General features: G+C 38.6%; 5 protein-coding genes across 5 annotated transcripts; 2 read left to right on the plus strand and 3 right to left on the minus strand.

The window, feature by feature from the left end:
- Window positions 1-1,774: 1,774 nt before the first annotated feature.
- On the minus strand, window positions 1,775-4,172 carry LOC5576150 (lipase 1). Its single transcript, XM_001662444.2, has 3 exons — window positions 3,142-4,172; window positions 2,373-3,083; window positions 1,775-2,310 (listed from the first exon to the last, which is right to left on the minus strand). Exons 1-3 carry the CDS (start codon window positions 3,256-3,258, stop codon window positions 1,924-1,926), a joined length of 1,215 nt encoding a protein of 404 aa, XP_001662494.2. The 5' UTR covers window positions 3,259-4,172; the 3' UTR covers window positions 1,775-1,923.
- A 25,871-nt stretch (window positions 4,173-30,043) lies between these two features.
- Window positions 30,044-31,809, plus strand: LOC5576143 (lipase 1). The gene is made up of 3 exons (XM_001662443.2): window positions 30,044-30,554; window positions 30,621-31,322; window positions 31,382-31,809. The coding sequence occupies exons 1-3, from the start codon at window positions 30,441-30,443 to the stop codon at window positions 31,781-31,783; spliced, it is 1,218 nt and encodes a 405-aa protein (XP_001662493.2). The 5' UTR covers window positions 30,044-30,440; the 3' UTR covers window positions 31,784-31,809.
- Window positions 31,795-33,246, minus strand: LOC5565636 (lipase 3). The gene is made up of 3 exons (XM_001649941.2): window positions 33,086-33,246; window positions 32,306-33,025; window positions 31,795-32,244 (listed from the first exon to the last, which is right to left on the minus strand). The coding sequence occupies exons 1-3, from the start codon at window positions 33,182-33,184 to the stop codon at window positions 31,864-31,866; spliced, it is 1,200 nt and encodes a 399-aa protein (XP_001649991.2). The 5' UTR covers window positions 33,185-33,246; the 3' UTR covers window positions 31,795-31,863.
- Window positions 33,247-53,435: 20,189 nt separating this feature from the next.
- On the plus strand, window positions 53,436-63,215 carry LOC5565637 (26S proteasome non-ATPase regulatory subunit 13). The gene is made up of 6 exons (XM_001649940.2): window positions 53,436-53,710; window positions 53,774-53,887; window positions 53,952-54,236; window positions 62,346-62,499; window positions 62,557-62,648; window positions 62,712-63,215. Exons 1-6 carry the CDS (start codon window positions 53,604-53,606, stop codon window positions 63,103-63,105), a joined length of 1,146 nt encoding a protein of 381 aa, XP_001649990.2. The 5' UTR covers window positions 53,436-53,603; the 3' UTR covers window positions 63,106-63,215.
- A 68-nt stretch (window positions 63,216-63,283) lies between these two features.
- On the minus strand, window positions 63,284-115,566 carry LOC5565635 (glutathione-specific gamma-glutamylcyclotransferase 1). The gene is made up of 4 exons (XM_021838379.1): window positions 115,086-115,566; window positions 93,348-94,320; window positions 66,248-66,283; window positions 63,284-64,059 (listed from the first exon to the last, which is right to left on the minus strand). The coding sequence occupies exons 2-4, from the start codon at window positions 93,546-93,548 to the stop codon at window positions 63,544-63,546; spliced, it is 753 nt and encodes a 250-aa protein (XP_021694071.1). The 5' UTR covers window positions 93,549-94,320; window positions 115,086-115,566; the 3' UTR covers window positions 63,284-63,543.
- Window positions 115,567-134,991: the final 19,425 nt, after the last annotated feature.

Genomic DNA, 134,991 nt, shown 5'->3' on the forward strand with positions numbered 1-134,991 from the left:
ACTGCAGACGCTAGACAGCAACTTGGACGGAACTTGAAAACGGACAAGCGGTTGAATGAATAACTGGACAACGACAGGATTGATCGGACTTCAGACGACATACAGGAATTGGGAAGGATCTTGACGACGGGACAAACGGACAAATTGATGAAACTTTGAATCAGAACAATTGTTATATGGTGCTTTCTCTCCAAGATCTCTTTTAAGACTGATTTATTGAACTTTTCTTATTATGTTTGACTCCTACGATCTGTTTTTTCTTGATTACTGTGATTGATCCTAATTCATTGAAAACATTACTTTTCGTTACTAATCTTATTCCCTACATGGGTGTTTCGTGTTGTCCGTTGCCTAATGTTAGTGATCGTTCAGTCTGTGCAGCGTTTGGCTGAAGACGGTGTAAATTGTCTTTATAATTGTTCAAAAAGTTTATGAGATGCTATTTTGCATAAACTTGAATTCTTAAGACCATCTTTAAAAAAAACTTTGGTAGAAAACCAGTTGGTTTTGGGAGACGCCGTTTCCGAAAATACACAAAAAATATGTCATTCTTCTCATACTTCCTGATCAAGAATTATCCACGTGGCCCGTTCCCTGTTTCCGGACCTTTGGTATACACGCAGAAGAATTTCTGTATGTTAAGATTACAATCCTGTCAATTACTTTTACTTACGCACAAATAGTTGTTTCGAAATAAAATTAACTTACGCCAACACTAAATTAACGTCAAATCAAATACACACACTTCTTTGATTGAGCTATCCACTTGTACTTATAACAATTATAATTTTGATCATTATCACTATTCGGAAACATCCCTAGACTTCAAGTCATGCTCATAAATCTACTTACTTCTAACATGCAAGGAATAGTGTAGGTGCTAAGATGACCACCTCTCACGCAGGAGACCACATATCAAGTTTGTCGACTCGCTCTTTGTTTTCATTTTTGCAATGTTTTTTTAGATCGATAAAGCAGCACCGAATCTTTCCAGATATGTCGATAAAGCAGAACAAAATGCTGAGTAAACATTGCAAAATATTGTAAACTCAATAAAACTCACTTTGAGTCAACTAAAATATAGTTAAATTTTGACGTTTGACGTTTGTAAATTCAATCAAAAATATAGTTGTCAACAACTATATGGTATAGTTATGTTTAACAATATACTGTCAATTCAACTATATTTTTAGTTATCTCCAAATTAACCTTAAAATATAGTTAAATTGACCGGAAAAATGATTACGAGCACTATTTTTTGTTCTCCGTGTAGTATGGACGTATACAATATCCGTATACAATATCAATACTCGAGTAACTCGACTCCAATATCCGGCTACTCCAGTAACTCGAGGGCACGCTGAAGAGGGCGTCTGTACTGTGTGTTGTTAACGACGGAGAGTTTGAGGCGCAGTTTTACCATTACTAGGTCGATGGTATGGTAGTGTCACGATAGGACCAGGCGTTAATAATTACGGAGAACCGTTCATCGATCGAAACGTGGTCGACTTGCTGTGGTCATCTTCAGGTTTACGGGTACGGGATGATGTTATAGATGAGTGCTACCAATAGACAAATTTGAGAAGACGGCAAAGTCAATCAGTTAGGCCGTTCCCTTTCGTCAGCAAATGGACGCTAAGCTTTTCGATCGTTGGTCTAAGCTTCTCCTCCTAGTCAACATGGGATAGCAAATCTCTCAAGATCTTCTTGACGTCGAACTTCTCAAGCGTTCGCAGCGCAGTCTATTTCTTTAATTTTATAGAAAAAAAAATAATAAAAGCCATATTATATTTACTATGACTGATCTATCACTCGAACTATTATTGAAACAGCCTTGGATGCTGATCATACGGCATTTATTTGATCTTCACCCATCACTCACAACGACAGAACACTCCATATCACGACCTTAAGAAACGCCCTTTAATTCTCATTGAACTTCTCCATCACCTGAATCGCCTGATCGTACAGCAGCGTTCGGACGTTCTTTGCCAACGCGAAATCCAGATGGTTGAACTGTTTGTCGGCTACCGGCACGGCTTCAACCACCCTTGGAAGCACTTTCGCCAGTTCCTGAACATCTCGTGGATGCACCAGCCAGTCATTCAGAGCGTAGTAGATCATAACCGGTGCCGTTGCCAGCCGGAGATCATAGACGGGTGGTTTCTTCGAACCGTACCGTAGGATGTTCTCTTTCCGTCCGTAGTCGAACTGTTGGAACGTTTTACTCTGAGCGATTTGCGCATAGTGGATGACCTGGTTGATCGATGCACCAGCTGGTGTGTGGCCCACGTATACCGTCATCACCTTCTATGGATCATACAAAGGATAATTTGAGGAATGTGGTATTGATGAGAAGGAATGAAACTCACTTGATCATACCCGTCCGGATCTGGCCCAACGATGAGCGATATCCATTTCTGACAAATATTTCCGCGAGCATCGTCAGTACATATTGCCTGCGCTATTGTGCGGTATTCGTTTGAATAGGGGAGAAGCTCGAAGTCTTTGAAAGAAGCTTTGACCTTTCTAAACTCCTTCAACACTTCCGAAAGTAGCCATACGAGAGGACTGCGCACTCGCTTTACAATCACAGGAGGCGAAAGCGCAGTCATCAGTGCTATCTTTTCGTTGTATTCTGGACGTGTAGTTGCCATAACGAAGTAGGCCGTGCAACCTTGTGAGAAACCAACGTATTGCAGTTTACTGACACTTGTCGCGTTCAGGATGTAATCGATCATGGCCGGCAGATCGTAGTAACCGATTTCGTGCCAGGAAAAGCTCCAGTATTCTTTGGAGTCAACCGGAAGCGTGGAATGTTTCTTGGAATATCGAGTCCCACGTGCGTTTGCCAACCATACGTCATAACCGTAGTCAGCGAGCAAGTAGGCGAAGCTGTTGTTAGGGCCGATGATGATGAAATCCACTGCGCTGCTCTCGAGACCATGAACCATCAGAACGGGAAGTTTGGGAGTTTCAGAAGGTTGCTGCGGTAGAATCCGGAACATTGTCAACTCGTAGCCATCTTCCGTGGTCACCGAGTGGCTCTCCACCTCGTATCCGTATTTGCTGATCAGTTCAGGCTGTAAAAATCGTAGTTGTTAGCTTGATTTGATCACCTTACACTGAAACTACTCTCACAGTTGTCAAAGTTCCATCCTCATCGTCAATTTGAAACCAACTATCTTCTGAGGAATGCACAAAACTCAACGCTGCAAAAATAACCACTATAATCAACGCCCGCTTCGACAAACTCATTCTCGATCCCGATGCGGTGCAAAAGCTGTTGATCAGTCCCGTGTTCTACCTCTCACTAACTGGAGATCCAGATTCCTGCTCGATTACCTGTGGGATCCAACCAACCTGCTAGCTATGCGAGCCTCTCGCTAGCTATAGAGTTACGCAATTCTAATCACCCTCATCTCCATAGCGAGTGAGATTGCCGGTTGAGTTGCCGCGCACGCCGTTTGACCCGCAATCTGGTCACAGCCTGACACGTCATACTATTAATTTTGCTCTGTGTGCCAATACTGATTGCAATTATTCGAGCGATTTATCTTAGTAGGCAGCGATGTTCTCCGTACTTCAATCAATGGTGAGAAGTTTTCACGATACGAAGTATGTCATGATATTTGGCGGTGATTTTCCAAAGCTTCGTTCGCAACCAGTCAGCATTTCTACTGTTAATATCTCACTTTGGGATGAGTATTCGAGAGAGTTAATCGAATCGTTGCAATTACAGTTCATGATATCATTGCTCCCGAATATATATGAACAAAGTGGATGGTCGAGTTCCCCGAAAAACGCCCATTGCTATCCGATAGATAAAATCTGCAGTACAGTAGGTGACACTACAACCGAGGTTTCATTTCCATTACTGGTGCATGTCTTATTAGTGTGACTGTTCCATTTGTCACGCTGCGATGTGTTTACGCTTAGAATCACCACATGTGTCACTTGCTTAGAGATCCTGTAGAATCCTAACTAAATGGACCATTTTGGTCAAGTTAAATAATAAGAATAAAGCGCTAAAAAAGCTTTTAGTAAAAGCCTTTCACGCAACACTATATGTGTGATTCATCACATGGCCAATCTGTCGGAAGTTGCAATGGCGTTTAGATATACAGTCAACTATCACTTACTCGATATTCGGTATCTCGATTCGAGTTTGAGAACCATAGTAAAAGGTGGTTTTCATGACTGGTTCGCATTTGCACTGGTTTCGTGTTCTATAACTCGATATCTCCCTAACTCGATGGTCTCTTCAATATCGAGTTATGGAGGGTTGACTGTAGTATAATTCGCGATCAAACTTTCCTTATCATGCTCTGAATACAGTGTGTGTGTGTGTGTGTGTGTGTATCACCGCAATAAAAGCAGATCGTTAATGTTTAATAGGTCCATCGCAGCAAGCTGAATACTGCAAAACTTTCCATGGCTCACGCTTTATTTTAGCGTAGCCAACTGCGATATCACTACTGGTTCAAACTAATGTGATACACGACATTCGGCCGACTATACGAGTGGTCGAGGATGACGCTGCTCCATTATTTCGCTGGGCAGGAGAAAGATGTACCCAGAGTGGGAATTTGTCACTGCGATCAACCAGTTAAGAATCAATTACATTTTTCACACTACTGACAAAGAGCTTTTAATTATTTACCTAAGATATTAAAGGGGAGAGGGGTACGTTTGAGATTTCAAACGTGAAATCACTCGCAGTAAAACGTTCCAACAATTCGACCACGGAAGGAAAGAGAACATCCTGAGGTACGGTTCGAAGAAACCACTCGTCTATGATCTCCGGCTTGCAACGGCACCGATCCTGATCTAATGCGGTCTGAATGACTGGCTCGTGCATCCACGAGATGTTCAGGAACTGGTGAAAATGCTTCCACGGGTGACTGAAGCCGGTTGCGGACGCAAATTTCAACCATCTCGACTTCGTTTTGGCGAAGAACGTTCGATCACTGTCGTACGATCGGGCGATTTAAATGATGGAAAAGTTCAACTAGAATGATAAGGTGCCGTATGATGATTGTGCAAAAAAGATTTGCATCTGTAATGACAGGTTCGGTTGTTCGGAAAATTTTTAATATGGAAAGTAGTAGCTGTATTTTGCTTGACTCGTTGAATACCGAATCATCAGTTCCAATCATTCATTATGAAAACCAAGCAAAATTAATTCCTTTTTTATAATTAGGGTACTTTAAGTAATTTGGACAGACCGTCACGCGAATATAATTTGGACATTTCCGATTGATTTCGCCGAAATGTTCAAATTATATACGCGTAATGCTTTGACCAAATTACATTTTTTTACCCTATTATTAGTTATCTTGTTCCTGTAAACGTTTTATTGACACAGTAGGCTGATGTGCAGTAATGCCCAAAATAACGCATACAGGGTGTCTACTACCTGGAAAAACCTGGAAAACCTGGATTTATCAGGGAATTTTATTCAACCTGGAAAAAACCTGGAATTCTCAGGGAATTTCGATCACAATCAGGGAAATTATTTTGAAGCAGTAATTCATGATAGAATATGTTCACGACAAAGGATTTTTGCGTTATAACCCAGAGCTATCATTAATTGCCAGAAAACTATCCTCATTCGAAAAAAATTCGGCTGCGCCGCTCTCCAAAAACTATATGAGCTGTTCAGTGAGAATTCTTTCGAGTATGAAATTTCATCAGCTTATCAAAACATGATTGATGTTTTTAATGTATCTAAATTTATTCGGTAAAGGATTAACATATCTAGGGCTGGTAGTAGGTTTCTTTTTATATACAATTTTTTGCAAGTCTCTAAAAAGTCTCTATTTTTGATAAAAGGTGTCTGAAGTCTCTATTTTAACCAGAATAGTATCTAAAGTCTCTTTTATTTCCTTATCTTGCTTGCAGATAACTGAGATGCAAAATTTCTTTTCGTATTTCTCGAGAGCAGCCTCAGGAAATATCCTTGTGGTTTCTCCAAAGATTTTATTATGAATTTTTCAAGAAATTGCTTCAGCATTTTTTCATAGGAGTTCCTCCATAATTTGCTTCAGGAAATCCTTGAACATTTCAACGTTAATACCTCTAGAAATTTTTCTCAGGCAGTACTTTGAACAAAGGCTATCTTAGGACTTCCTCCAGATATTTTTTCACTAACTATCCAACCAAATTCTACAGTCGTTAATCAAAGAGATATCCAAAGTTTCCCACAGAATTTCTCCCAAGAAAACTTGACAAGAATTTCAACGCCATTTTGTCTACGGTTATTCCAAAGAATAGATCCAAAAGCTCTTCGAGGGGTTATTCGAGTTAATATATTGAGAACATTTCAAATAATTTCCTCAATTCGACCTGTGTTTTATTATTAAGTTTCTTTAGAGTTTTTTTTTTCTAGGAATTTCTCCAGCATTTCATCCAAGGATCACTGGAGTTCATCCAAACATTTTTCAATGAATTTCTCAAAAAATCCCCAAGGAATATTGAAAAGTTCTTTTAAGGTTCCACACAATTTAACACCACAGCAATTTTTTCTATGCTAATGCTTCGACTGTAGGAATGATTATTCCCACACAATTTTCTAGTAATTTCGTCTAGTGTTCCAGGAGGTCCTGCGCAATATCCTGCGAGATATTATGATTTTTCTTTTTTTATTATTATCGTAGCAATAATCTTGGTAATCTTCTAAAAGTTCTTCAAGAGTAAGTCTTCCTGCAAATCCTCTTTAATCAAGGGTGGCCTAAGAAATTACATAAGTAACTGTAACAGAAGATACCCATAAATTTACGTCAAGGATTTTTTTAAATTCTCAGCTTTCTGGGAAATTACATTCAAATTTCCTTGGTAAAAACTCCTGGAAGAATGCTTGAGAAAAAGGTTTTGAAAACTTCCTTGAGAAATATCTTAGAATTAATAGAAGAATTTCCGAGAAGAAATCCTAGGCGCAATCCTGAAGGTATCCTCAGAGAAATTTGTAGTCAAAATCTTATAAAAATTCTAAAGAACAATTTTGTAGAAAATCCTGAGAAATCCTTGGAGGCATCTGGAGAAGTTTCTAGTTGAATATTACAACATGTTTTAAACGGGAGTCTTGGAGGATGTTCTAGAAAAAACTAATTGGAGAATCACCGGATAAAATCCTCGAGGACTAAGGGTTTTTTCACAAGAAAATATCTGAAGGAATTTCTGATGAAAGCCTTGTGGCATTTTTTGTGATAATGTTTGGAAAAATCTTGGTTCTATTTTGAGATATAAAAAACAAAATTTTTGGAGGAATTCCTTAGGAAAATTTTTGGAGAGTGAATCTCTTAAATATAGATATGAATCCATCCCTTTCGTAATGTCGTCGTAATACATCAATGAATGTTTGTCCTTATATATCGTGAACATTCAAAAATATTAAAAATGAAAAAGTTATCCAAATTTTGCATATGGCCAAATAGGGAACCACTACGGCCATAACTGGTACACTTTCCCTATATAGACAAAAACGCAAATGTTACACTTATGCAGATTTGGGCTGAGTAGGTCATGTAAACATTCCTACGAAAATACAAATTCCCTTTGTTGACAATGGCGTTCTTTCGACGGTGGCTACCCAAGTAACAATTTCAGTGCTTTTTGATCTTAGATGTAATTTATGGAAGTTTTATTAGAGATGTATTCATTCCTAACAGATTTAATAAAGCATTGCAAAGTGCCAAACGTTCTTTTCAGTAAAACCCACTTTAAAATGCTTTGTAGATATCTACAAGAGCTCCCGTTAAAACTTATTTGCTGGCCACATTTTTTGATAATAAATTGTATTTTGAAGGAGCTGTGTAGTGTCTATTAAAACCTATACTTAAAACCTCATCTTGCTTGTCTTGTCAAGGCATAAGTAAAACTTCTAAGACTACGCTAAGTCATGTTAAAGCCTTCTTAAATGCATGTTATTGGAATGCAGTCTGCGTGTGGTTATCAATATCATTATGTTGATAATGATAATCACGTAGTGAATTATGTATTTATCAGAACGTAAACATAGAAATGACAAATATTCCTCTCGAAGAATTGACAGACTATCGCATATTTTTCCCATACTTGCCTGAACTTCCCGTTCTAGTGGGACAACTATGCTGGACACAACAACTGAGCTACACGAAAAAAGCTTTCATTTTTCAGGCACTTATCACTTACCGTTTTCTGCATCAATACAACCGATCAAGCACGACGGGCTTTATTATAACAATTCATTCCAATAAAACAGTTAGATACGACACAAATTTAATAAAATGAATTGCATCACAAAATTGAATCTTCCGATTTGTTTACCTTTTTGACAGCACTAGCTTTCCTGAGTGCATTAAGTTTAAGTCAAGGCTCCCAAAAAACCAATTTGTCTTAGTGCAGAACAAATATTCTGATTTAGGAATATTTTAGCCAGTGAGGGTTTTGCGCACGGGTTCTTAAGATCAAAAGCGTTTATAAATGATTATATTGTTCGGAATATTCACCAATTGATCTTAAACCATCCCAGACAAGACCAGCAGGATTTAACTGGACGGAATCCATTTTTATTGTCGCCGTTTCGGATTGATAATTACAATATGCGTGGGAAAATTCAATTTATGATTGAGATGAGCATGAAATCATTCTGAAAATGGAATGGAGTAAAATATTGGATAGCCAATAATGATGTCGTAATTGTGGCGCGTTGCTGTAAATCGAAAAATTTTATGTCATTCCACCAGTAAATTTTTATTGGCAGGAATTTCACGCGATCGTAAGGAAATTTTCTGCCACGCAAAAAATGATTATTTTAATTTATTATTATGAGTCGGCAGACATCATGATGGTTTCAATATCAAAAAGAGATTATGGTTTATAAACAAATTATTGGTTGATGTTTGTTCAATCATAAGCTCTTAACATTGGTTTTATTCCGTGTATTAGGATATCGTAAAAGATTTAGTACCGCTAGTTGAGCTCAAGAAGGCTATACAATAGCTCTTATGAATGTTTTATAGCATACTACAAGGGTAGATATATTTATACGATACAAAACTAACAAGTTTAGAAACGGTTTTAAGGTATAGTCTTAACAACCTCCTGTAGTGTGGGCCTTTTCGAGCTTAACGGAGTTTTTTCAAAGGTTTATTAAGGTTATTAAGATTAATAAGTTCTAAAATGAGTTTTAACGATATGGTGGTAACAACAGCTTGTAGTAAATGAAAAAACTAAAAATGTTACTTGGGTACCTTTGTTAAAAATAGAGTACAATATGATGCCGGGGCCTTCCTTAGCCGAGTGGTTAGAGTCCGCGGCTTTAAAGCAAAGCCATGCTGAAGGCGTCTGGGTTCGAGTCCCGGTCGGTTCAGGATCTTTTCATAATGGAAACTTCCTTGACTTCCCTGGGCATAGAGTATCATTGTATCTGCCACACGATATACGAATGCGAAAATGGCAACTTTGGCAAAGAAAGCTCTCAGTTAATAACTGTGGAAGTGCTTTTAGAACATTACGCTGAGTAGCCGGCTCTGTCTCAGTGAGGACGTTAACGCCAAGAAGAAGAAGATGATGCCTAATTTGACACATAAAGCCGGCCCTGCGTTGAGATCCATGTCATAACACTAATAATTTGTTATTTTTATTTGCAACGTCTTGGATAAATTTCCTACAGACTGATTTACTTATCATATACTACTTATGTGGCGCGGTAAATGGCTGGGCATGGCGTACCATTGGTACCTCGCGTACCTGCAGGAATAAAATAGACCCCTTTGTGCGGTCCTTAGCCTCTTGCCCAGCAACTCCTATCCCTACCTCCTCGTGGTACTGGCCGGGGTACGAGTAACCTTGGGGAAGATCGGGTAACCAACCCCCGGTGGGAACTTTGGTCGTATGCTGACAGGGAAGGGGGGGTTTGCTTTTGCAAACCTGGAGCGTCTGTACTCCACGTTAGGAGCGGCTCACAACAGCGTCTGTTCCCCATGTCAGGGGCGGCTGATCATCGTCCGAGTGCCAGAGAAGGACTCTAAGCTAAACTGCGCACTATGGCCCTCCGAACATTTAGGGGGAATGGTCCTCCGGAAATCTAGGGGGTTGGTGTCAGGCCCTGCGAGCCAGCCGTAAAAACACATCAGCACAGGAACGTCAACGAGAGAATACGGACCGGAACAATCGGCAAAGACCACAGCGACGAAAATGGACTAGCGATTGGAAACTCGGTACGTGGAACTGCAAATCTCTCAACTTCATTGGAAGTACTCGCATACTCTCCGATGTACTGAAGACCCGCGGTTTCGACATCGTAGCGCTGCAGGAGGTGTGCTAGACAGGAGCATTGGTGCGAACGTTTAGAGGTAATCATACCATCTACCAGAGCTGCGGCAACACACGCGAGCTGGGAACAGCTTTTATAGTGATGGGTGATATGCAAAGGCGCGTGATCGGGTGGTGGCCGATCAATGAACGAATGTGCAAACCGTCCGCGTCGAAAATCGTTATTAGACTGAGGAGCATGCGCAACAACATCGACCAGTCTTACTGCGACGCATACACCTGTCTCTTTTACTCATTCACTTCGCATCATTCCATTCCATTCAGTACCAGCGTCGTAGCGTCAGTCGACGTATTTCTCTTCTGCATCCATTCAGCTTAACCCCTCTGTCTCCAGAGTATCTCCAGTGACACACTCGCTCTGCTTTTTTTAATACCTTCCCTTTTAAAGCAGCCTGTAAGAAACCGCTCATCTCAACATCATTGTTAGCAATAGCCCATTCACTCACCATTATGTTCTGATAACTTAATTTATTTTAACATTATTCTGCATTTGCTCGTCTGCAATGCTAGAAGAAGCCCATTTGCTAAAGCTGTTATTAATTTACTTTATTTTTTTTTTCAGGATTCTCTCAAAGCAGATTCTCAAAATTTGCTGATATATGAATCGTCAATTTTAGTTCTGCTTTTCCACATAACGCAAAGACTGCAAAAGAGATTATGGAATATTTTCGTAAAATATGTATGCTAATATATCACGATTCATGATGATTCAATTCCGTTTTATGTTACACTGCGTTTAAGCAGAAACATAAGAACAATCAGAACAATATTTTATCGTACTTCCGTTTCAGCTGCGGCATGATTACCAGACTCCTGGGAAATTCCGTTAAGCAACAAAACCAGAAAACTTCCAAGTAACTATTTTTCAACGAAAGAATTTTACATGTTCTTTGTCTCAATTAATAATACTAGCTGATTTTGATCACTTCTTTTTTTATTGAGCTGACCAGGTTTTTTTTTGAAAAATCCCTCAAGTAATAAAATCAGAGAACTTTCAATCAATTTACGAAACAAATCAATTTTAAAAGTTTCTCAATCATTAACACAAGCTGTTTTTCATCACTTTTCTTTGATCCGTCAACAAAATCAGAAAACTTCCAGTTAAAATTCTCAACAAACGAATTATGTTCTACACGAACATCTCACCAAGTCATACTATCTGATTGCTATCACTTCTCTTTGATACTGTTGACCGGCCCCTTGAAAATCCATAATGTAAAATCCAGAAATCCAATCAACTTTCAAAACAAACAAATGTAACATGACCTACGGTTACGCACAATTCATTTTCTTGCAGATGACACAATATAATGAACGATAATAAGTTAAGTTTTATTTGGTAATGAACAAGCTGATTGTTTAGCAAAATTAGGAGCTACTCGTGGAATTATTTATAAACGAGATGTGGCTCATTCGGAATATTACGCAAAATTTAAAAATTATGCTTTGAATTCATGGCAAGTTGATTGGGATTCTAGTGACAAAGGTCGATGGTGTCATTCCATTTTACCAATTGTAAATAAAAAACCTTGGTTTAAAAATTTATCTGCTGGTAGAAATTTGATTTGTACGATTTCAAGACTTATTTCTAATCATTATACTTGTAATAGTCATTTATATCGTATTAACATTATAGATTCAAATTTATGTGATTGTGGTGAAACTTATCAAGACATAGATCACATAGTTTTTTATTGCAAAAATTATATTTTGCCTAGGAAAAAACTTATAAATAACTTCAAGAATTTAGATACCGTTGTACCTGTATCTGTTCGTGATATTCTTGGTATTAAATCGCTTCCTATGATTAAAATTTTATACGATTTTTTCAATGATATTCATTATGTTATATGATACTGTTTTGCGTTTTATTTTATTTCGTTTCAGAAATCAAGAACTACGGCCTCCCTTGAACTCCTCCATCATCTCCCATTTTTGGTTACTGAAACTCCTTCTCAAGATTATGGCTCTGATATGGATCATTTCCGGTTGAGCCTTTAGTTTTAAGTTTTTTTTTTATAACGTTATTAGAAAAGATAAAGAGGTTTTGTGCCCTTTTGAGAACGATTTCAAAGGAAATCACTCAAAGGGGTTTTCCCTCTTTCTAAATTTTTTGTTTAATAAATAAATAAATAAATAAGTTAAGTTGAATAAAGTCTCACACGGTTATTAATATTATCATTTTTTTAGGGAGGCTTAACTTCCCTCTTTTATTTATTTTCATTCTCAGTTCTCTTTTCAAACTACCAGAGTTACTTATTGGTGGCAGTAGCCCACTTATGGAGTATCCCAACATTTTGTTACATAATTATTTCATCAAACCATACATAATCATAAATGAATCTAACTATTTCAAATAATTTGCATCTATTATAAGTCTTGCACTCTTCGTTTATCTTGTCAATCGTTTCTTCTTGGAATTTTATTATTTTGAATACTTTTTGATATTATTGATGTTTGAAACTGTCCTTGCGTGGACTTATTTAGTTTGATGATAATATCTTATTATTTTGTTTCGTAATTTATTTAACTGCAAAATTTATAACATTAATAATTAATTGTTCGAATATTTTATAAAATACTATAAGAAATATGATCATGATAATATGCAAATGTCGTATTTATATCACACTTTTATTTAGGTCATATAAGTTCAAATACCCAAAACATACTAATTGACAAATATTATCACCAGTTCAACCTATCGCCAAAAAATTTCCGGTTTCCGCATTAAATTGTAATTTCCGTGTTCTTTTCTTTTTTACAATTTCCTACAATCAAATTTAATCAATAACTCGATCCTAGTTCTAAAAAAAATCCATTTTGTTATTACCTTTCATATTTGTTTTATATCGAAGAAGATTTGTGTATTGAAAATAATTCCTGATTTTACGATATCAATAAATCCTTGACACAACTTTCTATTCAATTTTACAATATTGTTTCACAAGATTTTTTTTAATGTAAAATTTAAAGCGTAAATTGTTTATTTCAACGCTACCGGAATGAAAACGTACCATTTATTGAATGAAACAAACTATTATAGTACAATAAAAACGTATTGGATACAATACAGCGTATTGTAATTTAATGTCGAAGCAACTTCATTCTTGTTTGTAGATACAATTTAATATTATGTAACAGATCACTGTTTGCTTTTTTTAAATGGTTTTATACCTTACAATGTAGGTCATTCCTGTTTCCATGTTAACCATTTTTTTTTCTGTGTGGCTTAACTGAAATTGACTGAATAATTATAACTATTCTATTTTAAATGTATAATACGATATTATTCAGTATAATGTTCTAACAGCAGTAAACATTGACCTTAAAATTACTTAGACAAGCTTTCCAGTTAGTAATTATTCTCATGTTCACAATAGCCAAAGGAAAGATTAAAATTTCATAATCTATTTTCTATCTATGTTTTTAAATAGAGAATTGTTTTTAATGTTTCATAACACACTCACAAGAAAAAAAGTAAAAAAACTAGAATTTCAATGTTCCTAACCATTCATATTTTCAATGAAATATTTGAATAAGTACTTCTTTAGTGTCTTTTACGGAGACAGCTTTTTTTTTTAACATTTCTATACGTTGCAATAATATGTTTTTAATTCAGATTAAACCTCAGGCAATCATTTGTTTTTTTTTTGTTGAAACGAAAACTAGTACGTTATTATCGGAGTTGATTCACTTTCTGAATTTTGAGCACTTGAAATTCTCGTTTTTTTTAACATTTCTCGAATTTTAAAATATTAATTATTATTATTATTTTTTTTAACTTACTATTCAATATAACTTTGATTTCTGAAAAAGGTCAACAACCATTACCTTTTTTTTTTTTGACATATTCAAAATTAAAGGGTTAGCTACCCTTAATTTCCGTAATTCATTTAGTACTGGTAACACAACATCTCTTCTTACCACGGTTGAGTTTTCCTATGGTTAATAATTTGACATATTCTAGACTTGAAACTTGTAAAACACAAATCAAAAACAACAACATTATGTGTATATCAATTCAAGATCTTTAATAACAAATTTACAAATAAAACAAAGTCAGAAAATTTCCATTTAACTGCTAATTGAATGAATTTTCATGTTCCAAATAACATTACCAATGTTTTCATCCGAGATGAGCCAGCCTCGGGCTGCAAATCTCGTTAATAAAGATAATAATAATAATAATAATAATAATAATAATAATAATGTTTTCATCATGGATGGAGCACGAACAAGTTTTATATTTTCTTTATCGCAATACTAGCTGGTTTTCATCACTTCGCTTAGATGGAGCTGACCAGGCTCCTCAAGAATCCGTCTAATAACAAAACCAGAGAACTTGCAATCAGCATTCTCAGCAACAAAGTTTACATGTTCAATATCCTAATAAGTATTACTAACAGATTTTTTCATCACTTTTGTTGGATGTTCAGCGCTTCTGAATAATCTACAAGACCAGAAAAAATTTAAATCAACTTTCACAATAAACGAATTTGACATGTTCTATCCCAATGAATCCCAATAAAATTCATCACATCTCTTGGCTTACGATTAATTTTCGCGAAAACAAATTTTACATGTTCTAAGCCTCAATGAGTAATACTAGCTGATTTTCATTATTTCTTTTCGATGGCGCTGACCAGGCTTCTGAAAAACTCATCAATTAGCAAAACCAGAAAACTTCCAACCAAATGTTACTACACACGATTTTTTTCACGTTCTATTTCTCAATAAATGATACTGTCTGATTTTAACCACTTTTCTTGGGTGTAGCTGAAAATTCCGTCAAGTACCAAACCAGAAAATTTCTAATCAAGTTTCTCAACAAACGATATTTACATGTTCTCTATTTAAATAGGTAATACTAGCTGGTTTTCATCACTTCTCTTGGATGGAGCTGACCAGGCTCCTGAAAAGTTCCTTCAAGTGACAAAACCAGAAAATTTCTAATCGAGTTTCTCAACAAACGATTTTTACATGTTCTCTATTTAAATAGGTAATACTAGCTGGTTTCCATCACTTTTCTTGGATGGAGCTGACCAGGCTCCTGGAAAATTCCGTCAAGTGACAAATTTCTTATACATTTTCACAACAAAGAATTTTACATGTTCTATGTTCAAATAGGTAATACGAGCTGGTTTTCATCACTTCCCTTGGATGGAGCTGCCAGACTCCTGACAAATTCCTTCAAGTTACAAAACCAGAAATTTCCTAATCAATTTCACAATAATCAAATTTACATGTTCTATGTTTAAATAGGCAATACTAGCTGGTTTTCATCACTTCTCTTGGATGGAGCTGACCAGGCTCCTGATAAATTCCTTCAAGTAACAAAACCAGAAAATTTCTAATCAAGTTTCTCAACAAACGATTTTTACATGTTCTCTATTTAAATAGGTGATACGAGCTGGTTTTCATCACTTCTCTTTGATACTGTTGACCGGCCCCTTGAAAATCCATAATGTAAAATCCAGAAATCCAATCAACTTTCAAAACAAACAAATGTAACATGACCTACGGTTACGCACAATTCATTTTCTTGCAGATGACACAATACAATGAACGATAATAAGTTAAGTTGAATAAAGTCTCACACGGTTATTAATATTATCATTTTTTTAGGGAGGCTTAACTTCCCTCTTTTATTTATTTTCATTCTCAGTTCTCTTTTCAAACTACCAGAGTTACTTATTGGTGGCAGTAGCCCACTCGCTCTGCATTTTAATTATGTCCTTCAAATCTCATATTTTCTCCGTATAGCATATGCAGAAATAATCTCATCTGAATTGTTAACAGTAGCCCACTCGCTCTGCTGATTCGATTATTTATTTCAACTATCTCGCTGTCTTATTAAGCATCATGCAGGAATCCGCTCATCTGCAGGGCTAGCAGTAGCCCACTCGCTCTGCTCTCTGTTTTCTTATTTTCATTTTCTGAAAGAACTATACAGGAATCCGCTCATCTGCATTATTAACAGTTGCCCACTCGCTCTGCTGATTCAATTATTTATTTGAACTATCTTTCTCTATTATTAAGCATCATGCAGGAATCCGCTCATCTGCAGTGCTAGCAGTAGCCCACTCGCTCTGCTCTTTATCAGTTTTCTTTTTTTTTTTTTTTAATTATGCAGAAATCCGCTCATCTGCATTACTAGCAGTAGCCCACTCGCTCTGCTGATTCAATTATTTATTTCAATTATCTTTCTCTCTTATTAAGCATCATGCAGGAATCCGCTCATCTGCAGTGCTAGCAGTAGCCCACTCGCTCTGCTCTCTTTCTTCTTATCCTCATTTCCTAAAAGAATTATGCAGGAGTTCGCTCATCTGCTTTACAAGCAGTAGTCTACACGCTCTGCTCTTTATCACTTTTCTTTGTTATTTTTTTTTTTTTAAATTATGCAGGAATCCACTCATCTGCATTGCTATCTCCAGAGTATCTCCAGTGACACACTCGCTCTGCTTTTTTTAATACCTTCCCTTTTAAAGCAGCCTGTAAGAAACCGCTCATCTCAACATCATTGTTAGCAATAGCCCATTCACTCACCATTATGTTCTGATAACTTAATTTATTTTAACATTATTCTGCATTTGCTCTTGAGGACTGCTGGAGGACAGTCAAAGCAGCCATTAACGACGCTGCCGAAAGCGTTGTCGGATATGTGGAACGGAGCTCAAGAAACGATTGGTTCGACGAGGAGTGCCAAGAGGTTTTAGAGGAGAAGAATGCAGCGCGGGCTGCAAGCTGCAGCATGGTACGCGGCAAAACGTGGAACGATACAGACTGAAGCGGAAACAGCAAACCCGCCTATTCCAGGACAAAAAGCACCGCCTGGAAGAGGTGGAATGCCAAGAGATGGAGTTGCTGTACCGTTCTCAAGAAACGCGGAAGTTCTATCAGAAGCTCAACACATCCCGCAAAGGCTTCGTGCCGCGAGCTGAGATGTGCCGGGATAAGGATGGGAGCATCTTGACGGACGGACGCGAGGTGATCGAAAGGTGGAAGCAGCACTACGATGAACACCTGAATGGCGCAGAGAACACAGGCACAGAAGGTCAGGACAACGAAGGCGATGGCTACGTCAGCACAGCGGATAGCGGAAATCAACCAGCTCCCACGATGGGGGAAGTTAAGGATGCCATTCAACAGCTCAAGAACAACAAAGCCGCTGGCAAGGATGGTATCGGAGCCGAACTCATCAAGATGGGCCCGGACAGGTTGGCCGCTTGTCTGCATCGGCTGATAGTCAGAATCTGGGAAACGGAACAGCTACCGGAGGAGTGGAAGCAAGGCGTTATATGCCCTATCTACAAAAAGGGCGACAAACTGGAGTGTGAAAGTTATCGTGCAATCACCATCCTAAACGCCGCCTATAAAGTGCTATCCCAGATTCTCTTCCGTCGTCTATCACCTATAGCAAACGAGTTCGTGGGAAGTTATCAAGCAGGTTTCATCGACGGCCGCTCGACAACGGACCAGATCTTTTCCGTGCGGCAAATCCTCCAGAAATGCCGTGAGTACCAGGTCCCTACGCACCATTTGTTCATCGATTTCAAGGCGGCATACGTTAGTATCGACCGCATAGAGCTATGGAAAATCATGGACGAGAACAGCTTTCCCGGGAAGCTCACAAGATTGATCAGAGCAACGATGGACGGTGTGCAAAACTGCGTACACTCCAGTTCGTTCGAGTCTCGGCGGGGACTACGACAGGGCGATGGACTTTCGTGCCTGTTGTTCAATATTGCGCTTGAAGGTGTCATGCGGAGAGCCGGACTTAACAGTCGAGGCACGATTTTCACGAGATCCGGACAATTTGTTTGCTTCGCGGACGACATGGATATTATTGGGAGAAAATTTGAAACGGTGGCAGATTTGTTCACCCGCCTGAAACGCGAAGCAACAAGAGTCGGGCTAATGGTGAATGCGTCGAAAACAAAGTACATGCTGGTTGGCGGAACTGAGCGCGACAGGGCCCGCCTAGGAAGCAGTGTTACGATAGACGGGGATACCTTCGAGGTGGTGGACGAGTTCGTCTACCTCGGATCCTTGTTGACGGCTGACAACAATGTTAGTCGGGAAATACGAAGGCGCATCATCAGCGGAAGTCGTGCCTACTATGGGCTCCAGAAGAAACTGCGGTCAAGAAAGATTCACCCCCGCACCAAATGCACGATGTACAAAACGCTCATAAGACCGGTAGTCCTCTATGGGCATGAGGCGTGGACTATGCTCGAGGAGAACTTGCAAGCTCTTGGGGTTTTCGAACGCCGAGTGCTAAGGACGATCTTCGGCGGCGTGCAGGAGAACGGCGTGTGGCGGCGAAGGATGAACCACGAGCTCGCTCAACTCTACGGCGAACCCAGTATCGTGAAGGTAGCTAAAGCTGGAAGGATACGCTGGGCAGGGCATGTTGCAAGAATGCCGGACAACAACCCTGTAAAGATGGTGTTCGCCACGAATCCGGTCGGAACAAGAAGGCGTGGGGCGCAGCGAGCTAGGTGGATTGATCAGGTACACCAGGACCTGGAGAGCGTGGGTCACAGTCGAGGATGGAGAGAAGCGGCCATGAACCGAGGGAATTGGCGAAATATTGTTGGCGAGGCTTTATCAAGATAATTGATGTAAAGCCAAATAAGTAAGTAAGTATACTACTTATGTAGAAACTCAACTCTGGACAGATTAAAATCGAACACATCATTCACAATACTAAAACTACGAATACAACTAGTTAGAGGGCTATTCTGACCATAGGCAGTTCTATGCGTTCTAGGTGCCAAGAGTTGGCGACTACGTAAATAACGGCTTGGAGCGAGACCCAGGTAACAATTTGAAGCTGTTCAAACGCTTCTATAACTAATTCAATTCAGCCTTTGTTTGAACAAAAGCTGTTCATAGCCTGCATACACTGTTGTACAGCTGTTAAACATCTAATTTTGGCGATTTTATTCAGCCTTAAGCTTAATTGAAGCTTCATGGAAGTATTCAGCCTCTATCATGTTTCAGGTCTATCATGTGCTTATTCAACCTCCTTTCAATAACGATAATTCTATTTTTAGAACAGATGGCAGCCTTCGAAAGCTTAGAAATTGCTTATTCATCCATTATTCAACGATAAACCAAAAAATTGTTAAAATATTTACAAGTTCATAGCTTTGGATTTTATAAACGCAACTTACAATTTCAAACACATAGGGGAGATGTGTGCTGGAATTTAAAGATGAAGATTAGTAAATATTAACAATTGAGAATTGAACTGGGATCCACTGATTTATAACCACTTACCTTGACATCTGCTCCACATGAGACTGTGTGAGCATTATTAAAAGCAAGGGAATAACTTATTGACTTGTCTGAATAAGGGCTATGTTAAAGGTTGCATTGAGGCTGGAGAAGGGATATCAGTGCTATGCAAAAACACTAAAGTTAGTGTTTTGTTTGTTGTGATTTTTGTTTTGAAATTGAATTCTCGATAATCTTCAATTACTGCTGTTTAATTGTTGTCAACGAAAGCTGGTAATTATTTCGATTCTGTACAATTAAAATTACAATTACAAACGTGACGAAGAAGTTTCATGAGCGAGTGTATTGTTCTATCTTGTTGTTGCTCAAGCTCATGGATGCCGAATTCAGGTGTATTTCTTTTCCGACAAACGCTAGGCCCATGTGTGTTTACGGCATGTCCGCTACGGGATGTGAAAATTTGTTGTTCGGTGAGTTCGATGAAACAGTTTTTAAATCATTAATTTAGTGTCAACTTACAGCTGGACACTTTCTACAATGGCTGTTGATTTGATTAAAGTTTTAAATAACCTTTAATCAATATCATTCAGGATGGCTGAACAAAGGTTAAAATCGTAGATGGAAAAAAGCTTGTTCAACTTGATATTCAGCTTTGAGAATACTGCTGAATAAGTGTGTTTAATAAGCTTTTCTTCAAATTGTTGTTCAGCTGTCACGGTGTTCAGCCTTGTACATCATTAATCAGCCATTGTTCAGCAAATACTCTTGCTGTTCAGCTTTCATTGTTACTTGGGGAAACCCTACTTCCGCTAATAAATCGCTACAATCGATATTGTGCGTAATCAAATCAAATAAAAACATTCGCTTTAATTTGATTCTCCTAAATGACAGTGTTTCCATATTCAGCAACATGTAGCGACTCTCATAGTCAGGAAGATTGGCAGGGTCGTTCCACGGTAGTGACCTGAGTGCATAACGAAGGAAGCTACGCTGAACTTTCTCAACGTGGAGCACCTGAGTGGTGTGATAAGGTGACCACACACAGGCAGCGTATTCCAGTATGGTTCGCACCAATGAACAATACAATGTCTTTAGGGTGTATCTTGGAACGCTTGTGAGTTACGCCGAATGAACCCAAGAACAGAGAAAGCCTTAGCAGTGGTTACGCTCACGTGTTTGCTGAATTTCAGTTTACTGTCAATGGTAACACCCAAATCGTTAATGGTCGTCACTCGGTCGATGATACTACCGTTGATTTCATAGTTGAAAGAGATGCTGGAAAGACGGCGTGTAGATGTTATGTACTTGCATTTGCTGTTGTTCAACTGTATTCCATTTTCTGAACACCATAGAAGCAGCTCGTTGATGTCAGATTGTAGAGTATAGCAGTCGATGACTGAGGTGATAGCTCTGTAGATCTTAAGGTCATCAGCATAAAAGAGCTTTGCACGATTTCAAACGGTAGGACAGATCGTTAATGAACAGTACAAATATAAGTGGGCCTAGAACGCTGCCCTGGGGGACACCAGAGGTGATATCAAAACCACGAGATTGTGTGTCTCCGATCCTGACGAAGGCTTTGCGGCCGGACAAGTAGGAACGAAGCCATTATGTGATCCAGACGGGCAGCCCCATTTGCTCTAACTTCTTGATAGCAAGATCGTGGGGGACTTTGTCAAATGCCTTCGAGAAGTCGAAGTACACAGCGTCCACTTGCTGACGGCGTTCGATTTCCGATGAAAGAAAATTGGTGTAGCACATAAGATTTGAAACTGTGGATCGTTTCCTAACGAATCCGTGTTGGGAGTCGGATATCAGGTGTCGAGTGGCATTATACAGGACCATGTGCATCATGCTTTCAAAAACTTTGGCAATGCAACAAAGAATTGATATTCCACGATAGTTGTCGACAGAATTGATACTGCCAGATTTATGAATCGGGACTACTGAGGCCGTTTTCCAAACTGCAGGAAACTTTCTGTCAGCGAGAGATCGGTTGAAAACTAGGCTTATTGTCAGCTTCATAGATTCAGCACAAAAAAATGAAGGAGGAAGCCGATCAGCTCCAGCGCCTTTCTTAACATTAAGGCTCGTTAGTGCAGTTTTCACGTCTTGTTCGGTAAAATTTAGGAATGACAGCGTTTTGTCATGCGTGGGAATAGAATGTCGCGTTGCAGTCGAGAGAGTTGGGGAGATGGTGCTATTCACACTGATGAAAAAAAACGAATAACAAAACACATTGAGACATTTTATTTAGCCCAGTTGAGGTAACACGGGAGACCGTGTTATTTTCCCTATCTTTAGTCTTGCTCTAACAATTTTCATCGAAACTTTGCAGAAGCAAATTTCGAGTTTTAGTGAACCGATGAAGCTGACAATTTTATGGGTTGTGCACTACATAGGGAAAGTGTACCTGTTATAGCTATAGTGGTTCCCTATTTGGCCATACCTGAATTCTCAAAAACTTTCACATTTTAAATATTTTTGAATGCTTTAGCAGCAAGATTGATTTCGAACTACTAAGGGCCGATATCTTCACCTTCGCTTAAGCTATCAGTTACAGTACTTAGTAGTGTACAAATTGGCAATATAAAAGTTTTGATATTTTGATGCTTAAACACTATAAAATTCAAAAACGTTTTTGACTACCCTTGTGGGGTAACTTGCAACAACCATTTTGATCTCAATTGTTTGATATTTGTTGTCGTTTGTCATTGGAAAACACATCAAAAGGCAATATTGAGCATATATTTGTTCAATGACATTAAAATGTTTGTACCTCAGTCAATTCAATACACATTTAGTACTAATAATTGGAAAATTTACATAAATCGTATTATTGTTAGATTTAGTCTTATTTTATTATTTAAAATAATGAATGATTTAGAATATCTGTATAAAAATTAACTTGCTGATCTGCCATTTGGAACTTTCTGCATGAAATATGGTGAAAGTTATGTCAAAATACCAACAGAGACCATTTTAAGATATACCTACATATCAATATGTCATAGGTCGCTTTGATTTAAATATGTCTAAAAAATAAGTTATGTGAAGTAAAACCTAAAATACATTTTTTTTGGTAGAAAAATGCAATTAAACGTTTGATTGACTTTCCAATAACTGTCAAAAATTATGAGATGCTAGATTTTTCCCCTTGTGAACACCGTTTGCAATGCCAATGGAGTTTTGAATCGAATACTAATAATTCAATCAATAATAAATAGTTTTGAAAGAGAAGAGTAGCCTATTTCAGATTATTGTCAGTCTTTTACTGCGGAAAAATATTAAATGATCGTAATAACACGATACAGGAGAAGTTTTTTATAGTGTACTTTAGATAGCACTGTGTGTTAACCACACAAAACCAAATACTGATGAAATTAATACCGCGTCGTATTCTTTGCTTGGCGATTAGGATACCAGATGATTTTGGTCTTATCTGAATTCTCATAATGTTCATACATATAGCTTTGAAGTTGAAAATTGTTGCAAGTTATCTCGTTTGACGGTACTGAGCGACTAATACGCCATTCTCACTGTCCACTAGAGATGGGCAAGTTGGTCCAATTTTGGGAGTGAATCGTGGGTGACTCACTCACAAAAGTGAATCGACTCTTTTGATCGATTCAGTGACTCATTTAAAAAAAAATAAACCATGAACAGAAAAAACACACAAAACGTCAGATATTCTGAATGATATCATTTTTATGTATGAAACAACTCCAAAACATTTATACATGTCTAGTACTCTTGATCAGGCTTGAAACTCTCTGCGATGCAAAGAGGAGGCGATTTTGCTGTTTTTTTGAGGAGAAAGAACTGAACTCAAAATTTTGAACACAGATCTTCAAGCGATTCGAGTGAGAGTGCAAAAAAATGCGAGGATTTTTTCAGATACTCTCTCTCTCTTATTGCGATGCTCACCTTTATTCACACTTCAAAAGAACTCTTGAGTCTGCCGGCCGAACAAACAGTCCTCGGGGAGTTGTGCGAGCACCCTTTTTTGATGGAATTTTACTCTGTTTTGTTTTGTGCTGCATTTTAATCGCTCATTTTTCGTTGCCTCTCTGCTTAGCATTTTTTCGCTTCCTCGCAAAGTGGCAAAGGTAGCACGCTGCTCTAGAGTATTTCACCGAACTCTAATTATGTTGAGGAGCATTGTCAAGCCTGCTCTAGATTACGAAAAATCCAACTCAAAAATGTTATACAGGTTAATTTTTACACTCCCTTCCGAATATTGCAAGGCTAGAGAATCGCGACTCTTTTGAAAAGAATCGTGATTCGTTCACTCATTTATGATGAGAGTCGACTCTTTTGAACGATTCACGAGTGAGTCGCCCATTTCTACTGTCCACAAGATTCGGCCTAGATCGGATCCGATCTAAGCAGACTATGCACTAGAGTGGTTCAAAAATTCGTTTTTGCTCCACACCGCTCATTCGATTCTAGATCAAATTCTGAGTGTCCTACCAAAATTTGAGCTCATTCAGATGAAAACAGAGACTGCACAAGCCCTTTAAAGTATCATTCAATCGGTCATAGTGTTTGCCCATGTGCTCTTGGGGATTAGTGCTACGTTGATACTGGGAGATACATTCATCAGCTACAACTTTGCCGAAGACCGTTTTCAAATCGGACGTATCAGTAATTAGTTATTGATTTATATCCAGTCACAATTTCTTCAACAGTGCTCATTTAACTTCTGAATTTTATATCCTGAAAATAAAGAATAAAATTAATATGTTAATAAGTCCACAGTTCTGTGCCAACTGCAGCCAGTACTTATAGCTCAGAAATACCGTAGGTACGAACAGATAAAAGGTACCAAGCCAAAAGGCAGAATAATTAATATCACTTGACATGACACTGAACAGGCAACATTTCTGCATCTGGCGCGAAAGATAGCACGCACAAATCATGGCTACTATGTTTTACTGCATATATCCAGTGATGCCTGCAGAACAGCCCAATTATTGTAGCCAAAGTTTTACAATTCATACAAAAAACAATAACTAAGTACTGGGGCGTCCGATTCAAAAACGGTCGTCGGCAAAGTTGTAGCTGATGAATGTATCTCACAGTATCAACGTAGCACTAAACCCCAAGAGCACATGGGCAAACACTATGAGCGATTGAATGAATTGCTTCCTTTTCCCATAGTAACTTCCATATAAACTTTAAAGGGCTTGTGCAGTCTCAGTTTTCATCCTATTGAGCCCAAATTTTGGCAGGACACTCAGAATTTGATCGAGAATCGAATGAGCGGTGTGGAGCAAAAACGATTTTTTGAACCACTCTACTATGCTCTAATATGGTCCAAAAAATCGGTTTGTAAGTTAATATGGGAATTACTATGTAATAAGCAAGCACTTCATTTAATCGGTCATAGTGTTTGCCCATGTGGTCTTGGGGATATGACACTTCTAGCCAGAGCATTTCTTTGTTACAATTGATAACATCTAAAGCAAGGCTGCCCAATGTACGGCCCGCGGGCCGCATCCGGCGACCTCATTTTGTGCGTGTTTATTTAAATTGTTTCGTTTCCTGTACTTTAAATTCTTAATCTCAAATGCAGTGTGTTCCAACAATGCTTCTACCATGACTTCCTTCGGCATTAAAAAAATGCAACCTGAGCAAAACTTATGGACAAAAGGCTAAGTTTTAATACATAGTTCATAGGCTACCCAAGTAACCACTGGCCCGCTAATTCACCTTTTTGGCCTTATAGGGCTATTATACGACTAATATGTGGCTTGTCAGCTATATAATAGCTGTATATTAGCACGCAAGCCAAATAAAAGTGCTATTTGGTTCCTTGGGTGGTGTTCTCACAAAATCCTGAAAAAAAATTTACTAACACCTGGGCCTTTTTTACGCAAAGAATCTGTAATTGTAATAGAATTAAAAAAAAATAGGATTTTTACAATATCTTGTACGAGATATTTTAAGAATTCTGGCCACGACTTTCACGGATAAGATTGACAAGATTCTCACTGAATTTTCACCAGAATTCAAAGGACTGCTAGCCTGGATTCTCAACGAATTTAATACATAATTTTCTAAAACTCTGGGCAAGATTACAATATACCACTATATAACATTTTGATAGAACCTTAAGCGGATTTTTAATACAATTTTGAGCAGCTTACTTTTGAAATTTTTTAAGCACTCTCAAAGATAAAATACTAAAATCACTAGTAAGGCGAGCAAATACCTTTAAACTCTAATATGTGTTGCTTATCTTGACAGATAGGCCTATTTCGTCTGCGACTTACAGACTTCTTCAGTGTCGAATGCTCGACAGGACACTGTAGAAGTCTGTCGCAGACGTAATAGGCCTATCTGTCAAGATAAGCAACACATATTAGAGTTTAAAGGTATTTGCTCGCCTTACTAATGAATTTAGTATTTTATTTTTTTGCTAAAAGTGAAGTGTTAAAGTTCAATTTGTAGTTTTAAACCTACTCTAATAATCGCTCCCCTAAATTTAATATAAAAAAGTGTAGTGACTCTCAATGATTTCAAGGTTGCATTTCGAATTGATTTTTGGGTGAGATTCCGAAGGAATACTAGGTACGATTCTTGTAAAATCCTGAACATTCTGACCAAGATTGTCGTAAAAGCTTGATCAGGATTTCAACACTTTTGGGGTCAGATAATAACAGAATTTGGAGTATGGTTTTTATAAAATCCTGGGCATTCTTCGCACAGAATCTAAATTTTTTTGGGTAGATTCTTCAAAATATTCTGCAAGAGATTATCATATAGTATTGAAAGAAACTCTCACAATATACACCAAAATGATTAGCAGGAATTATCTGTTTTTCAATTTCTTCAAATGAAATTTACTTTATTCGCTGATTTTTGTCAGATTTTATGAATTTCATTTACCTATTTACTTTTTCAGCCTTAACGCGGAAATTTGTGTATTTTTTGTGGCCCGCGACACGAAATTCTTTATGTGATTTGGCCCGCGGTTCAAAGAGGTTGGGCAGGCCTGATCTAAAGCTTAATACGGTCGAAGCTTGCTATAACGACTATAAATATAACTATAACGGGACCGTCGTAATAAGGAAAAGTCGTTATAGAGAACAGTTATAACATTGGAATATTTTTCAAGGGACCGAAAAATGTCGCTATAGAGAGCTTTTGTTGCTATTAAAGTTGTCGTGATAACGAGCATCGACTGTATTCTAATATTTGAAATCGATGAGATTTTAGTATTTTCGAAACCCTCACATACAATCTATTCTACGACCATGACTTTATGAGAATTTAAAGTGTTCGTCACTTATCCTCGGAAGTCTAATTATAACAGAACATGCATTCGGGCTCAAATCTCTTTGAGAATTTTTGAATTTTGAGAATTTGTTGGTGTGGATCATAAATTACATTCTATTTTCTGGGTAAAATAATGAGCGTATTCTTTCAATAAATGTTAAAATATATGACTCGCGTTTATCCATCAAACTAAAATAGTAAATCAATCGGATGTATGTACTCCAAAAACAAAGATTAATGGTTGTATTGAAATTTCAGAATTATTTATCACATATTTGGTCAAAGAATATTCACAATGAAAGCAAAACTCATTTTTTACCTTTGGGCTCGGTTTTTGGATTGTCAATTCTGTAAGATATCACAACTAGTCTTTTACCGGCAGTAGGATTTTAGAATGGTGATCTACTTTCGACTTAATGCAACAAAAGTGGTAATGATTTCTATTACAAATTGTTGCGCTTAAACATTATTCTCGAAGTTATTCTCATTGTTGAAAAACTCGAAAACATATTTAAGGAACAATAAAGACGAAATGCTGTTGAATGGCATCACACTAATGTATTGAAATAATTCTTTATTCATTATGAAGAAGATATATACCTATTCCTTAACTTGATTTTTTATAAACATATAACTCCTAAAAGGGTATCTTAAAATTTGGTCGGTACCATATAGCATTTCCTTTCAAGGATACTGTATACTTTATTGGCATCACATACTTTTTTATATTTTCTAGTGTATAAATGATGATTTTAAACTATTTAATTTTTATTAAGGACAATTTTGAATAGAAATAATTAAAGTTTTGGAAGGTGTAAGCCATAGTGTTGGAAATGTCGGTACTGCAAAACGTGGTAACTTTGATAGGTTTTTCGAAGAAAACTTAAATATTTATGCATGTTGTTTCAAAGAATTATAGATTATATTTAAAAAAAATACTGGCATCCTAGCTATCGATTCCAGTTGATAGATTTCCAAACGATCTATTTTGAATGGAGATATATTTTTTCATATAATCGAAAGTCGGCTTCCTGTTTTGGGGTAACTTTGATAATGGAGTATGCATCGAACAAAATTGAATGAATTATGTAATATTTATAGGGCATTACATACCTCTAGGCGTTTAACGTTAAATGGAAATTTCTGACTTAGTTCACAAAACTGGGACCATGTGAAAATGATACTCGCTAAGAAATTTGAAACCATATTCAAGTTCTATGATAACTAGGCTGTCTAAGATAAGTGATCAACTATTTAAAACTACATCAAATAGTGATCGTAGAACAGATTGTTTGTAAGCGTTTCGAAAATGCTAAAATCGTTTCAATTTTTAAACTACGTATATAAAGCTTCAAATGTTCTCAATTTAAATGAAAACAGCTCTTACATGAAGTGTCATACGAATATTCTTTAGTTTTGCATTCGTTTTACTCAAACGATTAGCAGAAATTATGATATTTGGTTTAGTATGTGGTGGGTAATGCACTATCAAAGTTACCCGCATTATCAACGATACCCCGTTTTACGGTACTAAACAATCCACTGGTGATAAGCCGGCATGCAAACTTTGAGTGTTAAAAATGTTGTGTAAGCTTAAGTGTGAACTATTGATCACATATTTGAAATTGTACAGCATTACATTAAGAATAGATTTTTGCTCAGAAAAATTGCATACATTTAGGCGTATTGTGCAGATTTACAAAGTTTAATTTTGCCAGAAAACGATGATTACACTAATGGATCATTAAAATAACCAAAACGGCCGCTATGGAAAGCATAGAGAGCGCCACCGTAGCCTTGTGTGTTTGACAGAACAGCAATGCTGTCACAATGTTAAATCCCATATACAGTGGCGCCTTTGTTTTGATGCGGTGAGCACTGACAAAAACTACCTTCAATGATCCATTGTAAGAATTTTGTCATCATTTTTAGGTTCAGGAGACCCACATTTAGTAGAAAGGGATTTTTTATTCTTAAAAATGTTTTATTATATGATGATCAATTTCGCCCCAATGTGGCATTTTGAATTTTTTATATTTAAATTAGTTTTATGAAATAGTAAAGTTTAAAGGGGCCCAGATACCGTAGCGGTAAACGCGCAGCTATTCAGCATGACCATGCTGAGGGTCGTGGGTTCGAATCCCACTGGTCGAGGATCTTTTCGTGAAGGAAATTTTCTCGATTTCCAGGGCATAGAGTATCTTCGTACCTGCCACACGATATACATATGCAAAAATGGTCAATCGGCAAAGAAAGCTCTCAGTTAATAACTGTGGAAGTGCTCATAAGAACACTAATCTGAGAAGCAGGCTTTGTCCTAGTAGGGACGTAACGCCAGAAAGAAGAAGAAGAAGTAAAGTTTATTTCATAAAAAAAATCGATAACATAAACTGATAGAATGAATGATCAATGAAGTACTGATTTTGTCGAAATCAATATGACAATATTTCAATTTAAAAGTTGTGAAATAGTGATCTATTTGCCCCCGGATTACGGTACCCCTAAACAAGTCAATTCTTAGAAATGCTCTGAGTGCGTGACCAACTCTTATTGTGGAGTATCGGACAATAAGGGCCATCGCTGGTCATTAATCGTGAGATAGAAAATCACTTACGTACTCTCCCACCTGCTTGAAATCCCTCTTTTTTTATCTCATCGAACGCATGAACAAATCAGATCGTGACTCAGTTTGATTCGACATGAGAGCAAATAAACCTAAATGTTTAAATGCACCAAATCGTAGCAGGCGTATTTGAATCTCAGCGTCAAAGCATCTGTGTGCTGTGTGATTTGATCTAAGCGTGCATAACGACGAGCGCGCGCGATGACGCATGGAACTCGACGCCTACTCTGTGACACCACGTGGCTTTCGTTGTGATCGCTTTCCCTTCCATACGCAGCAGCGAGCAATATCGGAATTTCATCTAGGTATCCGCTTTGCAAATGCTCTTCCACGCCTGCTACGATTGCTGATGATGATGGTAATGGTGGTCATCTACAATTCCATTTATTTGTTCGGTATTTTTTTTGTAAGAACACCTTGGAAGTCGGGATGTGTAGAGTTAACTGTTCAATTATTGTTGCCGTTACGCAGGTAGTTAGTACATGGAAATTAGCGCAAAAAACACGAATAAAACCGCAAAAAGCGGCGCAACAACTCAGAAGTCTTAGTCCGCGCTCATCAGAAGCAATATCACCAGAACGGCGCAGTCAGATTGCCGCCGGTCGGAGATTTACTTGATTTGATTTAGCTGTCCGACCGCGCCTCCGTTGATGGTTGGAGAGCAAATTATCGCGGTTGTAGGTGGCAATTAGTCGTCGCCGCGTGCTCCCGCAGATTCCAGTAGTGGAAATCTTGACCACAGTGGGTAAATTATAACCCAATGAAAACAATAAAGCTAATGATAAACATGTGTGAACAGTGGCAACCGTTTGCGGCGCGACTCTGGTTAATGGAGGAGTGGGGGATAAGGTTTTCTCTACACTACCGCTTTCTAAGAACGATAATGTATTAATCCAGAACGGAGTTCTCTGGGCTAGGTTGCCGTCGATCAGTTAGGAAGTTTGTTCGGTACGGCACGGTCTTAGGAAGGATGATGCTGCGGATCGGATCTTTGGTGGTTCTTTTGTTCGTGGTGGACTTTGGATTAGGGTTCAACCATTCTTCACCGTTTTTGGTGGAGGAAAAGGACGCCCTGTTGACGGTGGTGAGTACCCTAAGCGGTTATGGATCAGTTTTACGTGATCTTGAGTGAATTGTATCTGTTTGCTAGCCTCAACTGATCAGGAAGTACGGATACAAAGTGGAGGAGCACGAAGTCGTTACGGAAGATGGATACCTACTGACGATGTTCAGGATTCCTGGCCGAAAGGGAGCTAAAGAATACCCGATTTTCATGATGCATTCGTTGTTCAGCAGCTGTGCAGACTGGGTACTGATTGGTCGGAAGCATGGCCTAGCATATCTGCTTGCAGATCGCGGGTATGACGTGTGGATGGGAAATGCTCGAGGCAACCGTTACTCGAGGAAGCACCGTAGACTATCCACGGTGTCGTCCCAATTTTGGGACTTTACATTTCACGAGATCGGATACTACGACGTGACGGCGTTGATAGACTACGTCCTGGATCGAACGGGAGCCGAACGACTACAGTACATCGGGTTCTCGCAAGGAGCCATGACGAGCTTCGTTGCACTGAGCAGTCGGCCGGAATACAACGAGAAGATCCTTCAGCTACACGCGATGTCCCCAGCAGTTTACATGTACCGCAGCGGAAGTGCTTTGATACGAGTGCTGGCATCGCTTGCAACGCCCATCAGAGATGTGTTCACATCTGTCGGCAAATATGAATTCTTGCCGTTCAACGAGCAGCAATACTACCTGTTTCGTTGGTTGTGTCCCGCTCCAGAACAAAAGATTTGTCGAGCCATCATCTACGATGTCGTTGGCCCCAACCCTGCGCAGTTAGACGTGGTAAGCTCAATAACTCATCTCTCAAGATATTAAGGAAATAATACCAACTTTCCCTTTAGAAAATGCTACGAATCTTCCTGGGTCACTTCCCGGCTGGAGCATCTGTCAAGCAGGTAACCCATTACGCGCAGATCATAAAGGATGGAATCTTCAGGCAGCTGGACTACGAGGACCCGAAGAAAAACCACCAGGTCTACGGATCGGAACAGGTTCCCCGATACAACCTATCGCGAGTGACGACACCGGTGAGGACCTACTATGGCTACAACGACAACACCGTCGTCTATCTCAACGTCCTGCAGCTGGAGAGCGAGCTACCCAACGTGGTCAGCAGCTATCCAGTCCCGGACAAACGATTCAGTCACGTAGATTTCATTCTGGCAAACTACGTCAAAGAAATGTTGTACAAAGAGATTATCAAGAATGTAGAACATACGGAGCGGTCGGCCTCTTCAAAATAAAAACAGTCGCATCTAGTTCAAACCAATATTAGCTTAATTGTATCATTTTTCAAGTGTCCATAAATCGATTCAAGAGCCACTCAGGCGTACGCTCGTAAATCGGCCAGCAGCTCGTTGTACAGTAGCGACCGAACGTTGATGGCCCAGACAAAGTCCATGTGGTTGAACTCGTGCATCGGAACGAGGTAACGCTTGCGAACATTTGGCAACTGACTGGCCAGGAGCAGAACATCCTCCGGCGTGGCCAGCCAGTCGTTGGTGCTGTGGTAGAGCAGCGTCGGAGCCTGGACGTTGTTCAGATTGTAGCTGGGCGGTGTCAATGATCCATACCGGATCATGTTCTGCGTCGGGCCAAAATCGTACTGGCGGAAGATCTGCGATCGGACCGTCTGCGCATGGTGGATCATCTGCATGGCTGACGCTCCGGCCGGTGAATGACCGTGCATGACCGGGAGCATTGTCTGCGGGGAAGACAACAGTTAGAATATCTGTAAGTTGATACCTTAAAGAAACGGAACTTACGTAGTTGACTTCCTGCGAGTTGAATCCAGCCATCAGGAAAGTGGTGATCGTGCACATCTGCTGGAACGGAGCCCCGTCACGGCATTTGTCGATCCCTCCCTGAATGTCCATCTCGTTCGTCGGAGCAAAGTAGTACGTGCCCATCATCTGCAGCATCAGCTCCGTAGTGTGCAGGTACGCTGCCAAGAAGATGACGTACGGACTACGCGTGCGATGCATGTAAGCGGCCGGGGCCAGCAAGTGGGCGCTCTTGACCCGCTGGTTGTAGTACGGATGTTGGGACATCATGACCCAGAATACGGTCGTTCCTTGCGAGTGACCCACGTACTGCAACCGTTGCTGTCCCGTCCGGGCCAGAATGTAGTCGATCACGTTCGGAACGTCAATACTGCCGACTTCGTGCCACGAAAAGTCCCAGAACACCTGCGTCTGGTTGTTCCTCGAGCGGTGCCGATTGGAGTAACGATTCCCACGGGAGTTACCCATCCAGACGTCGAACCCGGCATCGGCCAACATGTACACCAAGCTGGTCTGCGGTCCCATCAGGATGTAATCCGCCGAGGAACTCAACATTCCATGCTGCAGCAAGACTACGGGTTTACCGGCAGCCGGAGGAGACACTGGACTGCCTGGACAGCGATGAACTCCCAACAGGTAGCCGTCGTCCGTTTCAACGATGTGCTCCTCGGCGGGGTAACCGTATTTGCGAAGCAATCCTAGCTGTAGATAGTCCCACTTGTCAAATACAGTTTACAACGAATAATGCGAAAACCAACTTACGGAATCCAGATAGGCATCTTCAGCAATATCCGGATGGACTTGGGCGTAGCCAAGTCCAACCATTACCAGCAGTAACGCTACCGAAATAAGGTCTCTCATCGTCTTCGAGGTTAACTATGAACTGAGCTTGACCCATTGGCCTCAGATCAACAGAGGGTATCGCTCAAAAACAGGGGTAGCTTATCGGTTGCGAAAAAAGAAATGACCGGTTTAACAAATATAGCAAACTGGCCTCACTGATAAGATTACAGAAGCTAAGGGGTATCACTTGGGGGTCCATAAAACATTCGCATTGCTCGTGGACGTAAATTGGATTGAACTGGTATTTGTTTTGACGGTATTGGCTTCAGATTTTTAATGTAGAACTAGTGGGCCCGGCAAACTTCGTCTTGCCATCAAGTAGGCTGTTGAAAAACGCTATGTATCGTTCCATATAAAATGACAGTTCCGTTTATGCTCGTTTTTCCGACTTTCCCGGTAAATATCCTGGGATTTTTATACACACAAACACGTCGCAACACTTGACGAACAAAACGGAAAACCAATCATTTAAATCGGTTGACCCGTTCAAAAGCCATTTCGTGACATACAAACACCACTCCATTTTTATTTATATAGATAAGCAAAGGAATTGGCACAATCGCGGGAAATAGAAGTACCCTATTATACATTGTAGAAGATCATTACTGAATTCCTCAAACGAGGAAATTCATTACACGGAAAAAAAGTTGTGGTAAACTTGTGAACAACTTCTACAAGATCTTAGACTGGCAGCAGTCCTTAGACAGACAAGAAGACAATACTACAAGACAGATTGCATGAACAAGCTCGTTGCGACGTTGGTCAGAGGTCCAGAACACTTTGAAGATTAACAAGGCGTGAAGATGATGTCCTCTCTTGAACATGACAATTCGGAAAACCCGGACATGTATTACGCTGCAGAAGTATATGAATGCAATATCCCATACGAATGGAAGCGTCAGAAACTAGAGTTGCTGTCCATTGTGGAGAAACTCCCGGAAATCTGTCTGTCTATAAGTCTTCATGTCTGTTAGAGACAGGCGGTAAACCCCAAGTTCTCCTCCATCATTTATTTAAATTAAATTCCCGCCTTCGAAATAATGTTTGTAACATCAGCTATATGCCAATTTTCTTTGTGTTTTAGATCAACCAACGGATCTACAAGTGTATCCAGTGATCTCTCGGAAGTTTATGCACAACCTGAAGAGAACCTTTCCAAGCTTCTGAAGATAAACCTTCAAGCTTCTGAATAAAAAACCTTTCCAAGTTTTTGAAGATTAGTTTAAGCTTCCAAGAGACGCTTTTCAGGCTTTTGAAAAAAAAAGATTCCCAAGTCCCTAAACAAAAAAATAAACAAACTTTCAAAGAGAGGCTTTATAAGTTTCTGAAGCAAAGATTTCCAAACTGCTTTCCAAGCTGCATAAAACTTTTCTAAGTTCCTTGGCAAGTTCCTAGCAAACGCAAATATTATATTTGGAGATCCGGAACCAAACCAGATCAAATATGTTCCACCTTGGGAACCACAGTACTTTTAAATATAATGTATCTTATTCACTAGTTCAAGAGGGGGTTTATTTGGGTGGTTAAATGAGGTGTTAAGGCCGCACGGGGCGTCATCATAATCAACCTATCCATCTGAAGAAGTAAATCCCAAGAATCACTTCATATATCGACGTGAAAATGTATCACTATGATTCTATATATGTAGTGCACAACCCAATAAATTTTCAGCACCATCGGTTATTATTATTATTTATTTTTTGTATCATCATCATCATCATCATCATCATCATCATCATCATCATCGATTGATCGAGCATGTAGAATGTTTTCAGTGTATAATGTAAGCACTGATAACAGGCGTTGAAGTCCGATTGTAAAACTATGTAAGACAATAAACGGTCATTTTGAATGAAAAACACACGTGGTGGCGCTGTCATATCCGTGGTGAATATGAAATATTTCAAGATACTGATATTCACCACTGATTGACGCAATTCGCTGTGTGGTGGCGCTAGTAATTGCAAGGAGCTACAATTTGAATAATTACACAGGTTTTCAGAAAATTTTTGTTCTAGCATAACCATCTGTTATCAGTGGCACAGCTAACATTTCGGGGAACGAAACGTCGACTCCGCAGACTCGATGATGGCGATAGCGGCCACCGGTTTGTCCGTGCTGCAAATTGGCGGGCAGCGAAGAAGTCGACCCGCGTGCAAAATGGCCGAAATAACGTGGCGGAGGGAGTGCCGGCTGGAACGGAAGCTTCCGATTTCGTAAACGAGAGTGAAACGGCGTTTTCGCTAATTTATACCCGGGACGATCCTTCCAATATAATGTATCCGGTAGAAATCAAGACCAACATTTTGTTACCCGGCTGGTCGGAGGGACCTGGCTCAAATACAGAGACTCTTAGGGTCGGCTTAAGCTCGTCAAGGGTCCAAGTAAAACGCACTCAACTTCTTTAATTCTTTTTATTGGACTTACTGGGTGTGGTGTGGGTGTGAGGTGTATCGTGTCTCGATGCGGCCGGCCGGAAGTGGAGCACGTGGGGGTTGATCGGCACGTTCTAGGCTGAATGTGAACTCTACGGGGCTTGTATGGCTTGGTGTGGCCCAACGGTCTCCGCGTTGGAGTTGGTTCCTTAACGGGTTGCGCCAGCTTCCTAGGGCGTCGGGGTTTCCAAATGGTCGGCTTCAGGTATCCTTGGTGATCCTTGGACCTTAGGCGGGCCTTCAGGGCAGCTACAGGGGTTCACCACGGGTTCAGACGGGTCGTGGGAGCCTCTGCCAAAACCTTCAGGCAAACGATAACGGTTCCTAGTATGGGTTATGGGTAGGGCGTTAGGACGGCTTTTTGGTATTCTAGATACCGTTCATATCGAAGCTACTCGTACCTGATTCGAACGGTTGCACTTATGCACTTATGTACTTTAAACTTTCTTCGGTTAACGGTCACTTTAAGTTTGGAATATTTCCGTGTGGTCTCGCTGAGATCTAGATTGGAATAGACCTTTTACTTAGCGCTTTCCAACCCAGTAGCCTGCTCATCCTGTTCCCTTTTCCATACCCTTTCTTTTATTCCCTTTTTGACGTGGCATACCTTATGGCTGACGCGTTTTCCCCTTTTTCGTGCATGATTATTGTTAGACGTGTTCAATGTGTGTTTAGTGTATTTACAAATTTTGTTCCTAACAACTAATTCCGGAGTAATACATTTAATTAACAATTATTAACAGCCTAATACCAACTATATAACAATTTTACTAACATTTCTTTATAATTCTAATAATTAATTTAATATAACTAAACAACAAACTAACAACAAATACTAACAATTATTCTGAAAAATAAATAAACAAATTAAGATCTTCGCAACGGTAACAATTTATTTATAATTATTGTTTTCTCGGACCCCGCGCGTCGCAGCTAATATGTGAATAGTGCGCTGTATTCATAAAAATCGTAAGAACGAGTTGAGGTGCGTTGCGAGTCTCACTGGCGGGATCCGGTTTGGTGGCGGTGCGACAATAGAGAAGCACGTACCCAGCGATCCAGTTTCGCGTACCTGTCCGCTAATCCGAACGGGGAGTAATGCCGCCCAGAGTGGATTCAAATAAGAGTGGCGAACTGTCATTTCCATACAATCCCGCGTTCCAATCGAGCAGGAGATCTGTCAAAAGTGGAACAAGACTGTGGTATCCTAATATTAGAGTGTATGCGTATGCAGCAGGCTATGGGTGGAGAGAGAGGAAGTCGGACGAGTGCGTGAGATAGTCGGTCACTGAAATGGTGCTTGTAGTGCAAAAACCCGCAGTTTAGTTCCTGTAATAGACAGGATATCACATTGGCGATCCTGCCATGAATATGGTTAAAGTATGCGGAAAAGAATCTGCGAAAAAAGTGGTTTTAGAAATCGAAAAGAATTTGTAAGTTTGTTTGTTTTTTTTTTCGTGGTGGCGAGTGAAATGAGTGTTTTCAAAGCTGTCATATTCACATAAAAACGGTAAGAGTTCATGCGACATGGTTGCCAGAAATGTTGATTAGCAGAAACTTGATAACTTGCGTAGAGTTTAAGCTCATTACCAAGTATCAAATATTGAGCCAGGTGATGCCCAAGGCCAATGTAAATGGACGTGTTGAGTCGAGTTTAGCTCATGGCCAATACAATAAAACATTGAAGTGGAAAGCTTGCGTAGAGTTTCAGCTCATTACCAAGCGTTTTAGACAGTTGAGTCGGGTATAGCCCATGGCCAACGTAGGTATAAGCGGAGTCGACTGTGGTTGAGTCGGGTAAAGCCCATGGCCAACATAGGTAAATGTGGAATTGACTGTAGTTGAGTCGGGTTAAGCCCATGGCCAACTTACGTACTGAGTCAAGTATAGCTCAAGACCAGAAAGCGGGAGACATCTATGAAAGTAAACACGTCTAGACATAAGCTATTACCTATCGAGATTTTATATCCCTTAAGTGATAAAATTTTACATTATGAGAATTGAAAATGATATACATATGTTGGCTCTTTTTTCTACTATTTCATCTGACCACACTGTTCAAGTTCAAAAAGAAAGACGAAGCGCAAACATAACAGTGTTCATTTCATTTGCCTTTGTGTATGTGCACATTAGCTTCATACGCTAAGCAATTTCGACACAAAGTTGTAGCGAACTGCGTGAAATCAAGAAAGGGCGAATGTTTGAATATTGTACAATATATTAATCGTGAATTATGGTCTAATCCACCGGTGTACTAAATTCACTCGGTCTGAGAATTGTGACACTTGAGCGGGGCACGCTCCCGTATGATCTCCACGGGATCTGGACCCGCTCTAGTGTCAAAATTCTTCGACCGAGTCAGTTTAGTACACCAGTGGATAAGACCATATTGAAAACGTTTAGTATATGTTTGGATGAGGTAATTTATAGGCGAGTTGAATACAGTTTTAAAGTCAACGATATATATACAGTATACTTGGATCACCTGAATTAATAAAAAAAAGTAGCGTGGATGGAATGTATTTGATTGTTAAAAGCAGTCCCGGTCAGTGGGTGAACACTAATCAATGTCTTTCGGTGAGTGCCGGGTAGAGGTTGTGTTGATTGCTGTGTGTGCAATCGGACTCAAGAACACACTATGGGCGATCAGGTGGCCAATAATCGAAAATTGAATTCAATTCTCCCAGCATTGATGTTACGAGTGGCAATTTCAATTTGAATTGTTCGGATTGATGATGAATTTGATTGTTTTTAATTGTTCGCAAAACTACAAAATTTGTTTTTACTTAACCCTAGGGGTGGGACAGCTTTGCACAGAGCAACACTTTGAACTCAGAGCAAGCTTGAGTTACTCGCATATTGCTCAAAGCAACTAACGATTGCTTGGATCTGAAAAACAACTGACATCAAGCGTGCGTTCTGTAAGTCAATCATTTTTTTGTTACAAAGAATTGAATTAATTTTCCCTTTCAGACCCCAAGGATAAATTCGACGGTATTCCGACTTTGGATGTCTCGCTGGAAGTAACCAAAACAATTTACTATAGATCAAATGCATCTCCCGTTTTAGAATTGTTTTTCACTGCAGCCAACATGTGCAACGTTTGGTTGTGATCTAATATTATTAGTTCCATGAATACACGAGGAAATATCCATGATTAAGCTAACAAAATGTATTCGTTTGTTGAAGTTTGTTGCAATAGAGTTGTGCTAACGATTGATAATGGTTAATCGAGAACAAATTGAAGTTTTTATCAATTTGTTTCAAAATTTTGGCGCATGTCGCTGTGTCTTGTCATTTTTCATTGAGCCAAGAAAAAATTTTTGGATAGCATACTAAAACGATAGATTTCATTGAAAGTTGATCATATGAATGATGCTGTAATTGAGGCATCGAATCGTTTAAATTTACTGTTGATTTTCGCTATTAGAGAAAACACATACAACAGATTGGCTTGCCAAAGTATCCACTTATCTGCAAGCGGGAATGGCGTCTTGTGGGTGCTGCTTGATGGTGGGTGGGATTCAAAGTTTGACGTTTGTTGGAGGTCGTCAAAGCAAGGGCACCCACCAGTGAAAATTTTGTCCACGCTGGGTTTGATGTTTGCAAAATATCAATGTGAAAGAGCGGTACGTTTTGATAGAAGTTTAACTTGAACAATTCGAATTCCGTCGTAGAAAAGTTGTTGAAATACCAACTGCTAAAGTGAGCACACTGTCCGAAGAAAGTTTATTTTTATATTTAACCAGGAATTCGCCCAACCAAGCCAACATCAATTTCGTAAGAATTCAAGCTTTCAGAAGCTATAACAACAACTTTCTCACCAAGCTCCTCTCGTAAAACAAAACACTCTTCTTGTAGCATATCCGGAACCTACACTATCTGAACATCCTGTTCCTCAGAAATATGTGTTCCACAGGAACGCAGCATCGGGATAGCTCGAGAATTCATTCATTTTCATGGGTGATCCTAGCTTGTTTGTACCATCGGCGTCGCTCTGTTTGCTTATTGGGATAGGATGGGAATCTGTGCAAGGACACTGTTTCCGGGATGCATTTTAAAATATATTTACACATTTAGATTTACATTTTTTTTTCCAAAACTATCATCTCCTATCATGGTTTAAAGCAATTGCCAAATTTACTCTCCGATAGATGCTTCTTTTTCTCCTCTGGGTGACAAGACTGCTGTCTCCGGTAGGTGAAACTTGCTTTGACGACCTCCAACAAACGTCAAATTTTGAATCCCACCCACCATCAAGCAGCACCCACTAGCCGCCATTCCCGCTCGCGGATAAGTGGATAACATCCATTGCGTAGGAAAACGTTTCTTACAAAAAGTGTTCAAGTCTAAAGTGGGACGTAACTTCTTCTCCTATACAAATCAGTTTTGAACATCTGATAGCATTTTTGGAACAGCTATTTGCTTTTTCCGTTTTAGTGAATGCCTTCTGGCTCGGTTTTTAAACGGGTCTATTGCACATGTATCAGTAAACTGGAGACTACCAGCTCGGAGTTCACAAATTTCACTGCTATATTGAGTGTAACAATGTTTTCCACGGTTTTCTACCGTAATGTCCCAACGCGAATCAAGGAGGGAATTTCGTTGTTTTCGTAAACACACGAAGACACAACATTGAAGGAAAAAGTTTCCACACAATAACGGGTTGCTACTTGGGTTGCTAAGCGAACATGAAACAAGCAACGAGAGTTACTCAGAGTTGCTCTGAATCTTACTCAAGAGTTTGCTCAAAAGCAAAAGCTGTCCCGCCCCTAGACTTAACCGCAAGTTGAAGTTACTAGACTTTCGAGTAGCGTACAGCTTTCTCACAACTAAACCTCCACGCAGTTCAGAAACAAAAACTATTCAACGTTGAGTGGTTTCATCGTAAAACCGTAGTTGAACCCATAAACCTAAAATTGGCTAAATTTTCAAGGTTATAAACTGCCGGATTATATGTTATGATTGAATTTGCTGTTAAGTCGTTAAGAACCCACAATCAATCTCGCCTTATATTAATGTCCCATCAGGAAAAGTCGTTTGGGAATCAATTATCGATGCACAACAATGCAGTGGTAGGGTCCCCTTCTTAGTGCTGTTGAATGCTAGTTGATCGCTGGGTATTTATTGATTGCGGTTGAAATATTTTGAGATTGAGTTGCAAGAAAGTGATACAAAGTTAATTTGCTGAGCTATTTCTTGGATTTCTGGACTAAACACACGTTTTTCCCTAGCGTACTCTATGACAAAGGCGCATTAAATTCGGCAATAAAGAAAAGTAATTTTAATTTAAGTACTGTATGAACATTAGGGGTATTCACTTAACGGCGTAAAATTTCGCGTATATTGCGGTAAACCGATTATTTGAAATCTTTCACAAAAATAGGTAAACGACGAAGGGAACATTTCAAATTGTGACAATCTAACAATCCAAGAATGCGTTTGTCACTGTAGCAACTGTCATCAAAGTATCAAAAACAATGCTTTCCGATTAAAAAAAAACGCGAACCAAGAAAAAGTTTAAAAGAAAATCTCTGATCAAGAACCTTGCAATATTGTCTGGTGAGGAACGAAAACCGACTTCAGAAATCATGGAAGTTGATTTGGACAATTTTATCAGAAGGCGACAATTTAATCAGAAGCAATTTGGTGTTAACAGATGGCAACGGGTAGCTCCAACCAGGAACAGCCAGCGAGAATTCTCATCTGTTGTTCCGAAACAGAGAGAAACGCCGTTAATTTGGGGAAACTTTCCAAATTACTATCTGGTACCAAATTTGCTGTTCATATTTATGTATGCATGATAATAAAGTCTATGAATAAATTTATCATTAAATTTTAAGTTTATCAATCAATCCATATTATTTGCTACTCTCAATAGTGCGGTATAAACCATATTTGAATGCAACTGAACAATCCCTTGGTAAATCTTAATCATACGAAGCTTTTGATTTCGTCTCAGTTTCCGAATATAAAATGCATAAATAATTTCACCTTAGTCACCTTACTGAAAAAACGCAATTCAAACACAAGCACATTCCTTGGTTCTTTATCTCGATGTCGGAGCTTCTATAAGCAAGTTAATTAGACATAGTCTTCGAATTTCGGTTTGGAATTATGGAACCGGTTAAACGGTCGTCAATTAAGCTAAAAACCAAAAACATATTTTGAGCTTCTACAATAACACTCTGGAATGTCTGTCATTTGTGGTGGATGACTAGATTATTAATTTCTCATTTGTCATTGCACTGACACAGAACAGGAATATTTCATTTGAAATAATTCATCCATCATATTACGCGTAATCTCATTTTACGCAACTTTAAGTGAATACCCCTATTGAATTTATTGTCTAGGTTTTAGAATTAGTAATATGCTTATTCGCTTGCCAACAATGCTGTAGGCAAATTAAAATCGCTGTATTAATTTATAAATTAAAATTTATAGATATTTTATTTTGGAACGGGGAGGAACAGTTGGACTAAGTTACGCACTTAAAAATAAGATGTGTTATTGACAATTATGACACATTTATATTAGCTGGAAGAAAGACAGGATAGAAAGTTGCTAAGAAAATTATGTTACAACTATCTTTCATGAGCGATAAATAATTTACGCTTGGTTCAACTCGTATTGTAAATGTTTTCGATATAATATTTCAATGCCAATTAATTGATATTCAAACATTTGTGGCAAAGGGAGGATGTGGTATCCTAATATTAGAGTGTATGCGTATGCAGCAGGCTATGGGTGGAGAGAGAGGAAGTCGGACGAGTGCGTGAGATAGTCGGTCACTGAAATGGTGCTTGTAGTGCAAAAACCCGCAGTTTAGTTCCTGTAATAGACAGGATATCACAAAGACGTCACTCTTGTTTACAGTTTATTGTTCTTTGGGTTAGGATAATAGAAATATTAGTAGTAAAACGCTAATGACGTGGTTGTCACCAAACTGATTTCAATTTTTATTACCTTAAATTATGGTTTTTCATTGTTTGTTCTATACCATGATGTTGTTTTGGTTCTTAAAATTTATCTGACATTTTGAGGCCCGGTACTCACGCTGTCAGTTCGTGGCAAACTAGATGTTGGTAACACGAACAGCAGCGACATTAGCATTCTTAGGTTAATGCTTCTACTGTTACACGCAAAAAAATTGTGCGGTATAAACTACCATTTTAGGGGGTTAACTTAAGTGCTCGCACCGGCAATTTTCAGCAGACCAGAAATGCGCTTCATTTTACCATGTCTGTAGTTGGAATTAGATTGTTGTAAATTATTTCCGTCAAATGTACCAGTAATGCGGTGTGGTGTACCGTAAACCTAGTAAATTGGTCTGAATTTCCATGGTAGTTTTAAGAATGGGCGTAGTCAGCTAAAATAGTTATTTTTACCACAGAATTTTTTCCCGTGTAGGATCGAGGTTTCGCAGCGTGTAATTAATCATTGAATTTAGTTTTTGTCAGTGCTCACCGCATCAAAACAAAAGCGCCACTGTATATGGGATATAACATTCTGTTAGCATAGGGTTCATTCTAATATTACGTAACGTAAAATTTGCCAATTTTTGACCCCCTCCCTCCCCTACGTAACAGCTTTTGTATGGAAAGTTTAAAATTTTTGTATGGACCGCAACACTATGCAAGACCCCCTCCCTCACCCTATTGCGTTACGCAATATTTGAATGATCCCATAGCTGTTCTGTCAAACACACAAGGCTACGCTGGCGCTATCTATGCTTTCCATAGCGGCCGTTTTGGTTATTTTAATGATCCATTGACGTCACGTCACGCTTTGGGGACACAAATTGTGTCACGCTAAATTTCAACTTTTTTGACACCCTCCCCCCTCCCCCTTTGTCACACTTTTTGTATGAGTCCTCCGAAAATTTTGTAAGGCTTGTCACGCGTGGCTGGACAACCTCCCCCCCCTCCTTGGAGCGTGACGTAATTTGTGCATGACCCCTTTGACGAACCGAACTCTCGATGAAATGGCCCACAAAGTGTAACGTAATGGGACCTTTACCTTCGATAATTGGCGTCCGAAGGAGGAAATTCGCTACAGAGCACTTTAGCGACTACCTTCAACTACCTTTCAAGGCGGGCTTTTTGCACTGCACACGGGTCTGGACGGTGAACGGATTACCAAATTCTCGATGAACGGATAAAATTCACGATTCGGCGGTGATGTATGCCGAATACCAACAGAAAAAGCCAGCCGTACGGAAAGAGCGCAGAGTGCTCCATGTCCAACGCGAAATCACATTAGTTTTCAAGTCTTCATGCAATTAATTAATTATAATTACCTTTTTCCGTTGAGATTAACTTAATAGAACCTTTTGCGCAGAAACGTGAATTATTCACGGACCTCAGTCCTCTAAAGAACGAAACACTCAAAACGTTTAACACAACTTGATACTTTCAAACTCACTCACTAATTTTACCTAAGATTTCAAATTTAATTCTTGTGTTAAGATTTATCAGCAAAAACTGAAAAAACTGCTCCGCTGACTGAGATTTTTATTAAAGGCCGGTTTGCTACTGACAAGAAAAGGAATCGCCTATCTCGATGCGTGGAAAATTTCTCCCAAGAAATGATCAAGAAAATCACTTTTTTCTGATCGCAGTACGCAGTTGAGAAGAAATGTCACTTCAAAGGGGGCTGTCTGTAGGAAATTTCTTGACCCTTTCAGTCAAGGAATTTCTTTACTTTTCTTGAGCGAAACAGCATACTTAGCTTAACAGTTTAAGCTAAGTATGCTGTTCCGCTCAAGAAAAGTAAAATTTTCGGCCCAAGAAATGCACAAGAAATTTCCTACAGTGAGTTCCATTTGAATTGACGTTTCTTTTCAACTGCGTACTGCGATCAAAAAAAAAATGCTTTTCTTGAGCATTTCTTGCAAGAAATTTCCCACGCATCGAGATAGGCGATGTTTTCTGTTGATGTGCATACTTCGCTTTATATTGAATACAATACTTTTCACTTTCGCAGCCATAAAAACGGCGGGCTGCATTTGACGTTTCGTGACAGCGCACAGTGGTCCAGGAATCAGTTTTACGCGGAAAGATGCATTTTGAGCCTTAAGCTAAGTATGCTGTTTCGCTCAAGAAAAGTAAAGAAATTCCTTGACGAAATGGGTCAAGAAATTTCCTACAGAGAGCCCCATTTGAAATGACTTTTCTTCTCAATTGCGTACTGCGATCAGAAAAATGTGATTTTCTGGACCATTTCTGGGAAGAAATTTTGCACGCATCGAGATAGGCGACTCCTTTTCTTGTCAGTAGCAAACCAGCCTTTAGAATGAAATATTAGACGAAAACGGTCTTCTACAAAGTTGTTTGTATTAGTAAGGCCCTTTGTTTGGTGTTATTGAAAATATTGGTGGTCCACGTTTTCATAGAAATGGTGTAACTAACTTTCTCATTTGTAGAAATCATATTATACATGTTTCGGCAAAGTTGTAGACCATTCAATTTCAAGCAACTTTGCCATAAAAAGTTTTTTTGTATCTCTTAAATTGACCGATTTAGAGCTTTTTTCCTACGGTGACATAGGGTGGTCCGAGCAAAATTGGTTTTCTGGCTCTAGCCGACTTTTAGAACTTAACAAAACGCAAATTTTCATGCAAAAAGATTGTTGATATTTCAAAAGTTATTAAAGTTACAGTGTTAAAAAATATTTGTTTTTCAAGGCATTTTATTAGAGTTACAAAAATAACACATCTGTAATTTTTTGGGTATAATATACAATTTTGTTATGCCTTTTAAATGTTGTCAAAATATATTTTTTATGTTTGCCCCAATCAGAGATCTAGAAAGATTCGCGAATCAGGCGAAACTGACAAAATGTACACAATTTAATAAAATATAGCGTTGAAATTGTAGCTCGATTGTCTATTCACTGCACTTGAACTTTTCCCCTATCGATAATTTAACTATTCAAAAAACGCAAATTTGTAGAAGACGAAACTTCACCTCATGCCAAACCACACACTTTATTGATTACGCCTGTGTTTTTGTTTATCAAAGTGATGGGCGCATCTGAAATCGAAATCAAAACACGGCGAGAGTAAACGGCGACACTGCAAACAAAAAATAAACAAGGCGTACATGGCGGGCTTAATTGCAACCAGAATGTAAACACGGCGCATAAGTAATAGGCGACTCTGAAAATAATATCGATTACAGGCTCATAACATTGGGCGATACTGGCATCCTTGAGTGCGTTTAAGGCGAAACCTTATAATATTTTTTTTAGTACGAAATAGCTAGTGAAATTGTAGGGGATGTGTGTGGTATTGATGAGAATTTTAAAACTAGGTTTATGAAATGTGTATTAAAGTGGAAAGTTTAAAGTTTGAGTATATTTTCTCCAATTGGGATTAAAAATTGCACATGAGAATTTCATTGGTTATTTTCTCATTGTTGTTGATTTGTCAGATAGGCCCTTATCGCGAATCCTTCTCGAGATATTCACAATCAAAGTAGGCATGTTTTTGAGAGAAAAACAACAGTTACTCCCAAACGGAAGAAGACAGCGAGTTTCTTCACTCACCAAATTACGCATTTTTCTAAGCTCTAAAAGTGTTTCACAGACTACTTTGATGAGATAATAGAATTGAAAACGCTAGAGCCAGAAAACCAATTTTGCTCGGACCTATTGGAAGTACACAAAGACAATTCCAATTCCAGGATAGCTTATTGAGCACAAAGAAAACAAGCTAGTCCATTCCTCTGCAAACAGCTACTGACTGATAACTCAACTAGCAACTGCTGTTCCTTTTATTACATCCAGGTATCTACAATTCATTAACCATTAAGCAACGCATAGCATACCTCCTAACACTGCCACCGACGATACCCGTATATTCTACCTACGGGTGCGACACTACAATCCCAATAGGACCACCCTATGTCACCGTAGGAAAAAGCTCTTAATCAGTCAATTGGGTTGTTTAGTGATGAAAAATTCACAGTTTTTTTGTAGCTTGTATTGGAGTTGAGGTTACAGCGGAATGAAATGCCGAGTTTAATTAATTTACGAAATAAAACGGAACTTTAATAACAACGATGTTAACTCTACGAATTCACTTTCACTTTTGCTTTTGGCGCGTGATGCGCAATGATGCTGCTGTTGTTAAAGACCTACAACAGAGAGAGGCGCAACATAAAGATGTCACCTTAAAGAGGTGCAGAGTGGCATGCACGTTGTCTATATCAACACTCCTCCTCAACGAACATTGCCAGCCTATGACAAACCCATCATGCTTGCAAACTTCTGCATCTTTACTGCACCCACCGGTTTAGTGAGTACATCAGCCACCATATCCTCCGTTGGGCAGTACTGCAGCTTCATGGTTCCATCCTCACATAGTTGCTTCACAAAATGCTGCTTCACTTCAATGTGCTTTGACCGACGACTTCTGCGATCCGAGCTTACGAATTGGATGCAGCTTTGATTGTCCTCCATTACCGTGACAGGACCTTCAAGCTTCTCGCCCATATCTGCCAACAGCTTCCGCAGCCAGATCAACTCCTGACTAGCTTTACTCAGCGCCACATATTCGGACTCCATCGAAGACAGAGTGACGCAACTTTGCCTCCGACTAACCCACGATACAGCTCCACCGGCATAGTGGAAGACAAAACCTGTTGTGGACTTTCTTGTACCTGCGTCGCCGGCCCAATCAGCATCCGAATAGCCGATCAGTTTTCCGCCTTCGTCACCGTACACCAGTTTCCACTTTTTCGTTGCCTTCAGGTAACGGACAACACGCTTTGCCGCCACCCAATCCGCTTCAGTCGGCGAACACACTTTCCGTCCCAATATCGCTACGCTAGCTGCTACATCTGGCCTAGCACAGACAGAAATGTAGAGTAGCGCGCCGACGAGACTACGATATTCGTTCTCATCCGGCAGTTTTGCACTTTTGTCCTCAGAACTAGTGAAACCTTCGTCCATTGGCGTTTTAGCCCGCTTCGCATCACGGAGACCAAATCTATCCGCAACACGATCGATGTAACCTTCCACCGAAACACTGTATTTCCCGTCGATTCTCTCAATCTTCAGTCCAAGAAAGTCACTCGGTTCTCCGAGATTCGTCACTTCAAAATACCGCTTCAACACTTTGTACACCGAGTCAATTCGAGCCCCATCTTCACAGCCAATCATAATATCGTCCACATATACCAGTAGGTAAACACGTTTCCCGTCTACTACTTTCGTATAAAGGCACGGATCGGTCGCACTTTGTTCGAAACCCATTTCCACGAGAACACTATGAAGTCGCTGATTCCAGCACCGCGCTGACTGTTTGAGTCCATAGATGCTCTTTTTCAAGCGACACACCATATTTTCCCGCCCCTTCACTACGTATCCAGGCGGCTGCCTCATGAAGATTTCCTCATTCAAATCACCGTACAAGTAGGCCGTTTTCACATCAAAATGTTTCAACGTCATTTTCCTCTTGCTTGCCACGGCTAACAGCACCCGCAGAGTAGTATGGCTGGTTACCGGTGCGAAAACTTCGTCGTAATCGACACCGTATTTCTGGGAGTATCCCTGAGCCACCAGACGCGCCTTGTATTTGGTAATCTCGCCGGATGCATTCCTCTTCAGCTTGTACACCCAGCGACAACCAACTGCTTTCCGTCCGGCAGGTAAGTCAACGAGCTCCCACGTTCCGTTTTGCTGGTGGGATTTCAACTCATCAACCATCGCCGCTTTCCACAATTCCTGTTTTTCACAGATCACCGCTTCCTTCAAGGTCTTCGGTTCAACCTCGTCCGGATCCAGCGATTCCGCAGCGAAAATCTCCTCGATCAAGCGACGCAGCGCAACCCCTTTCGTAGCTCGACTCGAACGCCGTGCTATTTCGTCCGAAGAGAATCCATGGAATGATCCATCGCCTTCCGAAACACTTTCGTTGAGTTCCTGAGCATCTTCAAATTGCTCTACTTCAGCCGGTTCCGACTCACACCTCCGCTCATCCTCAGATGGCCACGTCAGCGGTACTTCCAGTACTCCTCCTGTTTCCTGATTCCGGCGCCGAACAGTTTCTTCTGTGTCACACAATTCCAGAAATTTGGCATCCCTACTAATCTTAATCATATCCGTTTCAGGGATCAAGAAACGATACGTTTTCCGACCTTCAGCGTAGCCCACGAACACCATCTTCTCTGCCTTGTGGTCCAGCTTGCGTCGTTTTTCCTTGGGAATATGCACATACGCTTCCGAACCGAAGATCCGCAGATGTCCATACGAGGGCTTCTTCCCATGCCAGAGCTCGTACGGTGTCTTGGTCACGACGGACGACGGCAGACGATTCTGCAAATAGTTTGCAGTGCAAATCGCCTCGCCCCAAAACCGTTTAGGCAACTTCGACTCAGCAAGCATACACCGAAGCATCTCGACAAGATAACGATTCTTCCGTTCCGCGACACCGTTCTGCTGTGGAGAATACGGCGCCGTCACTTCGTGCACAATACCACAATCCGCGAAATACTTCCGCAACGAATCGTTCAAATATTCGCCACCTCCGTCGGATCGAATCTTCTTCGGAAAATGCCCAAACTGATTCTTCACCAGATTGCAAAATTCCCGAATGCGTTCATCAGCGTCCGATTTACGCCGCAACAGGTACACTGCACTGTAACGCGAGTAATCGTCTACCAACACGATATAAAACCGATTTCCACTGGGCGTTTCCTCTTCCATCGGACCACCCAAGTCGGTGTGCACAAGATCTCCCACCGCGCAAGATTTACTGTCCGATACTTTTGGGAACGATTCACGAACCATTTTCCCCTCACAACACGGACCACAAACCGACCGCACTTCGCATGGATCAAGCTTCAACCCGTAACCCAGATTGTTCCGCACTATTTTGTCCACAGCATTCATATCGCGATGCCCGAGACGCCGGTGCCACAGATGCTTACACGAATCGGAATGCTTCGGATTCGCTAGAAACGCCTTCTCCGGAGCTTGCTTCAAGTGGTACAACCCTCCTTTACGTTGTCCAACTAGCACTGATTTTTCTCCTTTCAGGATACGGCACTCCTTCTGCTCGAACAGAACCCGAAACCCCAAATCCGTGATTCTACTCACCGACAGCAGGTTACCAGCAAGAGACGGGACGTGCAAAACGTTGTCGAGCCGCACATTCATTCTCGCACCATCTCCGTTGTAAGAGACGAGCTTACCTGTACCGCTTCCCGATGATTTAATGGATTTTCCGTCCGCCAGGCAAACCGCCGATGCCTTGGATTTATCCACATCCACCAACAACGATGCATCACTGGTCATGTGAGACGTTGCACCAGAATCCAGGTACCAGAAACCGGATCCGCCGACTCTACCCGCTGCTAAACACACCTCGAAACTGGAATCTGAGTTGATTGCGACGTTTGCCTTCGGGCCATCGGACTTCTCCTTCCCACGCTTGTCCTGTGCCAGCTTCTGGCAATCACGCCGGAAATGGCCCGACTTCTTGCAGTAATGACACAACAACTCCCTATTCACTTTCGGCTTACTCACATTTTTCGATTTTGCCGAACTTATCACCAGAGCCTTATTATCAACACTAGAGTCACTTTCGACACGACGTCGACCTTCGTCAAGCAGCTTACCCTTCACAAAGTCCACTGTAAGATCTGCATCCGGTCGACTCTCAAGTGCCACAATCAAACCGTCGTACGATCGCGGAAGACTGGACAACATCAACGCGACGAACCAGTTGTCCTTCACTTCCTCACCCAGAGCAGACAAGCGGAGCCGTAACGCCGTCATCTGCTTGAGATGTTCCGCCATGTTACCATCTTCTGCCATCCGGATGGTAATCAACTGTCGCACTACGTGGATTATGCTGGACAGAGATGAGCGCTCGTGGTAATCCTTCAGCGCATCCCACATCTCCTTTGCCGTTTGCTTCGTCATCACGTGGATTAGCTGAGTGTCCTCCAAAGCCAGACCGATCAGTGCTTGCGCCTTCTCGTCTTCCGAGGTCCAGGTCGCATCAGCAGCTTCCGGTTTCGGATCGATGACCACTCGCAGCAGCTTCTCCTTTGTCAGAAGAAAACGCATTTTAAACTTCCACACCGCGTAATTTCCGTCGTTCAACCTTTCGACCGTCGCTTTTGTGTCCGCCATCTTGTTTTTCACAAGCACACCGACGACACTTCCGATCCGAAAAGAACGATCCGTAAATCCACTACCACGCTACAAATGTCCTCAAAACTCAAGCACTTCCAACGCTAACTGGGCCAATAACCTATTGGAGTTGAGGTTACAGCGGAATGAAATGCCGAGTTTAATTAATTTACGAAATAAAACGAAACTTTATTAACAACTATGTTAACTCTACGAATTCACTTTTGCTTTTGGCGCGTGATGCGCAATGATGCTGCTGTTGTTAAAGACCTACAACAGAGAGAGGCGCAACATAAAGATGTCACCTTAAAGAGGTGCAGAGTGGCATGCTCGTTGTCTATATCAACAGCTTGATCAAAAGAGCACATTTTTCTAAGTATAACACGATTTTATTGCACTTTAATATCTTAATTTTGATATAGTAAATGATTAAAAAAGTTTTCATTCCGTTGACTCAATGACATTTCCATTTGCATAATGACAGCTCGTACAGAAGTAAAATTTGCCGAGGGGTGATTCAAACGCGATTTCCATACTAAATTCAAACGTGTTTTAAAAATAGTTCCAGGGCACGAAAAATTACAATCAAGATATCAGCTCCCTGGAATACAGGTGCAGTTGCACATACCTGGTTCGATTTAGCTATTTCATTATTTCCATTTGTATCATATAAGCAGTATATCATTAGCGAATACCTTATATTAGTGTGGCTCTTATATATCATTTGAGTCACATTTAACGTATGTGCAAGCTTTATACCGTTCCAAAGCACATTGTGTAAACAAAAATGGCAGCTAGGGAAAGTTTTTTGCAGTTTCGCTCTGGAGTTGTGATTACCTGGAGGGTCCTTAGATGCTAAAATGGAGAACTTAGAGGATCAGAATCGAAGAAAGTGTTGTGGTACCGTAATCCGGGGTATCATTGATCAGCGGGGTAACATTGATCGGAAGGACTCATCTCGTGAAAAGTTGGCATTATCATTTATTGATGGAACATTTCCAAATCATAAATGGTGCTTCTCTTTCTTATATACATGAACTATTGAAATTGAAGATTTTTGCAAAAAATGCGTTTACCTTATGCATAAATTTGGCAACTTTTCGGAACAATGATTTTAACGGTTAAGGATAACACTACCAAACATTCATGTCTCACATAAGTTCTGTAAACAATATGAGCAAGGAAAATGTGATTCTAACTAAAAACGGCATCACCGAAAACGATTCCGGTGTCAAAACTTTAATAAGTACGTTCAATTAGGCAACATTATCGAATTACAGTTAGGAATGTAAATTTCCCTTAGAAAATTGCCTACCTTTAGGCGTATTCCGTGGTTCGAAGTGTTTTTAATTTTAAAATAACTCAAAAAGTAAATGACTTGTAAGCGTTTGGTCATCATATTCGGCTTCAGGGGCCATGACTTAAGTAAGTAACGACATTTTCAATATTACCGAACATTGTTTACATGGATGATCAATGTTACCCCATATCAGCTAAATGAAAAATCAAATAAAACATTTTTGTAATCATGCTTAAATCATTTAAAAACAAAATACAGTATATAGTCACGAGCTATTAGTGGCAGTACTTGGTTTAAAAATATAAAATTTGCAAGATTTTCATTTTCCAACGAAATATTTAAGAAATATTCAAAAAAAATGATCAATGTTACCCCGGATTACGGTATCGGAAAAGGTAGCCAGCAACAATGCTACATGAAACAATACAACCAGGTAGACAATCATCACCTGATTACGATTGTCTACCTGATTGTATCGGCTGTACGGCTATCTTTCCCAGTACCACAACATTTAATATATTATTTCATCGGAATCACTAACAACTTCCAACTTTTTAAAAGTTTGGAAGTTAGTTGTAATTTTTTTCAGAATATCTCTGATCTATGGAGAAAAGCATCCCTTCAAATAATGTGTATCTTAAATGCATTCGATAAAAGTGAAACATGAAATGTATGTGTTAGGTCCATTGATTACATTTGAGTTAATCATGCTTTCAATGAAAAGAAACTTTGGCGATAGTGTATTGACTTCGCACATACTCTCCATGTGCAAACCCTCATTGCAAAAATCCATGTAGGTTGGCACATGAATCAAATGGGATCTTTATCTTGAGTGTATGAAACTTTGGATTCTGGCTCAGTTGTTAACGTAGAATCAGAATATGTAAAAAACGGGATACCCCTAAACAAGCCAATTTAAGAGATACATAAAAACTTTTTTTTGGCAAAGTTGCTTGAAATTGAATGGTCTACAACTTTGCCGAAGCATGTATAATATAATTTCTACAAATGAGAAAGTTAGTTACACCATTTCTATGAAAACGTAGACCACCCTAATTTTCAATAACACCAAACAAAGGGCCTTACTAATACAAACAACTTTGTAGAAGACCATTTTCGTCTAATTTTTCATGGCAAGGCTCAAAATGCATCTTTCCGCGTAAAACTGCTTTCTGGACCATAGTGCAGCGGAATCTGGGCTGCATATGACGTTGATGTTTTTTCTCTTCGCGAGTCTCTCTCAGGGTCTCAAGTTTTCTCATCTTTCATCAGCAATTTTAAACACTGATTGAGTTCGACCCTGGCCATTAACCGCGCTCTCGACTTCTCGCCAGCAGCAGCGCCGCCCTTTCGACGAGCACCGGAACCTCTCGCGAAACGTCACTTTTGTTGCAAACTCATCGTCGAATGTCAAACTGCGCTCGCTCAAATCCAAACAGCACCATCATCAGCTATCTCTCTGCTGCACGCCTGAAGAACAAAAGTGGAAAATTGCGTGAAAATCGTGAAATTTGAGTGCTAAATCGTGAAGAATTCAGTAGTTTTACCGTGAAAGATGATGGGCCTTCCGAACGTCGCCGGCTATCTGGCCGAACAGAAGAAAACCACCGACAAAGAGCTGGCAGCCGAGTGGACGCAAATCGAGGAGTTGTACAATGAGAAGTGAGTTTCGGTTCGTGCGGGGATGTTGAATGGATCGCTGGAAGTTTTCCTACATAATTTCAGATTGTGGAACGAGTTGACCATCAAATTGAATACCTTCGTCAAGAATCCGGCACTGCAGAACGAGGATGCCCTGCTGACGTTGTATCACAATTTCATCTGCGTCTTCGAAACAAAGTGAGTCTGATGGAAGTCTTCCAAATGTGGATGTTCCGGTAACGATTTCCTCCCTTGTTTTTAGGATCAACCCGTACGGTCTGGTGGAGATCCTGACGGTGGTGGTGTCGCACATTGCAGACAAGAAGGAAGCCATTGCCTTCCTGGAGAAGCTTAAGGAAAAGGTGAAAGTTTGCGATGAGGCCCTCTGGATGTGCAAAGTGCTCCAGGGCCAGATCTATCTGGAGGCGCTGAACGAGCTGGACGAGACCAAGAAAATCATCCTGGACCTGAAGGACATACTGGAGGAGGCGGGCAATGTGACGCCGGTGCACGGAAAGTATTATATGCTGGCCGCTAACTATTACAGGTGAGTGCCCTTGGTTTTAGAGTGAACGGCACTGACAGTGAGAATTGTGTCGATAAAGCAGAACTCAATGGGAATCTATTCTTAACATGTGTGAAGCGCTACAAATGTCTTATCTTCGTCAGTGTTGCCCAGATTGACGATTTTATTATCCTTAGATATGTGCGAAAAAATGTTACGTTATCTGCCTTTCAATTCAAATCGTAATTCAGGGTCTTTAAGCCCTGTCCTAATTTAAGTACCAAGCGCTTAAATTTAGCTTAGCTGAGACAATAGAAATATTAGTAGTGGAACGCTAGTGGCGCTGTTGTCACAAAACTGATTTAACTTATTATTACCTTTAATTCTCGCTTAATCTAGGATAACTCTCTAAAAGCCATTGGTAACCGCATGTGTAGCTCGTTGTTTTTGAGCATTTTGATGGATTTACACGTAATTTAACAACGCTATGGTGAAGAAGGATCATTCTCTACCTACCAGTGGTGTTGGTTTGGATGCTCATTCATTCATTTGCTCAGAAACACCGAGCTACACATGCGGTTACCAATGGCTTTTAGGGCGAGATCACTTTGAGGCCCGGTGCTCACGCTGTCACATCGCAGCAAACTAGATTTTTTTACTTATTCGTTTATTTGCAGGCTCAAGCGCCATCAGGCATAACGGAGCCGAACATTTGAATTTTCATTACAATTCAGTTCATTTCTTAATATCTAATATTAGCTTTGGGGAACCGTAAAACTCGCGGTTTGGTCGAGGTTAGGGTTAACAATTGTTGTAGGTAAGGATGGGGTTAGGGATCTTTCCATTGACATTCAACAGCATAGTTTTCTGGCGATTTTGCTGCTGATCAACGTAGAGTGGAAATAACGACAACCTGTAACGACACAAAAAAATGATTTCGAGGGGAAACGAAGCGACATGGGGGGAAGGGATTAAATAGCGACTTAAATTTCCTCCAAGAGCTTGAAAACGAGTCTCATATAGTCGAGATCCCGCTTACCTAGCACATCTCTAATGTCTTCCTTTTCTGGTTTTCCTCGGGCCCTGAGGGTAGCACAAAAATTAGATCTGGCAATATCGTGTTCGCTGCATTCCCATAATATATGGTTGATATTTTGGTAGCCTGCACCACAGCTGCAATGATTCCTGCCTGTGAGCCCTATTCTGAAAAAGTACGAGCCCAGTGAGTAGTGATTGGACATAAGTCGACACGACACATTACCTTTATAAAGTCTCGACTTAAGCGATGAGGCCATGACAAACAGTTATTTGTGGGATATAAACATTCTTTTAATTATAATATTTTCAATAGATATGAAAAATGTCCATGTAGAAAAAAAATAATGTCGACACTTGAAGTGACGAATCATTCAAATTTGTTTGAATAAAATAAACGTTTTGCAAGACCACACTTGTAGTGTACAATCATTCACTATTTTCGTGATCTGGCGATAAAGAAACTAAGAGCTGGATCAACTTTTGAAAGTCAAACAGCAAGAAACACATATGAGTCTACATACAAGCGCAGTGTGATTTAGAAATTAGATTCCAACGGAAAATGTGAAATATTCCTTGGTAAATTTTGAAGAAGAGTTTGACAAAACTTAGGAAACGATTTTAGGCCAAAATCTGGCCAGATATTCGAATAAATTTTGTCAAAAGCCAGGTCTCATATCTGACACACTTGTGCAATGAGATGCTTGTGAACTTTCTGCAGCAATCTTCGACGTACAGGAATCAACTGTGATGAAGTTTATGTTTCTATGAACATGAAACATGAGGTAACAAGTCGTCACTCAGTGCTATAATTATTAGGGGTCGTCCATAAATGACGTAGCTTTTTAAGGGGGGAGGGGGGGCTTCAAGAGTTGGAAGATGTGTGACGAGGGGGAGGGAGGGGTCCTAGCTAGTGGACGTAGCATTTTGAATCATGTCGGCAAAAAAAGGGCGCTGAAAAAAATGGCATATAATTATTTTTTATCAAACTTTTTTTTTGTTTGACCTATAAACTTGGGTTATGAAATGATGATTAAGCTTCAAAACATTGAAACTATGGAATTTTAAATTTTCTTTATAAATGAAATCAAACAGATTTTTTAAATCTATAATAAGTATGTGATTATTATATTATATTCGTGCCTAAATCAATAAATTTATAAACAAAACAATATAAAAATTTAATAAATTAATTAAAAATTAATGCTCATTCTAGTTGGAGCACATTGTTCACCCATTTCATAACAAGACATAAAGTCAGCCGTTTCAGTTTTATTCATATTTTCTGTTGGGGCCTTGTATCTTCAAGGGAAAAAATATCTGTTCTTGGCATATATTACATTAAAACAAGATATTTATTCCATGTACATTCAATGTTGCAGGAGATATTCACCCAATCAACTCATCGATTTGTTTTGATATATCAATGCTCTTGTTGGAATAGTCTGCATATTAATGAGGACAACAGATTCGAGTGTTATCGAAATCGTCCAATCATTCAGGGGTTTTGTAAATCGAGTAGATTCAGGTAACTCGTCTGCAGCCACTGTCGATCGAAGTAAGCATGGTTATTTCATATGTCACACGTTGACTCTCATAGTAATCCAGTCATATAGAGAGAGAACTGTCGATGAACTCGAGTAACAGAGCCGAGTCGAGCGAAAGTGTTGGTCGACAATGACTCCAGTCGAGTCTTTTTTGATCGACTCGACTTATAAAATTGGGTCCTCAATTTGCTTAAAAACTCGGTAATTTGAAGAATTTTTATTATTCAACTGTTTTATTATAGGTTGTGTAAGATTATTTCAGTATGGGGAACGATAATGAAGTTCAGCTGAAATATTAATAGAGATGAATAATTTGTATAATAATCGCTAAAATTTTCTTAACAATCCAAATATTTCAAATGCAATGTTTTCTATATCTGGCCACAGATTGCTAAATGGATTTGATTTAAATATAATAATGACGAACATTCATTTCAAATTAATATATTAAAATATATAATATACAATATAATAATCCAATTATTCTTTTTTTTACATTTTTATAGTAAACTTGTTTTTTTATGGTAACAAAAACAATAGTAATACAATTCAGCCTATATGAAACACTGGAAACCAAAATTATGTAGTTTAAACACAAATATGTTTATTGAAAACTTTCTTCTAAATTACTTTAATTATCAAACTGTTAGATTAGATTTCCCTTACATTTCAGTCAGTAATTAGTATCAAATCAAAACTCATGAATTCCAATTTTTAGTTTCAACCCAGTCGCTATGTTAAACAAGTTTAAAAATGTTAGAGGGGGGGGGGGTGCTTGATATGCTACGTATTTTCCAATGGGGAGTATCAGCATTTGTGACGAAATGCTACGAGGGGTGAGGGGGGTGTAAAAAATCAGTGAAAAAATGCTACGTCATTTATGGACGGACCCTAAGTCCCTTCAGTCTGCATACATTTTCACTCTCCATATCTCGATATCCTCCCTATCTCGATATCTCCATATCTCGATGTGTTTCTGTTCATTTTTCGTTCTCAATTTTCTCTCCGTATGTCGATATGACCAATATCGAAGGTTACTAGACCAATGTTTTGGGATTCAAAACAAATTAGGAGCGCGTAATGACGTTTGTTTATGTATTACTTTCTTGGCAACGGAGTGTTTTTCAATCTAGTATTCATCAAAAATTTGTTCTTTGTCTCGATCCTCCCTATCTCGATAGTCCCTTCGATATCGAGATGTGGAGAGGCGACTGTAGTATGAAAATCACAAAACGTATGTTGGTCCAATCCGGACCTTTTGATATGGTCCAATAGACACCTCTTGATTTTCAACGAGCACTCAGTCTATTCCAAGAGCTCAACCCCGCGAAAGTCTTATCGGCTCGGTAGAAAATTACAGAAGTTGTGATATTGATCAATGATGTCTTTGTTTCTGGTATGGTTAAGAAAAAGTCTTCCAAAAAATCTAAGAAATACGGTAGACCACCAAAAAATAAAGGAATCAATAAACCAGATACTTGAAAAGCACCTCCAGCCTGTTTTGGATACAGCTTCCCAAAATAGTTTGACAATACGATATGAAAAAAAAACGTTTTCGAGTGCTGAGAACAATACAGTTACCTTTCCCTTACGCGATATAATGTGTTTTGAGCTTGAAAATTTGAGGTTGGGCTTCGTTAATATACAAGGCTGGTAGCGAGTCACTTTTCAGTTACTTGGTCACTTTTTTGAAGCCAGTCACTTTAAGGCGAAGTAGGCCGTCATTGAAATTTGTACGCGTCGTTGATGATTATTGTTAATTCATATCCCGATTTCGAATCAAAGAAAATCAGTTGGTTATGAACTGACACACCTGAAAAAGTGTCAGCATACTTTATGCATGTAAGCGCGTACAGTGATACTTTTTCAAGTCAATATAAATTATCAAGTCTGAGATTTATCACTTTGAAATGCAAGCTGAAAAGTCATCATTGTTGCCAAAACGAATGACGGGCTACTTAGCCTTAAAGTCTCTTTTTTGAAGCCATTTCAACTACAGTCACTTTTTTCGTCAAAAAGTCACCTTTTTCCACTATTTTCAGCTGAATTTTCGGGAGAAAATTATGAATCGGCCTTTTTAATTTAGGCTAAGTTTTAAGTTAGCAGGGTGTCTCCTATCTGGTAAAACCTGGGAAACCTGGAATTATCAGGGAGTTTTATTCAACCTGAAATTATCAGCGGATTTTGGCTATACTCAGGGAAATTACTTCGAACCAGTAATTATTGTGGACGAATATGTCCTTTTTGTAACATAAAATTTCTACAATCAAAAAAATTTTCGGCTGCGCTGCTATTACAACACTACTTAAGATATTCAGTCAATAAATTATTAGTTATTTTTATTATTTCGAATAGGACTAGTTTAAACAAGGAAGTAGGACTTAGAATTGCTAAAATGGAAAAGGCAAGTACGATTCCCAGTTCCGTATGAAATAAATATTTTTTTTTCTTCCTCAAAGGTTTATTGCAGAGTTTTCGAAAAAAATCGACATTTTCGCAAGAAACCCTACAATAATTCCTACGCCTTTTTATATTTAATCCAGGCATTTTTTATAATGTTCTCTCAAAAATTCATCCACAATTACTCTCCGGAATTGCTCAAGCAAGTTAAGCAAGTTTAAGGTATTATTGGATAAAATCTTTTCCAAGAATTTCTCGATGAATTGCATCTGGGATTCATCATTAGATTCCTCTAGAAGTTTCTCCAGCGTTTTCTATTATCATAGCAATTTATCAAGAAATATTTTCTTCAAGAATCCAAGAGATCTTCGAGAGATCCTCGTAGGTTTTCATCATTATTACTCACACAAGTTTCATTAGAAATTACACTAGGATTTTTTAAGAAATTCCTCGCGGATTTTTCAAAATTTTTCACAATGAAATATGATTTTTTTTTCTTGACATTTCCCTGAAGACAACCCAACCAGTGGATAGCAAAAGGGTTGTAACAGATTTTGTTACTCAGTTAGCGCATTTTCTCTAACAAAATATGTTATAATTTTGGCGGGTTAGTAGTTAGAATAACAAAAAAATTAACACAATTCCTTCCACACAAAATAAAATTGATACAAAATCTGTTATAATTTAAGCAAAAATATTACACATTATGTACCGCCGTGCGGGTAGGCTGACAATAAGCTAACCGGGTAAAAACGGGACAAAGGAAGAACAACAACGGGACAAGCTTTAGAAACAAAGATAATGCTCCTCCTAAAGAAATCTCTACATGATTAAAAAATACGTTTGATGATACCAAAAAAATCATTTAATGTTTTCTGGGAAATATCGTAATTCCAATCTAGGAAAATCGTTATAATTTTGCAAAAATGTTGATTCCGGGTTAGCAGAATTTGCAACAACAACAAAAAATAGAAGTAAATGTTTTCGTTATGATCATATATTCGAGCTGTTTTTAAATTTTATGATTTTATAATACTAACAGGCTAACGTAATCAATAAAACAATTAATTACAATTACAATTACTAATCAATAGTAGGAGCAAAATTATTGTTCAATACAGGGTGCGCCATTTTTATTGCGATATGAAAACATTGAATAAAATTGACATTTATCAAACGATGGACTTGAAAAAACCGATAAGAAAAAAAAAATGAAACAATCGATAGTAAACGAAACAATGGACATAGTCCAAATAAATTGCAAAGTGTCAAAATATACAAAAATACTTCAAATGTATAAATTTACTGTTTTTTTATGACAAAGTTATTAAATTTTTACAAACCGACGTAAAAGATGGCGCACCCTGTATAATTTAAAATGATTGTTGGATAGTGTACCCATGGGCTTTCGAAAATTGATTTGATATTTGCATCAAATACAGATACCTTCTTCTTTTTCAATACTAACCCTTTAAGATTCATTTGAAAGATTTATGTAACACTTGATATCGATGCACGATCTCCAATTTTGGTCGATAATATAAATGAACGGTTTAAGAATATCTTTTTTGTTTAAAAAGATGTTTTGTTGAAGAAAATTTGGTATGAGATCAAAAATAAGCTCGATTGCTGGACTCATCACAAAACGAGTCTTCTCAGCCTCAACCATGCTGGACTTTAGAAAAGGTTGCTATTTCATACAAATTTTCACAAAAAATACAAAAATATTTCTATTGAATGTGGATTTTTTAAATTTACATATATTATTCTTAAGTAAACAAAAAATATTTTAATGAAACCCAGCTATACTTTGAAAATCGGCCAAAAACTGGCATAAACATGAGTATAAACCATAAATTTAATCAGAAGAATATGGTGTCAAATTTAGTTAAACTTTGAGTGAGAACCTGATAACTACTAAAGAAAAAATAAGATGAGTAAGGCATAAAACTCTCAACCTAAATGAAAACTCTATAACATTGCTTTTTATATTACCTTCTGTGTAATATGCTGTGTCCATTCTCAATTTCCAAAAATACGGGACAATTTGAGCATTTTCAATAAAACGACGGGACAGTTCGTTAAGGTGATGAAAACGGTACTGTCCCGTGAAATACGGGACGTATGATCAGCCTACGTGCGAGGTGACATTGGTCCTAGGGGGTGACTTTGACCGCCCTTTTCGATGCATCCCTTGACTAGCACGGGAGGCAAAAAACTAATCCATGACCATCCAGTGGCTATTTATAACGTATTCTTGAAGCTTGCCACATTGTCATTATTCTAGTTTTAGTTTGCTGTAAAAATCTTGGCCCAAAGTCACCCTTATGGACCAATGTCACCCCGCACGACGGTATTAAGTCAAACAAAAATATAACTAATTTGGTTATTTTCCATTACTGAATTATAACAAAATTTGTTATTTTATTTCCTATCATTTTTTATAACAAATTGTGGAATAATTCAGTTTTAAAATAAAGCAAATTTGAAACAGCTGAAAACCGTTAAGAAAACTTACAATATGACTTAACATATGTGTGCAAAATGTTAAAAATAGCAAAAACTGTGCAAAGATAGATTAATTTTTTTGAGTAATTTCATTTTTATATTCTGAAACATATTTTCCAACACATTGAAATGATTTTCAACACGCATTCTAAGCATTGAGACAAAAAAAAAAACGAAACTTTCAACTGTGTTGGTTGTTTATAGCATGATGACCAGTTCAATATCAGAATATCTACTGAACTCGTTATACCCAGGACCAATCTATTGATGCAATTTCCGGAATTGCATTGTCGATAACTTATAGAAATTCACAAACAAAATCGTAGCTTTAGCAAATGTTTTGATTGGCAGACTCAATTGGGCTGGTCACTCGATGTGCATTTCTGAGATGTTGTATAATTTCTGTATTGCCGGCAGTTTCGTAAAAAATGTAGATTTTTTCAAGGGCTTTCTCCGGTGTTTTTGATACTAGAAATCGGACATTAAAAAAATCCAAAATATCATATAACCTAAATTTGGAAGCCCCTAGATTTCTGTAGATGTCAAAATTCTATAGTCCAGGGTTGAATTTAGCGTTCTAACTTTTTTCTCCACATCATCATCCATGCAATTGAAAATATCATTAGTCAAAGTTGTGTTAAACAAATGTCATCTCTTCTAGATTGGTGGGTCAACACAGTGACTACTACCGGTGCGGATTGCAGTTTTTGGGATGTTCGATGGACAGCTACCCCAAGGATCAGTGGCCTCAACAGGCGTTCTTCTTGGGATTGGCCGCCCTGCTCGGCGAAGGCATTTATAACATTGGGGAACTGGTGAGTGATAGTCATCATAAAGCATTACTATGTTTTAACCGAATCGTTTGATTCTAGCTTGCCCACCCCATCCTGGAATCCTTGAAAGGAACTGAAAACGAGTGGCTGGTGGAACTGCTGCAGGCTTTCAACTCTGGTGATATCAATAAGTGAGTTCTTTGGATCTTCAATGCTGGCAAATTTATTTCTAAATGCTCCCCCCATTTTTCCAGATTCGAACAGATGAAACCCAAGTGGAGCACCATCGCGGACCTGGCCGCCCAGGAGGTAAAGCTCCGCCAGAAGATCTCGCTCCTCTGCCTGATGGAGATGACCTTCAAGCGGCCGGCCAACAAGCGAACCATCACCTTCGAGGAAATCGCCAAGGAAGCCAAACTGCCCATCAAGGAAGTCGAAATCCTCATCATGAAGGCGCTGGCCCAGGGTCTGGTTAAGGGAGCCATCGACGAGGTGGCCGGAGTGGTCAACATGACCTGGGTGCAGCCGCGAGTCCTCGATCGGAAACAGGTCGCCGCCATGGCCTCCACCCTCGACATCTGGATGGCTTCCATCACCTCGATGGAACAGCTGATCGAAAGCCGGGCGAGTGAAATCCTCACGAACTGAAAAAAGGACAGCGCCGTATTGTTCTCATCCGCGGAGGTAAAATATTGAAACTAGTTTTGTACTGTTTTGAAATAAAATCTTAGCACTTATATATTAATGGAAATAAAAAATGTGTGTTTAATACTTGTGAGAAATTTAAATGGGGTCATGGATGGAATAAAAAATTGAAAACCACTGATTTAATACATCGTTTGTTGGTTTATTTGGTATATTCCTGTAGTCTATATCGCTTGCTTATCAAACTAAAACGAGAGGGCCTACCTCGGCGCCGAACTAATGCATAATGTCAAAAAATGAGAGTTTCACGATCGAACTTAAGCCTAAAACCGAACTAAAGCTAGCTTAAACTAAAGTAACAAAACAAAAAGCTGTCACGTTGTTAAATAAATACCTAGCCCCCGATTAGGGCGTCGTCAGCAGACACGGAATGCTTCCGCTTTAAATGTGCAAACATCTGAGCTTCTTCTCCGGCACCCTCGCGGTGAACTCGAACGAAACGTGCCGCCGGACTTCCTCGTGGGAATCCCGCCGGATACGACGCGGGGCACTTCCCAGTAGGCTGGTGATCGCAACGTTCGCTTCGGCCACGAATCGCCTCACGAGGCCTTCCAGTTCGAAGAGGTGCTCATCGCAGGCACCGGGAAGCTCCTCGCGCATGAAGATCGCCAACCGGATGAGGTACTCCACGTTGTGTCCGCTCGGGCCCTGGCATTCGGCAATTTGGCGTGCCGTTTCGACCAGTGGTTCCTCCCCGATCCAGAGGTCGTTCTTCGGGGTGGCAATGTAAACGAGGGCCGGGAAGGCCTGCCCACTGATGCCGGACCATTCGCTGGCCTTGCGCGGGTAGAAGCGGATGTAGTCGGTTTGGTATCCGCCGAGGGTGCACTCCCGTTGCTTGAGGTAGTCCAGGGCCAGTTGGCCGGTCACCTTGAACGCGCAGCCCCACGTGATGCCCTGGAAAGTGGAAGGAGATGGTGAGGGAATTGTTAAATCGGTGAACAAATTAAGAGATTCATGAAGCTAATCCAAGTAGGTGTGGTGTTCGTGCACGTCGTTGAGTACGCCATGCAATTTTAGAAATTAATGTTGTAGCCACTTCCAAGCCTACTGTGATTCGGCTTAACATTGATTTAATGTATCAACACAGGCTGATAAATGTCTATCATCCGTGGTTAGAGATGTCGTAAGTACAGTAAACTTTCCCTAACTCGATATTGAAGGGACCATCGAGCAAAAAAAGGTAGTGTGCAAGTTCCCTCTTAGTAAGCCCCATTGTGTTGTGTCCCGGAATAGAACCTGACAAACTGACACGTGTCGCCACTGTCGCCGTCTCCCTGCTCCCCGGACACTCTCAGACATAACTTTATTGCGATTTGGCATGTTTGCATCGGGTCAGTTTTGACGTGACCATGCAATAGGGACCAAAGTTTTAGATCCTGACACTTTCTGTCCTCGGCCTGGGGACTTTACCCATGGTGAGCAAAGTTTGCTTCGATGAGAGTTATCAGAAACTCGAATGTAACCACGAGAATTGAGCTAGAAAGAACCACGCTACCCGGATGGACGAGGGCGACGGCAGGGGATTATATAGCGAGTGTGCAGTTTTCTGGTTCTAGCGATGCGTAGCAGGCGACTCGTTTCGGATCGAAGTGAGCCGTGAGGTGAGAGTGCATTGAATGGATAAGAATCGCAGGAAATCGAAACATCCCCGCATAGAAAAATACATTTTGTCGTACACTCAAAACAGTAAATTCCATTTAACTGATACGGTTACCGTGTCACAAACTGTAGCTTTGTAGTTAAATAATATGGTGCATAGAGTATTAGACTATAATGAACTGTTTAAGTGACTCATTCTAAATAGTAACAGTATGTTGCAGTGTTCGGATACTGTTGAATGTTATGAGCATGGAAACTTGTGGAAACAGTGGAAATATATAGCCACCGTTCACAAAATGGTTTCAATTAAAATTTGCGTTACGCACTCACACTTTGGCATTTTACTGTATGTTACCTAAAATAAACAGTTTGGCAAACAGTTGCACGCATATGTATTTGTGAGTTTTTTACTTGCATGATGTTATGTTTGTTTTGACACAAAGTGAAACAACGAAAACACCCGTATCGGAATGGGCATCCACCAGTTTACGAAAAACGGCCAAATCCTCAGCGGGTGTTATTTTCCAACACCAATCATCGAGAAGACAACGATATCCCCCACATGGATTTATCCACAGAATCGGACAGGATAATTCTCTGGACCACACATTCGCAAACCGGCTGAGCCGTGTCGCGAACAGGAGGTTTTCTTCTACGTCGGGTGCGTCGAGGTGAGGATTTGCTGGAAGAAGTGTGCTTTCTGTTTTTTCGGAACGTAAATCCAAGCTGCAATCAAACGGTGAAACGTCTGCGGAGGACCAGCAACACGTGGAGAAAAAGCAGGACTGCCGGACTATGGACAATGGTGAACTGAGTGCACTCGGTCCAAGAATTGGCACTTGAACGGTGAATGTTTCCCAGCTTGTTCCGGTTCTTTCCAGTTTCCAGTACACATATAATATTAAACTTTACATGTTGTAATTAAAGTAAAGTTTTGATACACTTAATTATTTGTTTTTTTTCCTATTGGGCTATAATATCGCATCTTTTCATATGGTGTAAATACAACAGTACAGTACAGTATAGGGTTACATTACCATTAAACACAATAAACCAACAGTTTCACGTACATTATTCATTTTTATTCCAACGTAATGGTTAAACTGTTTTCTAACAGTTTGCTTAACAGTCAATTGTGCAAAAAAATGGATAATATATCAACTGTTTAGCAAACAGTGAACGAAAAAAAATGTTCGGGAAAATTGGCGTTTTTAAATGGTTACATAACTTAACCGCCTATTCCCCACATTGTACTTTTCCCAATTACCATTTCCTAAACTGTCAAAACTGTTCATGGAACTGTAGTCTTATTGTTATTTTGGGTGCTAAAGGAAACTGTTCATATATTGTCACGAATGGTTATGGATAATACGGGAAACTGTACTGATATGATTCATAGTTATCCGGGTCGTTATCTTTATAAAGAAATGCCTCTTATCGTTAAAAATTTAACCTTGTAAAATGCTATTGATAATATACTTACTTCTTTGTCTTCAATCAGAGTGGCAACACGACCGGGCTGCAAAGGAAAAGAAACGAATAACTATCAGTTTGATTATGCCAACTCAGTGATTCCCAAAGTGGGCGAATTCGCCCCCCTGGGGGCGATTTTCAGGTCCAAGGGGGCGAAAATTTATAAAACTGAATTTGGGGGGCGAAAATGCTAGAAAGGGGGCGACAGTGGGAGCAATTGAAAATCAAAAATAGATTCAAAGTTTGTAAGAGGCACTCATATTTTAATGATAGCATATACATCTGAAGAAGAATTTATTTGACACCTAACTAATTTATCGTTTTTAAATTATGATAAACAAATTTGACGATTAGATCTAAATAGTTTTTGCTAAAAATAATATTGAATGCTTTTTGAAAGCAGAAACTTTTGGCGATGTGTGAAATTTATTTCCAGGTCTAAGGTAAAGTTTGTTGACTTTTAGTTAGGGGATCTTCAGAATAAGGCACCTTAAGTTTTTATTATGTTTCACACATTTATTAAAGTACTCATTTTGATATTTTGTTAATACGCAAACTAAATAATATTTATAGTACAAATCATATTATAAACAAATTCATGTGACTTTTGTGGACAAAAATCGTGTTACAATGATAAAATCACTGAATACCACATACGTAAATCACTCTACTCAAAAATAGGCCTGAGCGACATAAAATTTCATGGATCGAAGCTTTAAAAAATCTGAATTGAACGTTATATTTCAGTGTCATAATTCACTGAAAAAAGTCTGGGTTTACTGATTTTTTTTTATATTTTGCATATAGATTCGATTGTTTCCAGAACAGCCAATAATGTATTACCCGAAATGTTATAAGTTTATTTGAAAAACTTAAGAAACATTAAAAAAAGAAGACAAAAAAGCAGAAAGTAAGCCGACCATTTTTTGATGATCGCACATCAGATTTGTTGATACAAAGGCAATTGATGCATATGATAGATATTACATGACTCTTTTATGGACATACAAGTAGTAGACACTCTTTTTGCGGTATTTTTATTGAAGCATTATGATTGACTGCTACATCCTTTAAATTTGAACAACGTTCGGTATACTTATGATGAGATATTGATCCAAACTAAGTGAGATATTGATCCAACGTAAGTGTAACGCTTAGTACAAATGTTTAGATTTCATATCAGGGGGGCGATTTCAAAAAATATTGGTCTCAAGGGGGCGAAAGTCAAAAAAGTTTGGGGAACACTGTGCTAACTCCAGCTGCTATGGCTTGCTATGATGAATATGCTGAATAGCAATCTGGCAACACTGCCTGTAAGAAAGATAATATCAACGCTAAACAGGGAAGGTCAAGTCTGTTCGTTGCTCTACCCTGTGCATCGAAAGTTACGAAAAGATTAGGGCTATTTCATGTAGGGCCGATTTCTTCACCAAAAAAAAAGCTTAGACTAAAGTGACCAGATATATTGTGCTCCAATCCGGGACAAAAATATTAATATTTAAAATGTATGCTGTATCAGCACACAGTTCGTGTTTAACTTTTAATACTACCATCAGAAATTGAGTCTTAATTGATTGATGTTTTGAGAAGGAATTTATTAGAAAAAATCTTTGTTATATAATTATGTGTAACTATTCGTCTATTCTATTGCTGTCGCAAACCAGGTGCAATTGGATTACTTTTTTACAAATTTTGGTTATAATATTATGCACTTAGATATTGTTAAATTAATTCAGACAAAATTGATTTAGGTAAGAGTACTGAATTGATTTTTTTATGAAATATTCAACAAATGTTAAATAACCTTAGAAAAATAAAAATTGAAAATAATACTCTGGGTAAACCTGTCACCATATTGAAACACATTTTAAAGAATAATCCATTTTTGAGTGAAGATTATAAGTAAAATTCTTTGAAACTGGAAAATTTTTAATTCCTTCTTTCAGCATTTAATCTGAAGGGGTGAAGTGAAATGAGACATTGTGAAACGAAACGCAGAATCATAACAAAACAGCGAAAGAGGTGACCAGAAGTACGATTTTCTGATGCTCATAGGGTAACCCCGGTGTTTTGCATGAGATAGCTTTCAAATTAGCGGGGGTGTACAGTATAGAATTAAACAATTGAATTGCAAAAATACACTTTAAATAAGGATTCTGCATAATTCGCCTGGATATTGAGCATTTTTTTTTTGAATAAGCGAAATTTCGTAACTTATATATTGAATTGAATTCTCGATTAGTTTTTCAAATCGACATAAGTAACTTCCATACGGTTTTGAGAAAATCAAATCAGAAGAATCACAACCTGTTTTCTAAAACTGTTTTAAAATGAATCTCCTTTTAAACATTTTTTCGCCGTGTGCATTGCTCAAATTTGCATACAATTGGCTCGCGTTCAAAAGCTAGGGAGTTCCTATAATTTCCCACAAAAAAATTATTACAAAATGATAAGCTTTATTCAGCTACTTGCGACGTTTTTGTACTATTTCCGTTGCTTTTCATATTCCAATTCCAAAAACCAGATGTTGTTTTCGTCGAAATTGTGTAAAGATTTTCAAGAACTTGAGGAATTAACTAGAATTTAGTACAATTAAATGTAGAATAAAATTAAAAATTAAGCACGATGAGTATTACTGTAGAAAATATTTTTCTCAATGTCTGACTAAATACTAGCATTAAAGTTTCATACATTGTATATTCTTATTATCTACCATAAGAATAAATTGCATAAGAAATGGAATGATTGTTTTAAAATCATGATAGCAATCAGCATATAATACAGATGATAAGATTACAACTATTGTTGGTCAACTGATCGAATCCGGGACGTTTTCCGGGACGCTTCGTAATGCGGGACAAGGGGCTTAAATCCGGGACTGTCCCGCACAATCCGGGACGTCTGGTCACTTTAGCTTAGACACATATATTATTGATATTCATAAAAATAATTTTGATGAAATAGTTTTCCACTCATTAGTTTACACTCGTAGCCCCTCATTTCATGCTCATTATTCTTACATATTACATTTTCCCGCATGCGAAAAATCATGAATGGTATAATCATTATGAGCAGGGTTGCCACATTTAAATCTGTATATTTTACTTCAATTATCTGTATTTCTGTATCCTAGAACAAAATATCTGTATATTAAATCTGTATGCATCAAAATTGAGAAAGAAGTTAACATTATGCAAGAAATTCATTAAAATACCAACCATTTGTAACTACATTGCGGAATCGACACATCAAAGATAAAATTTTAGGGATTTTAAAAATACAAATTTTTATTTTTCTCCAAAATCTGTATTAATCTGTATAATTTTGGCCAAATTCTGTATACAGAATCTGTATATCTATATATTTACCCAAAATCTGTAATCTGTATATACAGATTCTTGGTCACAAAATATTCGAGAAAATCTGTAAAATACAGATAAATCTGTATATGTGGCAACCCTGATTATGAGAGATTTAAAGCTGGCTCGGAGCAATATCAAGACATTTCTGCCGAACATGACCAAACCTTCCAAAAATTTTTAGTAATAATATTCACACAAAGATTACTATTACCGTATTTAACAGTGCTCTAACCATACGTACTTCTCGTGCTCTAACCGTTCGGCCAACGAAGAACGTTGTCGATTTATATAATCCAATAGGCCAGGAGAAGTGGATGAACTTGTCATTCATTTTTCTGTCAATTCTCATACAAAATCTACTTTTTCGCTGACATAAATTCACTCTGGGTGAACCACTTCCCCTGGCCTATACACAGTGCTCTTCTATACTGTCTGGCGCGCATCGTTTCAAGTAAGAAGAACACAAAATCCTACGAATTGCTTTTTCTATGGAAGAGAAAATTAATTTCCTTCTGTCTGTAGTCTGTACGTTCCATATTCTACCCGTGGCTTCATGCTACCCGCGTTCGACACCAGAAGTTTGTTTAGAAAAGGAATCCAATTGGAGAGTAAAAATAAGAAACCATTTCCCTGGAAAAGCAACCCTATTTTTGTCGTGCGGGGTGCGGGGCAAAAATGTAATCAAGCAACCATTGTCAAAGCAGGACTTGGCCAGTTAAAGCACGGTAGACACAACAAGGTAGGCTATTCCCACGTGTAAACAACGATTTTCCATCAAAACATGTGTCGTCATTCCTCGTCAAGCATGAGGCCTTGAGGATAGTAAAGAAGAGCAGGCCTTGCTCTTTTGCACTCGTTCGAGTTTGCGATAGGAATGACGTCACTGCCAAATGTCATTTTTCGGAGTATAGGCCTTTTCATGTGACAGGTCCGTCTATGCATTTGTTTACATCGGTGGAGGACCGCTGCAAACACGAGGCTGTCATTTCCTTAGAAGAACTGTCAAAGAGCTTCCCGATCAGCTGATTTGAAACGTCTTGTGAATAGGCCTATAATACCTGGCTTCTTTTTACCGTGAGTTAAAGCAGTGTTTGTTATTAATACAAATCTAAACTTTTTTTCTCTTTTCAGAAATGTAAATTATCAAGGACATTTAAGCTTGAAGACAATGAATAGTTACAATATTGTCAGGGTGTCTACTCATTTACAGAAATGAAATTCCCTGAGTTTTCCAGGTTTCAAAAAATAATTACAGGTTAAAGAAATTTTCCAAAACATACAAATAGTTAATTTAGGATGAATAAAAACTTGTATTTTCAAATGAAAAGTATCTTCGAAAATAAATTTATCTAGGAAAAAAATCAAGAATGTTTATCCAATGATCTGAAAGGGCCTTTCTCATATCCTTTCTCTTAAAATGGGATTCAGATGTATGGACTTCATTGACGTACCCACAATATTTTTCTGGAGAGCGTTTTGCATTTTTTCTCTGGGGAAATTAAGGCTAGTAGTATGATGGTTTAAGAAATTATTACTTTAGACACTTCTAGTTAAAAAAACGAGACCATACGTATATTATGAATAATAAGAGATACCTAACTGGAAGCGCGAGATGAGAGTTTGATTGCTACATTGAAACAGACATTTTTATATGTATGATTCTAAGGGCCTTTTTGGAATTTCTCATGACATTTCCAGTATAACAGCTTGATTAACCATATATTTCTTTCACGTATTACTCCGCAGATCTCTTCAGGAGTTTGTTTTGAAATTTTTCATGAACTTTCTAAATAATTCTTCCGAAAAAATTGTTTTATACTTTCATTAATTCAATCTGGATTTTTTCTAAGGTAACCACATCAGGAATCATCCATCCAAAAATTATTCCATTAATTTCTCTAGGACTTTCTCCAGCATTTCCGTTTAGAATACCTTCAAAAATTCATGCAGTAATTCCTCCATTTTGCTTTTAGAACAATTTTCATTGAAATCTTTATATATTTTCTAGTTATTTATCAAAATTTCAAGCAATTTTTTTAGATTGTTTTGAAAAAAAAAATAAAAAATCTGCGTTGAATTTTGAAAGTGTGTTCTAAGTACGACTTCCTTGAATTCCTTCGAGGATCTTTAAAAGACCTCCTAAATGTTTGATGAAGTTCATCCTAAAATACAAACAAATATTATCTCCAATCCAAATAATGTTCTACAAGACGTTTTGAAGAAAATAATTGAAGTATTTGGACCGAATCCCTGAACCTTGAATAAAGTTTCAAAAAATCTATGGAGATTGGGAAATTTTACACAAAAAATATCAAAGCAGCAACAATATGTTGATGATATGCTGGAGACATTCCAAGAGAAACTTCTGGAGGAACTTAATGAGGAATCCTAGAAACAAATTTATCAAGGAGTTCTTTGAAAAGTTTATAATAGACATCATCGAATAACGCCTGAAGAATTTTTAAAGCAATTCCTGAAAGTAATCGAGGATGAATATTAAAAAAAATCCTTATGAAAATGCCTGGAATAAATGAAAAAATCGGCTTAGGAATTATTGTAGGTTTTTGTGGAAAAGTGTCGAAACGAATAAACTTTTGTGGAAGCGTTAGAGCGCTTCAAGATTCTTGGACCAAATCCTGAAGAAATTCTTCTAAGCATCCATTGAAAAATCGCATGTAGCATCCCTGAAGAAATTTATGAAAGTATTCAAGAAGAAATCATTGGAGAAATTACTAGAAATCCTGAAGCATTCTGAAGACATGAGAAAAATATAATTAAGAGCTTGTGGAATAGTCGTCTAATAGGTTTTGTAGGTTTCTCTGAAGGTGAAGATGCATTGAAGCCAAACCTCTAATTTTCAAGAGCACAAATCTAGAAAACCAGACAGCGGGTCGAGCTGAAAACCTAATCGATTGGTCCCTACAAGGGTGTGAACAATCGATTAAGTTTTCAGCTCGAACCGCTGTATGGTTTTCTAGGTTTGTGCTCTTGAAAATTGTAGGTATGGCTTCGATGCATTTTCACCTGAAGCCTCTTGAATTTTGCACCAGGTGTTTATTTGTTTCGTATAATAGGCGAAAAACCAATTTTGTATTTTTTTTAAGTTTTCAACTTATCAACTGCTCATGAACGACACCCAACTGAAACTGTACTTGATTTTACCAATTTGACAACCTTAAGTTCTAAATCCTTGTCTAAACATGTTTTATATGGCGCAGCCGACAAAATTTATGGTTGAGGAGATTTTTTGTCACAAAAACCACATATTCTACCATCTATAATTCAAAATATTCCCTATTCTATTCAAAATAATTTCCCTGAGTGTAGCCGAAATTCCCTGAGAATTCCAGGTTTTTCCAGGTCTTTCCAGGTAGTAGACACCCTGATTGTGTTGAAATAACAGTTTCAGAATCGGTAACCCTAAAATTAAGTAGATGGTCTAACTGGAAAAATGTCATGACAGCGATAAATCAAATCAGTATTTCAACGAACGTAATGAGCATAAAAACAAAAACGATTTGACAACGAGAGAAAAAACGTATAGAGTCGATGTCGCATAGCTGAGAACAAATATTCGTATAAAATCGAAAAATAAAGCCAGCAGCATAATTTTTACATCATCTGAAAGCTTTTTATCTTGGTTTTGTATGAAAACTAAGAAAACTCATATTTTTTGTATTTATCATCGCTGCCTCATGTGCCTATAGTAACACTTTTCCTAATTTATGTTCTTATAGTAGACCTAGCTTCACGGCGTAGGCAAAATATAAATCAGAATCGTATATTATACTTTTATATTTTTCCTTTGAAGTATGGATCGAAAACTTTCGATTGATGTAGAAAAGTTCTTAATTCATCGATTCGTTTGTTTAAAAAAAAATGTTTTTCTTAGTAGTGCTACTATAGGAACAATAGATTTACTGGGACGGCCTGTGAGACCAGAGGCAGGTTACGAAGTGGAATCACGCCGTTCGGAGGAACAAACACCGGGAAAATACGGGATTATCGGAGACGATTGTAAAAGCACGCGGCGTCGTTGCGAATCGTTTATTTACTATATTGAAAAAGGATCAAAGTGTGTTGAATGGACAAGGTATGATAACCATATAGTAGTGCGCGATCTTGCAGCACAAGGTGTGTGATAGAGGGGCGCACCGTTGTACCGGCTAACACTCCTCCTCAACGTAAGGCCCTCGATCAGCCGCCAGTCCGAGTTGTTCAGCAAAACGCTTATGCTTCACCGCTCCAAGCGGCTTCGTGAGAATGTCCGCCTTCATCTCGTCAGTGGGACAGTACTTCAGGTTCACAACACCACGGTCGACTAAGTCACGGATGAAGCACTGTTTGGTTTCTATGTGTTTCGACCTTCTTGTCGTTCTCTCCGAGTGCACGAAACTTAGACACCCTTGGTTGTCTTCATTGATCAGGGTAGGGTCCGTTTGTTTCTCACCCAAGTCTTGAAGTAGTCGCCTTGTCCACATCACCTCTTGGCACGCCTCGCCAAGGGCTACGTATTCCGCCTCCATCGATGAGAGGCTAACGCAATCCTGTCGTCGGCTTGTCCAAGTCACAGCTCCACCACCGAAAAACAATACATATCCGGTCATGGATTTTCTCGTCCTGGGGTCACCGGCCCAGTCCGCATCTGAGAATGCCTCCAGCATGGAAGTTGTGTCTCCTCCTAGCCTCAGTCGCCAATCAGCTGTACCTTTTAGGTACCGGACGACCCTTTTTGCTGCTATCCAGTCACTCTCCTTCGGAGCCTCGAAGCTCCTTCCCAATATGGAAGCACTCGTTGCGATATCGGGTCGAGCACAAGTTGCTATGTACATTAGAGCTCCCACAACGCTACGGTACTTCGTGTTGTCCGAGAATGCTTCGCCTTTCTCCTCCAGCTTCAGATGGCCCGTGTCCATTGGAGTTCGTGCAATCTTCGCGTTCTCAAGTCCGAGACTCTGGATCAACTTGCGAATGTACTGCTGTACACCCAAGCAAAACACTCCATCTGCATCTCTACGAATCTCCAATCCCAAAAAGAATTTCGGATCACCCAGCCAGTTCACCTCGAAGTGGTTCTTCAGCTCTTCGTACACCCGTGTAATCTCCTCCTCAACTGCGCATCCAACTAGCAAATCATCAACGTATACAAGGAGATACACTGTTCGTCCATTCCGGGTAGCGATGTATAAGCAGGGATCGGTGGGACTCGCAGTGAATCCCATTGCCTTCAGTACACTGGATAACTTCTTGTTCCAGCAACGGGCGGACTGCTTAAGTCCATAAATGCTTCGTCGCAATCGGCATACCTTCGTTTCTTGGCCGCGCACTGCGTAGCCGGGTGGCTGCCGCATGTAGACCTCCTCTTTAATCTCGCCATAAAGATAAGCGGTCTTGATATCCAGGTGTTTCAAAACCAACTCATCCCTTCCAGCTATCACCAGCAGTGTCCTGAATGTCGAATAACGAGTAACGGGAGCGAAGATCTCGTCATAGTCGACGCCGAACTTCTGAACGTGACCTTGAGCCACCACACGAGCCTTGAAACGCGTCACTTGTCCTGCTTCATTTTGCTTGACCTTAAACACCCAGCGACTTCCCACAACCTTTCGTCCTGCTGGCAGATCCGCAAGTTCCCAGGTACCATTACGCTCATGCGACCGGATTTCGTCATCCATCGCCTGCTTCCAGGAGTCACGTTCCGCACAGTTTACTGCTTCGTTGTAGGTCACCGGCTCTTTCACCATTTGCGTGGCTGCACCCACAACAAAATCGGAATACCGGTTGGGCATTTTACCGCGATTCTTTCGCTTTTCACGCATCTCACTCACTGGATTATCTTCGTCACTCATCAAATCGTCATTGTCACTCATCGGATAGTCAGTGTCACTTATCGGTTCATTTTTGATTGCCAAGGGATCTTCTGCCAATTCTGGCTCTTCCTCCACGTACTCTTCGCACTCATCGAATTCTTCGTCGTTAGACTCTTCGCACTCTTCACCTGGTACAGGGTCAGCAATCGGTTGCTCTCTTCCCTCCAGTTGCCGTGCCGGTGTGAATGGAATACCATCCTCTTCATTCAAGATTCCCTTTTCGCCGGATGGATCCTTCGCTTCGTTCATTTCGAGAAACCGTGCATCACGGCTTATGGTGACCTTCCACGTTGCCAGATCGACGAATCGATAGGCCTTGTGTTGGTCCGAATAGCCGATGAACACCAGCTTCTGAGCTTTACCGTCGAACTTTCCGCGTTTCACCGCTGGGATATGAACCCACGCTTCGCTGCCGTAAACCCGCAAGTGGTCCAATTTCGGCCTCCTACCATGCCACTTTTCGTATGGAGTAGCATCAACCGATTTCGATGGCAGCCTGTTCTGCAGGTAAGCAGCGGTAAGGACTGCCTCACCCCAGAACCTATGGTCCAGCTTCGCATCCAGAAGCATCGCTGTGGCCATTTCCTGCAGATAACGGTTGCGCCGCTCAGCGACGCCGTTCTGCTGAGGTGTGTATGCCGTGGTATATTGCACCTTTATTCCCTCAGCAGCGAAAAACTTCTGCAGTCTCGCATTGGCATACTCGCCACCACCATCTGATCTTACTATACGCGGCTTTCTGCCAAACAAGTTTTCTACATACCTGACGTATTCCATGAGTCGATCGGTTGCCTCAGATTTCTTGCTAAGCAAGTACACGACGGTGTACCGGCTGTAATCGTCGATTACCGTCATGAGGAAACGCTTTCCTCCCGGTGTGGTGGTGCGCATAGGGCCACACAGATCGGTGTGCACTAGATCTAGGACCTGTGTTGACTTCCTTTCGGCCGTTTTTGGAATGGCCGTTCGAGGCAACTTACCCTCAAGACATACCTCACACATGAGGCGGATTCCACAGTCCTTCACCTTCACACCATCAGCAAGATTACACATTTTCTGCACTACCGTGGGGTCTCGGTGCCCAAATCTTCGGTGCCATTGGTGCTGACACAATTCATTGTGCCGAGCACTGTTCGCACTCCTCACTACTTCGGACACTTTCAGATGATACACACATCCGCGAAGATCACCCCTGGCAACCACCTTTTCGGAATCGTCACAAATGTCACAACTGTTCTCCGCAAACACCACTTTCAATCCTCTTGCGGTGAGCTTTGGCACAGACACCAAGCTGCTGCTCAGCGACGGTACATACAGTACCTCACCAAGAGTAATTTCCACTGTGCCACCAGAGCCATCAACCCCAAACACAATCACTTTTCCGCGTCCCGCAGCCTTCACTGTGGTGCCATCAGCCAGCGACACATCCGGAGTAACGGTTTCGTCGAGTGAACAAAACCATTTTCGCTCGTTGCTCATGTGTGCAGTCGCACCACTATCAATGATCCAATCACAACTATGATTATCACCGGCCATAAACAACATTGCACTCGTACACTCCGCACTGACTTGCTTCGCCTTGTGGGGGCTCTTCTCGTTTTCCTTTGGCTCTTTCTTCGCCTGCAGCAACCGACAGTTGCGACGCAAGTGACCTTTCTTCTTACAGAAGAAGCACACTTTTTCCGCGACACTATTCGAGTTCTTCACGTCACTTTTCATTACGCGCTCATGCGAGGGACCACCACCTCGCTCCCTGCGCCTTTCGTGTTCGTCGAGGAGTTTTGATTTGACGAGCTCGGTTGTCAAATCTTGGTCAGAGCGACTCTCTAACGCTGTCACGAGCCCACCGTATGACTCGGGCAAACTGCGAAGCATCATCGCAATTTTCATCGGCTGCTCCAGCTTCAAATCGGCATTTTCCAGCCGACTAAACAACTCCTCAACCTCGAACAAATGAGCCTCCATGTCTCCACCTTCCACTAGGTTTAGGTTACACAACTTCCGTAGAAGACTCACTCGAGAAGTGACCGTCACCTTCTCATGATAATCACGAAGCGCTTTCCAAAAATCTTTCGCGTTAGTCGCACCCTTCACGAGGCTATATTGACTGTCTTCAACACATAGCCCCATGGTAGCCCTCGCCTTTTTGTCATCCGTTGACCACTTAGGCGTCACGGGCTCCGGCTTTGGTTCTTCCACCACATACCAAAGCTCTTCGCGAATCAAGAGCATCTCCATTCTGAACTTCCATGACTGCCAGTTTTGGTTGTTCAGTTTGGAGAATTTACTCAGCGCTTCCATCCCGACACACACGAACGAAACAGTTTTTCAGTCCGGCAAAGCACACGCACACTAATGCACCGCGGAAGCACCCGCCGAAAACGAGCCAAATCGCGACCAACTTTGCACCGGAAAAATCGACCGAAAAAACACTTTTTCCTCGGAACTTCCACCTGGGCCCATAACCTGTGAGACCAGAGGCAGGTTACGAAGTGGAATCACGCCGTTCGGAGGAACAAACACCGGGAAAATACGGGATTATCGGAGACGATTGTAAAAGCACGCGGCGTCGTTGCGAATCGTTTATTTACTATATTGAAAAAGGATCAAAGTGTGTTGAATGGACAAGGTATGATAACCATATAGTAGTGCGCGATCTTGCAGCACAAGGTGTGTGATAGAGGGGCGCACCGTTGTACCGGCTAACACGGCCGAGCACGTGGATTTTTTTCATAATTTCACCCATAATTTGTCCATCTTTACCACGCGTAATGAGTTAAGGTACCGTAGGGCAAGTGGGTAATGGATTTCACATAGTTGAGATTCTTCAAATTCTAGAGACTTTAAATTAAAACATATGAGGTCGTATATATTTTTTAGCTTGACTCCCACCAAATATAAGCAGTATGCTGAAATTGATTTCTATATAAAATTGAAGAAAAAAGTACAGAAAAAGTTTTTGAAAAACGTCTCCTTACTTTTCACTTGTCCCATAAGTGGGGCAAGTGAAAAGTTTATCCATTTAAACAATAAATTCAAAAACTAACAGTTCTATTCACGATTTCTATTACCTTTAACATTTGTTAAGGCGTCCCAATAAACAATAACAAACAAAGAGAATTTTATTCTTATTACTTGAATTTTCTTCTGTTCAGTTATATTTGTTGAAATGAATCGACAACATTATAACTGCAACATTTCCAATGTTATTTCTTACATCATGGGACAGAAATTGCATTTCTGCTATGTAGAATTTCCACCGCTCGTTATTTGTTTTTAAGAAAATCGGATATGACGTCGGATAACTCTTCCGGAGAAATCAATCGGGATCCTTCAATGTAGTATTTAGAAACTTTTTTATGTGGATAGACCTATACCTCATTTTTTATGTTTTGAACTAGCTTTACATAGATATTCCACGAGATTTCCGTGCGTTCTCTTATATTGAAACATTTCAATTAACGTCTTCCTTTTAATCGGCTGTCCGAAGTAAACATATTAATATCGTAATATTTGGCAACTTTTTTTTAGAGAAGTTTTATGATTTGGCCATGATAATAGCATTTAACGCTTTGAGTATAGTTTTTCTTGAATTATCAGCACGTTCTGTTGTTTGATGATATTTGCGAACCTTGTGTACCTAAAGAGAAAACACAAAATCAATCTCTAATGAGAAACTTTTCACTTGCCCCACGTGATTAGAAAATTGACGGTGTTTTAATTTAGTTGTTTTTAGCTCTACGTCGAATTAATTCTAAAACTTTTTTTATTGCAGTTTGAAACTGTCAGAGGGGACAACTTAGAAGTGATACAGAAAATTATTTTCCGCAACTTTTTTCCACTGAAAATATTAAAAGAAGATTGAACGCCGCCAACTTGTTACGGAGTTATAGTTGACAGGTTACAATCTTTTGCTGTATTATGCAAAAATAGCTGAAAAATTTCAGGAATTTCATACTTATTGTAATGTACTGAATGGCCTCGAAGGTTTACGCGCGAGTTTAAAACGTTAATTCACATATTCAGTAAAATATAGCAATTATTTTCACTTACCCCATTTACCCACATGCCCCGCGGTACCTTAATTAATTCAGTAAATCTTCTTGTCAGCCTAAAATATTCAGAGGGTTAGTATAAGATAGAGAATTTAATGTTTACCGATACCCATTTTCCAAAAATAAGACGCAATTTTCTGACGTTGCTTTGTCAACATGAAAAATTTTCATTTTTAAGGAGCTTACTTAGATCCAACCATAAAAATTATAGTGTAGTTAAGAAAAGTCAGAAAGGGGTGATCCAAAGTTTATAGCAAACCAGCGTAAAAAGCTGGATACCTCTGAAAACTCCTTGAAAAATTCTATCAGAGGTTTTAGTAGAAATTTCGCTAACTTACCTTCTGTTTTTTTTTACAGAATTAACAGTAAAAAATCTACCAGAAATTGATAGAATTATCGAAGGATTTCTACAGGAATTATGCCAGGATTTGTTCTAGGATTCGATCAGGAATTTCACTATGAATTAGAGAGCACTGCGTTAGAAAGGTATTCCCAAAAAAAAAATGCTCCAGGGAATGTTCAAAGGAATTTGCCTTAAACAGTTTTTAAATATTATCCATAAAAATACCTTTTGAGCTTATTCGAGAAGTACGCGGAATACCACCGATGTTTGGAATTTGTTTTGGAATATCCCCTGTATATTTTCACGAGCATTCCTTCCCGAATCTCCAGGCATTTATTAAGGATTCCATCATTGATTTCCTCAGGAATTAAGTCTAACAATTTTCCCAGGAGTTCTCTTGAGCTCTTCTCGAAAGTTTCCCAATAATTCGGAAACTATCCGGAGTTGAAGAGCTCGGAAAAAATATTGAAGAAATTAACTTGAAGTAGGTACCTCAAATGATATCATTTTTATTTTATACAGGAATTACATCTAAACAGTGTGTCGCATTGCTTTGCCACAAATTAATACTGTGATTTATCTAGGAAACAGTCCAAAAAAATTTGCAAGGGTTCCTCCAAACATCAAAACAGTAATTCCTCCAAAGATGCAGTAGGAATGAAAAAAAAAACTTTTTTGACTCCTTAACTTTCTGTAAGAAACATTAGAAACAATTCTGGAAAACCTTGGAGGAATTCCAGAAATAATTTCCAAAAACAATTCATTAAAAAAATGATGATTTTTTTTGTGATGATTTATGTAGAAATCTCGAGATGAAATTATGGATAAGTTCCTCCAGTTTATACTTAAAGCGATTCTAAGAAGAGCTCCTGCGTATTTTTTGTTACTACTTTATAGGAGTTATCTGAAACAATATCGTAGATACTATGGGTTACTTTTAGAAGAAACCTATAAGGTATGCCATGAAGAATGTCTGTAGTATATATTTTTTTGTATTCTTTAAAAATCTGCAGGAATCTTTAGACATTTTCATGAGGATTTTTTTTGGTGGATTTTTTCTGGATTCAAAGAAAAACAAGAGAAATTGCATTGCATTCACCTGCAGTCCGGAATCACCGTAAAAATTAAAATCTCGTCAACAACCTAAATTGAATGCAAAATGTTTTTGTCAAGATCCAGAATATATCTAAGGATTTTTTTTTGTAATGGAGCAAACACGGTTTATAAGAGGCAGCTACGTTTCAAAAAATCATTTTGATGAAGAATTCAAGGAAGTTTAACAACTAGAAATAGTGCAAGCACTAGCATTTATGTTATTTGGTATAAACAATTTGAGATACAGTTAAACCTCCATGAGTCGATGTTCCATGACTCGATATCGACTCATGGAACCATACTAAAAACAAAATTTCATGGTTACTATGATGGTCCCCTCAAACAGCTTTCCAAGGGATTTGTTTCCACTACTCGATATTTCCATGAGTCGATGGTCCCTTCAGATATCGACTCATGGAGGTTTCGCTGTATTTAGAAATTCCATAGGAAATTGCCTATATTTAGGCGTTTGGCATGGTATTCTTGAAGCTGATTTATCAAATGTTTCGATAAATTTTGAAATGGTAAGAATTTAGGAAGCATTTTCGAATTCGGTTTATATTTTCAGTATTAATTGTTTATGAATCAAACTGATCACACAAACGGATGATCAATTTCACCCCGAAATATGATTAATTGATTTTTTATTTGAACATCATTTTTAGCACCAAAGTCATTACTGATTAAAAATTACACTTATACCCATTATGGATACCGGAGCAGTTGTATTAGGCGTCCCTTAGACGTCCACGATATTAACAATATTCTTATTGTCAATACTTTTCTTCAATATTTTCATCGCGTTTAGGTCGGGTCAGCCATGTTGGGTTGCTCCGCACAAAAATCGATTGATTTTCATGATGCCGATTCAAACAAATCACCCGACGAACACAAAACACGCTTCACTACGGCTGCTATCGGCTACCGAGGTCAACTTTCCTGATTTCACTTCAATACTTGCATCAATATGTTGATATCACACTCAAACGAGGAGTTACATCAATCCATCAATATATTGATGTCGTCGAGGGCCCGCTTTAAATAATTCATAGATCTCACTTATGAAGCTTATGATCCCATTTTCGAAATTGTTACGCGTTCTATAAAATCATAATTTGGCTGGTACTTACATAAGTCGCTGTATTTTTGTCTTAGTGTAGGCATCTGGTTCAAAGAATCAAAGGAATATCTTCGGTTGATAAACAAAACAAAAGTAAACATAGGCAATTTCGTCGTTTCTAGATTTGTCCAGAGATGCATTTTGAACAGAACTTGAATTTGACTCTTGAACAGATCACAGTGTGCGTTGTGTTCAAAACATGAGCAGTGAGGTGAAAAATGTCGACGGTACCTAGATTCAAAATTCCCTCTATCTTCGGTCGTAATGTTCGTTAATTACTGTAAAAAAATAAACGCCCAATTTATAATAGGGTGCGATGCAAATGCCCATCAAACAATATGGAGCAGCACCGATATTAATAAACGAGGCGAAGACCTCTTGAACTACATTTCGTCCAATAATGTTGACATATGTAATAGAGGTAACTCGCCGACATTTATCTATGCAATTCGACAGGAGATTCTTGATCTTACGATCTGTAGTGACTTGTTGTCTGAAAAAATTGTGAACTGGCATGTTTCTGATGAAGAATCATTGTCAGATCACAAACACATCAGGTTTGATTATAAAGCCGGATTACTTTTATCAGAAAAGTATAGGAATCCTAGGAAAACTAACTGGGATCTCTATCGGTTTCACTTAATGAATGACTTTCCATACAAAGGTGAGTTAATTAAAACATATTCACAGCTAGAATCTAGTTCTGATGTGATTATTGACAAAATGATCACATCACATCACGCCAGCTGTCCTATCAAACATAGGATGTCCAATAGAGATGTTCCTTGGTGGAATGATAGGCTGGCAGAATTGAGGAAGAAATCTAGACGATTGTTCAATAGAGCAAAGACTACTTCAGACTGGGTCACATATAAACAGGCCCTAACAGAATACAACAGAGAGTTGAGGCAAGCCAAACGAAAGGATTGGAGACGGGTATGCGAAGACATTAATAACGCTCCTACAGCTGCAAGGCTTCATAAAGTTCTTTCAAAAGACCACTCAAACGGTCTTGGCAACCTCAAAAAAGTTAGAAGTTATGATGAGAACTCATTTTCCTGGATCGATCCCATACTCGGTTGAAGCACAGGAATTGGATAGCGCAAATGCATTGACATCAGATGCCTATCAGAAAGCTTGTGAAATCTCCACACCATCAAGGATCGAATCAGCATTGAGTTCTTTTCAACCTTTCAAATCTGCAGGAAAAGATGACATTTTTCCAGGGTTATTACAACAGGGTAAAACTGTGCTCTGTCCACTTTTAGCGGAAATATTTAAAGCCAGTATAACACTGAGTTACATACCTAGTTCATGGAGGTTCGAGTTATCTTTATTCCAAAATCCGGTAACAGGGATAAAATGACTCCTAAAGCTTTTAGGCCCATAAGTCTTTCCTCCGTTTTATTAAAGACAATAGAAAAAATAGTCGATGACTACATAAAGTCAACGAGTTTAGCCAGATTACCTCTTAGTATATTTCAATTTGCATATCAAGCAGGTAAATCTACAATAACGGCGTTACAATCGTTAGTTATTAAAATCGAGAAATCATTTCAAGCCAAGGAAATAGCTGTAGTGGCTTTTCTTGATATTGAAGGCGCATTCGATAATGCATCTCATAACTCCATACGTTCGGCAATGGAATTAAGGGGCTTGGATAGATGCCTTGTTGATTGGATAATGAAAATGCTAAAAGATCGAGTAATTTGTGCTCATCTGGGAGGTGCGCAACTATCTATAAAGACGATAAAGGGTTGTCCTCAAGGAGGAGTACTATCACCCTTATTGTGGTCATTTGTAGTAGACGACCTTCTTAAAAAGCTAACGGACCAAGGTTTTGAGGTGATTGGATATGCAGACGATGTGGCTATTGTTATTCGTGGAAAATATGAATACACGATTTCTAATCGGTTACAAGCTGCACTAAACATGACTCTCAAGTGGTGTAGAAGAGAGGGCCTGAATGTAAATCCTTCTAAGATTAATATTGTTCCTTTTACCAGAAGGAAAAAAATTACTCTAACACAACCTTCTCTAGATGGGGTCCAGGTTCGGTTTTCGGATGAAGTTAAACACCTCGGTGTTACTTTGGACAAGAAACTGAACTGGAACTCACATCTAGAAAAGGTTATCACTAAGGGTACACATGCTTTGTGGGTGTGTAGTAAAGCTTTGGGGAAAACATGGGGACTGCGGCCAAATATGGTTCATTGGATATATTCGGCAATAGTTCGCCCAAAAATTACCTATGCTTCTTTGATATGGTGGCCCAAAACCAATGAGGTAACCACTCAAAAGAAATTGGGTAAATTACAAAGGCTTGCCTGTTTTTCGATAACAGGGGCAATGAAAAGTACACCATCAGCCGCTTTAGATGCCCTTCTTAATATATTACCTTTACATCAATTTGTTAAACTGCAAGCAGCAAAAAGTGCCTTACAGTTTATCCGTTATAATGAAATATTGGATTGAAATCTGGTAGGACATTTAAAAATCATCAGGGACTTCAATCTGAACTAAGAGATAAAGACAGTAGAAGACTGGATGACAACGAAGGCAAACTATGATGCTCCTTTCAAAGAGGTTAAATTAAACCGATATATATGGGAGTCTAGTGGGCCGAGTTTACGTCCAGGTTCTATTAGTTTCTACACAGATGGGTCTAAGATTGGTGAAAATACAGGAGCCGGAGTTTTTGGTCCTGGAATCAACAAAGTAGGGGAAATCAGGGTAAAACCGACACTGTGGGGTAAGATCGACAGCCTTTGATTTTTCATGTTTTGAGCAGATTTTCATACAGTTTCCACCACGCTCTATCTTAACTTGTGAAATGTTGTGTTTCGAATGACATTACAACTTACGCTGCCAATAAACTGCCAAAATAAACAAAAAAATCATATTGGATGACATAGAAGCAACAGCAGTTGCAATATTTGGCTGTTATTCTTTAACTATTTCGCATGTGAAATTTTTTAAATGTCATTATTTGTTCTGCGTCTGCATCATCATTTACTATTATTACGTTGATACAACATGAAGGAGAAATTATTTTTTGGTTTTACGACAGCTGAAAACGCTATTGAAAAATAAATGTCCACTCGGGGTAAGATCGACACTTTCATTTGGGGTAAAATCGACACCTTTCTTCGCTTCATAATTTAATTTCAGGGAATCTTTCTAATCGGAGGACTATCTCTGTAGTTTATGTGAGTCTTTATTTTTGAATTCTTGTGAAGTTCATGGACGGCGAACTTGTTAACATGTAAAATATGACACTATGTAACTTGTTACAAGCTATAATTAAGTATTAAAACAATATTTTTATGCTATCACGTTTCAACTTATTGGATGAAGCTTGAAGAAAAATTTCTCATTTAAAATTGAAGAATTAACAGACTTTGAAATATTTTCACATAAATTAATCTTATTATTTATTTACAAACCATGAGGTTCGACAGTTTTTATTATCTAAAAATAATTACATTTTTCTGTTTTGTAAAAATAAAACAGTATTTATTTTCACAACCAATTATTCGCTACAACTTTATCTACGTAAACATTACATGAACACAAATTAATAATATCCATGTGTATTCACCCCAACTTTATAATCTTAGCATGGAACATTTGAAATTTTCACATTTATTTAGTGGATCTTTGGCCTCTCCTCAATAATTTACGTAATATGTGTATGATCCTTCAGAGGAAGGGGTCATAAATGTCGAAAGTCATGTTTAAAGCATTCTTTCGAATATGAAATGTGATGGTGATATTTACAACGTATAAATTTTACTCAAAGTGCATGTGTCGATCTTACCCGCACTCTCAATTGTCTCACCTAAAAATGATGCAATATCAATTTGATTTAAATTACTATATAACCTTAATATATCATCCAGCGATTGCAAGGATTGATAGATTTATAACCAATATGTGATTCTACAACAATTTTGGGTTCGTTTAACAAGCTAAAGTACATAAATTTTATCAATAAGCTTAGGGTGTCGGTTTTACCCCGAATTCCCCTAATACCTATGGGGCACAGTCCCACTGTTTTTCAAGCAGAAATTCAAGCAATTATAGAATGTGCGAATATCTGTATTGAAACGAAGTACAGATTTGCTAAAATCTGTATTTTTTCGGATAGCCAAGCAGCTCTAAATGCGCTGAAGGCATTCACTTGTCAGTCGAAGCTAGTGTGGGAATGTATTCTTTCTCTGAAACAATTGGCCAGTAAGAACGAAGTTACTTTATACTGGGTGCCCGGCCATTGTTAAATGGATGGAAACGAAACGGCCGACAGTTTAGCAAGACAAGGTTCTTCAATGAATTTTATTGGTCCCGAGCCATTTTGTGGAGTTTCAAAAGCCCAGGCTATGCTAAATTTAAATAAAAGAGATCTGAGGGTAATAACCGGTCTGTTGACTGGTCACTGCCCTAGTAGGTATCATCTGTATAAAATTGGGAAAATCCAATCTTCTGAATGTCGTTTTTGTCAAATCGAAAACGAAACTGCTGAACATATACTCTGCAGCTGTGGAGTTTTGTTCAATCAAAGAAGGTCAATCTTTGGAAAAGGGTTATTAGAGCCCCTAGAAATCTGGCAAAGTAATCCCAACAGGATTATAGACTTTATAAAACAAGTCCAGCCTGACTGATAAGCACCAAATCAATTATGGGTCATACCACAATATTCCTAAATAATGGACGCAGTCGTTAAATAGGCTCTACAGTAAAGGAGAAAAAAAAAAGAAAAAAATAGATTCAAAATTATGCAGCCCACAGACGCTCAGACGGTTTGACCAACATTGACTCCGCCCCCAAGTTAGTCAAACCGACTTATGTTGATACAACCGTTTGACCAACTGTCAAGGTTGGTTGCAGCAACACGATATTTCTTCGCATATTTTTACACATTTAAATTATTTTACGGATTCCTGTGAAATCTCAACAGCTGAACAGTTCGGTGAAATAAATTAACGGAGTACGGTAAATTTTTACAGTATTCGGTAAAAAATCACCGTAATCCGTTAAATTCCGATGAAATACGATGTTTTATTTCACCGAACTGTTCAGCTGTTGAGATTACGATGAAATTCACCGTAGTGTGTTTAGTGTGTAGACATGCCGAGAGTCTAGTGAATATGTGATTGTTATTTTTTCGAATGTTGTGGCTGTGGGGGAGAATCTTTTCGCGATTTTCTGGCAATAATCGCAGTAAGGAAGAGAAGAACTTTCAACATTTAAGTACCGGAAGAAATAAATATTTAAGAGGAATTCCAGTTATAATTCGTACGAAATATTCCGGCAAAACTAAGAAATCATGACGGGTCTCTTTCGGGAAATATTCATTCTGAGCAGTCATTGATATGGGAACGGCTATGGGATTTTTTTTTTTCAAACATTCTATGCAGAATCTTTTAGTCATTTCCTCTAGTTATTCTACTTTGAAGTTTTAAAACTATCAATTAAACTTTAACACTTCACTTTTTGCAAAAAAAAATACTAAAATCACTAGTAAGGCGAGCAAATACCTTAAAACTCTAATATGTGTTGCTTATCTTAACAGATAGGCCTATTTCGTCTGCGACTTACAGACTTCTCCAGTGTTGAGTACTTTTAGTATTTTATTTTTTGCAAAAAGTGAAGTATTAAAGTTCAATTAGTAGTTTTAAACATACTCTAATAATCCCTCCTTTAAATTTAATATAAAAAAGTGTAGTTTGAAGTTTTTCCAGGAATCCATAAGCTATACTAAGGATTCCACCAAAAGCTCTTCCTGGGATTCTACCACGAATTTTATCAATAATTCCTTTAGAAATTTATCCACAGATTCAACCAGAAATTCCTCCGGGGAACATTTTTCAGGTATACCTTCAGGTGGAATTTTTCCAAGGATTCCTTTAGAGGTTCCTCTACAAATTATTGTGGATTCCACCAAAAAATCCTCCAAAGATTCATTTAAGAATTCCTTCAGCGGAACTTCAAGCGTTTCAATACAGATACCACCCACAATTTATCCAAGGATTCATTAAGTTCCTCCAGGGATTCCACCAACAATTCCTCCAAGAATTTCATCAGAAAGCCTTCAAAGATTTCAAGAGAAATACTGCAAAAAAAACAATCATCAAAACTTGATCAGCAGGATTTTTGAAGAGAATCCACTTGTAATGTTTTGAGAGGATCCCCCAGGTTATCCTTCGGTATTCCTCTAGAGAATCTTCAATAAATTCTTTTATGGACTCCACCAGTGTTTCCTCCAAAGATGCTTCCTTGTATTTCTGAAGGGACCCTACGAGGCATTCGTCCTGGGATTTCTGCAGGAATTACTTCAATAATCTAATATAAATTTCTCCGAGGATTCTTAAAATAATTTATCCATCAATTCCATCCAGTATTTCTTGGAGGATTTTTTCCGAGGAATCTACCAGGAATTACCTTACAGAATCTTTCAAAAACTCCTTCAGGGATTTCTTTAAAAGTTCTTCCGGAAATATATTGAGGAAACTCTCTAGGAATTAATCTATTGATTTCTTTGGTGATACCTCCAAGAATTTCTAAAGGTATATTTCCATGGATTTTTTTTTCAGAAATGAAAAAAAAAATCTTTTAGATCTACTTTAAATATCAGTTAACTCCCTGGAGGAATTTATGATAATCCTGAAGCACAATCCTAGTAACACCTTTGAAGTATCCCGACCAGACGGAATAAACAAGATTATAACAGAATGTGTTCCTCTGATATGATATTTTTATATCAGCAGTTGTTATAAAACATGTACCGTTAGTAGTTAAAATAACAAAAAGTCTAACAAAATTTGCACCAAATTAAACTTAAATATAGCAAACCCTGTTACAATTATATCAAAATTATTACATAATGTGTTGCAAGGATGTTACAAAATAACAAAATTATTGCAAACTATGTTACTGTTTATGATATTTGCAATTAACTTATAAATGCAATGTCAAAAATATAACAAATGTTGTTATAAATGTGTTACTAGAGATATAACAAGTTGAGAACAAAGCCATCTTCATAACAAAATTTTAACAACTTCTGTTATTTTTAACTGCTGCTGATAGGAATGTGTTATAATCTTGTTATGTGGTTTTGATCGGGATTTTATGGTTTAACTTCTGGCGAAACTATGGTATATTTTTCTGGTGGTAATTCTAGCGAAACTCTGGTGATGTTCCCAGTGATAACGCTAGAAGAACTCCTTGTGAAATTCCTTAAAAAATGTCTCCCGCGAAAAATTACAGGTGATATAATTAGGGAAAATACAGTTGAACTATCTGAAGGAATTGCTTTATAGGAAATTGTGGTCAAATCGCATAGGAAATTCGTTATTAGATAACTGGAGTTCATCTTGGTGGCATCCACGAAGGAACCTCCCAGAGGAATCCCTGAAGGAATTCCTGTTTTATATCCCAGGAAGAATTCCTGATAGAGTCACTGGATGATATAGATTCCCAAATTACAGGTCAAACTATTATAATAAATTTCTGATAATATCGCTGGAGGGTTCCTGGGAACCCCCAAGAATCCCAGGAGTTATTCCACGAGAAATTTCTTGAAAAATCCGAAGGAATCCCTTGAGGATTTCCGAAATTGATACCTTAAGGAAATGCGGGAGGAGTCCCATGATGAATTCCGCAAGAAATCCTTTGAAAAATTCCGGAAGGAATCTCTTGAGTAATGCCGGAGAACTTATAAGAAATTTCTGATAAAATCCCTGGAGAAGATATTCTTGAAGAAACTCTGGATGGGATCATTGGAGGAATTTCTGTTGAAATCCCGGAAAGAACTCCTGATGGAATCCCTAGAGCAACGACGGACAGAGTCCATGGAGTAATTTCAGGAGGAATGTCTGAAATATCTCCTGATAGAATCCCAGGAGAAACTTCTGATGAAATCTCTAGTTGAGTTCCAGGTGCAATCCCTGAAAGAACTCCTGATCGAATCTCTGGAGGAATTCCAGATGGAATCCCTGAGGAATTGCTGATGGAATCCCTAGACGAACATCTGATGAAACCCCCAGAAGAATTATTGATGGAATTCCTATAGAAACTTCCGATGGAATCCCTACAGCTAGTCCTGATAAAAACCCTGAAGGAACTGCTGAATAAAACCTTCGTAAAATTTATGATTGAATCTTTAGAAGTTCTCCTGATGGAATGCCTGGATGAAATCGTGTTTAATTCCCTAGAATAACTTCTGATTCTAGAGGCCTACCTTAGCCGAGTGATCAGATTCCTCGGCTACAAAGCTAAACCATGCTGAAGGTGGCTGGTTTAACATTTCTGGTCGGTCCACGATCTCTTCGTAATGGCAATTTCTTCGACTTCCCTGGGCATAGAGCATCATGGCATCATCGTACCTGCCACACGATATATGAATGCGAAAATGGCAACTTTGGCAAAGAAAGCTCTCAGTTAAAAACCGTGGAAATGCCCATTGTACTCTAAGTTGAGAAGTAGGCTCTGTCCCAGTGAGGACGTATTGCCAAGAAGAAGAAGAACTCCTGATTCTCAGAGGAATCACTGATGGAATCCCTGTAGGAACTCCTGATAGAATCTCATAAGGAATTCCAGGTGAACTTTCGGATGGAATTTATAAAATAATTTTTACAGTAATTTCTTGTTAAATCACTGGACAAAATGTTGATTATATTTCTGGAAGAACACCTGGTGGAATCATGAAAGAGTTTTGGAAGAATTCCTAAAGATATTACAAGATTACCTGGAGAAATTCCTGGTAAAATTCCTGATAGAATCCCTGTAGTACAAATCCAGCTACAATCCATGGATGGATTTTTTGAACCACATTTGAAATTGCTGATGGATTCTATGAAGATATTTCTGGAGAAATTGGTTGAGGAATAATTAAAGAATCCTTGGTGAATTTGCTAAAGAAAATAGCTAGAGATAGTTGGAAACGATAGTGAAATATATAGAAACAACTCAAGAGCGTGCATTTGATAGATCACTATGGCACCGACGCTGCGTAAATTCACGCATTTTGACTTTCCACCCATCTGCATCGGAAGTTCATGGGACGTCGAAGCTTCAATTTGACGGTCAAACATAGCACCAACATGAGCATCAACCTGGGGGGCGGAGTCAATGTTCACGTTAATAAAGATGAAAAAAAAGGAGTCAATGTTGGTCAAACCGTCTGAGCGTCTGTGGGGTGCATTATACACGTTATAATCAAGCATGTTAGATTTGCATCGTGTGTCCACATTTTTATGACTTCTGCAAAGCATGTAATGAGCTACAGCCAATAAGAACATTGCTCATGTTCACGTGTTCAATGGATAAGAACATGAACTTGAACACATCATGAGCAAATGCGTCTTTGTTTTTATCCCAACCAAAGATTAAGAGTAAAGTTTAAACCATAAAGCGAATATTTTGTAAATTACTAACTGAGTAAGTTTTAAGTTATTTCTAAGCTGCGGTGAAAATTTCAGAACAATATAAGCATAAGATGTCGAGGACTCAGGGGATGCATTCTAAGAACATCTCTCACTAATCGCTCTCTGTAACAATCATGATCCGCAACACATCATGTTTATCGTCTACTGCTACAGCTCTGATTATATCGGAGGGATAACAGTGCATTATAAAAGCCATCTAAACAAGGTCCAAAACTACTGGGGGCACTATTGCTATAGGATGTTCGGGATATAATTATAAACATATCATGCCATTAAAGTAAAACACCTATCTCCAATGGTAAATAAGCGAGAAAAATGGGTTTCATCATCGCTCTATCTTTGGGTTTCTCCTTCGCAGTTGTACAGATTATTTGAATGTAATAGTCAACACATGAAGGAATGCAGTCGAAAACACAAAATCGCTTTTCCTCATCAATGATAGTGCTGGCGGTTACGTCGTCTATGCAAACATGGGCAGTGTAAGTCTATAAATTCTATAGGTATTATCATAATGCAAAAGATCAGATCAATGCACACTTCCGAAATAATGAATAGCGTAATATACCTAGTCGTAGTTGAAATAAAATCCGTGATAAAATCGAGCGTAAAATTGGCGATTAGTGATCAAGATGGATGATAAAACAGCAACATCACTGTACTGCAGAAAGGAAAATTTTCAAAAGAATTACGATATAGGTATCTATAGACTAATCTAGTAGGCCTAGTTGGCGCGAAATCTCGAGTGTTTACCGCTTACATTGTATTGGATCGCGTCAGTGAAGCGGCAAGTGGCGAGACGCCAACCGGCTTTCTAAATAAAAACTCGATCTAAACACTATTTTCTGCTATTTATAGACACCTTGCTTCGAACAAACGACACGTGCACTTGTGCTGTGCACTGTAAGACTAAAGTACCCTTTAAAGGGTAAAAAAAAACCCTCTTTGAGAGAAACTAGTTTAACTCATAAAAAGAGTAAAGGGCCTGTACCCATTAAAGAGTAAACGGCTTGTACGTCAATCTAACGAGTGAATTTTACCCACTATTCGAAATGAATTCAGCTAGGAAAGAGAGTAAATTTTACTCTGTTTGTAGTTTAACGACTTATAATAACAATTTGAAATTAATTTATGAATAATAATAATAAAGAATAAAAGACAAACAATCATACACCAGTTTTGCACTTTATTAATCAATAAATGTTGCTTTTGCTTGATATTAACATCAAGTTCTATATAAAAGTACGGCTCTCGGGCGTTTGGCCGCAGTTTCCAATGTGGATCATGCTCCTGATTGTAGAGACGAACAGCAACGAAGTTTTTGGTTCTAAAATCCATTCTGTAAAAACAACAGCATTTCTTCAAATGAGATGGATAATGTTTTTCGATATTGGACTTACCTGAAAATCTAGACACTCCATTATTAGCGACCCAGATGCGACTCCAGTTACAATGAAACATAACGGACTGAAAAACAGGATCCGCCAAAATACCTTAAGAATTTTTTCACTCATTAAAGGGTAAACCATCGGAACTTATAAATGGGCAAAATTTACCCACTATGTAAAATTTTGAACTACCCTTCATTTTGACAGCTTCATATATCAGAAAATAGTGGGTACTTTTTACACCTTAAAGGGTAATGCTAAGTTTACAGTGTGGGATGTAATATTAAATGACAACACCTGCCCGTCTGCCTGCGCTCTAAAACATGATCAGGCTAAGCAGGCGGTGAAACCGTACGAAGAATGTCACCGCAACTTTGCAACGGCCTACTAAGTTGCCAATCGGAGCGTACACACCGTGGGAAACCACTCACCTTATCCAGCGTTCCTCGATGGGTCGTATTACCCTGCCAGAAGCGTCTCACGTATCCCCGGATGTAGCCAGTGATACACTTCTCGTACTCGAACCCCGGATACCAGCAAAGACTGCCGTACCCGAAGATCCACACCGACGCTTCGGCCGTTTCACTATGGCTGTTGTTGTTATTGTTGATGTCAACTTGCACAGCAGCCATTGCTTCTTCTCGGTTTCTATGGATATCAGTACAGGAAAAGATCTACCAGCTGAGCTCACAGGGCTCTTCCTCTTCTCGTCTCACACGGTCGCGTTGGCGAGAGTTTCAAAAATACTTGCGCGATAGTCACAGTCACTACGAAGGTCGGCGAAATTGGCACATTCAACCAAAGAATCGCCGCGGGCGAAATTCACTCGACGGACGACGTAAATATGTTTTGTTTTGGTTCAAGCGAGCGCACAACGGAAAATCACAACAAAGTCACTCACTTTTTTTTTTCGCTATTTTGAATTACTTAACGGTCACGCGCTTGGTTCGATGACGATCACTCACTAGAAACGGAGAATGATCTAAGGTCCTTTGTGTCTGATGCACCGAGATGCGCACTTCTGAGTGTATCAGCAAAGAATTGCATTCACGCGCACCCACTCATCCAAGCAACCTCTGCTCCTTCCCTGCTTTGAGCTAGAATTTTCCGGTTGAGGCAGAGACAGGTTGCTGCGATTGGAAGAATCGGATTCACTAATCACGATTTAATGCGCACTGCTGCGGCTAAGCGGAACGGGAAATGCATTCGCTGATGGTTGAAGTGGCTCTTCTTGGTGACGGCAGCGACAATCGAAGACGGCGGAACCAGATTGTTGGCTAGGAATCTTTGCTCCGGAAGTGCGGTCGATGATGTCGCTCCTCGCTGAGCGGTGATCGTTGCTGGTGCTACTGCTGCTCGCTGTCGTCGTTCTCGTCGACTACTGGCTGCTGCTGGCCTCATATTCTGCAAAAGAGCCAAAACGGGAACGAGAAAAGGATAGTGTTGTGTTAGATGGAAATCAATTTCATACATTTATTTCTGCTGATAAAATGATTAGGTGTAAAAACGTGTGGCCGTTTATATACGACACACATGGGACGTGCGAGTACAGTAGTGTGCGTGAAATTGTGCCCACGTTCGCGTCTGTGTGTGAAAAATAACACGCCACGCATCACGCGGGCACAGCGTGATGGACACGCGCACCGTGCACAGACGGATGTGCGCGTTGGCACGCTTGTGTTAGTAGGACCATTTGAATTTTATTACTTTGTTTTTTGCATATAAGTAGGCTAGACTGCGAAAAAATTCCCGCCTGCTGATGTTATTTTGCGCATTGAATGAAACCCTGTTTAGAAACGTGCCCCCGCTGTAGTTTAGTTGGCCGTGACTTCGGTAAACAACTGACTGTGCGATAATTGAAAGCTGTGGAAAAAGAAAAATAAAACAGATAAATTCGGTTCGACGCGGTTTGGCACTCTCCTCTCGCTTGAAATCGCTTCCCTATTTTGGGCAGTCAAACAACTATGCGGAGGAGAGCATCGTCGCCGTCGACGCGCGGGAATGTGAATGAAATTTATTTGAACGCATTTGGCACTACACGGCCCATGTTCGCAAAGTTGACGTAAGCGCACTGACGTTTTTTAAGACTTTTTCTACACATTTGTCTAGATTAGGGCTGTCGATATCAAAGCATAGTATTTGTGATTATTCGCTTAGGGTGAAGACGAATCGAAGCTATGCTACACATTTTCAAGAGTACAAATCTAGATAGCCAGACATCCGTTCAAGGTGAAAACTTGATCGATTATTCACTCGCTGGTGGTGAGCAACCGATCAAATTTTCAGCGTGAACGATTGTTTGGTTCTTCAGATTTGTGCTCTTGAAAATTTGTGGTTTGGTTTCCATTCTATTGGCACATTAATAATGTAGATAGAATGCTTAAGTTCTCAATGGTGCTTACATCAACCTTGCGATCACGGGTAGTACAGAGCAGTGCCGTTTTTTATCGGGACAAGAAAGAGTCCGATGAGAAGTGATTGGGCTAATCTCCCTAGGGTAAGGTCAATTACATTACCAACCAATACTTAACTTGTCAATGACACGTTGAGTTATTTGCTTTTTGTATATTTGCTAATCGCGATATAATATAGCTAGCGTATTTCTTTTGTACTGCCCATTTTCGCATAGTAGACGTAAGCGACAATTTCACCATTCTATTCAGCGTATGCTTGTAAATCCTTTGTTTTGATATCAATCGGGCATTCGTAATATCTTCATCTACAGTGATGTTTTGAATAATAGCAGCGCAGATTTTCATACAAATTGTTCATCTTTAGGATGCTCTAGTTTTTTTTTCTTTTTGAAGAAATCGAGCTGAAATATTCCCACGCAACTACAAATGTGTTCCAGTTTAGTAGTCACAAAATAGCGATTTTATCTAGGCCCCTACCGAAATGCGAGACTACTAGATGAAAGTTTTCAAAACTATAGCAGTTTTGCAAATTCTGTATCACTTACTATTCAACAACCTCCACCTAATACACTATAACCTCAATTTACGATCTAGATCGGGGGTGTAAATTGAGTTGGTGCGTAAATTGAATCACTGCGTAGAACGAGGGAGCTCAGTTCGTAAAACGAGGTTTTGCCGTTTGGAGTCTACTTGTATGAAATTAATTTATATTATTTAGAAGAAATATGCTCTTTTAGCACCATTAACATATTATTAATACATTGGGTTCTTAGTCAGGCTAGAATGTGTGCAAGTTAAGGTCTTCCAAGAACTTTTTGGAGTTTGGGCATATGATTCTACATGAGTAAACGGAGATCAATTTATCATTTCTATGTAGAAGAATGTCTCACAATACTGGACCCTAGAAGATTGTTATATTTTTAAGAAGCGTTTGTATTGTCAGATCCTAGTTTTGGTAATTAAGTGAGTACAACAGGTTTTCTAGTTCATCCAAAAACTTCCTGGAATATATACCTGCAATGTACTGGCATTGCTTTGATGTTTTTTTGATATGGCACAGGCTCTTATCTATTCATAGTAGTAAAATGAGTATTTTTATAATTTGTGCCGATGTCCTAGGTCCTTCAAGGACCCCATTGAATATAGGTCTTGGGATCTACGACCGTAATAAGAGATTAGATGTTAGTTTTCAATTACTCCACAGGCCCCTAACCATTCATGTGAGTAAACGGTGTATTGTAATAATTTGTAATAATAATTTTAAGATAGGAAAAATACAATCCTCTGAGTGTCGTTTTTGTCAAGCTGAAAACGAAACTGCTGAGCATTTACTCTGCAACTGCGGAGCATTGCTTAATCAAAGAATGTTAGCATTTGGAAAAGGGTTTTTAGAGCCCTTGAAAATTTGGCAACTTAGTCCTAATAGGGTAATAGACTTTATAAAACGAGTTGTGCCCAGTTGGGACAGTGTGACACATCAACCAATGTCTATCACATCTCAATAGGGCGATATTCAAAACTGAAAAGGCAATAGATGGCTCTTTTTCAATGGTAGTAAAAACGAAATCCTGAAGCAAAGAAAGCACCACGGAAGATGAACTAAACACAAAAAGTTATGTTTTCACTTTACACTTGATTTCTAATCACTATGTTTTTGATCCAGTTTCCTAATTGCAAGCAATTTACGATTTTCATTATTTTTCATACGTTTTGACAGTTCTCCGACTACCATTGAGCTCTCGCCGAGCGGTGTCACGAACACGTGCACAAATTTGCTGGTTGAAAATACTGCCGTTTGATTTTGCTGGGAACAGCTGATCTTTGTTTTTATTTTCAACCAGCAATCTTTAAGTAGTGTTGGTGACATGTAACGTGTATGTACACGAGCGCAGAAACCACTATTCTTCCATGCGCTTGTGTTGAAAGTTTGAGAAATTTGAGAATCCAGCGTAGCGCGATCAGTGGGTGACATACAAACAACAGTGTCGTCGCTCGGCGGCCGGTAAGAGAAACTGAATGTTCGAAAGGTTGTTGTCTGTAATTTTTGCTGCTGGCGCCAACTGTTAGCGTTTGAGAACAAAATAAACAGTCATTACCCTATTGTGAAAGGATATTTGATGAACACCGAATAAAATATGGGTCATACCACAATATTCCTAAATAATGGAAGCAGTGGTTAAAAGGCTCTACAGATGAGGAAAAAAAATAATTTGTGCGAATGTCCTAGGTCCTCCAAGGACCATATTGAATATAGGCCTTAGGATCTACGACCGTAATAAGAGATTAGATGTTAGTTTTCAATTACTCCACAGGCCCCTAACCATTCCTGTGGGTAAACGGTGTATCCAGCTTTTTACGCTAGCCTGCTATAATATTTGAAACACCCCCTTCTGACATATACAGCACACACTATAATTTTTATAGCTCAATCTTAGTAAGCCACGCGATAATGAAAATTTCTAATGTTGACGATGTGATGTCAAAGTTTTCCACTCTTGTTGTCTGAAAACCAAAATTACTAAAAATATTTGTTTTGCTCACGTTTTTTGCGTGGTGTTCATTTTACCACATATCGCTGTTCATTTTACCCACATAGTGCAGGTAAAATGAACATTTGCATCGCTTTTTGATAGCGATGAAAATATGTGAAAATTTATTTATTTTAGTCTGAATCCATGTCGCTGCTATAGATTACATCCCTGTTTTTGATGTTGTGCGATAGAACTATACAAATTCCTCGTTTTTCTATCAGAAACAAGATGATTTCCTTAAGGTGTTCATTTTACCACCCCTTCCCCTACCAATTTTTCAATCGATTTTAGGTTAAAATGAAGCGGGAATAAGTGCTTAACTAACTGGAATGCCGAACTAAACTGAAATTAGATGAAGACAAATTAAGTAATTGATTTCAGTTGAAGATTTCACTCGGCAGTAGACCACTCAGGAACTCAATGCATAGTTAGTCACATCATTAAATTTTAGCCATTACTGATGGATGAAATGTTTTAAATTTATATTTCATGCTACAAATGTTACAATGTCCTTCAAATGGCAAAATTAGCCTTGAACTTTGCAAAAGCCGCTTCAGTAAGTAGCCAGGACAAGCCTGCCAAACGTTTTTGAATCGCAGAAAAAACTGCAGAAGAATGTTGTCGGATGGGTGAACAAATTGTATGTAAGAGCAATTCTGTTTCTTCAATATTTTCGAAGAACTCGACTTTTGGTGCAATGACTCATGTCCTATGTTGTCATAAAATCCTGCGTATTTTTGAGTAAAAATCCTGCCCAAGATATTGCAAGACTTTTTACTCCTCTTAAAGAATTCCTCTCAGTATTAAGGTAGTTTCATGCTCAGGATTTTATGAATCGTTAGTTTCAGTAAGAATATGTCAAGTCAATATGACCTTTTCACAACATTTTTTTCAAAAGCGTGTTTAAAAAGCTAAAATCTGATCGCATATCAACTCATTTTTTGATGAAGCTCTACATTGACCCGATAGTAAATAATTAATCGGTTGGAATTGTCCAATATTCTCAGATACATATGAAAATTTCCATTGCTGCGTCAAACATTTGCCTTATTGTTATGCCCAGCGCTAATGAGGAAGAAGATTCTCTGAACTGGGCACCTAGAATGAGATAAGAAAAACGAATATATATATATATATATATATATATATATATATATATATATATATATATATATATATATATATATATATATATATATATATATATATATATATATATATATATATATATATATATATATATATATATATATATATATATATATATATATATATATATATATATATATATATATATATATATATATATATATATATATATATGTAATAAGTATATTAAAATCAAATTACGAAAAACACATCACAACATTGGAATGAAAATTTTTGACACGCAAAAGATTGCCTACTCAGACCAAACTATAAAATCCGTTGGCAAAAGATGTCAAATCCGAATCACCTCTTGCTGTTTTATAGCTAGCGTAAAAAGCTGGATTGTATGAATTTATACGGATGTCCTTGGTCCTCTAACATCTCTATCGAATATGGGCATTAGGATATACAAGCGTAACCAATCATCAATAGATAGTTCTTCAATATTGCAAAGGCCTCTTACTGTCCATAGTTGCAAACGAAGTGTTGTATTGAGTTGTGTCGATGTTTTTGTACGTCCGAGTAATTGTACATTGATAATGCTTATTTATAGCATAAAATCTATATTAGTAAGGCTAAGTAGCCCGTCATTCGTTTTGGTAACCTTGTTGATTCAATTCCAAAATGGCGTCGGACATCGATTTTTGTCATCCCCTCATCGTGTCCGTTCCGAAAATACCCACACGGGAACAAATCCATTCTCAAAATCTGGAATCTGAGTCATGATTTTGGGAATAAAGTGTGTTTTTATGTTATGAAAATACACCATGAATTATATTCACGAAATCATGAATTATATCATCGTAACACGCACCGTGCGTTACGATATTTTCCGTTGACAGCAAATCATGACTATGATTCCTAGAATCATGAATAATCGAACTTGGAATCATGAACTGAATTCCGGAAAACGAAATTATTATTCATGAATACGGGTGCAAATCGTTTATGATTCCATGGCTTTTTTTGTAGGCCATGAATAAAAATCATGTAAATTGGTATCCTATTCATGAATTTGGATGGAAAGTATCAGCTGTCAGTTTGCGCGAGTGTCAAAACTCAGAGGTCGTCATTGTTGTTTACTCGTAGTGCCCCGAGCAAGATTCCCGTTTCCCTCTTCTGGCGAAGTGGTGATTTCGACAGAAAAAGCGGTGTGTTGACGGAAAACGGAGAATACAAAGAGTCACCTCCATCAAGCAGCACAGTGGCGGGAGGTGCATCCGAAAACACAGAACCCCCTGTTCAAATATCGTCGAAGTCCGTGGCAAGTGTTGGCAGTAGTGCACCGGATGAGGAACCACCACCTCCAGGAACGGAAGATACGGCATCGGTCCAAACGACGTCGTTGAATACCCTGGGATCACCAACAGTGATGCCATTGACGATGAACATGAAGAGGGGGAATCGAAAGCGACGACGATGAAGAGGAAGGACGGTTGGAGTACGAGGACATTAGTTCCAGAGAAAAGACCAACATTGGATGATGAGTTGGGAAAGATCCATCAGATTACCGGTGCCAGCAGCAATGACCTGAGACATTGCGGTAATGTATTTGTAATGTGTGGAACAGACTGTCGACTTGCTGGTGTTGTTGAGTCGATCCCTGGAAAAGATGGTCAAAACAGTATTTGGTATTTAAGTCTTTGTCTTTGTAACACTGCGGAACATTTTTTATTTTCGTCTCAAGCACTAAAATACCGCTATCTTCCTAATTTAGGGTTGCCGTTTTCAAAAATATCACGTCTGTTTTTTGTTTTTGAAATAAGGCACCGTGGAGTAAGTGGATGCAGAAAAATCAATAGCCAACTTCATTGTTATGTACAGCTAACCTGAATAATGTAATCCAAACTTTTTTTTCTGTGGGAAGCAAATGAAATTTCACATTTTTTAATTCTTATGAACAACATTAATATCACCACCGACGCAGAAAATTTTCAAACCGGTTCTTACTGACAAAACTGACAGATGCGCGTAACGCCCAGAGTGTTTATGATTATTATTCATGGAGCGGTTCGTTTTTGTTCATGATATTTTGTATTTTCATCATGATATCATGAATTTGATTCATGGTTTCATGAGATATTTTGTTTTTCTTTTCATGATTTTTTATTCATGATAACGGGAACAGATTTTTTCCCGTGCATATTGTATGGGTTTCCACCGGTTTTCCCAAACCAAAGGTCGCCATCTTGGATTCCAAAATGGCGTCGGGCATCGATTTTCGTCATACCCCCATCGTGCCCGTTCCAAAAATACCCATATTGTATGGGTTTCTAACGGTTTTCCACAACCGAAGGTCAATAATTTCCCACAGAATTGTCAAAACTCAATTTACGCATTGCGTAAAAAAAGTGTCGTAAATTGAGTTTGCTGCGTAAAAAAAGTGACTTAAATTGAGGTAGCGTAAAAAAAGACTTCGTAAATTGAGGTTTTAGTGTATAGCAAATGTACAGTGAAACCGAAAATGTGGATGAAAATCGCATTGCCAACCGCTGCTATTATTCAGAACATCACTGTAGATGTCTGCATGCAACAAATCCTTAAAAATCTGTCATATAAACAACGAAACTATGCTAAAAATTACAGTAGCGCTGACGTCGGCTATTAGATTATTATCTGTGATCAATATACTCATTTGATCTACCGTTCATCGTACCGTAATTCGTGGTGTAGTTGATCAATGGGGAAAAGTTGATCATTCCCGTACCCCATAATCTGTCAAAAGAGCTATAATTCTATTTCAATTATCAACATTTCTATGATGTCGCATTGTCTGATAGCTGCTCTTGAATTTACAAAATTTGGATTGTTATTGAAGATAATTATACCATGAGAAATCAGGGGTATCTTCTCCGAACAATCGACTACCCAGACAACCAGAAGTCGCATGAAAGTTCACGTAATAACTCGTTTATTCATACAATCTACATCAAAACCGCAAAACACGGTGGATAAAATCGTCAGACTGATGAGTTTCCTCGCATAAAACACTTTTTTGCTGAGTTAATTTGTACATTTTGTTTCGTCCCGTACACTCGTACAAAGTAAATCGAATCAATCCGTAGCAGCTGTCAAATCAGCATTTGTTATCATAAGTTAAGTCGCATAAGATCACAGGTTATTACGGTAGAAAATTTATACACTCGTATTGTATGGTATTATTCATCACACAATATATGCACGTATATCGCCTCCACTTTTGTACGTAAAAGGCCATTTCGCGACATCTTATAAGTGAAATTTTGCACATACAAAGCCTCCAGGTGATTTCGTTATACGTACAGTATGGCCCATAAAAAAATGCGAAAATCGTCATATCATGTTTTATGGTAGTTTTTACATAGAAAATGTGATTGAAACATAAATATTATTCATTAATTGCATTGTTCAATATATTTAGACTCAGTTTTTTGCTTTGGACATGATTTTTATCTGTTACTTTCTACTTACCAGTAAGGAATTGGAAGTATACCTTAAATTTTTATCATGCGGTCGTCGTGTTCAATATCTGTGTGATGAAGGCTTCTAAAACATCAACGATGGCGTGAGATTCTTCACAGGCCTTGTCCCCAGCATACGCCCATATCAAATGATAGAATTGGTTCATACCTGGGTAATTGGAGACTTAAACATGTTTTCGAAAAAACGGCTTATTTTGGAGAGCTTTGATTGAACCTTCATATAAGTGTGATAAGTGGCTCCGTTTTGCACACAACCTATGAGCTAGTATTGATATAAGTTGTCTCTTACCGAACGAACAAATTTCATCCTCAAAAATCTGTTATAGGCCTCCGTATTTATTTTTTTTTTCAACCTTAACAAAAAATAAAGGCATGTCAAACTTATAAGACGCAAATGCCCTCAAAACTATGACCCTGGCAAAATATTTTATTGTGATCATGAAAAACACGTTCTCTAAGAACTCCTCCATCCTCTGATACCAAACAAACTAAAGTTTTCAACAATGAAGTGTGATTTTTGCAGGTGGAAAGTTTATCACCAGAGTATACGACAATCAGACGCTGTTTCTAGCTTTGGGCGTACAAAACCTTTGAACTTATTTGCTGTATTACATTATTTAGGTTAGTAAGAAAAATATGACAAAAATTTACCTGGATAGCGAAGTTGTGTCAGAATATACTGCAAAAATCATAAATTACATTCACTATCCAAAACAATGAAAATAACGCTTGTAGATACTATATTCACGTTCAAACAATTTTCGCATTTTTTTATGGGCCATACTGTACATTTTGGTTGTCTGGGTATTACCATGGCCATGTAAATTCACCATTCAAATAAACTGTTTCATAAATCCCAGAGATGTTCTCTGAACCCAGTTTAGAGTTTGCAATGATGATAAAAATTCATATCCAGAGAAAAAATATCCTTTTCAAAGGAAATTTACTACTTTTAGGCGTTTAATGTGGTTTATTCTTCAATTCACAAACTTTAATTTCAAGATTCACCGATTCATCAACGAGTTGTAAGATTTTTGAGACTTGATTCGGATTCAGTGACCCCATAGCTAGTGAATATCATGTGTTTTTATTTTTGGAATGCTATCACAGTTGTTGATCAATTTCTCCCCGGCATCAAAAACTTCATTTTTTGATTTCTAAAATGTTTTTGTTATTATAGCATATTGTCAAAATTTCCTTTACATATTTCGATGAACGTCCAACCAGTACTGGTTTGACTCAAAAATGATCGACTTCACCCCATTTTACGGTACCGTAAATTGAGGTAAATTCGATACGAATGTGCACATCAACAAAGTAGCTGGTGCAAATGTGGTGAAATGAACCACGGCACACAAATTCAACGCATTACTTGCGTTTCATTCTGAAGAAACTTCCTTTTTTGTCTGTTATCTATGGTTTGATTTCCCGAAGAAGCATTTGCTTTTCTGCAGCTCATTACCATCATCAGCTTTAGCAGATTTCGTTGCGCTTCATGCGTTTTGTACTGTTTTCTCTCGTAGGAAAAGGTAATCATCCGAAACATATAGGTGTGTGAGTGGAATTTGACTCTAGAGTATAAATTATGCTCCCGATAAGGAGGCACAGCTAAAGCTGTCAAATTCCATATTGAAAAAAAAAAATAGACGTCATCCCTCTGAAACATACAGATTAGGGCCCATTCACAAATTTCATAACGCTGAAGGGGGTGGGTGGGTGTCCACATGACGTTACAGTTCATACAAAATTAGTAAAACGTTCATACAATAAGCGTTACAAAGGGGTGGGTGTGTGTCAAAAATGTCCATTTTCAGCGTTATGAAATTTGTGAACAAACCCTTAGACACATCACGAATTCAGAGTGGATTTAAATAAGAGTGGCGTCAATGTCAAAATTGGAACAGCGGTGAGCTGTCATTTCCATACAAATCCGCGTTCCAATCGAGCAGGAGACCTGTCAAAACTGGAACAAGACTTCACTCTTGTTTACAGGCACTCTACACGAATTAAATAAAATGAATTGCATCACAAAATTGAATCTTCCGATTTGTTTACCTTTTTGACAGCACTAGCTTTCTTGAGTGCATTAAGTTTAAATCAAGGCTCACAAAAAACCTATTTGTCTTAGTGCAGAACAAATATTCTGATTTAGGAGCATTTTAGCCAGTGAAGGATTTTACGCACGGGTTTTTAAGATCAAAAGCGGTTATAAATGATTATATTGTTCGGAATAATCACCAATTGATCTTAAACCATCCCAGAGAAGACCAGCAAGATTTAACTGGATGGATTCCATTTTTATTGTCGTCGTTTTGGAATGATAATTACAATTTATTAAAATTTCTGATTGAGATGAGCATGAAATCATTCTGAAAATGGAATTGAGTAAAATATTAGATAGCCAATTATGATATCATACGTCGTAATTGCGGCGCATTGCTGTAAATCGAAAAATGTTATGTCATTCCACCAGTAAATTTTCATTGGCAGGAATTTCACGCGATCGTAAGGAAATTTTCTGCCAAAAAATGATGATTTTATGTGATTATTATGAAACGACATATTATTATTTATTTATTTAGTTGGTGTTACATCAATTAATTTGATAAAACCTCGTTAACGATGTTACGCCAATTTACTCGGTCCATGGCTGTGTCTCTCCAACTTCGATTTCGGCCCACGTTCTCCAGATCTTGTTGCCCCTGATCAAGCCACTTTACTCGCTGTGCTCCCCGCCTTCTTGTGCCAACCGGATTCGACGCGAACACCATCTTTACAGGATTGTTGTCCGATAATCTTGTAACATGCCCTGCCCAGCGCACCCTTCCGGCTTTCGCAACCTTCTGGATACTGGGTTCGCCGTAGAGCCTAGCGAGCTCGTGGTTCATTCTCCGCCGCCACACACCGTTCTCCTGCACTCCGCCAAAGATCGTCCTAAGCACCCTTCGTTCGAACACTCCAAGTGCTTGCAGGTCCTCTTCCAGCATGGTCCATGCTTCATGTCCATAGAGGACCACCGGTCTTATAAGCGTTTTGTACATAGTACATTTGGTGCGGGGGTGAATCTTTCTTCTGGAGCCCATAGTAGGCGCGACTTCCACTGATAATGCGTCTCCGTATTTCACGACTAACGTTGTTATCAGCCGTTAACAAGGATCCGAGGTAGACGAAATCATCAACCACCTCAAAAGTATCCCCGTCTATCGTAACACTGCTTCCCAGGCGGGCTCTGTCGCGCTTCAGGTGGGTGTACAGGTCTGCCACCGTTCCAAATGTTCTGCCGACAATATCCATATCATCCGCGAAGCAAACAAATTGGCTGGATCTTGTGAAAATCGTACCTCGGTTATTAATCCCGGCTCTCCGCATGACATTCAGGATAGTGATCGCACGATAGTTATCACATTCCAGTTTGTCGCCCTTCTTGTAGATGAGGCATATGGCCCCTTGCTTCCACTCCTCCGGCAGCTGTTCCGTTTCCCAGATTCTGACAATCAGCCGGTGCAGACAGGCGGCCAACCTCTCCGGGCCCATTTTGATGAGTTCAGCTCCAATACCATCCTTACCAACGGCCTTGTTATTCTTGAGCTGGTTGATGGCATCCTTAACTTCCGCCGTGCTGACGTAGTCACTTCCTCCGCTGTCGTGACCCTCGGCGCCTGTGTTCTCCGTGCCATTCAGGTGTCCATCGCAGTGATGCTTCCACCTCACGTTCGTCCGTCAAGATGCTTCCGTCCTTATCCCTACACATTTCGGCTCGCGGCACGAAGCCTTTTCGGGATGCGTTAAGCTTCTCGTAGAACTTTCGCGTTTCTTGTAAACGATGCAGCTGTTCCATTTCTTCACATTCCGCTTCTTCCAGGCGGCGCTTTTTGTCCCGGAATAGGCGGGTTTGCTGCTTTCGTTTTCTTTTATATCGCTCCACGTTTTGTCACGTTCCTTGCTGCAGCATTGCAGCCCGCGCTGCATCCTTCTCCTCCAAAACCTGCCTGCATTCTTCGTCGAACCAATCGTTACATGTCCTCCTTTCCACTACCCGACGATGCTCTCGGCTGCGTTGTTAATGGCTGCTTTTATGTTACTCCAGCAGTCCTCAAGGGGCTTCGCCAAGCTCGCCCTCTTCCGGCAACGCTACCTCGAGATGCTGCGCGTATGCGGCGGCGACGTTCGGTTGGGCCAGTCGCGCTAGGTTATACCGAGGCGGGCGTCGAAACCGTACATTGTTGATGACGGATAGTTTTTGGCGCAGTTTCACTATCACTAGATAGTGATCAGAGTCAATGTTAGCGCCACGATAGGTTCTGACGTCGGTAATATCGGAGAAGTGCCGTCCATCGATCAAAACGTGGTCGATTTGTGATTCCGTCTGCAGTGGTGATCTCCAGGTGTATCGATACGGGAGGCTGTGCTGGAAGTAGGTGCTGCGAATGGCCATGTTCTTGGAGGCGGCAAAATCTATCAGTCGTAGGCCGTTCTCGTTCGTCAGTCGGTGGGCGCTGAACTTTCCAATTGTCGGTCTGAACTCCTCCTCCTGGCCAACCTGAGCGTTCAAATCTCCTATGATGATCTTGACGTCGTGGCTTGGGCAGCGGTCGTATTCGCGTTCGAGCTGCGCGTAAAATGCGTCCTTGTCATCATCAGTGCTTCCGGAGTGAGGGCTATGCACGTTTATGATGCTGAAGTTGAAAAACCGGCCTTTGAGCCTGCATTTGCAGTTTGCACGTAACGAGTTTCCAATCGCTAGTCCTTTTTCGTCGCTGTGGTCTTTGCCGATTATTCCGGTCCGTATTCTCTCGTTGACGTTCCTGTGCTGGTGTATTTTTACGGCTGGCTTGCAGGGCCTGACATCAACCCCCTAGATTTCCGGAGGACCATTCCCCATAAATGTTCGGAGGGCCATAGTGCGCAGTTTAGCTTAGAGTCCTTCTCTGGCACTCGGACGATGAGGAACAGACGCTGTTGTGAGCCGCTCCTAACATGGAGTACCGACGCTCAAGGTTTGCAGAAGCAAGAGCAAAAGCAAACCCCCCTTCCCTGTCAGCATACGACCAAAGTTCCCACCGGGAGTTGGTTACCCGATCTTCCCCAAGGTTACTCGTACCCCGGCCAGTACCACGAGGAAGTAGGGATAGGAGTTGCTGGGCAAGCGGCTAAGGACCACACAATGGGGTCTATTTTATTCCTGTAGATATGCGAGGTACCAATGGTACGCCATTGCCCAGCCATTTACCGCGCCTTGAAACGACAGATATCATGATGGTTTCAATATTAAAAAAAGGTTATGGTTTATAAACAACTTATTGGTTGATGTTTGTTCAATCATAAGCTCCTAATATTGGTTTTATTCCGTGTATAACGATACCGTAATAGTTATTTATGCAACAAGTTGCAAAATGATGATTTGCATACAATAGTTTATGCTATTTCGAAAAATGCCGTTAACTGGATGAACTCTAAAAGCACAGACAAACATTTCAAGAGAACCCACATGGGAATACAGCCATGCGTAGTTTCAATTCAGTATTTTTCAATCACGTAGGCTGTGATACAATAGTACCCATGAATGTCACAAATTTTCTCGCTCCCATCGTTATCATGCAAATCATATTCCCTATGGACCGATGCACGATTTCATTATTTGACGTTTGAGCGGTGCCGTGTTATTTACGTGACCATGGCAACAAGTGAATTCGGCACCGCTCAAACGTCAAATTAGTGAACTCGTGCATAGGTCCATGGACCGATGCACGAGTTCACTAATTTGACGTTTGAGCGGTGCCGAATACACTGGTTTCCATGGTCACATAGATAACACGGCACTGCTAAAACGTCAAACAGTGAACTCGTGATCAGGGAAAAAGCACAGACAGTAGCTGACTACAAATGCTGGACGTTCCGATCCCACATCAGAACCAACGGATGTAGACTCTAGTGAAGTGACTCGCCGTGTAAAACAAATGGAAAGTCACTTCACTCGAGTCGAGAATTGTTACCTCGCTATACGACACCGACAATTCTCACCTCATGCCTTTCATAGAATAAACTCATGGATCAGATGTAATTGTGCTTATTCTGTGCGGCATGTAAGGCGAGACGAGTCGGTGAGGTGCCGACTTGCTTCCATTTGATTAACATTAGTCGCCTCACATCACCCAAGGTGAGAACGACTCATCTTGACTCACACGCCGCACAGCATAAGTCCCAAGAAACAATTTTGGGCGATTAATAAACATGTCTGCTTAACTAGTGCTTTATAACAGCTGTGACTGTTGAACAAAAGTATATGCTGTATAAAGTGATGATCAAATGTTGCATACATTCTAAGAAGCACTTTAGTTCCTCACTTTCATGTTATTTCAAAAGCTAGTTGAACCAAGGTTGAAATAACGTTGATTGATAGTTTAGTTTGGTTGTTTAATAGCCGCTCTATAATACTTGAAGATGAGCTGTTTCTATCCATTCAGATACTCTTGTTCCATATGTGACAAAAAGCTGATTGACAAGCCATTCCAATATTTACCAACACTTGTTTTGTCACTTTTTTTTGCAATACTTACATGGCACAGAACTGCAGTGAAGATAAATATATATTTGCTTTTGAATGCATTCGACTCAATATATCAACCACTATTGCTCGTAATCAGAAATCCCAGTAAACACAAACTCGTATACGATAGCGCATAAGAGTACAAATGTGGAGGCGATATACGTACATGCGCCATAAGGCTGCATGCAAGATGTACGTATATCGCCTCCACATTTGTACTCTTATATCCCATCATATACGATCGTGTGTTTACTGGGAAGCGCTTCAACATACAAGTATTTACTAACTTCCCAAAAAACTGATGTTTAAGAACAGTTTCTCATAGCTGTTTTATTTAGCTCTCAGTTGTTTATTAGTTGTCTTGGGTAAAATTAAAATGAATCTATTATTCAGGCGTTATTCGCCCAGAAATGGAGAATCTATTCAATAACACCCGTTTTATTAACCTAATATGGTAATGTTTATTCAATGAACTTAACTCGGCTATTCATCAGTAGTAACATTACAGCAGATTCTACAATGCGCATTCAACATTAAAACCACAAATTATCCATCAAACACCCAGAAATGCTTATTCAGCGTTTGTTTAACAGGGTTGTATAACGAATAATTACTAAATTGTTGAAGAAAAGTTGTAGAAGTCATTATTACCAATGATCACCGTCATTCAGAATAATAGCCTATGTACAGTTTTAATTCAACCGCATGTTTTATAGAGCGATTATTCGTCTGTTATGAAACTGTAATAAAGCTGATAGCTTTGATAAGTTGCGTTTGAGACCTTTTCACAAACAATGTTCAACAATGGTGTGTATATACACCGAAGGCAAGCAAAATACTTAGACGATGTTTAAACAACACATTTTTTCAATGAAATGTTCGATTATCTTATTGTATCTTTAAGTACTGCTTTAAACCTGCTGATGTATGTAACCTTGGCTGGAGCAGTGGAGATGCATGCACCTGTAAATCGGAGGGTCCTGAGATCGAAGCCCGGCATCACAATAATGTTTAATTGATTGAAATTTAATACCAATGTGTCAAATTCTAGCTATGAACCTAGTAATAAAGTTTGAGTGTGTCATAAATTGTACAAATAAATATGAATATTTTTGCTATTTCAAGCATAAAAAAATGTCGAAGAAACATTAAAGAAACCTCTTTTGGTGAATTTATACAATCAATTCTATAAATAAATATGATATCCATTTTAGTCGAACAAAGCATCAAAACAGACTGCGTTCAGCATGTTTTTCCGTTGAGCTAATGCTGAACAAAGCCTACTATTTTTTATACTCGTAATCATAAGTAATAATGGCATCAGCAACTTTTCTTCAACCGTTTACAAATAACATGTCATTCAATTATTTAATAAACGCTGAACAAGCATTTCTGTATGTTCTATGGGAACCTGGTGGTTAAAATGTTTAATAAACGTTGTAGTTGCCACTTATAATGTCACTATTGTTGAACAGCCAATGAAGGATCATTGAATAAACATGTATTATATAACGTTATTGAAATGGTTGTTGTTGAATAGATTCTCCATTGATAATAAATCTTCGAGCTGTTTAGTAGAATACCTATAAGTAGATGAAAAAACCGAATTTAGTACTATACCAATTAAATGGTATAGTACTAAATTCGGTTTTTTCATCTAGATTCTCCATTTCTGGGCGAATAAGGCTTTAATAATAGTTTTATTTTAACTAATTCATTTATTAAGCAAATAATAGTGTAATAAAACAGCTATGAGCAACTTTTCTTAAAGAAAAAAATGTTTCTTGGGGTATGGCATGAAAAGACTGGGACGCTGCGTTATTCGGTTAACTCCCACCAAAACAGTACTGAAAAGTGCTACTTTTCAGCACCGAAAAGAGTGCTGAAAAGTAGCACTTTTCAGCACTGTTTCTTTCGGTAGGAAAAGTAGGCCGTTATGTTGATCAACTTCTCAATGAAAAGTTGATTGATTTGCAACGGAATTGCAAAAAAATATTTAATACCGCTAGTTGAGCTCAATAAGGCTATACAATAGCTCTTATGAATGTTTTATAGTATACTACAAGGTTAGATGTATTCATACGGTACAAAACTAAGAAGTTTAGAAACAGTTTTAAGGTATAGTCTCCTCCTGTAGTGTGGGCCTAACGGAGTTTTATCAAAGGTTCGTTAAGGTTATTGTGGTAGCTAGAACTGGTATATTGCATTTTTATTGAAATATTACTTATGTTTTGTTGAGCGTGCATGTTTGGTTTGATATTAGCGTGTATGTTTTATATCAACTTGCCTTTTCATTTCAGTGTAACAAAATTGACAGTTTGAATGAGCGCGCAAACAGCATGCAGCTTTGTCTCGGGCTCGAGACCTCAGTTTAGTGAAGATAGTTATGGAGTGCAGATGCTCAGTTTGTAGCAGAGGGAAACTAATTCGGCTGATGGTGGAATCAGCCGAATGTGAAGGCTAAGTTACGGATACTACAGTTATTAAGACTAATAAGTTTTAAAATGAGTTTCAACCAAGGTTTTAACGATATGGTGGTAACAACAGCTTGTAGTAAATGAAAACGTTTTTTGGGCTAGGAATCTTTTAAGAAAGTTCTCAACGGATTCTCATGTGATTTATCCATGCATTCTCTTGTACGGATTATTGAGAATTACTCCGGAAATTGATTCATAAATTGGCTATCCATACGAATTTTTCATATATTTTACTATGGATTTTTATCGGAATTCATCATAGGGTTCCTACATACAGTCTACACTTCATAGCTCGATATTCAAGGGCATCGACTTATAGAACTATCGAGTTATAGAACAAACCGACACAGAAAATTCTAAAATCAAAGATTTCTGTGCTTCCAATACTTTGTTTATTTTTCTGATAGCATTTTGAAAATCATTTTTTGAAAGCTTTCACCTAAATATTTCAAAAATCATGTGTTTTTTACTTAATAAAAATTAATATTTTCCAAGTTTCATTACTACATGAAAGGAATTTCAGATAGATATCAAGTTGACGAGAGAATTTAGCTTACAGGTGACATCGAGTTATAGAAATATCTACTTCTGAAACTATCCAATCAATAATAACACTGCGGAACACGTTTTTGTCTCCAGCATCAAAATACTGCTATTCACTTAATTAAGGGTTGCTGAATCCATTACCGTTTTCAGAAAAATCATAGCACGTCTAGTTTTTGAGATATTGACTGTTGAAAATGCAAAAAATGACTATTTCAGCCAACTTGCATGCAAGTTTTCCAGCTTGTAAGGTAATATATTGGCTTAATTTGCCACAGAATTCAAACTTTATGTGTATAACAATACTTATCATCAAAGTTTGTAATACTTTCCATGCAGAAAATTTATTTTTTGATGGTTTAGAGAATTGTTGTATTTTGCCATATAGAAGATAACGAAGAATGCATGTTGAAAAAATCGGTTTAATGGAAATTTAATCGCGCAATTTCAATCAAATTATGTCTGAAATGAAAGTTCATGTTCTATTTTTCATGTTTTGTGGATTAGATTACAAAAAAGTTTGACAAATTGTACTTTGAATTTCATGTAAACGTCAATAAAACCAATCTTTTATACAACTTTGGCGACCTGTAGCTAAAAATTGTGACGTGCTGGAACATTTCTGAGAATGGCACTAGATTCAGCAACCCCAAATCTACTAGAGACACATAATTTGATCCTTGAGACACGCAAAAATGTCATTTTTGTTACGCTGTGTAATCAATAAAATTGGCCAAAGCAAATCACATTGCATTTTTTCAAGGATTTTTCCAAGAACGTTTTAATTCATTTTTCAAAAGATAACTCCAGTAATCCCAGGAAAATTTCATCTCGAATTTCGATTGCTTGATAGGTAACGAAACTAGAGTATACCGAAGTTGAGCATTTTGTATGAAAATCGACATGCGCTGCTATTATTCAGAACAGTACTGCATATTGGTCCTGATTTCCACCAAAATTAATTCACACATTTCGGCCAGATAATTCAGCCCAAAGTCGCTAACTAAGTTTTGCTAGAATCTTTTTTTTAATGTATTCGAATCCTCTGAGCAGAATCTCAATAGAGAAACCTCAAAGCAGATTGGAGTAATTTCCTTTTAATTCCGCCCTAAATGCTTATCTTTGATAGATACGCGTATTTCTTCCTTTCTGAATTGGAAATATTTTGGCAATCAGTTTATTGATGCGTGAATAAACTGATCGTCATGATTCTTTTCAATCATCTTCAACCCCAAAGTCTGCACAGTGGGCCTGTCCATTTTGATATTAGTATCATATCGCTGATATTTTGCAAATATTAAAGCTGTCAAGAAAATACCTGAATAAATTTGAGACATACTCATGTATGTGTGCTTTTTAATATTAGCTGTACAATAGATACAAAGTTGGGTTAAATTCGCGAAAGGCAAAGAGCCGCTCAATTAAAGACAGTACCTAATAACATTAGTGTAGATTATAATTAAACACTCAGAAATTCTTCAATTTCGCGTTTTCTGACAGAATCTACTGCAGGTAGAAGAGAACTAGAAGCTAAAGACACAGCCAGATAAGTTTGAACATGTTCACAATTCAATTAAAGAAGTTAATCAAGTCTCACAACAAGTTAAATTTGCGTTTAATTCAAATTCAAATGCATTCAAGTGAAAGTGTCAGCTCCGTAATGTGAACTCAGCATTATTTATTCTAAATAATGCATTCATTGAGCATCTAAGTTGCAATAAGGTTGTTTGATTATGGAATAGTTAGCGTTTTTTGTAGCTTGCTGGAAAAAGCTCGTTTTCCTATTTTAATTCACACGCGCATTATCGATGCAATTTTTCCAATACATAAACAGTGCTTCTCTTTCTTATACTCATGAGCTCATCAGATTCAAGAGATTTTAATATATTGAGATTTGTTCAGGCGTAATATTTTTTAATTTTTCGAAGCAATGATTTTCATGACTATGGATGACACTAACAAAAATGCATGTCTTAATTCATGGCATAAGTTCTGCAGATGATATAAACAAAAAAAAATGTAGTTTTTATCAAAATTGGTATCGCCGAAAACAATTCCGGCGCTTAATTTTATATAAGTATTTTTAATTAATCAAAATTAGTTTATTACTATACAGAATACAGAATGCATTCCTCAAGTCTTTTGTGGGATAATATTTGCGAAAAACTCACCGAGAAAGTTGATAAAACGAGAACACAAATTTGTCATTTTTTGTAGGGATTTTCCATGGCCTACAAAGTATGCCGAGACAACTAGTATCAGATGAAACAAAAAATCTCATACAACATTTATTTAAACATGCTTAAAATTTTCAGAAAAAAATATCTAGTATGTAGTCACGATCAATGAGTGCTAATGTGAACACCGGAGTACGGTCCCCCTAAACAGCACAATTGTTAGAACAATGGGTATGCTATCCCATATGGTACCTACATCTGGTAGACAGGAAATTTTACCACTCAAAACGCCTAGTTGTTGATTGCGTCAATGATTCACGTCTGTAATTCATGGGTTAATCGCACATATGATGTTTTGCTACTCATTTTTTTTTTTTGCAAGAAACAGACGCCGTCATTGTATGGTTAAATTTCATACATTAGACTACACAAGTCTTACAAGGGTCCAAGTTAAAAAAACATCAAACCTATTACAAAAACGCTCATTGTCTTAATCGATTCAGTATGATTTTTCTTTATGAAACTCAACGTATTTCCTCATCTAAGCGTTTCTATGAATAATTGGAAAGACATATTGTTAGTTCAGATGGCAATTGACGTAAATTAATCAGACATATAACATTTGCATTTATTTGACTCTAGGTTTCATTTATTATTGGATCATCAAATAAATGTATTATCAACCTTGAAACAATTAGCAGAGAAATGTTGTGATATTAATTAGATCCGCTTAACAAATCACTCCATAGGGAAATTATGGGCGTGATATGGTCGTACTCCCCTTAGAATCTTATCATTACTTTCACGAGTGTCGAAAAGTTATACCCGCCTACTTGGACCAAATGTATCCCTCCAAGGTCAACCACTTACGTTCAATTCGCTGTCTGGTGCCTGCCAAATATCTATTCTGCACTGCGCCCTCCTGGCTTAGAAACAACCACCACAACAGCAAGCCATGATGATGAAGAAGATATGATGATGATCGAAAAAATAAGAAGCACTTTTCACTTTTCTTCCACGAAAACAGGGGCACTCCAACAGGGCCAACTGGGATGCTGAATTTGTCTACAGCAACGTCGCTTGCTTTGATTATGGTGAGGTTTCCTTTTATTCCACGAGTACAATCTCTTTACAATGGAATCGAATGTTGAACTTGGAATGTTTCGATATTTTGCCTGGAAAAAGGGCGACGCAAAATGGAAAAGTGCGCAGACGTGTCGACAATATGTTGTATTATGGTGGCGACGACGAAAACGGCGACGTGGTCAATGAACGACCGCACGCGAGCAACGTAGAGGAACTGTTTGTAAAAGTGCAACTGCTGCGACTGACGAACGGTAAGTAACTGAAGCGTATATCTCGACCTCTGTAGTTTCCTCGTGGCTTGATTGGTGAGCGAGCATGCGGTTCAACTTCGACGAGAGCGCGTGCTTCAAGTTGTGCATTAGGAAGGATGAACTGCTTTGAGATGTTTTGCAAAACTTGAGACATGACTGCAGGCAAACGACGATCTCTATATCTCTCTTGTGTATTTTGAGTATATATGGCAATACAAGTAGCACACAAAGCATGCTTTGATTCATTGAGACGCGAACCGTTGTTTCCTCGGAGATATTTGAATAAACCAAAGTAGCATGCGGAAATGCACTGTAATCTGCAATATAACAGTGGCAAGTAAAAGCATTTTCTCATAGATTATTCCAATACAACGATGTGAATGAATCTCATAAATTCAAATAAAATATTTTTGCCGAATCTGAACGAAAGATTGGAGTTGCATTTTTGCTTGATAAGCTAATACTGGTGTAGAGCCATTCATCGGTGTGTTACAAGATTTAAGCGTGAGTTGCATAAATTACATGAACTGCAGCCAAGAGAGGGAGAGACTAAACGACTTTGAGCGCAATAACGGGAGAGAGAGAACAGGTACAACCACGTGTGAGATTTCATTGATAAATTAGTTCAATTACTATCAAGTACTATAATTTTATTGCCATCCAGGCAAAAACATAGTTCGGTTTTTCTATGCAAACTATGATGATAAGCAAAAAAGTGCAGCAATGGAAAACTTATGAAAACTTTATATGTTTCGGTCAACCGACAAAAATTAACAGTCTGATGCAATAATGAATGTCAGTTTCAACAGAGGAAGAGAGAGAGGGAGAGTGCACTGATGTAATGAATTTTCCCAAGAAACCATGAAAAAATCAAGTTAGGAGAGTAAAGAAAAATTTCAATTCATTACTCTTCCAAACCGACAGCTTCGTAAACCAATGCCAAAGAATGGTGAACAAACGCATCACCACGCATGGATGTTTGCAAACCGGCCACAGGCGACTATCCACACCACATTATTCTTCAATATAGATGAATCATAGTAAACGGTTGAGTAAACGTTGGATTCCGCATGGCCACCCTGATGATCCATTGAACCATATCTACACTGCGTGTTGTCTTCTGTATCTCGATTGTCCCTTCAATATCGAGATGTGGAGAGCCAACCGTACCTTCTGATTGGATCGTAATCAATTGCCAATGAATCATTGGTCGATTTGTGCGTATTACAAAAACAAAAGAGCTAATATAAGATAAACACGTGATTATGAATGACTAATGTTTATTTTTAACTAAGGGCTAAGTTGATATAAGAGATAAGACCTCAGAGAAGAGAAAAGATGAAAGCTAGAATAGTTCTAAGAAAGTGGGTAAAGTAGAGTGGAAGGTAGATAGCAAGGATATACAAGAGAACGTGTGTGATAGAGAGAGAAAGAAAAAGAAGAAGAAGAAGTAGAAGAATAAACAGGAATATGAAAACCAAAATCTTGAAAGATGAAGGGCACATACAAAGTCTCCTTAGCCTCTGGGAAAGGTCTCTGTTCTGTGTATTTTTCTCAAGCTGATTTTAGCTCCCAGTGATCAGCCGTGAATTACAGTTTAGCTCTAGCAATGCGTCCGGTATATGATCGACCAGCAAAGCCCAGAATGCCAGAATCGACGAAGACTTTTCCAAATGATGGCAGAAACCTTTGGAATGTTTGTTTCACTCGTCCTGATATTTGATGACACCTGTCGACCGATGAAACAACTAAAAACGCGTCATAAATAAGCTTGAACAAGAAAAAACAAGAGTTATCAAATACATCTCAATACAGTTCCAGGGGTTCCTACAAATTCATTTTATTTTTCTAAGATAGCTTTTTGAATAAGCTTTTGGACAGTGTATAAAGATCTGTATAAAATATTACGATTATACCGTATATTGTATTCAATGTGTACCTTGTGTTTGCACTGAATTCTTTATTTGTCCTCAAAACTTTGACATACTGTATCAATCAAAATATAAAAGATCTTGCCCTGGTATTCCAGGATTATCTTAATAGAAGTGTTTACTATGGAATGATGTACAAGAAAAACCTATCAGAACAAGTCATTTTTTCGATTATTGGCCACCTGATCGCCCATAGTGCGCTCCTGTTCATAAAATATTTACGTTCTGCAATATATTATCGTTGGTTCTCAAGAACTTCCCCTCTTTTGTGGAATTTGATTTCAGAAATTCCTCTACGAAACCTGTTAAAGGTTTTTTTCGTAGCGTGTGACTAACGGAATCGTGACTCGTTGGTCATCAACGCTGAGCTGATCGATCTGTGTATCCTAGGGCAGTTTCGAGGGTCCGGGGTGTTGCCAATAATCCAAATTTTTCAGGCATTAACACGAAAACTGTTCACATAATCGAGGGTTCCTAAGGGGTTCCGAGTTTCACAGAGTTCATTGACAGAATGTGATGAATAGGTCCCGCTATTTATACCCTTCATAGAGGCTTTTATCTCAGCGAAAGCGCACCCCTTAGCAAACAAAAGCGATTTAATTTCTGAGGAACCAAATCGGTACTGATATTTGACCATGAAACGGAGTTCTAGTCTTATCCTTGTTTTGCTTTTAGTTTAGTCCCAGAAAAATACTAAACAAGGGGCTTTGTTCAAGCTACTGACATTTTTCTCTATTTTCAGAGAAAAAATTTTCAAGCGATTCGAAGATCGAACTCGAGTCATTTGTGATTCGAGTAGCTGATTTTCATTCTTCCTGTGTGGTGCGGCAGTGGACTTTTTCCTGTGTGGCGCGGTGTCTTGGTGTTTCCTGTGTGGTGCGGCGGAAGTTTTTGGAGTCGGCGTGATACTTGTGGAGCGTGAAATCTCCTCGAGATTTATTTTTGAAGCTATAAGATTGAGAGGACTATTCGATTGAGCCTGTGTGGCGCGGAAGACGTCAAGAAGTATCGTTAGTGCGGAGTAGGATTTTTTCAAGAGGAGGTTGTACGCTTTTGGTTTGAAGCTTGAAGTCTCATCTTCCAGACATTTTACGTGGAGTTTCAAGTTGCTAAGTATCTTTTCATTTTTACTGTATTGTATATTTATTTTCATATTCGTGTTGATTGTTTTTTTATCTTAAATTGTTTATTTTTGCACCCCAATCATGGATATTGATGTAAATGGTTCAGTTCTAAAAGATGGTGATCCTCCTCCGGGACCATCATCTTCTACTGCAAAACCTTTTCGTATCAAAATATATCCGATTTCTTTTGCCGGTCCATTTGTAGTATATTTTCGAAAAAAACAAATACCTATAAATGTTTTGTTGATTTCGGCCAAAATATATGAAAAATATTCTTCCGTCAAGGAAATCAAAAAGATTTCACTTGATAAATTACGTGTTGTTTTCGGTTCTCGTGATGATGCAAATTCACTTTTAGAATCGCAACTTTTTTCAGATTCGTATCGTGTATATGCACCATGTAATTTCTGTGAAATTAATGGTGTTTTATATGATGAATCTCTTCAATGTGATGAAGTGATAAATTACGGAATTGGTATTTTTAAAAATCAAGCCATTTCACCTGTTGATGTTTTAGATTGTCAACGTTTATCAAAATTAAAATTGAACGATAAAGGCTCTGAATATATTCATTCTAATTGTATGAAAATTACATTTGCTGGATCAGTTCTTCCTGATTTTGTAAAAGTTAATAATGTTATTTTTCGCATTAGACTTTATTTTCCAAAAATAATGCATTGTGAAAGATGCCTTCTTTTTGGACACACGAATTTATTTTGCTCCAATAAACCTAAATGTACAAAATGTGGTCAACCACATTTATCATCAGATTGCACTAAAAATTCTGAGCTTTGTATATATTGCAATCAAAAACATAACCTTTTGAAAGATTGCCCTGTTTACATTAATAATCAGTCCAAATACAATCAAAAATTGAAAAACAGAAATCAGTCATCTTATTCTGAAATTTTGAAAAATTCTAAGGATATAACTGCTCCTAATATTTATGAATCTCTAACTGATGATGAGCTTGATGACACTTCGAATTTAGATAACTATATTTATAAACCCCCTTCTAAAAGAAAAAGAATTCAAAAATCTTCTCCTGAAGTTCAGGTTCAATTTGATTCTAATACAAAGTCATTTAATGAAAATTTTCCGCGGTTAAATTCTTCCTCTTCCCGTAAAATTCCAGGTTTTCAACGAGTAGAATCTGATCCATCAAATTGTAATATGAATACAAAATGCCAATTCGTCGAATAATAACAAAAATGTTAATGAAAATTCCCCAATTTTAGGAATTTTGGAGGAATTATTAGAAATGTTGGGATTCAATGATTTTTGGAAAAAGATAATTAAAATGATTTTACCATTTCTTGCCTCCATCCTTGATAAATTGAATACATTTGGACCCATCATTGCTTCATTATTTTCATCGTAATGGCTTCAAATTCTAATGGTATTTTGAATATTTTACAATGGAATTGTAGAAGTTTACTTCCTAAAATAGATAGATTGAGAGTTATGCTTGAACATCACAAAATTGATATTTTCTGTTTGAATGAAACTTGGTTAACGGAGTCAAAAGTATTACGCATTCCATCATTTAATATAATTCGTAAAGATAGAGATATTTCTTTTGGTGGGGTTTTGATTGGTATTCGTAATGACATTGAATTCAAATATATAAATTTATCATTAAATATACATTTGGAATATGTTATTATCTCTGTAAAACATATAGATTACAATTTTCATATTATTTGTTTATATATCCCTCCCAATGCAAATTTCTTAATATCTGAATTGAAAATGATTTTAGATAGTGTTCCATCCATTTTACATTTTGGGTGACTTTAACGCTCATAATTATTCTTGGGGTAGTGATAGAACTGATGGTCGTGGTTCATTATTAATGGATTTAATTGATGAATATAATTTAAACATTCTAAATGATGGATCATTTACCAGAATTGCTGTTCCTCCATTGAAAAATTCATGTATTGACTTATCTTTGTGTTCAACAGATTTATCTTTCAAATCTACGTGGAACATAATAAATGATCCAAATAATAGTGATCATCTTCCAATTTTGATTCACTTGAATCATTTAACGCAAAATAGTAATAATGTAAGTTCTTCTTTTCCAAATTATACCAAAAACGTTGATTGGAGTAAGTTTTCGGATTTAATTTCTGTGTCACTAATTAATTTGCAAGATTTAAATTCCCCAATTGAAAATTATATTAAATTTATTAAAATTATGATGGATAGTTTACTTAAATCACAGAAAAAGAAAACTCTTTGTAATATTAAAAAAAATATTCGTCCTACGTTTTGGTGGGATAACGATTGTTCTATTGCTCTTAAAAATAAATCGGAAGCTTTTAAAAAATTTCGTCGTTTGGGTACTAGAGAAAATTATTTACTATATTGTAAAGCAGAAGCTTGGTTTACTCGTACTACTAAATTCAAGAAACGAAATTATTGGAAACATTTTATTGAGAATCTTGATAGTGACACTTCATTGTCTACATTGTGGTCTGTAGCAAGAAATTTAAGAAATTATGATAATTCTTCTCCTGCTTTATTGGAGTACTCCGATAATTGGATTGATCAATTTGCATCAAAAATTTGCCCAGATTTTGTTCCTCAATCTATTAATTTTAAAAACAAACAATCATCCAATTATTTTCCAGAATTATGTTCTCCATTTTCAATACATGAGTTTAATTTAGCATTATCTATTACCAATAATACTGCGCCAGGCATTGACAACATTAAATTTATCGTTCTTAAAAAATTACCGATCGAAGGGAAAGCTCATTTACTTTCAATTTACAATTCATTTCTTTTACAAAATGTTATTCCATTAGAATGGCGTTCAATTAAAGTAGTAAGTATACTTAAACCAGGAAAAGATGTTTCATTGGCTGATAGTCGTAGACCAATAAGTTTACTATCATGTCTTCGTAAACTTATGGAAAGAATGGTTTTAAATCGTCTTGAGATATGGGCTGAAAAAAATAATATTTTATCTCCTAGTCAATTTGGGTTCAGAAAAGGTCGTGGTACCCGTGATTGCACAGCACTTTTGGCTTCCCAAATTCAGCTTTCTTTCAACAAAAAACAGGACACTATTTCGACTTTCTTAGACGTGTCTGGAGCGTATGATTCAGTACTTATTGATTTACTCTTTCAAAAATTAAATATTTATAAAATTCCTTCAATTTTATCCAATTTTTTATATAACATGTTTTCATTCAAAATCATGCATTTTTATCATAATGGGACGTCTAAATTAACCCGTTATAGTTATTTTGGACTTCCTCAAGGATCTTGTTTGAGCCCCTTTTTGTACAATTTATTTACATGTGATATATCATCTATTATCCCAAATGGTTGTTTTTTAGTTCAATTCGCTGATGATAAGGTAATTTCAATTAGTGGATGTAATAGAGAAATAATACGTCATTATATGCAAATTTGTTTGGATAATATTGATAAGTGGGCTTTTGAGAATGGTTTTACGTTTTCTGTGCAAAAAACTAAATATATTATATTTTCACGTAAACATTCTACAGTAAATATAAATCTATTTCTTAATGGATATGAAATCGAACAAGTATATGAATATAAATATCTTGGTATTTGGTATGATTCAAAATTAAATTGGGGTTTGCATATTAAATATATCCAGAAAAAATGTTCCAAAAGGATTAATTTTCTCCGAACTATTACTGGTACTTGGTGGGGTGCTCATCCTTCTGATATGATAGTTCTTTATAAAACAACAATACGCTCAATTTTGGAATACGGTTGTTTTACTTTTGGTTGTGCCACTCAAACTCATTTTGCAAAACTTGAAAAAATTCAATTTCGTTGTTTAAGAATTTGTTTGAAATTAATAAATTCTACTCATACTAAATCTGTTGAAGTTTTATCTGGAGTTGTTCCTCTTAAAATTCGTTTTCATGAACTAAATTGTAAATTCCTCGTACAATGCTTCACAAATAAGCATCCGCTAATAAATGTTTTAAAAGATTTACATAAATTAAATCCTTCTAGTAAAATGTTGAATTCATTTAATCATTGTTCTACAGAGCATATATTACCTGTTTTATCAAATACGTTTTACAATTGTGATATAAATGTACATTCTTTTCAACCCTATATTGATAAATCTTTACATTGGGAATTAAATCAAATACCAAATAATATGTGTATTCAATATGCTAAATTGTTTTTTGAACGTAAATTTTGTGGATTTGATCAAAAATTTGTGTATTACACTGACGGATCATTGATTAATAATAATGCAGGATTTGGAGTGTATAATATGGATGTAGCATATTTTTTCAAATTACAATCTCCATGTTCAGTTTTTGTAACTGAATTGACTGCATTGTATTTTACATGTAATATAATAAAGGATTATTCTCCAAACATATTTATCATTTGTACAGATAGTTTGAGTTGTATCAATTCTATCGAATCATGTAATTTCAATTTTAAAGCTCATTATTTAATTTTATTGTTAAGAAAATTATTATATGATTTGCATTCTCGGGGATTTATTATTAGATTTGTTTGGGTTCCATCCCATAGTCATATATTTGGTAATGAACAAGCTGATTGTTTAGCAAAATTAGGAGCTACTCGTGAGTGCGCATCGTACCTTCGTGCTGTGCGTACACGAATTCTCTCTGCTCTTGGAAGTTTTCTTAAAAACTACCTAAAGCAATAAAACAGTACTTTTCAGTGCTACACAAACAGTACTTTTCAGTGCTAAAATTAAAAACGGTACTTTTCAGTGCTAATTAAACAGTACTTTTCAGTACTATTTTTTCTACTATTGATCCCTTTACGATCCTTGTTTGGACCCGTGCCTTCGATTTTTCGTTGGACCCGTTGGCGAAAGCTAGCGGTGGTAATCCTTCTTGGACACCGTCTAGGGAAAAAACCTCTCGAAGGTCACGTCTTTCTCGTTTATTAACTAAACATGGTATCAACAACTAACAAAAGGAAGGGTGAATCTCTGAATTCACTACTTCCTTCCAAAAAAGTGGGTTTTAAAACTGTCACTACACGTGGCAAGAATGGAAGAAAGGACGCTTCCCCGGAATGCGAAGTTTCTTCCAAGGGTGAAATGAATAATTGTATTGAAATGAGCAATCAGTTCGATGCTCTAGACAAATTTTCCGAACACCAAATCGAAGCAGCCTCTAGCCCAGGCACTTTGATTCAAGTAAGGAAGCAAAGAGTGCCACCTATCGTGGTCAGTTGTTCCGAATTTGGGGGATTTAGGCAGGAGATCTTGAACTCCATTAGGGGAATCAAGGTTTCCTTCCAAATCGCAAAGAAAGGAGACTGTCGCGTTTTGCCGGAAACTCTTAAAGATCGCGAACTTCTTCTCAGATATCTTGAAGAGAAGAAGCACAAATTTTTTACTTATGACGACAAAACTGAACGTTTGTTCAAAGTCGTCTTGAAAGGTCTCTCAAGTGACTATAAGTCACCTGAAGAGATCAAAAATGGAATAAATGATTTACTTGGATTTTCCCCAGTCCAAGTAATCATTATGAAAAAGAGAACCCAATCTGGCATTGTTCGGAAAGGGCTTTCTCAAGAATATTATTTAGTTCACTTTAACAAAAAAGAACTAAATAATATTAAAGCTTTAGAAAAAGCAAAACTTTTGTTTGATGTCCGTGTGACATGGGAACATTTCCAGAAACCTGGAGGAAATTACCAGAACCCCACTCAGTGCCGTCGGTGCCAAAAGTGGGGTCATGGTACAAAAAATTGTCGCATGGATGCTAAATGCATGATTTGCGGAGGTTCTTCTCACGCTAAGGACGTCTGTCCTGTGAAAGAAGATACCAGAAAATTTCAATGCGCCAATTGCAAGGGCCCTCACAAAGCTAACTTTTGGGAATGCATTTCACGCAAAAGAGTCGTTGAGGCTCGTGCCAAGCAGATGAAGGATAATATCCGTTACGATAACGGTCGTTTCCGGAATTTGCCTGGTAGAGTATCGAACAATGCTCATTTTTCAGTTAACGATCGCTTGATTAGGAATCATACCCACCAGGAAGATAATAATCATGCTCATTCACAAACAAATTTTAATCCGTCGGGTAGCCGTTCGAATCTTTCAATTTCGAATGTATCTACCCACGGTAAATCCTTTGCCGATATCGTAGCAGGAAATTCGAACTCCTCCCCTGTTCGATCCATGGGTACCCATTCTACTTGTTTCAAATCAAATGGAAAAAACCCTACCGCCACAGGTAACTCCTACCCCGCTTCTTCGTCTACCGAAAATTCCAATGGGAAATCATCAGATGATATGTCTGCCTCTGATTTTAATTTTCTAACTGAACAATTGAATCTAATGATTGATGCAATGTTCAAAGCCTCCACTATGACTGAAGCAGTCCAAGTAGGTGTAAAATTTACAAATAAAATTGTTATTGGATTACGTTTTTCTAATGGATCCAAATAATAATTTAAATATTTTAAATTGGAATGCTCGTTCTCTGAATGGTAAAGAGGACGAGCTGTTTAATTTTCTTACAGCTAATAACGTGCATATAGCAGTTATTACCGAAACTTATTTAAAACCTGGATCCAAATTTAAAAAAGATCCTAACTTTTTTGTTTATCGTAATGATCGACTTGATGGGGCATGTGGGGGAGTTGCAATCATCATTCATAGGCGTATAAAACATCAACTGTTTTCGTCATTTGAAACTAAAGTTTTTGAAACTTTAGGTGTTTCTGTTGAAACACAGTTTGGTAAATATACTTTCATAGCTGCCTATTTGCCTTTTCAATGCTCTGGACAGCAAGGTAATTGGCTTCAAACTGACTTGCGAAAATTGACTCGCAATAAGTCAAAATTTTTTGTCATTGGTGACCTTAATGCCAAACATCGGTCATGGAATAATTCTCAAAGTAATTCCAACGGCAGAATTTTATTTGATGAGTGCTCTTCAGGATATTTCTCAATTCAATACCCTGATAGCCCCACATGTTTTTCCTCTTCTAGAAATCCATCTACGATTGACTTGGTCTTAACCGACTCTAGTCATCTTTGTAGCCAATTAGTTACTCATGCTGATTTTGATTCTGATCATGTCCCTGTTACATTTCAAATATCGCATGAAGCGATTCTCAATCCTATCAGCTCCACTTTCAATTATTTACGAGCCGACTGGAATATATATGAAACGTATGTTGACTCTAATCTTGATGTTAATATTTCTTTAGAAACTAAAATTGATATTGACAATGCTCTTGAAACTTTAACAAATTCCATTGTTGAAGCTAGAAACATTGCAATTCCAAAATGTGAAGTAAAATTTGAATCCGTGATTATAGACGATGATCTTAAACTCTTGATCCGTCTTAAAAACGTGAGGAGAAGGCAATTTCAACGCACTCGTGATCCTGCTATGAAAATTATATGGCAGGATTTGCAGAAAGAAATCAAGAAACGTTTTGCAGATTTAAGAAACAAAAATTTTGAAAATAAAATTTCTCAATTGGACCCCGGCTCTAAGCCCTTTTGGAAATTATCTAAAATCTTGAAAAAACCTCAGAAGCCTATACCGGCATTGAAAGAGGAAAACAAATTATTACTAACTAATTGCGAAAAAGCTCAAAAACTTGCTATGCAGTTTGAAAGTGCGCACAATTTTAATTTAGGACTTACTAGTCCAATTGAAAATGAAGTTACTCAGGAGTTCGAAAATATTCTCAATCAAGAGAACGTTTTCGAAAATGCCTGGGAGACTGATTTGGAAGAAGTGAGAACTATTATTAAAAAATTCAAAAATATGAAAGCTCCTGGCGATGATGGAATTTTCTACATCCTCATCAAGAAACTTCCAGAAAGTAGCTTATCATTTTTAGTTGATATATTTAACAAATGTTTTCAATTAACATATTTTCCTGACAAATGGAAAAATGCTAAGGTTGTTCCAATTTTAAAACCAGACAAAAATCCTGCAGAAGCTTCTAGCTATCGTCCAATCAGTTTGCTTTCCTCCATCAGTAAACTTTTTGAAAAGGTTATTTTGAACAGAATGATGGCCCACATCAACGAGAATTCAATTTTTGCCAATGAACAGTTCGGATTCCGCCATGGACATTCGACCACTCATCAACTTTTACGTGTAACAAATTTGATCCGTTCCAACAAATCTGAAGGCTACTCTACTGGTCTTGCTCTTCTAGACATAGAAAAAGCATTCGACAGTGTTTGGCATGAAGGTTTGATTGTAAAATTGAAAAATTTTAATTTTCCAACATACATTGTTAGAATAATTCAAAGTTATCTGTCAAATCGTACACTTCAGGTTAATTATCAGAACTCCAGATCTGAAAGACTTCCTGTAAGAGCTGGTGTTCCCCAAGGCAGCATTTTGGGACCAATATTATACAATATTTTCACATCTGACTTACCTGAGTTACCTCAGGGATGTCAAAAATCTTTGTTTGCGGATGACACAGGCCTCTCCGCCAAAGGACGAAGCCTGCGTGTCATCTGTAGTCGATTGCAAAAAAGTTTGGATATTTTTTTCTTCATACTTGCAAAAATGGAAGATTTCTCCTAATGCTTCCAAAACTCAACTAATAATATTCCCACATAAACCAAAAGCTCTTTATTTGAAACCTTCAAGTAGACATGTTGTCACGATGAGAGGGGTTCCAATAAATTGGTCAGATGAAGTTAAGTATCTAGGACTCATGCTAGATAAGAATTTAACTTTCAAAAATCACATTGAGGGCATTCAAGCCAAATGTAACAAATATGTAAAATGTCTCTATCCCCTTATTAATAGAAAATCAAAACTTTGTCTTAAGAACAAGCTTTTGATATTCAAACAAATTTTCAGGCCAGCCATGTTGTATGCTGTACCAATATGGACTAGCTGTTGTAATACCAGGAAGAAAGCTCTGCAGAGAATTCAAAATAAAATTTTGAAAATGATTCTGAGGCTTCCTCCCTGGTATAGTACCAATGAGTTACATAGGATATCCAATGTTGAAACATTGGAACAAATGTCAAATAAAATAATCAATAATTTCAGGCAAAAATCGTTACAATCTTCTATTGCCACGATTAATGCGTTATATGTTTAGGTTAAGTATATTCAAAACTTTTTTTTTTCTCTTATAAGCAGGTGAAATCAACTCACCTGTAAAAAAACTGAACTGCTACGGCAAATGAAATGTAATATGTTGTTAACAAAATGTTAATAAAATCTTAGATTTGTTTTACCAAATTAGGATGATAGTGTTGTCTAATAACACAGAACACCTAGATATAAGAAATAATGAATGTAATGTTTGGAATGATACTAATAAAAAAATTAAAAAAAAAAAAAAAAAAGGAGCTACTCGTGGAATTATTTATAAACGAGATGTGGCTCATTCGGAATATTACGCAAAATTTAAAAATTATGCTTTGAATTCTTGGCAAGTTGATTGGGATTCTAGTGACAAAGGTCGATGGTGTCATTCCATTTTACCAATTGTAAATAAAAAACCTTGGTTTAAAAATTTATCTGCTGGTAGAAATTTGATTTGTACAATTTCAAGACTTATTTCTAATCATTATACTTGTAATAGTCATTTATATCGTATTAACATTATAGATTCAAATTTATGTGATTGTGGTGAAACTTATCAAGACATAGATCACATAGTTTTTTATTGCAAAAATTATATTTTGCCTAGGAAAAAACTTATAAATAACTTCAAGAATTTAGATACCGTTGTACCTGTATCTGTTCGTGATATTCTTGGTATTATACGATTTTTTCAATGATATTCATTATGTTTTGCGTTTTATTTTATTTCGTTTCAGAAATCAAGAACTACGGCCTCCCTTGAACTCCTCCATCATCTCCCATTTTTGGTTACTGAAACTCCTTCTCAAGATTATGGCTCTGATATGGATCATTTCCGGTTGAGCCTTTAGTTTTAAGTTTTTTTTATAACGTTATTAGAAAAGATAAAGAGGTTTTGTGCCCTTTTGAGAACGATTTCAAAGGAAATCACTCAAAGGGGTTTTTCCCTCTTTCTAAATTTTTTGTTTAATAAATAAATAAATAAATAAATAAATAAGGGGCTTTGTGTTAGCACCAAAACTTTATCTAGCTCCGAAAGTTTGTTTAGTCCTAATCAGTATTCACGTGAGTCCTTTAAGTGAAGTGATTTCCATGTCTTTGTTTTGACAATCGCAAATACACCAACTTATCTGAATAAATACTCTGTTTGCCTATTGTTTATTCGGATAGCTAAGTGTAGGGGAAGACGGGGTAATAGCGCCTGCCGGGGTAAGATGGACCACCTTCAGTTTGGCATGAAATTGGCAATTTTCTTAATAGTTCACCAAGCACTTTCCATAAACACAAGATTTTTGATATTCAATCAAAGATTTTTGATATTTACATCAAATTTTTCATAACAAATGTCAAAAACAAAGTTTCTGCTCGTCGATATTGAATTTGATCTAAATTGAACAGATGCTCACTTAAGGATTTCGGAAGGGATGTTTTTGGAAAAACATAACAAATTACCCGTCCATGTTTTAACAAAAATGTAAATTATGCTTCGGTGAAGTGAAATATGAATTGTAAATATTAAGCTTTGAAATAAGGCCATAGTTGTGAAAATTGCGCAAGCGGGGTAAAACCGACCACTGTTGACGGGGTAAGACCGCCACCCCTAATTTATAGCAAATAACTTAATAATCCGTTTTGAAAGTTGTAACTACGTTGTACATTATTGTACAAGTAAAATGAAATCAATTTTGTGAAAAATACAAGCCAAATCCACATACTTTTTCTAAAATATGGGTGTCTCAAGGAAATAATAAGTATATTTTTAAGTTTTTTTAATAATTGACCCTAAAAATGATTCAATATCCACGTTAATCAATGTAGAATTCATAAAACATTATACTTTTTAGAATCACAGGGAACATATATATTTTTTTGCAAAATTGTGTACGAAAATCGTGATGGTCGCTCTTACCCCGTGGGTGGGCGGTTTTACCCCGTCGCTAAAAATAATCGTGATAAGACATCACTTTTATAAAGCTTCAAGAAATAAATATTTTTTAGAAATACAACACCTGTGATATTTTTTGATCATGCCTAAGGCTTCAAAAAACGACATACTGCGTCGAAAAAGGAATTATTGATTCTTGATTTTGACATATAAATTAAATTGCCTAGGCGGGCGGTCTTACCCCGTCTTCCCCTATAAACTAAGTTGCAATGACAGTGGCCTGGTCTTCTTCTTCTTTCTGGCGTTACGTCCCAACTGGGACAAAGCCTGCTTCTCAGATTAGTGTTCTTATGAGCACTTCTACAGTTATTAACTGAGCTTTCTTTGCCGATTGAACATTTTTGCATGTGTATATCGTGTTGCAGGTACGAAGATACCCCATTAAACATTTGACAGTTCAACAGCCGACTAAATTGATTGAAAAATCGGTCGATTGTTGCATCTACGCTTATGGAAGTTTAACACAGCGATCAACTGACTAATCGCCAGATTAAGTCGGGTGGCCGACGAAATATGGTGTTTAGTAGGTCAACTTGCTTGGATTTTACTTAAAATACCGATTTATCCACCTATTTAGTAGGATTACGTCGGCCCACCCTATTAAATCGGGTGATATTCGGTTGATCCCTGTGATTTCAACAAATTTAGTCGGCTGTTGAACTGTCAAATGTTTAATGGGGTACTCTATGCCCTGGGAATCGAGAAAATTTCCTTTACGAAAAGATCCTCGACCAGCGGGATTCGAACCCGCGACCCTCAGCATGGTCATGCTGAAAAGCTGCGCGTTTACCGCTTCGGCTATCTGGGCCCAGTGGCCTAGTGTTAACATCAATTTATCCACATAATCATTCATCAAACTCACTGAGTGGACGAACAAAATGATGTATACGTTTGCAGATGACAAAAGTAAGAAAAAAAAATAGAAATCGTCTATGTGGAAAGTGTAAACGAAACAACTTGTCCGGTCGGGTGGCTAACAATAACTGACTCGTTTATTTTCCGTTCTCTCTATCTACATGGTATACATAACAATGTGGGTGTGTACGAATGTCGGGGGGATACTGAACAGTGAGAACTAATAAAGTCAAATGTAATACTATCTTTTTATGTTACAGAAAGTGCGTTTTTTGAAATGCGGTTTCTTTGCAGTCGTCGCTTAGTTGTGAAGCCTTAGAAGTTAATTTCTAGTACAAAAGTTGTATGAATGTTCAGCATGACAATGCTGTAAAGGGCTTTCATTAGCTTCATGGTAACTTCTGCGCCCATAGAGTAAAGCCATGCTGACGATATCTTAGTTCGTTTCCTACACGCAGCGAACTGGACTATCGAAATTCATACATTTTGCCTTATGAAAGGTGAAACGATTATTACAATGCGAGCGCTTTATGTACCGTTCCGTTCCAGCATCACTCCACATCAAAGCGTCGATAGGCACGTGGTATACGCACGGGCCTTTCGATCGCAAGGTTCTTGGTTCGATTCCAGGTTGTAGCGTTTCTTTTTTTGGTTTCATAAGGCAAATTTATGAATTTCAATCCGATTCCTTGTGGCGAATTTTCATAAGGGGTTCTTATGTGTTTCGATAGTCCATTTGCCAGAGTGTAGTCGATCCAGGATCTTTTCGTTTTCTTCACTTCCTTGGCCATGAAGTAGGGATTCAATGCTAGTAATGGACCCCTTAGGAGCTGAAATTCATTCTTGGCGCTTGTCCGCAATGATATCTCAGACGGATATACGTTTTGTGCAGTCTAACAACAAGTTCAATGTAGAGCTGGCAAATGTGGGTACAGTGAGTACCTTCCGCAGAAATGGTGCAGAATCGATTATCGACGTGACGTTTTGTAGTCCTAACCTTTTAGGTACCATGAACTGGCGCGTTGATGACGGTTATACTCATAGCGATCATCAATCGATTCGCTATAGTATGATACCAGGCGGGCGGAAGGCAGCGCGATGTAACTCGACCCATGCCCGAGGATGGAAAACAGCGCGCTTCGACGGCGAAGTATTCACTGAAGCCCTGAGGCGCGAACGGAACACTCTGGACCTAAACGGTGAAGAGCTAGTTGCTGTGATATCACGAGCGTGTGATGCTTCCATGCCGAGAAAAGCCCCTCCTAGAGAGAACAGGCCGCCGGTGTATTGGTGGTGCGAATCAATTGCAAATCTTCGAGCAATCTGCCTTCGGGCTAGACGAAGAATGCAACGCGCACGCACAGAAGCACAAAAAGAGGAACGCGGTGCAGCATTCAGAGAGGCAAAGTTGGCTCTCAAAAAGGAAATCAAGAGTCGGAAACGGGCATGCTTTGAAAGCCTATGCGAGAGTGCCAATTCTAGTCCATGGGGTGACGCCTACAGAGTGGTAATGGCTAAGACCAAAGGAGCCATAGCGCCCCAAGAGAAATCGCCCGAGTTGCTGCGATCGATAATCGATGTACTTTTCCCGCACCATCCCATAAGCCCATGGCCCCCAGCGCCGTATGCGGCAGATGAAGAAGAAGAAGTGGCGAGAGTGACGAACGAAGAGCTTACAGAAGTCGTGAAATCATTCGCGTCAAACAAGGCACCGGGACCCGATGGTATCCCGAATGTTGCCTTAAAAGCGGCAGTGAACACGGATCCGGACATGTTCAGAACCACGATGCAACGCTGCATTGATCAAGGAATCTTCCCGGATGTATGGAAGCGACAGAAATTGGTGCTACTACCAAAGGCGGGGAAACCACCAGGTGACCCGTCGGCGTATAGACCTATCTGTCTACTAGATACGACGGGCAAGTTATTGGAGAGGTTGATTCTCAACAGACTAGTACCGTATACGGAGAGTGCGGACGGCCTGTCCAACAACCAGTTTGGATTCAGAAAAGGTAAATCTACTCTGGACGCCATCCAGTCGGTCGTTCAAACAGCTGAGGTGGCAATCGAGCATAAAAGGAGTGGCATCCGTTACTGCGCGGTTGTCACTCTGGATGTGAAGAATGCGTTCAACAGCGCAAGCTGGGAAGCAATAGCACACGCGCTTCACCGCCTCAAGGTACCGGTGCAGTTGTGTAAGCTTCTAGAAAGCTATTTTGATGGTAGGATTCTACTGTATGACACAGAGGAGGGGCAGAAAAGCGTTCGAATTACCGCGGGAGTACCTCAAGGTTCAATCCTGGGCCCGCTGTTATGGAATGCGATGTACGATGGCGTACTGAGGCTGCCCCTTCCGACGGGTGTTAAGATTGTTGGCTTCGCCGACGATATCACCCTAGTGGTCTATGGTGAATCGATGGAGGAAGTAGAGTTGACAGCAGCGCACTCTATTTCCCTGGTTGAGGAATGGATGAAGTCTAGGAAACTAGGACTGGCCCGTCACAAGACTGAGGTGGTGGTGGTCAACAACCGCAAGTCCGAGCAACGGGCGCTTATCTCGGTAGGTGATTGCACCATAGAGTCCAAACGATCCCTTAGGCATCTTGGGGTAATGATTGATGACAAGCTGAGCTTCGCTAGCCACGTTGAATATGCCTGTAAAAGGGCATCTACGGCTATAGCGGCGCTTTCGAGGATGATGTCTAACAGCTCTGCTGTAATTGCCAGCAAACGCAAGCTGCTGGCAAGCGTGGCGCTATCCATACTAAGGTATGGAGGACCAATCTGGTCAAAAGCGCTTATAACGAGAAGAAACCTAAAGCGGTTGGAAAGCACGTACAGGATAATGTGCTTAAGAGTAGCAAGTGCATACCGGACGGTATCTAAAGAGGCCGTGTGCATCATAGCCGGGATGACGCCCATCGGGCTCATCATCAAGGAAGATGCTCAATGCTTCAACCAAAGGGGTACCAGAGGAGTCCGCGACACGTGTAAAGAGGAAACGCTCAGAAGCTGGCAGCAGGAATGGGATAACTCCACTAAGGGTAGATGGACCCATCGGCTAATACCAAATGTGTCAGATTGGTATGGTAGAAGCCATGGGGAAGTGAACTTCCACCTGACGCAGTTTCTGTCAGGACATGGTTGCTATAGACAGTACCTGCATAGGTTCGGGCACTCAGAATCTCCTGCGTGCCCCAATTGTGCTGGTGTAGAGGAAACAGCGGAGCATGTCGTGTTCGATTGCCCCCGTTTCATTGTTGTGAGAGGTCGCATGCTCACTACATGCGGAGGGGACACGTCCCCCGAAAATATTATAGAGAGAATGTGTGCGGATGCCGAGTGCTGGAATGCAGTAACTACGGCTGTCACTCACATTATGTTAGAATTGCAGCGTCTATGGCGCGCCGACCAAGAGTTGGCTGCAGAGGATTAGCCCTGCTGAGGCTGGTCCCTTGTAACATTGTTTAAGTCGGCTAGGAGAAGCAGTTTGCCTAGGCTACTTCTGCTACACGTGTTGTGCTATATGCACTGGTCCCTCCCCGAAGAAATACCGTAAGGTGGTTCCGGGGAGATGAGGGTCTGAGTCCAAGGGTCATGTCGATGCACTGTTCACCACTTGAGCAATTCTAAATGAATTGCTCAAGCACAGTGCATAGGCTGGTTTTAGCGGGTCGTCGTTGGTGCGTCATCCCCGCATTCCCTGAGTTATCTTCTCAGGGGATCTGTTTGCAGATTTCCCCCTTGTAAAAAACAAAAAAAAAAAAACAACAAGTTCAATGTCTTTACTTTATAGTACGCCTATTACACATACAAAATCATTCGATTTTTCTAGCGAAATATACATTTGGAAAACTGTTGTCCAAATGCCGTATGAGGGTCCGTAATAGGAATGTTTACAAATTTGACGTTTCCTTTTATGGACCCTCCATTTGATTCCCATGTAATCCGGCTCGCTGTCGACGTGCCTGGTGAACCCACCTGAAAATTCGTTTTATGGACCCTCTTGTGTGCTTTCATTTATAAAATGGTTCAAATATCTGTATTTATGCGCCTCAGACCAAACATTTTGCCTGAAACTGCTGACTAACAATGCAATCGAAGTTCCCCGGTGGATTTTCATAGGAATAAGGTTGCTATGAGTATTAATTTTATGTTTTTCTGTAGGGGTTCATAACCGGCATCGATTCCCTATAACTGTGGAAGTGCCCCTAGAAAACTAAACTAAGAATTTTTGCTGATGCGTCGTGCAAAGAATAGATAGGAGCAAAAGAACGTCGCTGTAGAAGAGTGCATGGTGACGTCACGAACAAGGTGTGTGCATTTTACTCTGTAGCCAGCGTAAGGTGTTATCACTTGACGAAAGCGGCTAGGAGGCCATCTTTAACTTGCTACCATCAGTGCGGACGAAATTGTCAAAAAAGAAAGAAAGGAGTAGAGCACACAAGAAGCAAGGGCGACCAGATTAGAATAATTCTTGACAACACTGTTTTTCCAACCA

Source organism: Aedes aegypti, chromosome 1, assembly GCF_002204515.2.
Source record: "Aedes aegypti strain LVP_AGWG chromosome 1, AaegL5.0 Primary Assembly, whole genome shotgun sequence".
Lineage (NCBI taxonomy): Eukaryota > Metazoa > Arthropoda > Insecta > Diptera > Culicidae > Aedes > Aedes aegypti.

Excerpts from the sequence above, each read along its gene's own strand:
- LOC5576143 (XM_001662443.2), top strand. The coding sequence starts at position 30,441 with ATGATGCTGCGGATCGGATCTTTGGTGGTTCTTTTGTTCGTGGTGGAC. Across the intron at positions 30,555-30,620 it reads AGGACGCCCTGTTGACGGTG|CCTCAACTGATCAGGAAGTA; the intron begins GTGAGTACCCTA and ends TCTGTTTGCTAG. Across the intron at positions 31,323-31,381 it reads ACCCTGCGCAGTTAGACGTG|AAAATGCTACGAATCTTCCT; the intron begins GTAAGCTCAATA and ends CTTTCCCTTTAG.
- LOC5565637 (XM_001649940.2), top strand. The coding sequence starts at position 53,604 with ATGATGGGCCTTCCGAACGTCGCCGGCTATCTGGCCGAACAGAAGAAA. Across the intron at positions 53,711-53,773 it reads GAGGAGTTGTACAATGAGAA|ATTGTGGAACGAGTTGACCA; the intron begins GTGAGTTTCGGT and ends ACATAATTTCAG. Across the intron at positions 62,649-62,711 it reads AACTCTGGTGATATCAATAA|ATTCGAACAGATGAAACCCA; the intron begins GTGAGTTCTTTG and ends CCATTTTTCCAG.
- LOC5576150 (XM_001662444.2), bottom strand. The coding sequence starts at position 3,258 with ATGAGTTTGTCGAAGCGGGCGTTGATTATAGTGGTTATTTTTGCAGCG. Across the intron at positions 3,084-3,141 it reads AGGATGGAACTTTGACAACT|CCTGAACTGATCAGCAAATA; the intron begins GTGAGAGTAGTT and ends CGATTTTTACAG. Across the intron at positions 2,311-2,372 it reads ATCCGGACGGGTATGATCAA|AAGGTGATGACGGTATACGT; the intron begins GTGAGTTTCATT and ends TATGATCCATAG.
- LOC5565636 (XM_001649941.2), bottom strand. The coding sequence starts at position 33,184 with ATGAGAGACCTTATTTCGGTAGCGTTACTGCTGGTAATGGTTGGACTT. Across the intron at positions 33,026-33,085 it reads AAGATGCCTATCTGGATTCC|CTAGGATTGCTTCGCAAATA; the intron begins GTAAGTTGGTTT and ends GACTATCTACAG. Across the intron at positions 32,245-32,305 it reads ACTCGCAGGAAGTCAACTAC|ACAATGCTCCCGGTCATGCA; the intron begins GTAAGTTCCGTT and ends TCTTCCCCGCAG.
- LOC5565635 (XM_021838379.1), bottom strand. The coding sequence starts at position 93,548 with ATGGCTGCTGTGCAAGTTGACATCAACAATAACAACAACAGCCATAGT. Across the intron at positions 66,284-93,347 it reads ATCGAGGAACGCTGGATAAG|CCCGGTCGTGTTGCCACTCT; the intron begins GTGAGTGGTTTC and ends TTTCCTTTGCAG. Across the intron at positions 64,060-66,247 it reads CTCTGATTGAAGACAAAGAA|GGCATCACGTGGGGCTGCGC; the intron begins GTAAGTATATTA and ends TCCACTTTCCAG.